Source organism: Rhopilema esculentum, chromosome 7 (genome assembly GCF_057945365.1).
Source record: "Rhopilema esculentum isolate cy_ngs chromosome 7, ASM5794536v1, whole genome shotgun sequence".
Taxonomy (NCBI): Eukaryota; Metazoa; Cnidaria; class Scyphozoa; order Rhizostomeae; family Rhizostomatidae; genus Rhopilema; species Rhopilema esculentum.
In genome coordinates this window covers 4799667-4943845 of record NC_142821.1, presented here as the reverse complement: position 1 = coordinate 4943845, position 144179 = coordinate 4799667, and the positions used below count along the sequence as shown (strand labels likewise).

The following is a 144179-nucleotide window of genomic DNA, read 5'->3' as shown; positions in this document are numbered from 1 at the left end:
TCTCAATTCGGGAGTCACATGTTGATAAATGTAAGCACTGTTTTGAAATACTTATCAACTAGCAACGAAAAGAAATTCTTTTGCAAATCTGAACAATTTCCTTCCTAAGAAGGATGAGACGGATTTTGTCTCTCAGAAATAACTCAGAAGGCCATATTTGGATGATCCCCCGTCTAAAAGACAATGTTTGCCATCCTTTTTATGCCAGCTGTAAAATTAGCCTTGATTTGCCATTTAGTGTTGTTGTTGCTGTTGTTTCAAATCGTTTGTTGTCTTTGCTGTCGTTCCTGTCGTTGCTTTTGGCAAAACTTCATACGCTTTTTTTAACGAAGACAGCGTTTGTAGTTACGCCAACAATTAAGAAAGCACCCTTAGCCCAGTAAAGAAAGACACTTTAACAGTTAGACCAGATCCTCACTACTTGACCAACCCCATCAATTGCCCTCACCGACAGCCCTAACAGTGAAAGCAGAAAGCTTCTTTCCGCCGTTATATTTCTATTTTGTTTTGTGGCTGTTTTACCAGAAATTCACTTAAATCTAAGATCAAATGCAAACCGGTTTATACAAAATTAACCTTTGTCCGATCAAATATTGCTAATTATTTCCAAGGACTGCAAAGATTTCTTTATAGATTAATACAAGATTTTGTCTATTCCAATGCAGAAACGAATTGCAGTGATATGATTTGTATGACGCCAGGATGAAAATCTTACTGGTCACTTAGTGGTAAAACAGGTATTTCAAATGCCTACACATCCTTGAAAAAAATATATCACATTTTAAATGTTTCCTTTGGTAATCTAACTCACTTCTGCATCTGAATTGTGGTATCGGCATTCATGATAGGCATGATTTAAAGACCAGCGTTTGCAGTATTGTGGCTGGCATCCTTTATTACAGTGACTTTTTGAAGTTGCCAGTTACCAAAGTCGGCAGCATTAGCACACCGTGCAATCCTATTACAATACTAGGTAGCCTAAGAATGACAACGTTATTGATATTTACCTGGGAACCAAACGTTTATCAACCTGGTTAAAGCTGATGAATTCTTAACATAATCGTAGCAAACCTAACTGCATCTATTCTGCGATTTTCGTGCGTTATAAGCAGTTTCAAGTTATTAATCTATCAAGATTGAAAGGCGAATATAAAATACAATGCAAAGTCATGGCAGAAACTTAATATTTAACTCCGGTTCCACATCCATGCCTCCAATTCGTCGAACTAGATTATCCTCACCTTTCTAGCTCGATCCTTTGAATTAGATTTGGCACATTTTTAAATGTACATTCGTTTCGATATTCGGTGTTGAATTTGAAGTTTCACTTCCTAATGTTTATTAGAAGCATTTGTCGCACAGTCAATTCAATTCCGCTTCACCGTTAGAATTTGCAGTTCATAAGACATTGTGGGGATCTAAACGATCTTATTCTTAAAAATTTGTAACTGAAGTGCTTTGGATTGTGAAGTATAGGGTCCGTGGAGAACGAGCATTAAATCTCTCAAAATGCTTCCCTGGTTATTGTTTCAAGTTTGTGTTATGAAGCATCAAAACTCGTGAGAGAATGCTGCACATTCAAATATTTGTTTTGACTTTCTATATCGCACATACGGCGAGATGCTTTGAAAATCTCAATCTGCGAGCATTGACACAGCTGTCTCATCATTAAGTATTGGAATACTACCTAATACTTGCTAAAACAGGTTTAGCAGACTGATTATTGTGTTGCGTGGTGTTGCATTGTGTTGTGTTTTGTTGCGTTGTATTTTGTCGTGTTGTAATTTGTTTTGCTATGTTTTGTTGTGTTTTCTGGTGTTGTATTGTGTTTTGTTGCGTTGTAATTTGCTTTGTTGAATATTGCTGTGCTGTGCTTCGCTTCGCTGTATTGTATTTTTGTGTGTTGTGCTGAGTTGTGTCATTTTGTGTTGCGTTGTGTTGAATTGTGTTTTTTTTAACTATGTTTTATTGTGTTGCATAGCGTTTGGTTTGTTTTTTGTGGTGTATTTTGTTATTTTGTGCTATTGAATATGCATATTACACCACAAATGTTTACGTACTTCAGTTGAGAAATAAACTGAACATTGAAACCTTTCAAATAACATTGAAGTCAAGGCGTTGTTTGGCTACAAAAGTCTTCCTGGTGGTTTTTAGCCATAGGAGCTCCACCTTTCGATTCCTTTAGTAATGAGCTGCTAAACCACCCTTTTTTTAGAGGCAGAGTGAGGCAATATCTTATCTGAAGTTATAGTCTCACGCCAAATATTAGGTAGCAAACTATAACAAATCACTTTCCCCAGTAAATTACTCCATCCGGGATGAGCCCCTAAATGCAACTACAACATACTGCTGTACTTAAACTCAATATTCCAGTATTCCAGCGGAATTCAGCCCTTCTCACTGGCAATGCTCAGCGCAGTAAAGCACGGGACATCTTTGTATATGATTGTTCGATTGCAGACGAGTTGTTGAAAAGCATTTGTCAAATATCTACTAAGTGTATTGCAAAATGAGCTTCTACAATTATGATACTGGATATGACTTGTCACCTGTGATGGAACCAAGTATCAAATAATTTGTATAGCGAATAATCTTTATGACTTTATCAAAGATATTGATTTTTACAAAAATATCACTTCATTTTCATATTGATTAACCCTTACAACTCTCGTTGCTAAACGGCGTATCTCAGGTTCAATATTTATTATCTACTTGCATAAATTAAATCTACATTCTGCATATTATGCGTTAATCTTTTACTCGGAGTAAAAATAAGATGAAAAAGTTCTTTCAGAAGACGTTGCTACATCCCTCATCAAATCAAGTTTTGAGGCTATACTCCCTCATCACAGGAAGCAACGTTGAACCGTTGGTGCATCGGCTTAGTTGCTTCACCTAACCCATACAAAATCCTAACCTCTGATATAGCTTAATAGACGCAAGTACAAGCAGCTTAAAGTTCTGGGCAGGGAATGGACAAGAAAATTTCACTTTTCCCCACCATAGAGCCGATGCACCAGTCTTACCTTAGATACCTAAGATATGAGAGAGGAAGAGAAAACAAGACTGAATTAAGAGCCTAGTCTTTCCTAAACGAAAAATAACAAGAACTTTGAGATAAATCCCGTAATGTAAACATGCCCTAGTCTAATACAATAGAATGAACAAGGATTTGAAGAAACACACTACGCTTGATATCAAAAAGGAAGGGAAGGACGGGAGAAGAGAACAGCGTGGAAAAAGCATACGAAGTAAGCAAGATAATCCCGACCCAAAGCAATGAAATACACCCATCTGAGTCAAGAGATCCACACTTTCGTGCAGAAGCCCAAACTACAGAACTCCTTCTTCTCTATTATTCCCAATGGCATCAAAGAAGCACAAAAGGACTTAAATACCAAATTGAAGCATGACAATTGACACCAGTGGCGGAGCCACGGGGGGGAATGGGGGGAGACTAGTCCCCCCCCCACTTTTTCAGAAAGTTGGTCCTTGAGATTCTTGCAAACCTGATGAGAAAACTTCAGGGGGTGGGGGGGGGGGGTATGTACGTTATCTAGATCGTCACATGTAAATGACATTTCTTTGGAGACAACAGGTGTTTCCTCCGGAAGAAAAAGTTCCAAACAGGGGAAAGGGCGTGGTCCAAATGGGCGTTGTCCCTGACATACCTTTTGTCCCCCCACTTATCCCAGGCTGGAGCCGCCACTGATTGACACCCAAATGAGAACAATACAAATAAGCTGAAATAAGAACCCATAGCGAAGTCAAATTCTACAACATCCCTCATGAAATCAACTCTGATAAAATTTCATTTGATCAGTATTAAATTAAATCTGATTTAGATCACAGATTACAGATTACAGTGTCATTCAATTAACATAGGGCTGCAATCCTTGTTAATGCAGTGCAGATCTGATACCATTTTTGATAACTACGGCTAACACAAAGTCAACATTCCCTTGTCTAAAAAATTCATAAAAGCTCTTTTTAACATAAATCATAGTACGAGGCTATAATAAATTATAACAATACGATTAGCGTGTAATACAACAGTTAAATAATTGAAATTTATTAAGATGATTATTTGACAATTTTCCTTGGTAAAAGTACTTTTTATAGCCTTCTTTTCTACCTAAAACCACTGACATTCCCTCTACAAAATTTTCACTTCAACAGCATGCGCTCATTTCCTATTACCAATTGGATTTACAGACAGATAATTGTCTTCCATAATGGCAGTTTTATCTGACGTGACATTTACATGCCCAGCAAATCAAGAGTGAACGGAGACAAGATTATGATCATGAAAGTTCATCTTTGTTGGTTACTTAACGTAAGTCCCCATGCAGTCATCTACCTTTCGTGAAGTAATTCAAGTCTTGTGTAATGAATTGAAAATACTCTTGTTACAAGAATGTTTTGTCCATTATCCTCTGTATCTTTACAATTATTCTACAGAACAATCAACGGGACCTAAATCAAAGTATAAAAGTAATACTTGGAACAAAAAATACCGGAGAAGAGTGATGAAATACATCGTAAAACTACTTTTTGGCATACATTGTAGAGTAGAAAGAAAGGGCACCATTGTTTGGGAACAATCGAAACACTATGGATTGTTTATTGGAAACAAAGGTTTTTTGTTTATTTTGTAGACACAAGCCCTCTCCTCTTAAGAGCCATAGTTGCAACGGCTCGGCATGCATGCTCCTCGTTGATGCAATCCGATACTGTTAGAAAGAGAATTAAGCAATCTTCATCGTTTGTTAACTGCCTAATCCTTGAAAATCAAGAACAATTATTTCTAAAACTTAATCGAATGAAACTCATCACATGATTAAGACATGCTGCATCAGCTTTTCAATGAAAAGAATCGGATTTGGAAGAGCGCTTAGTCAAACAGATTAATGATATATAGTTTCTTTAAAAAGCTGTAAATATTCCCGTTTTAGAAAGTTTTCGATAACCACATGACACGAATGGAAGATTAACAAGCATGAAAAATGCCGATGAATTGCAATAAGCTTTATAGGTTCTAGTTTAAAGAATTGTATTTATCGTTATTCCTTTCTGTGTATAATTCATTCATTGATTGCAAAAACCTTGCATATCATATGTAATAGTATCGGTTTTAAGTTTTCTTAAGCAATCGATTTGAAAAGAAGTGATTTTGAGCCGGAGGCAATTTTGGAAGTGAAGACTATATGTAAGGGCCGAATAAGATAGTATCAATATATGAAACATAAACAAAATTATATAATGAAATTGCAAGCATCTGTAGGGGTATTTTAGGGGGGACAGGAGGAACACCTTAATGAATATTGTTATTCCAAGATTTCTGGTCGTTCAAAGTTTCTACCTTACTGATTTCCCAAGTAAGAAAGGCAAAGTTGCAAGGTATGTACGAGATGGCATCTGTCTCTCGATCCCCGTGTTTCTCCTCCCTATGTCTAAACTCTCCATAAAGCATTCATAGAAAAGCTATGATAAAGTTACTCAAAATTTTGCAAAGCAAAAATTAAATAATCTGAGAGCATAGCTCAGTATCATCACTCAACTTGAGATTTGATCAACCAGTTTATCTTTTCAATTTTATCGACCGGCTAGCAAGTGACAATTAAACATTGAGAAAAAGTTTCAATTCAAATTGCTAACTACCAAAAAGAGGCACTCAAGAGGTATGAATAGGTATGAAAAGGGCTCAAATTGCTAACTACCAAAAGGAGCCACCAAATTGCTAACTACCAAAAAGAGGCACTCAAGAGGTATGAATAGGTATGAATAGGGCTCAAATTGCTAACTACCAAAAGGAGCCACTCAAGAGGTATGAATAGGGCCTTTTTGAATTTAATGCGGGTATTCATACCATTTCTTATGTTATTGATGCTATTTTCTTCCAAGGTCTAAAGTAACGAAACGCAATTCAAATGGCATTTAAATGCGTATATTCTTGACTGTACAGTATTGAAAATATAAAGTGAATGTGAATATTTTTAGATCTGTCATTCTTTAGGCCGCAAACTGTATTTTCTTAGAGCAGCCCTTGCAAGGGAAACACAGTTTATATTGTCAACTTAAATAAGGGCACCGTACGAAAAGGCATAGGCTGGGATTCAATAAGCCATCAATGAATTTTGATAAAGAAACAAATACGTAGATATATATATATATATTTACAAGTATGTATTAATACATGGTACGTTTACAATGGTTTTCATTGAGTTTGAAGTATGTATATGCTTGGTGTCATTGGCTTTGCTTGCAAAAAATACCCTTGCAAAAAATTATATAGAATTTTAGGGAAGATAAGAAGGGTACAAGCAATAAAATAGGGTTTAATACGAAATATGTGTTCTTAAAAGAATAGGAAGAAAGCAGAGAAGAAGATTTCTTGAACGTGCATTTTGTTGTAGGGAGCATGCTTGAAAGTTGAGTGTTGTGATTCGGATTTTGATGAAACAAAAGTAAAGTTTTGATGAAACCTTTGAGGTTATGCTTTTACTTTATGAGTGGAAAGTTTAAATGGACAAAATATTTGTTTATAAAGTCATGCAAACAGAACCAATCTGATATTTTATTAAAATCCAATTGTTCTAATTAATTATGTTTCTCCTCAGGTTTGTATGACAAATTTTTATGTAATCTGCCCTTGAATTTGCAGGTGCCACAGAAATGTACGTAAAATGCCCTAATAAAGATATAAGAATCTGCAACAAAATAATAAACAAAAACTCAATTAAAATGGAATGCCTAGAAATAGATTCAGCAGCTTTAGAACCGATGTTGTCAGTTTTTGGAAACAATGCATTTAAAGCTCCATCTCTGTAGTTATTTCTATCTTATAACAAAGCTGAGAAGGGTTGATGTTGAATACTTAAAACACACTGACTATGATTATAAGTACGAGCTAAAACATAGCAGAAGGCTTCCTTTAACAATTACACGAGTCAAGGCAGTAGTTTATCTACATATGTAGAAGACATGCTAGTGATGTCACAGTTTATACAAACAGTATATGATGTCTTATTCTGCAACATCTCAGCGAAAATTTCTGCACTTAACAAATAGGTTTCCTAAAGATGACGGTATTATCAAATGAAGTACAAGACATGGAACTGCATCTCTATGTCATTCCTTTGCTGTCATTATTATGTTTGCTTTTGCATTGGGTAACTAGACTGTAAATTCATTTTTTCGTGGTTATGAGACAGACGATTAGACAACAGTAATCTGAATATTCAGATATCATATTTACAGTAAATATTATCCAAAATGTAAACATGCTTGCAAATTTTAACCAGTTTCTTTCTTCTAAATGTAAACAGTTAGAATAATATTCGTTAATGGAAATATATGGGAGCAAACCTAGTGACTTCAAGCTTTCATAGCCACTAATTGTTTGCTGTAGCAATCAATGGTTCCGGGACACTAAACAAGAAAACTTAATCACAGATATTTTGTTACATCTAAAGGCCATTATGTACAAATATGCAAATAGAATACGCCAAATGGTTAGCCAAAAGACGTTCAATGTATTTCAGAAGACAAAATAATAATTAATCGGTCTTAATAGATTCTGTTATTTAATAAAGATTCGTAAATAATTTTTAATTGTCGTTGGATAAATATATTTTAAAACTTGAATATCCAAAGAATATAAAGAGAATGAATTTACTTGTTATTTCACTTTGTTTTTATGCATTTTGTAATGGCGCTAGACAGCCAACATTGCATGCTAACAAAGCATTCGACCATCGATTTGGAAACTTCGAAGTTTTGGTAAGCGCAGATGGAAAATTTTGCAAAAAAATCATTAAACTTAAAAGAATTTGAAGCATTTTTCGGCTAATGAATTATGTTAAGTTTAATTGTTTCACTGATAGATCGTGGCTATGGAGACAATTAATATAGTGTTTAGTTAAATAAAGTGTCTATTCAAATGCAGGCTTTAAGAGAAGCTGTTGCGGAAAATACAATAACTTGAAACGAATACAAAGGATAAGAAGAATACTGTCAAATCAAAATATATAAGACATTTTTATCTTACTGTTTGCCAATGTTAATAAAAAGTGGCCTTAACATAAATTCAGTGTGCTTGTTGTTACGAACTGATATAGGCACTGGTATATTTACCCTAACATAATTTGAAATAATGTTAACATTAGATCTTTTGAAATAAAATCTGTACTGCTATACTTGAGGAAATCGATTACATTTATTTGCAGCTAAGTATTGTCTTAAAATTAAGTGAAATATTGGTGAAATGTTTTGTATTTTATGATAAAAGTGACATTTGAGTTATATTATGGATGCAAGTACAAACGATAGCGCAAATAAATTTAAGTATATCTTTAATGAAAATTTGATGCAATTTTACCTGTTTGAAATGAAACTACACGGAATATGTCCGAGTTTATCTTATCTTCTTAGAAGTCATACTAAGAAATCTTAAATAGTCAAACTAGGCATGGTTCTGGAAGAAGTATGCTGAAGAATTATGGCTGACGACGTAAGCCAAAGACCCAAAAACAGTCACAATTTTCAAGAATATCTAGAAATTACTGAAAAAAGCGAATAAATGCATACACTAAAATGCACTTGTTGTGCAAATAAATATAAGGAGATTCAGAAACATTCTAAAAGGGGTCATCAAATAGGAATAGATGTTGACAGACTTCTGATATTCTAAAAACAGCTACTGCCTGTAACTAGACAGGAAAATTTTAAAATCCAGCAACAGCTTTATGTTATTTTAACTATCAATAATTCTTAGTTTAGTGAAAAAATAAAAATATGATCATACAATGCCAGCAAAAATTTCCCGAGGAGCAAAGAATGGAAACATTTTAGACCATAGAAGATGACAAAATGTTTGATCTTTATGAAAAGTTCTTCTTATCAAGCATAATGAGTTTTGAAGAAAAATGCAATGGATAAGTCACTATTTGCAGAAAAAGACTAGCAGTGACAGAATAAACTGGCTTTAAAATGAGCTTAGACTAGCCGGTGCATGTGAAAATGGCACATCGTTTAATTAGAATAACCGGTGCATATGAAAATGGCACATTGTATTTTGAAAGTGAATTCATTTAGACTGCCTTTGAAGTATCAGGAATGTCAAGGTCCTTGCACGTGAGCGTTTAAACATCCCACAAAGCGAATCCATAAAATAAAGTAACTCAGCTCGCTTAATGTACAGCAAAGGTCTTCAATTTAGAAATTGCTTTTTACATTTTGTAACCAAAGTTTTTTTCGCTAAAGGCGTGAGCCCATACTTGATTGAAAATTAAAGTTGCTTGAAGTCAAACAAGGTTAGAAAAATTTAAAAGTTTTCAAAACATCGATTGTGTTGATATACCTACCAAGTGTTCGTTAGATAGCATGTTTCAGAAACTGCGCCAAAATTTTACAAAAAATTTGCGTTAAAAAGCAAAAATCATTCCAGTTGTTTTTCAAGACGAAAGGATGCCATACTTATTTTTCTTCGGTATCAGGCACTTTACTGTTGTAAGATTCGTCATAATTTTTCGAAATTATGTCGAAGGCAGTGCAGTTATTTTCTAGATACAAATGGTGACGTTTCTGCAAACTTGTTTTTTTCTATTCTACCTCTATTATACTTCAAAGGAGAATCAGTAAAAAAAGAAACAAAGCTGAAGTATAATGATGCTCGAAGTCTACAGTTCTTAGTAAACTGCATAAGAAACCAGTTGAAGGTAGATCAAGATAAGCAAATTAAGTTTATGAACCAATATGATGTACATACTCTACGCTATCTTCGTGCATTTTACTGCCCTGATATGCAGTATTTGTGTGCAGAATATGCAGTATGTCCTTTACCAGTATTTGTGAAGATAGAGAGCAGACATTTTCATGCAGCCATTTTGCAGAAAATGCTATTTTCAGTGAATTATTACGAGCAAAGAAAGGTTATTTTCGAAAAGCAGGAATTTTTTATAGATTTCGAAAGACGGGCTCAGAATTATCCAAACTAAGCATGAAAATTATGCTCAAAAAGAACGATTCACCGTCAAAATTCGACGTGGTATCGCATGACAAAACATTAGGACATTTTTCAAAATTAATTTAGAAAAGGCACTTGATGACTTTTGAAGAATTTACAGCTAGACTTTCAAGATCGCCTAAGTTTCATTTAGATTGCTTTCAGCTATGTTCGGTAATAAATTTTCTTGTAAATCCCACATAAGAACATTGCTAGATTAAGCGACGATTTGAGGTCAATATGGCTCTCAATGGCCATGATGACAAAAAGGAATCTCTTCAAAGACGTGAAAAGTTTCTGTTTCACAGAGTAAGCAAGATAGCAAGAAAATCAATGATAACGAAACATCAGGTACTAGAAATAAAATTTTCAATAATTTTTTGAACTTTTGAAGCACAAAATCAATGCTTTTGGCTTGAATGGCATAATACAAGGCATGTTGGCTCGCAAAATTGGAAGGCCGATTAGAAGATCTCTAAGCAAACAAAGGATAATGTAAAGATTTATTTACCTTTTTCTGACTTCTTCTGCGCCAATGACTGCTTTTTCGCTGCCTTGGCGTCTGCTGAGCTTGGCTTTTTTTTCTCTTTCGGAGCTGGCCTAAGCAGAGCACAACTGCTCCTCGTTTCAGATCTCTGCGGCAAACGTGACGACAAAGTGGACTCCGTTGCTTGCAGCCAGGAACACAGCTCTCCTAGTGCTTCATCCGAATGCCGTCTCCATTGCCAATCTCTCCGTTGAGTTGCTTCTTGATATGGTGCATTGTTATACATATACCGGCTACAGCTTGCAAAATTTCGCTGGTTCTGTCGCGCTGTAACAAGACCTATTGAAGAATTCTGGCTTACCATTGACTCAAGTTGATATATGGGGTTAGAAGTACCCAAGCTATTGAATGCTTGATTTATTGGAGAATAGTAAGCATTAGATTGGCTTTCGTGTCGCGTTCTTCCCCAGAATGAGCAGTGAGACAAATTATCGTTATAGCCCATAGAGTACATGTTTAGCTCAGCTTTTCTGCTAGCGCGCACGACCCGCGCCTTTTTATGATAATGCTTCAAAAAGGTACTCGTATTCACATAAGTCTTGCCGCCTGGGCCACTTTACATGAACTCGCAGATTACCATTTGCAGTAATTATTCATTTCTTCGAATAATTATGTGAGCTTCTAGAGTATCTCATTGGCTATTCCCAGATTTATGACAATGTCTTGACGGAAACCTGAAAGTGAAGCCAAGGCCTACCGAAAACCACGACCACAGGTGGGTAAGGCGTCGATTGAAATATAACTGAACCGTCCTTATATAAGTAGGTGCCACTGTGGAGGAGGAATACACAGCTCCATTTAAGGCATGGTACCTGATCAGAAAATAGCCTTTGTTTTGAAAAGTCAACGGGCACAAGCAAAAGTGCTTGTTGGGTAATATTACGATCACTGTTGCTAACTATAACCCTTGAACGGCGATACCTTTGTATAAAATAGCGGCAATCCGTTCACTCATATTCACGTAGCAACATGATCTGAGTAGCGGATTAGAATTTGGCTAAAGAGTCCTAGAAATCCATGCGATTAATAATCATCAACTTTAAGATTCTCTAAGCAAATAGTAACATTTTCTCTTGAGAAACTATTTAGCAACGGATTGCTTGAAATCTTGAAATCCATCTCAATTTTTTTTTCAATTTCAATTTCTTTTTTTCTATTTCCGATACCTATTTTAATTTGTACTACAATGTGTAGCACAAAATGGCAGAGCAAACCATTGAGCTGTAGAGAAGTGAATCTACAAGCTATTAAGTTTATTATGAACGTTTAGGAAACCAAAAAATGATTATCCGTTATCAACTAACAAATTAATTCGTAGCTCACCTACACGATATCGTGGCTTTCTCCATCTTCCATACACAACCCCTCATCCTAGCTAGTCATCACAACTGGCTTGCAAACCTATGAATATAAGGAAAGACACCAAAACGAACATCAGAAATACCCGAGGCACTTCGTTCAAGCTAGTAAGTGATTAACAATGTCATTTTGAATGTCAGTAAGTGGCGATAAGTTTGAGAATGGTTGTTTTTGGCTCATTAGGTAATTTTCGGAAAGTTTCCTAAAGATAAGTTGATTGATTTATAGCCCTTTAAAGATCTAGTGAGCTAAACGAATCTCTCTTTCGTGGTAAATTTGGACGCGTTAAATTTATAGCAGATCAGGCATCTTTTAAGAGCGCTATAACATCTACAGGAAGTGCGGATACGACAGTAAAATCTAAACACTATGGAATGAGTCTCGCAAAAGCACTTAGGGCTTTAAATGCTTGTTTTTTCTAAAGACCATCTAAAGAAATCTCAGACCCTGCAGTAAAGCCTGAGATAAACTGGAGATGGATACTAGAGATAGGCATTGTGCTGGACAATCATTCAAATATTTTCATCCCCCCTTCCCCTTTGCTACTCTCTATCAATCCCCTCTATCTTCCAGGTATCGAGCGATCATTTTGCAGGGTAGCGTCGTATGGATTGGATATAATAAAATCAAAAAACAAAATATAATCTGTCTTGTCATTTTGCACATAAATTATGTAATCAATTATAATTCTACCACATTGAGGAGCAATTCCAACCTTAGCAGCTAAGCTCATTGTAAAAAAATGTTCGTAGTGAAGTAATCAGTACATATGAAAAATCCCTTATTAAAATTTGAATTTCAAAGCTTTTTATCTTTTGTAGGGTAAATGTAAAAAGATAAAACTTTTGTTTTCTTGAATGAATTAAGGGATGCTATGTACGCTACGTCTAGCAAATTCCCTTTGACTCAGGACTGCTGCAAGCTCTTCTCAAGTACTGAGAAAAAGGTACTTGATTTTATCAATTCATTCAAAAAGGGTTTAATTCAAATTTTTAGTTCTATACGAAGAAACAAAATTCAAATTGAAACGAGAACGGAGCCTAATTATTGTAAATAATCATAAAAAGCCTTAGGCCCTGTGAGATGTTTTCTTAAAGCCTTTTATTTTATAAGAATTCCTTTGTTTTTCGTCTTAGATGTTGAACTTTATTATTGACAGTTCCATCTAGCTAGTTACATATCTTTTATTGATTAATTGACCACTTTTGTGGCCATTGTTATATTTTGATCCTTATTAATGAAGGGAAACCTAACATGGTCGTCCTACGAATGTTATTTTCAGGACTAATTTTCTAGATTGAAGGGTCTTGAGCACCAAGCATGCATTGCAGTAGATGTTATTTTTCACGTGACGAAATGGGCTGTATTTCTTTTCATGCAGAACGATATTAAAAATAATCTGGATTCTGATAATATACTCGCAAAACATGTTGGTTTTGCAATAACCTTTAAGGTTCTACTAGTAGTTACTGCCCGAAGCGTACAGGAGAGGAATGCAAAGGCTGCTCTGAAATCCCTTAACGCCAATGGGAAAAAAAGTAACTTGCATTTGAAGTTAATTAACAAATCATGCAGGAGGAAGTTCAGGTCCATTATGCATCGCACGAATTGTCACACTTGCTTTTGTCCAAAGTAGCAGCAACAAGATTACACTCCTGCTTTACATTTTACATTTAAATTATATTACTTACATTAAAGATTTTTCTATATTGGCCCATCATAAATGTCCTTGAGCCGCACAATCTACAAAATAAGATTCTTAACACAGGAGGAGAGACATTCAATTCAAAACCACACTTTAGTAAAGGTTATTAACATATTTTGTCGAACGGTCTCTTCATCATATTTAAGATACATTTTAAAATATTAAGACCCGTAAGCTTAAGAAGTTTTGCTTCTTGAGAAGTTCAAGTTTTGCCTTTTCAAAAAAATCTAATGATTTGTATTACCGGAAAATCAAGTTTCACAAACACTATTCTATCAACACTTCAAGAAAAATTAATTTAAAAAGTGTTATTAGATGGTTTGATTTAAATAGATTATGATTTGCTTTTCTGTTTGTTTGGTTGATTTTCCAGTCGTACATCTGTAGCTAAATATCTACTTTATATGTTAACTGACTTATTTCAACAAGGAAAACTAAAGAAATTAAAAGAAAAAGGGATTGTTCCAAATATTTGCAGGACTTGAAGTTTTAGCTTCGTTTGACTAAGACATTACAGTAACATAGAAGGCAACGAGGGAATCATCCTGCATGTAAGAAGGCAACTGATACTTAGTCGTGAGAAAAAGTAAAGTAAAGCATATCAAAGACAAGTAAAAAGGTCTTTCAGAAGTTATCGCCTGTCACTGATCGGCAGTGAAACAAAACTAAACAATGCAAACATTACTTTCTTAAGTATTTAGGATACTTCTTAGTTAGTAATGGTTTAATGTGCGGTTAAATCATAATCATTTATTTAATCTAAAGTGTTTGCTTTGCGATTTATATGTTGTTGAATAGAAGATCGGTTTTAAAACGTGCCAATTATAAGCGTATGAATCAGGCAAATATGACATGGTCATCAGAACTCGATAGCCCCGATAATGCCACGACAGGAAGCATGCCCAGACAACTATAGGGAAATGCTTGGGTTTCCTAACCTAGCTATACCACAGAACTCTTGAATAATAAAGTTTCCCGAAGGGTTTTTGTAAATGGAAATTTCAACAACCTAAACTGTCGACGAAAATTGAAAACAGGGGGCAGAAAGGGAAGATAAAATCAGAAACGACGATAGACAGGCAGAGACAAGAAGAGAGAAAGGAGAAAAAGTTGAATGTGGAGGTTAACGGGTGGTATTGACAGTGAAATATCAGTTGAAATTGTTGGAAATTGGTGAGACTAGTCTTTTGTAGTTGTTTTGGCTCTGTTCATAAAGCTTTGAATAGAGATCAGTAACATATGAAAATAATTTCACACATTTGGAAGTATTTCATAATGTTCTTACAGGCTATGTGATCCAGTTCAAATAAATTCGAAGAATAGATTATTGTGATATCAGCACTAAAAAGCCTTACAATACAGATTATTTCAGCTCTAAATACGAGTCTAAGGATGATAACTTGGCGATGGAGCGGAAAAGCACTTGCCAATTCCAAAACATGGCTGTGGATGGAAATAATCCAAAAACAAAGACCGTGACATATAAATGGCTTTGCCTTGATTAATCTGTATAGAGTGGCGTTATTTTTAGAGTGACAGTTCTTGGAGAGCTACAATTTCTCCCCGCTACCACTTACTCTTCTGCTTCTATATTGTGGGGTGCAATTGTGGCATATCACATCCCAAAAAATTATTGTCTTGATCCAAGGAATAAGGTCAACAGAGAAGACTCTTGATAAAAATTGTGAAGTTTTGAAGTTATTCTCGGTGATCTATCCCTTGTTATTTGCTATAACAAACAACATCCTTTGAAAGAAATTTTTTTTAAATCTGTGATCATTAGATGGGTCTAATGCTTATTGTTTTAGTGACAAGTTCTTTTTATGCTAAATGGTTTATTTGACATTAAAAAGACCCCAGCCAGGGTCCATAGTTTGTCATCAAGATACCGTCCTGTTGTTGAAACATTATCTAATACAGACAATTACCATCCTTTGCAGGACAACCTTCCGGCAGACGGGGACATCCTGGTATCAAATTAACTTCCACTATTAGCACATGAGTTGATTCGGCTGAATAATTAGTGTGTCTTTTTTTAACCTAAGTGAATTACTCATGATAAAACAATGTCCTTTGAATTAAACGGCAAATCAAAGACCTCAAGTTGTTTTCTAGTTGTTTTGACGAATTTGGGTCTTAAGGTAAACTTGTTAGGTTATTTTTTTTGAAAAAACAGTGTCGTCTAACATCACATGAGTAGCAGGGTCCTCTAACAGCAAATAAGAAGCATTGTCTTGACCAATTACGGCTTTCTTACTGCACTTGAGAGTGGAGAAGCTCTATCTTGATGAATTAGCGTCGTCTAACATCAACGGTGTGGGTCTGTCTTGACGAATCAGTGTCATCTAGTATTACATGGGTTGCCTTGTTTTGAATAATCAGGGTCCTCTAACAGCAAATAAGAAGCATTGTCTTGACCAATTACGGCTTTCTTACTGCACTTGAGAGTGGAGAAGCTCTATCTTGATGAATTAGCGTCGTCTAACATCAACGGTGTGGGTCTGTCTTGACGAATCAGTGTCATCTAGTATTACATGAGTTGCTTTGTTTTGAATAATCAGGGTCCTCTAACAGCAAATGAGAAGCATTGTCATGACCAATAACGGCTTTCTCACTGCACCTGAGAGTGGAGAAGCTCTCTCTTGACGAATTAGCGTCGTCTAACATCAACGGTGTGGGTCTGTCTTGACGAATCAGTGTCATCTAGTATTACATGAGTTGCTTTGTCTTGACGAATCAGGGTCCTCTAACAGCAAATGAGAAGCATTGTCTTGACCAATTACGGCTTTCTTACTGCACCTGAGAGTGGAGAAGCTCTATCTTGACGAATTAGCGTCGTCTAACATCAACGGTGTGGGTCTGTCTTGACGAATCAATGTCATCTAGTATTACATGAGTTGCTTTGTCTTGACGAATCAGGGTCCTCTAACAGCAAATGAGAAGCATTGTCTTGACCAATTACGGCTTTCTTACTGCACTTGAGAGTGGAGAAGCTCTATCTTGATGAATTAGCGTCGTCTAACATCAACGGTGTGGGTCTGTCTTGACGAATCAGTGTCATCTAGTATTACATGAGTTGCTTTGTTTTGAATAATCAGGGTCCTCTAACAGCAAATGAGAAGCATTGTCTTGGCCAATTACGGCTTTCTTACTGCACTTGAGAGTGGAGAAGCTCTATCTTGATGAATTAGCGTCGTCTAACATCAACGGTGTGGGTCTGTCCTGACGAGTCGGTGTCATCTAGTATTACATGAGTTGCTTTGTTTTGAATAATCAGGGTCCTCTAACAGCAAATAAGAAGCATTGTCTTGACCAATTACGGCTTTCTTACTGCACTTGAGAGTGGAGAAACTCTATCTTGATGAATTAGTGTCGTCTAACATCAACGGTGTGGGTCTGTCTTGACGAATCAGTGTCATCTAGTATTACCTGAGTTGCTTTGTCTTGACGAATCAGGGTCCTCTAACAGCAAATAAGAAGCATTGTCTTGACCAATTACGGCTTTCTTACTGCACTTGAGAGTGGAGAAGCTCTATCTTGATGAATTAGTGTCGTCTAACATCAACGGTGTGGGTCTGTCTTGACGAATCAGTGTTATCTAGTATTACATGAGTTGCTTTGTCTTGACGAATCAGGGTCCTCTAACAGCAAATAAGAAGCATTGTCTTGACCAATTACGGCTTTCTTACTGCACTTGAGAGTGGAGAAGCTCTATCTTGATGAATTAGCGTCGTCTAACATCAACGGTGTGGGACTGTCTTGACGAATCAATGTCATCTAGTATTACATGAGTTGCTTTGTCTTGACGAATCAGGGTCCTCTAACAGCAAATGAGAAGCATTGTCTTGACCAATTACGGCTTTCTTACTGCACTTGAGAGTGGAGAAGCTCTATCTTGATGAATTAGCGTCGTCTAACATCAACGGTGTGGGACTGTCTTGACGAATCAATGTCATCTAGTATTACATGAGTTGCTTTGTCTTGACGAATCAGGGTCCTCTAACAGCAAATAAGAAGCATTGTCTTGACCAATTACGGCTTTCTTACTGCACTTGAGAGTGGAGAAGCTCTATCTTGATGAATTAGCGTCGTCTAACATCAACGGTGTGGGTCTGTCTTGACGAATCAATGTCATCTAGTATTACATGAGTTGCTTTGTCTTGACGAATCAGGGTCCTCTAACAGCAAATGAGAAGCATTGTCTTGACCAATTACGGCTTTCTTACTGCACTTGAGAGTGGAGAAGCTCTATCTTGATGAATTAGCGTCGTCTAACATCAACGGTGTGGGACTGTCTTGACGAATCAATGTCATCTAGTATTACATGAGTTGCTTTGTCTTGACGAATCAGGGTCCTCTAACAGCAAATAAGAAGCATTGTCTTGACCAATTACGGCTTTCTTACTGCACTTGAGAGTGGAGAAGCTCTATCTTGATGAATTAGCGTCGTCTAACATCAACGGTGTGGGTCTGTCTTGACGAATCAATGTCATCTAGTATTACATGAGTTGCTTTGTCTTGACGAATCAGGGTCCTCTAACAGCAAATAAGAAGCATTGTCTTGACCAATTACGGCTTTCTTACTGCACTTGAGAGTGGAGAAGCTCTATCTTGATGAATTAGCGTCGTCTAACATCAACGGTGTGGGTCTGTCTTGACGAATCAATGTCATCTAGTATTACATGAGTTGCTTTGTCTTGACGAATCAGGGTCCTCTAACAGCAAATGAGAAGCATTGTCTTGACCAATTACGGCTTTCTTACTGCACTTGAGAGTGGAGAAGCTCTATCTTGATGAATTAGCGTCGTCTAACATCAACGGTGTGGGACTGTCTTGACGAATCAATGTCATCTAGTATTACATGAGTTGCTTTGTCTTGACGAATCAGGGTCCTCTAACAGCAAATAAGAAGCATTGTCTTGACCAATTACGGCTTTCTTACTGCACTTGAGAGTGGAGAAGCTCTATCTTGATGAATTAGCGTCGTCTAACATCAACGGTGTGGGACTGTCTTGACGAATCAATGTCATCTAGTATTACATGAGTTGCTTTGTCTTGACGAATCAGGGTCCTCTAACAGCAAATGAGAAGCATTGTCTTGACCAATTACGGCTTTCTTACTGCAGTTGAGAGTGGAGAAGCTCTATCTTGATGAATTAGCGTCGTCTAACATCAACGGTGTGGGTCTGTCTTGACGAATCAGTGTCATCTAGTATTACATGAGTTGCCTTGTTTTGAATAATCAGGGTCCTCTAACAGCAAATGAGAAGCATTGTCTTGGCCAATTACGGCTTTCTTACTGCACTTGAGAGTGGAGAAGCTCTATCTTGATGAATTAGCGTCGTCTAACATCAACGGTGTGGGTCTGTCCTGACGAGTCGGTGTCATCTAGTATTACATGAGTTGCTTTGTTTTGAATAATCAGGGTCCTCTAACAGCAAATGAGAAGCATTGTCATGACCAATAACGGCTTTCTCACTGCACCTGAGAGTGGAGAAGCTCTCTCTTGACGAATTAGCGTCATCTAACTCACCTGTTTGTGTCTGTTTTGACGAATCAGTGTCATCTAGTATTACCTGAGTTGCTTTGTTTTGAATAATTAGGGTTCTCTAACAGCAAATGAGAAGCATTGTCTTTCTTACTGCACTGTGGAGTTGAGAAGCTCTATCTTGACGAATTAGCGTCGTCTACCATCAACGGTGTGGGTCTGTATTGACGAATCAGTGTCATCTAGCATTACCTGAGTTGCTTTGTTTTGAATAATCAGGGTCCTCTAACAGCAAATGAGAGGCATGGTTTTTACCAATTAGAATTTTCGAAGTGCACCTGAATGACTCTGTTCTGAAGTGTCTGTGTCATTCAACAAGTTATTGAACGTGGCTCTGTCTTGACAAGTTATTGTTGTCTAGCAGTTCCTGAATGGCTTTGATTTAGAAAGATAGTTTGAGCGTACAGTGCCTAAAAGACTTCGTCTCTATGTCTTTAAATTGAGTTCGAATGGTTTTTTATTACCGAAGCTGTGTCCTCTAATTATTTTTGAGTGGATGGACCTTAAAAGATCATTGCTCTCTAACCAATTCTGAATGGGTATGTCTTACTTACAAAAATTGTTCTTTCGCCCAGTTTAAGTAAATGTTTCTTGACGGATTAATGCTCGCTAACAATATCTGCACATTTAAGTCTTGACCGATCAGTGCTTTTTAGATATGTTGGAGTGGCTGTGACTTGCTGACTAATAAGTGTTCTCTAATAGATTTGAGAAGGTGTATTTTGACGATTTATGGTCTTCCAATTGCACCTAAATCTTTCTGAATTTGCACATCTGTGCCCTCAACCTAAACAGTTTTGCGTTGATCTATCATTTTCATTTAGCTGCGAGGGCATTAGGATTGACATAACCAGTCGGTGTTGCTAGCTGCATCTGCAGATAGGTTTAACATTCTTTGATCATCATTTAATCACTGCTACGAATCAATGAGGAAAAATGACAGTTTTTTTTAAGAAGCGCACTTGTTTGACAAACTGACGGGCCATCTCCTTTGAACAAGTACACATGCTCATGTAGACGATTTATGAAATGCATTTCACAATTTTTTCCTCTAATCCCTTTTATTGTGTGTAATTTCACATTTAAAAATATCACAGCAAATTTCAGCAGAGAAAGACGAATGTCTTTCAGCTTTCCCGTTGCCTGCTGGCCAATTGGCAATTGGCATACGAAAATTACTGGTTTATAAAAGGCTGTACCATCTTTATTACCTAGATAGACTATGTTGCATGCATGTATACGAATTAACATAATTATTATTGATATTCATCTTTGAATTCTTTAGTGTGGTTTGAGCCCAGTATCGTATTTAGACCAAGTTTATAACTTTTGAATTTGAAGCTACGTGGTATCTTTTTCTGCGTGGTTTACGTCGATTGATGCTTTATGTATTAGTTAAATTTTGTTTCTTTTCCTTGACTTTCGTTTGACCATCCTTTAATCGTTAAACAATATTTCGATTTGAAGAGAGCTTAAAATTTTGCAATGATCTTAAGCCCTTTTAAAAAAGTTTCTTAACAGTGCCATAGTAATCTTAATCAATACTTGATACAATGTATTTTTTCGATTTAGATTAGCATAAATGATAGAATTAATGTTCCTAAAGTTCTTGGATATTAGGTATCATAATTCCCTGAAAATCCAAGAAAACATTCATTACTAATTTGGCTGTTTTAAAAAAAAGCTTAGAAATCGTCTAATCTCTCCACAATAGTACGATTTTAAACAATGCCTGCAACTCAAGAACAAATAGATGCTTATGATTTAAATTAAATAGTTAACCCATCTCCTGAATTCAGCTACCAGTCCACAAAAGTGTCGAGTTTCACCCTAAGGAGAGTAGCGAATAAAAGGAAACTGGAAAGGATACCAAAAGATTTGCAGTTACTTGTCACATCCAAACACACATTGGACAGCAAACCCTACACGCTTTACAATTTAGCTTCAATAACAAGTGCTACGTCAAGGATACCTAGAATTGATATTTTCATCTAAAGAGCCAAAAAGCATCACTCCCAAAGTCCAGTACTATCTTGATTAAAAAATCGTATCATTAACTCTTAATTCTTCAATATAGCAGTGTTCAGATACAGGAGCGGATCCAGACTATAGCAACTTTAGCTCGTGCTATAGTCAACATCTCCGTGTTTGATTTTCGGAATTCAAAGTTTCGTTGCAGTCCCTAAAATGTGTTTATCCCCACAAGTATTTATTCTTTCTCTGCTATCAACGTTTGAAAACAGCGTACCCGGTTATCAAATACGATTTACAATTATACAATGCTGGTAATGTGTCATTACAATGCGTCCGAAATATTTCAAACAATGCTACAGATAAGATATAAAACTTAGACGAATCAGAAGTTTCGTCCTTTGTTGACAGTAACCAACCAGAATTGAGCTATAGTAGATATTCCGGTCTGGGGATTTGCTCTGGTAAAGGCACCAAAGACAATGAAACCCGTGCTACAATTTTTGGCGCGAGCTATAGTGAAGCTATAGTCAGGTTTGAAAATGGCCTTTTAACCAATAGAATATGAGTATTCACGGTACCTCTCTGGTCTCTGTCCCCTGTAAAGCAACATTGAACTATAGTTCGTTTTCACAACCTGTGTCCCCTGTAATCTTCAAAGGGGACACCAATTGTGTATCTTCAAAGGAAAAGACCTACAAGGAAATAAACAAGGACGGCGAAACAAACAAGTGGCAAAAGGGGGGAGACAGGCTTGAGTAAAAGGGCATTTGAAAGATAATTCTCAGGTTCTACAAATTCCAACGTAACTGCAATTTTATTTCGATCTTCTGTAGGTTTTTTAAACATTGGCTAACTTTCGGCATAAGGAGTTATTTTACAAGTTTTGAGAAGTCTAAAAAATCATATGAATCTCTCTGATTATTACAATTGGCCGCTTTCAAAGGCAATTTATTGAAAAGTACACTCTAAGCCCCTTGCCCCCCTATCAAAGGACAACAGGGGGCGGATGAACCCCTTACCCTCTTCTTCGGTGTCCCTGGAAAAAAAGTAAGGAAGTTTGAAGGAATACTTATGAATATGAAACGGCTATAAACACTCTTGATTACAGCATTTGCCCATACATTGGGCGTGTCACGCAAACAGAAAGGCGTGTTCCCAATCCCAAAAGATTTGACACCAAAAATCCTGGATCTACCCCTGCAGATATGAGGTATTTTCCTCAATCAACTTAAATATAAGCACAAAGCAGGACAGGAGCAAGAATTTATAGTGGTGCAGCTGCATCGCGAGAAGCAACAGTGTTTGCCTTATCTAATTCAAAATGTGGGCTCCTGTGATTTTTCCTGTTTCTCGTGAAGTTAATGATCAATTGAAAGGAAAGTTAAAAGTTAACTTTTAAAATATTTCTGTTAACTTTCTTGTGAAATTGTCAAAAATGAACAAAATTAAGGTCAAGAAGCAGTCGCAAATTTGTGAAAATTTTGTTTGGCAAAGGTGACTGAATCCTGAAAGAAGACCAGATTGTGGAAACTGTTAAGGCTGTGGGTGAAACAGCTCAACGTTAGAGCCTTTCAGAACGGTCATTTCATTACGTGTCAAAATGGCGTCCTGCTGATGATGGATGGCCTACTATTTCAACTTCAAAAAGATCCTGCAAGGATGATATTAGTTGAAAAGAAGAATGACCTGGCGGCCAGTACATGGCGAAATTTTGTCAACATTTGCGGGATTAGATTTGAGATGGAACAGCAGTTTTGTCGTGGGAACAAGTTCAACGGTAAAGAAGGACAAAATTAAGATCATTCCAGGCAAAAATAAAAGTCTAGATCTAAAAAACAGAGATTTGAAGTTAGTTTAAAGCTTGTGTTTAGTTAGAAGAAAGAAGAAAGCAAATGTAAGCAACAGAAAATCCTCAAAGAGCTACTTTAATGTTGACTTTTTCAAAACAATTGGATCACCAGCGCGTATGATTTGTCTAAAAGTCAATAAAATTTTTTTCTGGTAGCACCCTTCGAATTTGGTAAAAATGGACAAGGAAGACGATTGGTGTAGGTAAAGACAAAGGTTCCAGCTACGATCAAAAGAGACTTTTAAGCCCCATTTATACTGTGCTTGATAAAATTTATCCTAATTCATTTCTATAGGTGTCGCTCTTACGCTAGATTTGAAAACAGCCATCGGAACAATGTTCTTTCAGTGCTGTCTGAACAATATTCATATTGGGGGGGGGGAGTTGTCCGTTGTTTTGCTCCCATTCAGTTATAAAGGAATTATACAACAGTTTGACAACTCTTAGTGGTCTGCAGCCCCCCAGCCCTCGCAGCCCCCCAGCCCTCGCAGCCCCCCAGCCCTCGCAGCCCCCCAGCCCTCGCAGCCCCCAATTGTCAATATCATACAAACATATTATCCAGCCTTGCCTGTTTGTATCACGGGCATCGCTTAACAAATTCATCAAATTTTCTTAAGAACCAGAATTGATACTCACAAATGCAAATATTGTAAATCCTCGAAATGGTCCCCCCTCGAAAAAGCATCCCTCTCAAATAAGCCCCATACCCTAGAACTACAAATTGACAATAAGCTCCCCCCTCGAATCAGTCCCCACTGCTACCGTAAAAATTCTCGAATTGAACCCCTCCATTTGATGATTTTTGGCATCTGAGGTTGCCTATGACGTTTTATTGAATTACCACAACATATTCATACTTTTGGTAGTAATTAATTAAATGCTCATAAAGAAATTCCTGCTAAAATAAACGAGGTCTTTTAATAATGTCTTCTTAAGGTCTATAATGATTTTATAAGCCCATCCTTTGTATAAGCACCCCCCCCCCCCCTCGAATATGCCTCCATCCAAAAATATAAAAAGTAAACCAGCCCCCAAGGGGCTAATTCGAGGATTTACGGTATCACGTTTTCTCCAGCCTCGTACCTTTTTATCTGTCTTCTTAAGCCTCGATTTCACATTGAGTCTTCTTGGACAACTTATTGCTTGATTCCATTAATTTCCTTTGCTGCTGTCATCAATATTGCCTAATAAAATGAAATATAACAATTTCAAGACTTGAGAACCTTTATGGCTTCAAACAGATAAGCTTTTCATTTGAAAATGTGATGTTAGGCAGTTCTCTAATGATAACTTTTTCAAATCGTTTCCACCATGTCTTAACCTTATCATTAAAATGTCAAAAGTCTATCATCATGACAAAAGATGAGATATGATATCTTAGTCAAATTATCTTCAATATTCAATAATATCAAATATTTGGCCTACACTCTTCACTAATTGCCACAGAAAAGTCAACTTCCCATTTCGTTTTAAAGGACATGAGACTTCTTAAACTCTCAAAATTTCAAAAAAAATCTATCAAAATTCTACAGGAGGCTCCACTTGTATTGTGTTTCTAAATCATATTCTCGATCCTTTCTCATTTGACTGTTTTTTAATCCATCAGCTTTAAGGAATTGTAGAGTCGAGTCACAGCATAAGAATATTTCATCGATAAAATCAGAATGTTATTAAATCAATATAAAATGAAAGTCAAAAGGAATTTATTCAGTAAAGAATGTTTATATTGCTTATACCAACAAAATTTTCACGATTCTATGGCTAAAACTTGACGTTTTATTGTAAACATACTGTGATTTACTTATAAAGGAGCAAGCGAGGGTACTTCTCATTCATTCTCGTGGTTGGAAAGATTGTTATTTCAAAAAAGGTTCCTTTCTACTAGCCAAGGAAACAAATAGCTGTATGTGTTTATTTAAAAGCTGTTTTTTCGCATTTTGTGCGCTATAACTAAAAACAGTGAAGAAAAGCTGAACTAAGCTCTATGAAATTTTATTGACCATTTTTTTTCGGAAAAATATGAAATTAGCTCCACAACCCCTTTTTTAATTGTGCAGTGTCTTCGGAAAAGCTCGGATGCTTAAAAATTTGCCTTGATAAACATAAATAAAATAAATCACAAACATTTCACATACAAAACAATTTTTAGATAAAAAACTTTTAAGATAAGTACAGGGTACATTGATTTTGCTGTAAATATATTTTGCGTAATTTACTGGTCTGTCTACTAAATTACCAAATATCGATTAGGATTAAAATGAAGTTTACACTTTGAATTTTAACCTGGTATACTTCAAAAGGTACATCTATATTTTCACTTTCAAACTTTATATTTTTTATTATGGATGGCAAAGGGAATTTCGTGAAAGGCAACTGGTTATTGCTGAAATTGAACTCCTTTAGCTGAAATTGGAAGCAATAACAAATAACACAAAGATCTATGCTTTTGAACGTGAAATAAGCACCATCTTCGCCACAGTTGATTTGTGATTCTGATCTGTGTTTTGTGAGTTGGACGCTTTTTAATAGCTATTACAAAATAAATTTCAATCGATTAAAGCAAATAAAAGGGATCATTGCTCGAAATGAATAATAATATGTGTTAGTTTATGTTACCAAACTGTTAAGGAAACAAAGAGTAATGCAGGTAATAGAACTGAAAATTAGGCTGCCCATGCGATCGAGTTTCCGTTACAGATGTTAGCTTTGTGAAAATATGCTGGCAAGAATGAGCAAATTGATGCTTGCGAAACCGAGAGTTAAGTAAATATCACCAGGTGCTATCCTAAAATCACAAAATTTTATTAGCAATGCAAAGAGAAAGTAGAAATTGTTTGCTATTGTCAATCGTATTTTCAGAAGAAGGTTTAATCGTATGGCTGTGTTTGCAATATATTTGAATTCGTATAGTGATGCACGGCATTTGCAGACATTAATTGTAGCTACAAAGACTTAGAGATCAACAGCAATCTTCAGTAAATTTCATGTAAAAAAGGCTAGACACGTCTGAAGAAGAGGCTAGGTTATGGATCTTCCATGTCAGCCAAAACGTTTCATAGATCTACGATAGCATCAATTTTTTTATTAAAAAGTTTCAAGAAAAGGCTAGATCAAAGTGGCTTGTCTTGAAACTAGGACAAAAAAACTGCAAATAGTGAATTACCAATTAGCAATATATCCTAAAGAGATCAGAATGCAAAGATTTTTTCATGAAACGATGACAATCTCATTGAAATAGACTATGGTATATTATAAGAACATTTATGCGACTGGATTAATGTGAACGCAGTCAACATTGCTTAAACGAAGTTGAACAGTAAATACAAATTTACAGATGATTACATATGTGCAAGCATGGTACAAGACCAGCGAATACTTTTTCATCAAAATCAAACAATACAACGACTAAGATTGACGCACAGACAGTCTCTAGGACCTTGAAAATATTTACAATAAAAACTAAACTAATTTCAAGAAGACCAGCTCCGTTGAACTGCTTTCCTAATGAGGGACGTTTTGATAGTGTAGGGCAAATACACTGAAAATTTTGTTGAGTTGTCAACTTTTACTTGGTTGTTGTTTAGCTCAACTTGCTAATGTTGATTTTTTTTAATTTTTTACTCATTCGGAGGAAATTACGTCTAAAGTCAGAATACTAGAACGTTTCCTCATTGACTTCCAATTCACTTGAAAACTTTATTTTCGCCACTGTCGTTTGTAAACAACAAAAGACCAATGACGTCATATTTATCGTTCTTTTCCTGCACATAAAACCAGCTGATATTGTGGTATATTTACTTCCTGGTTCTTTTGCGTCAAACACAGCAATCTATAATGCATGATTGATCGTCATACACGTCACTGAAATGACTTTTTAACAACTAAAAGACATATTTGTCCTTTGAATATCCTTGTGGGGTCTAAGAATTGAAAGAAAATTCATTTTGAGCAAATATCAATTATCATTGGTTATTTTGTCATGCTATAGGAATAATAAATTGGTAATGAAACTGTTCTTTTGAAATAGTCGAAACACTAATCCACGTGTATTAGAATGCTTGAACTTCTTTCACGTTTATTTTATTTCGGTTTGTTAAACAAAGCAAGAACATTTAATATCCTAATCGAAATTGCAATAAATGAATGGTAAATTATAAGATAACAGGAATTGACATTCCATTGTCGAAAATTATCAAACACGTCTAAGCAAAACATAAGCAAAGTTTCTTGTTATACGAAATATGTACAGTTTTATGGCATATTACACATTCCCTTTCATTTTTTACATACAAATTACACAAATGATACACAATATACAGTTTTAAAAATAATCTGGTATTTTTTCTATGAAATGAAACTATCCTTCAAATATCATTTCAGGTAATATCTGTCTTTGAGAAAATCGAAGATGAAATTGCATCGGTTTCATACTTTAATTGACTTTTCATTGTGTTATTTGAATTTAACGTCGACCAGCAGAAAAAAAAAGTTAGCAACGGAATTGTTAAAATTAAAACTACGTGACCGACCTTAATGAAGAAACATCTGAAATTTTGAAGAATCACTCTTGATTCTTGAAATTTTGTGAAAACTTTTATATATTTGCCTTTATCAAGATTGTGTTCAAAGAAATTATTTCATCCACTCCCGTAAAATTCTTAAGATCCTCGTTGAAACGAGATCAATGGAACGAAAACAACTTTGGAGCAACAGCGTCCTTTGCAGATAAAAAGATCTTTGAACTTGATTAACCAATCAGCTGTGACTAAGTGACCGTTTAAACAGTCGCTTAACCAGAGCTTTGCGGAACTCACGTCTTGTTCCAAAGACTATCACTGGAGTAAATGCAGAATCGATTACAGTCATCATTGATATAAAAATGTCGGCTTTTTCTGGGAGTACAGTCCCTGTAATCAAGACACTGATCGTCGTAATTGCAAATGGTAGCCATGTTAAGAGAAACAATGTCACCACACTAAGTGTAGAGAAGAATATAACGTAGTCCTTAGTTCTACCATGAAATTTGGAGTTTCGTTTATAAGGACTAGCCTGCCTAGGTTGTAAAAGCGGGAACCGACGAATCTTTGACGACTTCGGTTTGAAGTCATTCATCTCAGAAACTTTGATTTGCACACTTTTCTTTTCATTAACTTGAGAATTAACTTCTGAGTAGCAAGAGAATTTTCTTAAATCTTTGAAACCAGAATCGTCAAGCTTAGAGTAAACAGATGTTTTCGTCGTTCGTTGGAAGGTTGTTGGGTTTGAAATCACAGAATTTGAAATCTCGTTATCCTCTGCACTTTCATTGACCCTTTGAAAAGAAATCTTTCTGAAAGCTGTATTCGGGGCTGCATCTTTCTGAAGCTGCTCGGCGTCAAGGAAGGGCATCTTGGGTGAGACTTGATTCTCAAAACGAAGTTCTTCTTGCTCACTATACGCAGAGTCAATATCACTGTGCAGTGAGCTAGACCCCTTTCTATTCTGACTCCCGATTGTAGAACTTCTAAGGATTGCTTGCGACTTGCCTTTTACTAAAAACAGGTTGTCATTGGTGTTAGTGACAGGCAATGGGGATAAAAACTCTTGCCGTCCATACTTTCGTTTACTTGGCTCACGAGTTGTAGGCCTGAATTCTGTAGGGGAAGTTATCCTGCATGATGTAGCAATGCGTTTACCCTGGCGCCGAGCTGTAGCGTAGACCTTACAATTGGTGTATACAATAACGCATAGTGGAATAAAGAAGTTCAAAGTAAACACAGGCAAAACGAAACCAAGATTTGCACTTTCCCAGGCATACGCACAAAGCCTTGCTGGCTTGCCTTCGTATTTGATCCAGTTGTCTATGAATGCTGCTGGAAATGTACAGAGGTATGAGTGAAACCAAGCATAGAAGCAAATGCAGGCTAGTTGAATGCCACCAGGAGAAGAAAAGCTATACTTTTGATACCAAAACGGATGAATGATAGCAATGAATCTTTCTACTGAAATTGTCGCCAGCAGCAAAATTCTTGTAAAGCCCAATGCATATGCTGAGACAACAAAGCCTTTGCAAATGGAATCCAATGAAGATGCTCCTGGTTGAGGAGGGTTGTCAGCTAGTAGGCTTGAAATATAGTACGGCGCCGTTATCATGCACAGGAAGAAGTCAGCAAGAGCCAAATCGGAGATAAGAATGTTTGACAGTGATTTTCTAAAGCGCGATGATGTAAGAATTGTAACTAATATGCTAAAGTTTCCAATGACACCCGTCATAAAAACGACGCTGTAGCATACCATAATGGCTACTGTCGTTCCGATACTGAAAAACATCGTTTATTATCGTGTTGTCAAACCAATGTTCTTATTTATGTCTTGATCGCGAATAAAAGTTCTTCGTTAAAGTCAGCTGTCAATCAGATTCTTCTCTGCGTTTTCTTGATACAGTCTTTACAAAAAGCCAGAGAACATCTATGTGATAATATTCAGCAGAGGATTTTTTGATTATGCCAGCATTAAAGTAAGTCAAATAATTAAGACATCCTTTGCATTGACATGTATAATGCGTCCGACTGCTTGCAATTGCAGTTGCAAGAACCAGTACAAATAAACACAATCAAGCAGGCAAACTGATGCAGGTCAACGTTTGCAGGTTAACCCGTTAACGATTTCCATATGACGCACCATTTAGTTAATTGCCGAAAAGACATCGTCTAGCATTGCTGCTGCATTTACCAGAGATCCCTCAATGCATCACGTTAGAAGTAGACATCTACACGTGATCTGGATCCAGCTCACCAAGTAGCAAATATTGTCTCTTTAGCTAGAGCTTCTTGCACTTACAGTCTAAGTCATATTTGAAGAGATAAACGCTAGAGTTGATAACTATGTAAAATGATAGGCGATTGCTGGCTTCTTTCTATTCGTTTAAGCATCGCTATACAAATACAGTCTGGCGCTAAGAAGCAGCTAAACTTTCACACTGATGTTAATAAAAGGATTGTCCTGGGAATGAGATCCAATATCCATGTTTTCGCGTAGATTAGCTTTTTCCTTCTGATTTGAATGAATCTGAATCATTTATAGAATCTGCCAAAGCCCATCGTTCAACTTGAGGTGTGAGTCATGAGCATTCCTTCCATGATTAGTTCCTTTGTTCCTTTGTATCACTGAATAGATTAACTAATTCACTACACTGATATTGGCGTTTTGAAAGCATCGGAGCGTAAATTTTATTTACAGAACAAAGCATTAACACCATCAAGAGGTGTCTTTGTCAAAATGATTAACTTAGAAAGCAAAAGCAATATAGTAGTTAAAGGCACTAAGTCAAGACGCATTTCGCTGGCCATTTAAATTTCTATTGGTTAAACTATACAACAGACCTATTGCCACAGAGCCAATCGTCTAATCTTAAAGACACAGGTAAAAGTGGCTTACAGCCACTCGACCACGAGCGGTTGACCAATCAAGTTTCGCACAGAGAAAAAACGTGAGCAGTTTCCGTCTTTTTTCAAATCGGTGAAATCCTAGAGCAGTGCGCAGTGGTTTAACGTGAGCAGTTTCCAATTCCATTCTTGTGCGCGTGCTCTGATCAATTTGTCCTAAGTTATTTTTGGATTCGCTGTACTTATGCATGTCAAATGCCTTTAAACGTTCTCTCGATTTTAAACACGCTGCAGAGCCTATTCTCAATTCTGAAATGCTGACTGACAGGCCATAATGCATTTAATATTTTTCCTCAGGTACACCGTTAGTCATCAAAATGACGTCATAGGTACCGCGTCGTTAACACAAGCAGCATGTTTAAACTAGCTTGTGGTACTATGCTGAAGATCAGTTCTTTTTTTCTAAGTAGCTTTGTGGCATTTATGATTCTTCATGAGTTTAAGGGCAAAGCTTCCCGCAAATCGTGAGTTAATACCAAGTCTTTCTGTCTGTCATAAATTTGCTATGATTCTAATTGTCTTTTTTGCTACTAAGCGTCAATCATATTGATTATGTAGTTACCTTTATTGGTCATATGATCACAGTGGCTTATTGTTGAAAAAGCAGTCTACTGCTGAAAGACAACAGTAAAACATGCTGTTTGCTACTATGAAATCATTTTTGTTCTTAGTGTTATTTGAAAAATATTGGAATTTAAGAAAGTTCAATGTTGTATTATAAAAGATTGCAAACTGATTTACAGTGGCAATGCACTTGCAAGACGAGTAGCATGCTTCGAGTGGAGTGTCGTTTGGTCTAAAGCAATCAGCGTACAACTGGCTTGTTCTAAACCAATCAAATTTTCTTGTCAGCGTTTTATCAGCCCGTTTATAGATCGCGCTTGCGATTGCAATCTGAATGGGCACACTACCGTTAATCACAATCCAGCTTTCTTACCTGATACTCTTGCTGATGATGGAGGATATTGTCAGATAATGGAAAAAATGAAGATTATTTCCCAAATTTCAGAATTAGTGTAAAGAACATTTGATCGACATGATTAAACTTCATGGTGTTCATTTCTTATATGTATTTTCTAACTTAAGTTTCTTTAAAGGCCTTCATGTGTAAGGACCTCCCAGCTGCTAGGTTACAGAGAATGTGGCTTATTTGAGATAAAGAAACAGAAAGTATGCTTTTATTTAACAAGTAATAGAGAACAAGAGATTTTACAACAGACTGGTAATTTGGTCTTATTTGACTAAGCATTCGGCTTTTATTTGCCTGTTCTCTTTGTATTTGCCGATATAGTCCATAGATTTGATATATCTAGTCGAAAAGAAGGATGTTCTTGGCAACAGAAGCCACTGAAGAGTCTTGTTAAGAGCGACAGATTAATCTAGGTTTAGATGTTCATTCAAGTAACATTTGTATGACTCGAAGTCTTGGGAAATAACTATTAGCACAAGCATTCAAATCAATCCAGATGTTGTCTTGTGTATCAACTTGCAATTGAAATCATTAACCGCCAAATCCAAGAGATTTTGCATCGTTAATTCATTTTGGTGAGCAAGGGAAAGTTTATTCTGTCTGTCCTGGGAAGCAATGGTTTAGTCCTCTCATGGAATCATCATCTGAGTGGCAAGGAAGGTTCGGGAGATACATTAAAAGAGATAACTCCGTCATGTTAGCTGAGCGCGGCGACAGAGAGATAAAGCCGTTTCTTCAATTGAAACATCCCCCCTTTCAACATATAGTGTAACATTGGTGCGGACCAGGGGCATCCGCAAAGGGGGGTACGGGGGTGCAGTACCCCAACTTTTTGTCCATCGGCAAATTAAGGATTTTTTGGCCGGGCAAAAGAATCTATTTTTGTACTAGCCCTGGAACCTTTTTGCAACAATTATAAGATATTAGCTTTTCTGTCAGCATATGAGAGTCTTTATCTTTTGACCACACCCTTAAAAAGTGAGACACGCCCTTTATATCGGCAAAAAGCATTTCTTTACCCCTCCAAAATATTTTTTTGGCTCCCCCTCTGCTGCGGACCTTGGATAGCGCTTTGGGTTGTGCAGTGCAGCTACGGAGGTTTCATAAATTTTCAAGGCTGGCTTGCACTATATTCCTCTTTCTTATGTCATCATTGTTCCATATTGCAAATTTGCAATGCAAAAACTCTATTGATCGGTTGTAAAGATTTCTTGTGTTTTTGAGGTAGAAGAACTACCATGGTAGTAAAAATGCAAAGAAAGTTTCATTTTCAATAATTATTTAATCTAAACTCACATTTCCCACCATTATGGTAAATCAGAAGACAAAATGGTGCCAAATACAGGAATGCGGTTAGATATGACGGATTCTTTGATCTTCGATGCAGGTGCAGCTCTTTCGACCTGCAATCAGAAAAACTTGATTAAAATTTGATATAAATATAGCAAACCAAATTTTATAACCAACCAAAGACATTTGAGACATTTGGTTTTCTTATAAATTTGTTTGATGAAAATATGAGAATTTGAGTCTTGAAAACATGTTAATGTAAACCAGGCTTTAGGCACTTAAGAAAACTCAAGAAAACAAGATCTTCGATTTTTTACAAGACATATCCAAGGTACTTGCATCAATAAAATTTGCTTGATAAATGCATTAATTGCAAGATCAAGTCATCAATAATCAGACAAATACAGCATTCGAATGGCAAGGCAGGGTTGTTGCATGGCAAAGACATCCAAGAGGTATACCACAGTAGAAAGCTTTTTTCAAAATACAAAAACTTAATTAGCTTAACTATAGCTGAAAAGTTGAGACATTTGTAGTGAAAAAAAGCATTCATTTCTGGGTTTCAAATACAAAGTTGCCAGCTAGAGGCACTAGAGAGAGCATCGTTCATGCATTGAAGCCTGTTCGTTGCAATTTGCCTGAATTGGAATCGGAAACTTTTCTCCAAATTTCTAACTTTCAAGCATAGATAAATGTTTACCATTCTTTTCTTAATTAAACTTGCTTCTATGGATCCTCACAGACTGTCATGAAGTATCTTGTAAACAAACCTATTCAAAGCTAGGAACTCTGTTTGAGTTTCAATTCGATTATGGGCGTATTAACTTGTTGAATTGGAGCTAGCTGAATTAGATCGCAATTCTCTTAAGATTGCAATATATCTATAACTTCAATTCAAAGAATTATTAATTGCATTTTAGCTTTTTGGCCAGCTGCTTCAGAAGAAGGTTAACTCGCACAGACAATATTTGCACCTTTTGAATTATTCATTAATCTTCTAGTTTTATGGAGCTAGTCTCCGCTATCAAATAATCCAGCCTTAGGAGACACTTGTTATATGAGCGTCAATTGTTATCTTGACTGGAATTAGTCATGTGTCTTTAGTATCCTTCGAAGAGCTATAAAGCATTCCAAATATTCAGTATCAGTTTTGGAACAGAAAGGGAGGAAGCTATTATACCCAATTGGGCATTTAGCTGTTGCAACCAGGCATGTGCAAAAAATAAATGAATCAGAACACTGAGTATTAGGCAAAAAGGTTAATATACAGCAAAACACAGCTTTTTAGAAAAGCAGTCAATGAAAACCTCAATAATTTATTTTTCGCAAGATTCTGCTTCTTTGTTTGCAAGAAGACAGACCTCGGGACCCTAAATCTTGTCTGCCTTTATTGTGAAACATGTCTGCTAGCTAATAATCAATTTCATGAAACAATCAGGTGTTTGAAGCAAGCAGATACTTCTCAGTCATCGCCAACAATAAAGGTTTAGGATTGTTTTGTTCCTTTCTGTTATGAGAAAAATTGCGCTAAGCCATTCGGATGAAATTAACCATTCAATTCAAGTGTCCATTCAAGAAAGAGAATTGGCGATAACACAGCTCTTTGTGGAACCCCGCATAGTGCATACTGCCATTGGATTCATATTAACCCAAAAAGCTATTTGAAATGTTGTAAAGTTTGCTTATTAATGCATTTTGTATGTCATGACATTCTCACTGTGTTTTAAGAAATTTACTTTCGTATTAAGAATTCGACGAAGTACTACTGCGTACAGAACAGAATCAATCCGATACTACTAATCATATTAATTTCTATAAAGCCTCAGATAAAAGAGGTTAATAAGTAAAAATTCATTTTGTATTCTTTGTTTCAACTTTCTTGATGGAGTCAATTGATGCCATGTTCCTTCATTCTATCCTCTTTTGTATTACTATCAGAGAAATATACGTGGTTCTTGTCAATCAAACCCTAAAGCCAAAAATGGGGAGAAAAATGACTGTTTAAATATCGCGGCTAGAATGCAGCTCATGTATCGTGCCATCAAGCACACTGCAGCAGATTGATTAGTGGTACTCCTGCAATCAGTTCATAAAATCCCAGAAAAAACTGCCAAGTTTTCCTATTTTGCAATTTATACAGTCCAGCTATTCTGCTTAACATTGTCCTTAATGACATGTAATCCTCAACTTTACAGATGTTCAAGATAAACCCATCAGATCTTTTATCATTCAATTGTACTTTTGACATTTGCAAGGAAAGCATTCGCAAAATTGATTATGCATGTTTAATATTATGCGCATTTTTAAATTAGTTGCTTTACATACCTTACATAGTGTAGCTAGACATTCTACCATCTTTAAATAAAGGAAGAAAGAAAAACATAAAAAATAGTTTCTTATCTTTAAAATGCATAAACATAGCCGAATAAGAGAAAAACCTTAATTATTACTGGATATCTGTACTGTCAAATGGATTGTACACGTTTAGGGGCTTTAGCATAGATCGTGCCCAAATTTTATTGCTTCATTGAAGCAAAAATGCCCAAATGCAAGTTTTTCCTGATTAAGGTTTTTCAGCCCCCAGCCCCCAGCCCTTCTATCTCCTATTCATATGATCACGATTTCGAGAAATAATCGAACACGATATGGATACTTTGTGGCATATAGCATCAAAGTATCGATATGAAGTCAGCCACCACAAGATGACCTTATCTTGGTATACCTCGATATCACTTCAACATGGCATTTTGAGCAATAAAATAGACCAGGAATGACACCCTTATAAAGATCCTTTCCTTGAAGGTAAGTTATACTGCATAGTTAAAACGTCGTGTGCTTCTAGACTTCAACAACAAGGCATTTGCGATGCTTCTTCAGAATTCCGCCAAACAGTTTCGCTAAAGAGATAGAGGTCATAATTGACCATATGAAGGAAACACAAAAACACCTTTGCTGAATGTCTTGAGCGACAATTCCAAATTAGGGTCATGGCAAGCCACGCTAAACGGAAAGGTGCATGTCAAGAGACTGTTTATCTCGGGAGAGATAAGAAAACTTGTGTCACTTGTAACAGTTGTTATCAGCAGACAAAACTTGCCTCAGGAAAGACTAACAGCGACAAGAGAAAATTAATTGGGGAGATAAACGAGGGAAAATCCAACGTGCGAGGCAACCCTCCGTCAAAGAGTCGAAGAGCATACATGATAATGACCTCATTCTATGCGTATGCTCTCTACCTCCAAGACGGAGGGTTGCTTAAAGGCTTTCTCCTGTTCCTTTTCCTAGCAGAGATAGATGCAAGTATGACCGCACTCTTAAACGAAGGATCTACTAGTGTCATACAACTAGTAAAAAGCCACCACAGATTATATCACCTCGATCAATCTATAAGTGCCAATACTGAAAAAAAGTTTCAATCATAATTTTCAAACTTGCTTTCTTATTCCTTATTATCTTAAAATTTTTGTTTTGTAAATAAAAATAAAAGACGTGAATAAGATGAAATTTTGCTGGAAAGAGAGTATGCTTAAAAGTTCTGTCGACTTAGTTAAGAATGGAGTTGGACTGTCTTCATCCCATGATGACTTCATCGGAATACAAACTTTTCTTTTAAAATAATATATTTTATAAGAATTTAAGGGCTCGATATTTGTAAAATTTTGGAATTGATTAAGAATAATTGAAAGGCTCGAATGGGTAGTTATATAATCTGAGCATTTGAGATTAAAGTTACATCATTGAGTTATCATCAAGCTTAGTCGTCATTGTATTGTGCCAATATGTTTCATTTCCTAAAATGCTTTTATGGTTAAGAAAAATAGCAGTTAAGACATGAAGATAAATTTAAGAAAAATCTCAGGGCCAGAAGGTAAAGTTATTAAAAAGCATTAATATGACTAAGCAAAATAGACACTATTCATTGTCTTTAAGAAAGTTTCAAACAATTTCGCATGAAAAGCATTCAGAATAAAGATGTTAACTCGTGTTTTTAGAAAATCTATGTAAAGTTGTATTATGTAACTGATCTACTGCTCTTTATGAAGACTTGTTATTGTTATGTTATACTTTATCTTCATCTGTACTGTAGTTGCGTTAGGTAACTAGAATTGCAAAATAGGACTATGATCTATTTTGGTCTAGATATATACTATACAAGCTTGCGTGTCGTACAATATAATGTTACAATATAACTTTTACATAACTTTAAATTGCACGAAGAAAATAAGTTTAAATAATTTTAATTCGCTAATTTTACTCTTACAATTTCAAGTTATTTTAAAGTTATATAGATAAATCACATTGAAAAACCAAAAAGATGGTAAAGATGAAAGCATTAACAAACTGAAATTTTGGAAGGGGGATTCACATGTTAACGAGAGACGACGGTGTATTTGCTAGGGCTGCTCTCAACAAATTCAAAGTGCTTTATTTTCCATATTTTTCTTCATACCGCAACAGCCATTCAACCTACTGTACCTTTGTCAATAACGATGCGATAGATTCGTAGAGGACATAAGTGATAACCAAAGTGGGTTATACTCGGAGCTTTACACGACTTGTTTAAATGCTCTAAGAAGTTGCGGTTTTTAGACCATTTCCTTGACAAATTTCAATTTGATTTATTACCGTATATTGTATTATTTTTTGTCTATAAGACACTTATCTCAATGTAAAGTGCGTTATACAGATTCTTATCTATCAATGTCTTGCAACATTGATAATTATGTCTTGTTTCAGAAAAACAGAGCGAATAGGGGTAATTAATAGCTGATATTTAGTGATGTATAGAATAAGACAACAAGAAGCAGCTACAATGAGGCAGCGAAGCTGTTTGAATCAAAATGCACTAAAACTATTCGCAGGCTTCATTTCTAGATCATCAAAAAAGGATACCTATCCAGGGTGCCAGAGCCTCATGAATCTGGGGATGAAGTATTGTAAAATATTTATGTGACTTGTTTCGAACTATATAATGAGACTAAATTCTGAGACTAAATAATGGAGACTCTAGAATCTAGGGTAAAGGCTACGATAATAAGGTTATGACGACATGTATGCTTTTTGATATGTAAAAGCAAGTGTGGTAATACTTTAGCAAAAATCATTTGCACAAATGGGATAACTGTTTCGTTGTTTTCAAATCTTACTAGATTTACCTTTACGTTTAAGATATTGTATTTTGGCCTAAGGGTTTGAGTTCACTTGGGCGAGATGATGTTTTCAAATTGACGCCAAAACTGTCTGGTCTCTATGACCGTTTAGAGTACACGTAGAGGAGGTAAAAAAGTTCTTCTACATAGCTGAGAGAACCCTTTTTGAAGTACTTGTGCAGACGTGGTATTGCAAAAATCATAGCAGACCAATCATACACGACCTTGTATAAACGTGTACATATTTAATTCATTTGTTTTTTGTAATTATTGCAAAAAACAATATACATAAGAAAGAAAACTGTTGGTATGATTAGATTCAATTAGCATTTATGCTAAGCAATTCAAGTCGTCCAATGTTGTGCAAAGTAACACAATTGCATTGGGCAGAGTAATGAGAGGTAAGCCTTTGTTAGTAAATTGAGGCCTCTTTTTGATGTTGGGTCTTTGATAGCGAGTCCTTGCATCAATGGATGGTGCCGGCTAGAAATTCATCGAGATATTATTTTACATGTCGAAACGTAACAGCATTTCTTTAAAAAAACAGAAATAATTAGCAAGGCCTTGTATGTGCAACTGAATCACTTGCTTTCAGATCTCTTCCTTGCGGTCGGCAGTCGAAGGTCCGCCATTTTTTGCAGGTTTAAGTGCATGAAAACACATAATTAACTTTACCTACATCTCGGCTATTAATGAACGTGCGTTTCCCAATGCTCACAGCTGACGTCATGCAAGATAAAGTCGTCGAGTAAACATGTAATTACCCAATGATGCTTCAAATATACTCAAGTTGGGTTTTAGAAACATGGGGTGAATCTATAGCTTTGGACTAGTTCAAGACTTTTCGTCACGATCTCAGCAAACATAATTTTAGGTATATCATTCACCGAGAAAACTATTCTTGATTTACCACGAACTTCAAAATGGTTTACACAGGGGTCTGGTTGGCTAGATTGTACATAGCTGCATAGCGATTTTGCGAATCCTGCATCAGCTCTTCCGTTTCTTCAATAAACACTAACTCACTTTCTTCTGCCAAGGTTCCTTTAAGGACAGAGGGTAAGACAGAGCTTTTGGAAATCTTGAAGACCTCTTAAAATATTGAATTAAAAAAGGATAGTTTCTACTAAACTATATAAAGTTTAGGACAATTTTACAGTATGGAATTCAACCCTTCTCCTGAATGCAATCATTTCTCAGCCTATCCTTGATTTTGCAGATCAACAGACATTCTAAGGTGCTCTTTCAGAAACCAAGTTAAAACATTTATAGAAATCAGACCAAAAGAGCATAAAATCGACAATAAAGTATAGTTTACAGAGCGTTTTCAACGTGGGAAGGTTTTGAATCTTTAAATAGAACATGATAATCTGCTACTGGTTACTTGTCATTGAAGAACCGATCTGAGCTGGTCAATAATGGACCTTTAATCAATGAGGTACGTTCATTGACAGTTTTAAAACTGACTAAAGTTGTCGATAAAAAGCTTCTTTCAAAAATATCTGCGCCGACAACAATAGATACCCGAGAATAGAAACATAAAAATTATTCAATGATTTTTCAGTTATTACACCAGTCATTCATTGATGTATGGTAAAAAGTAAAAGAATAACAATTCATTGAGAGGTAATTCGGAATCCGTTTGAATACTGCGTCAATATGAGTTACAAATTTACTTGGTTTAACATGTACTACAGCGAAATTGCCTGTCTTCGTGACCCATGTTTGCCGACTAAATTTGACGCCGAAAAGTTCAGGAATGTAAAGCGATAAGGAAAACGCAATTGTTTTTGGAATGCTCACGCAATAAAACAATACTAGAATGACAGCCTTCTAACAAGAAGACATGTGAGCATGCTTTCGATTTCATGGTTTTATCTTTCATCTTAAGATATTCTAGCCGACAAAGCCTTTATCCCTGTATTTCATGTCGTTACCATACTCTTTTTTAGCATGGGTGTTTCCAGTTTTCATGGAGGGATTCCTCGCATTCGGATCAGCTATTAATGGCGGGCACAGGCAAAGAACAGGCACAGGGTTAAATAGAATTTATGGCAAATTGCTACCACATATGCCAGTTTAATGGAAAATTGTTAGCTTATAAAATCTAGAAACTTACCAGCTTTGCGCCTAAAAGCTATGCCAAGGTAGAGGAAGGAACGAAAGAGTGTGTTCACTACCAATCCATGGCACAACGATGTTGAATTTCCTAAATAATGGGTTATCAACTTTATGTCACAATGGCGGAGGTTCGCGCAAAATTTACGCCTCTCGAGATATATACACTAGTACTTCGGGGGCCACATCAAAGTGGCAATTGCATCCACTCACGTTTCAAATAAATCCCCACGGACTTCTTTTTATAGTATAGGTTTTATTGCAGGTCAGAGTCCACGCTAACCTGAAGCTCTAAAATGCCAACTTTCACGAAAAAATGATATTCTACAAACTCCCAGTTAATTGTTTTTAGAATACAAATGGCTATGGTCAACATTTTGGAAGTTCTTTCAAGATTGTGCTGTTAAGATGGAACCGATAAACAAGAGTGGATTGGTTTGGCTCTTGTGGCTTAGGCAAATGGGACTGGGAAAATCTTTAAAAGACTGGGATAACTCAGACACCGCGGAGCAAGGGGGGCTGGGGGGGGGCTTTAGCCCCCACACTTTTTACAAAAAATGCCAAGTATTAAGTAATAAACTTAGACTCTCCCTTCAGGACCCCACTTTAAGTATACTCAAAATTTTTATAAGGGTAAAAATATGTGGCCCCTTATCGACCAACCACAGCACTAGCAAAAATACTAAGGTTTAGAAATATGAACTATGGGAAAAGTTTCAACATTGTTCATGAGACGTCAGCAGGCGAGCTTCTCCATTAGAGAAGAAATCATCTTTTGAGATGAGTTGTCAACTGAGCCTTTGAACATCAAACGATGTGGCCAAAAGAGTTGGACCAAATCGGGGTTTCTGGTGTAGATATGCCAGTAGGATTCTTACGTCGCCGGCTACGTTGTACTGCGTTCGATTATAATTGTGCATCTGGCTGGCTATCTTTGAGTTGCATTCTTCTTTCTTTTTTCGATTTCGTTCGTCGGTTCTGGAACCAAATTTTAATTTGTCTTTCAGTAAGTCGTAAAGTGTCAGAGAGGTCCTTCCTCCTCTCCTTTGTCAAATATCTACTGTACAGAAATTCTTTTTCCAATTCAAGTATTTGATTTCGAGAATATGTCATTCGTTTGCGATGTCTTGATTTCTGACGTGTTTCCCAAGGTGCTTGCTGAGCTGCAAAATTGAAACAGAATATCAGAATCGATGTACGAAGAACACCAAATCCGATTTCATGATGAAACTATAGAGACCCCGTTATCGGAATGAATGTGCTTGGCCTACACGATTGCTGTCTGGTGAAGGTACTGAAAGGTGTCCGAACTTTCTATCCTGTTCTGTTCTGGTTTAGTAAATGTATCGCTAGTTTATGAATGAAAATTTGTGAAAATCATACTTCTAAAATAAAACATTATGGAAACAACCTTTATCATTTCACGATAGAGCTAAACCATAATTAACAAATATCTTCTAAAATTTTAAATCCACATAATCAATTTTTCCTAAAATATTCTGGTGTCAATGTGAAAGTAACGCAATGTGCCAAGCAATGTGAAAATAACGGACAGAAGCTTGGGTCCTAATAAGCGACTTCTTGTTTTCTTTGAATGTCAATAGACAATGTTCAGTAATGAGAACTTTGTAGCAAGAAAGCCCAGCCCAAAACGAGGCTATTATTTTATACTGTATAAGGCAACGGACTGCCTAAAAAAGGAACAGGCTTCAAGTTTTGATGGCCTGAAAGAGGCAAGAAGCTATATGTCACGTTTCAAAGGTTAGAATTTCAAGAGTCCAAAAAAGTTGTCAACCTTTCTCCGGCTAAGCAATTTCTACTATAAAGTTTTCCTAATTTTTAATGGTTTTAAAGATTGGCGTGGTCAGGAAACTGGGGGTCCTAGACTAGTCTTGTTCCATTCTCCCTGCAACTCTGTTTTTCCCAAACATAATATGTAAATTAATTTTTCAAAATATGTAAATAATAAAAAATTAATGCCTAAATTTTACAGTGTAAAGCAGTTCTGCAAACACATTCAGTATTAAAAACAGGAGACTTATAATTATTATTTGTTCTTTAATTTTTTGTCTGAATGTGTTTTTGAAACCAAAAGGCAATAGACTTCCCAACGTCCTTAAGTTTCCAAATTTCTGGTCACCTTCCTCAATTTCTTGTTGTTTCAACAACCATCCGCCGGCCAGTGGCCGTGGGGCTGTGATGTTTTCCCGACTCTGAGAATTTCATAACCAAATTTTGCTATTAACTTATCATCATCCCCAAAGTCAACGAAAATGGCAGCTAATAAAAAAATGATACTACAATTTCGTAATCACAATATGCACCAGTATCACAGAAAAACGATTATTGTTTCTGTAAAGCATCCCATTAAAGGATTATTTGTAAAAAATACATCAAGATTTGACACCCTTCAAAAACTACCATATTGATGCAGTTGACCTCATTACGACATCACTGAATAGTTAATTGAAATTTAGTGTGCTGCTTGTGGAGAACTTCGCGGATATCACCCACTCAAACTCTGGTATTGCACAGACGGTGCCTTCCTTAAAAATAGACTATCGAGCCAAGAATTCACACAAGGCTAATGGGTCGATGGAAAAAACGGGAAATGGACCAAAGTAGTTCAAAGAAGTGAATGAATGATTTCTTACTGTAACCTCCCATTGTTTGAAACAAGACACTGACGCTTATAACAGTGAAATTTGGATATGAAAAAGACACATCTATACGCACGGAGATGGTTTCAGATAAAAAAGGTAATAAAAAAATTATTTTGACACACATGAAGGAGTTATGCCTTCTTTCAGTACGTCATTGTTAAGACAAATATTCCTAGAAGACGTCGTAAGGCTTGCATTTCTTAAGGACCTATGAAAACCGGTGGGAAGAAGGGCAGGTGCCCCAAAATTGTTCTACTTTATCCCCCTCTTTTGCCACAGACTTCAAGTTTGGTTTTGTTGATATGGGATGATACATATAGTTAACATCCTCCATCTCACATACCCGCTTCTCGAACAATTTTTATTACCCTTCGTTTGAGTGTAAGTCTAAGTATAGAAAAATCTTTAATTATTGTGGCCATCCGCTATCCCGAATATATTCCTATTTGACGTCATAGTTCGAGATATGGGATATTAACTGTACGTCTTAGGCTATCCACATCTAATGGGTAGATGAAGGGTTGGTTTCACTAACTGAATTAGCAAGATAAAAGGGATAGTTTCATGACAGCATGGATTGATGAAAAATTGATGATAAAACTTTATTTCTGCCCCTTTGATGCAAGTCATGCTGACTTTTTATTAAGTTGTTTGTTAAGTTTTGATCCTTATCACTGTAGACGTAATTTTATCAATTCATGTTAAAGTTTTTGCGGCTTAGGGTTATCACAAACTTTGCTTTAGGATGTAATCAAAATTTGATAAATGTGAGTGGCTGGTCATCCGTTATTGCTACCATTTCATCTTTTCTTTCGAATGCTTCTTCAGGTGCCAAATTGCTTCAACAATGCCTATTTGCATGATACAAATACCTCTATAATATTAATGCCTACAAAATATTTATATTTAAAAAACTCAAGTAATTCAATGGAAAAAAATTGCACAATTAAAAATTGAAAATTTTTTTTGGAGGTTAAATTGGTTTTATTGAAGCAACGTAGATATCTAGTTGTTGCGATTGTACATTGATCGGTACCACAAGCCAACAAAGAGTCTTAGAAGACTGAAAACCACACCCTTATAGACAGGCTACACCACTTTTCCAGACAGGCTCTATCTGCTGTTATAAAACACCATATGCCAATACATAAAGACAGGGAAGTTATTCATCGACATGATTTACTTTTGGAAATGGTCGCCTTTTCCAAGTAAAAAAGAAAATACACACTTTTCTTTTTATAAGAACAAACTTCACATGAATATTGAAAAAACTGGTGAATTTAAGAATGAATTAAGAACAAAAGTTAGGCACAAAATCTACCAACAGTTTGACTTTTCATCTACCTGTGTTTTTTGAGCAAAAATACTTTCCCAAAAATAGACGAGGAATATGGATTTACCGTTAATGGTGTCATCAAGCTTCTATTGAGCTAGCACAGGGGGGGGGGTCACTTGAAATTTTATAACTATATACGGGGGCTCCATCCAATAATTATGGGCTAGAATGTTCTTTGTGATGTGAAACTTGGCGTACCAGATTTTAACAATATACCTTTTTGATACTTATACAACTATATGCAACAATAGGAATAAAAGAACATATGTATCTAAACTTATTATTATAAGAAATAGTCTAAGTTACAATGATAAGTGGTCTCTTATGTGCTCAACAACAAGATACTTTATTTTGGAATTTTTTGGGTATTAGATGATAATTTTTAGCTGATTATTTTTCAGGTATTAGCGACTCTTTTTAGCTGACAATTATAGGCCTGCAAAATTTGTTTTCGATAGTTTTAGGTGAATTTTGCTAGTTGCGGATAGACCTTCTCAGGTTTCATTCTCTAAAATACTTGACGAAAGCAAAATGATAAAAACTAAAAAGAGCATCGAAAACAGATAACAATAAGATAAATCATCATCCGATGCCAATGATCATGAGATTATTTGGTTTCAAACATCATCCTTGCTGCAGAAAAATCAACTATGCTATTGAACTGAAGAGAAAGCTGAAAAGTTGTCTTTCAGAATACATTCCTAAATTCTAAACCTGAACCAAAGTGTGAAATTAAACGAATTTGACAGTCCTAAAGATTAGGAAAATATTTGATAAAGTTCTTTGGTCCTCAAAAACTCAATTTTCATAACCAAATTGCTCCAAAAAACAGCTTCGTAGCATGAAGTAATACTTATCAAATAGAACAATTGGCAAAACAAAAAGTTAAATTAGTCTGCCATAAAGAAAAGCTTCTCCTCTAAACACAGTCTGTATGAGGAAACGAAGACGTCCTTGTATTTAAAACCACAGCTTGAGAATAGACCTGGCCCTGTTGAAAGCCCTCTGTGAAAATATTCAATTTCCATAGGCTATCGTGGCAATAAATACAATGGAAGGTTGCTGTTGTCGATACGCGTTTTTTTAATTATATGGGAGAATCTCTCTCTCTTCGCAGATCGCCTTTTCATGCAGCACTTGAAAAAGAAAGCAGTAATTCTGCACGCAGTACCTCTACACGCAGTAATTCTGCACGCAGTACCTCTACACGCAGTACTTCTGCACGCAGTACCTCTACACTCAGTACTTCTATACGACGTACTTCTGCACGCAGTACTTCTGCACGCAGTACTTCTACACGCAGTACTTCTACACACAGTACTTCTACACGCAGTACTTCTACACGCAGTACCTCTACACGCAGTACTTCTGCACGCAGTACCTCTACACGCAGTACTTCTGCACGCAGTACCTCTACACTCAGTACTTCTATACGACGTACTTCTGCACGCACTACTTCTGCACGCAGTACTTCTACACGCAGTACTTCTACACACAGTACTTCTACACGCAGTACTTCTACACGCAGTACCTCTACACGCAGTACTTCTAAACGCAGTACCTCTACGCCCAATACCTCTATATGCAGCACCTTTAAATGCAATACCTCTAAACAGATCACCTATATGCACAAGAAGCTCTGTAAGCAATTTTTCTGAAAAAAACAAACAACTCCTCTAGACAGAATCGAGTACCATTGGAAGTTAAGAAATTGTTTCCGCTTTGTTTCACTATTAATCTAATTTTCATGTTATTTTCAAGCATTTATAAACCAATATAACTAAAAGCCATAATACTAAAAGGAAAAAATTTTGAAAATTTGCTTATTGTCTCTGCTTGGAGAATTTAGAGAAAGCATATTGAAAACCTATATGAAAACTGCACATCAGCCAGGGGACTTTTGCCAATTAAGGACCTTCAAATAAAAGAAACACTCTGTAAAAGTGTAGGAGCCATTTCAACTTGCTACAGAAAATCGCAGGATCTTTTATAATGTGGGTTGTACTGTGTGCAAGAAACGTTCCTATAATAATTGCATCTAAACTAAAGTGATCCAGTAACATGCTCCACAACGCTTAAAAATGATAGGGAAAAAAGAGAAGGGGTAGGAAAATTCAAACAGTGATATAAACCTAAACAAATGCGTATTAGTTATGGGATATAAAAGGGTTGGGGATATAAATTCAATTCGAGTATGAGATCCAAAGCCCAATACCATATCAGTGGTTGTTCAACAAATGCATTTCTCACGGCAGTGTTCTTAGCCACGCTCAAAGGCAAATTGGTAGGCCTTGTAAGGCCCTGTAAGAAAATGATTTATGTAGATTTTCCAGAGGTGTTTTAATCTGGCATTATTTGAATTTACTTTCCTATCTAAAACAGACTTAGTCCTGTAAATCATCTTAAAACTACAGCTTGGGTCTTATTAAATTTAAAAGGGTGCGAATAATATTATGATGACAAATAAAACTCAAAAGATTTTGCTCTATGAAAAAGTTTGCGGTAAGCTATGGAATTACCAGTTGCACTACCAATATAAGAGATAGATAGAAGCTTGAATTTGTATGAAATGTTCAAATGCGAAGAAAATTGAACAAAATCTCATAAATTTTAACTGATAAGCGTGATAAGCGGAGATGAAGAGCGAAAGTATCATATTTTGATAAGGGAACATAGACGATTAATAAATGAACCACACAGTAATTGGTCGGAGGTATGTGAGTAAAAATACTGTCGCGACGAAGAGCCCGCAATGCCGTCTAATACCTCTAGATAGAATTCTTTAACAACCTGCATCAGCATCCCGCAACACAATCTAATACCTGAAAGCCAGTTTGATCTAAAAATAACAATCTGCATCAAACGAGGAAGCACGAAAGGTATCGAAGAAAGTGACTTTTTAGGCCATCTTTAAATTGGTGGCTAAATGATAATACCCCGTTCAGTTTTCGCAAGCTAAATGTCACACTTTATATGGAAAGCTTTTTAATTGGAAGTTTGTGTGGAAAATCTGTTTTTATTTAGGTAAAATGGAAATGTAAAAAATTAATGTAAGGTTCCCAGTATCTATAGTTCATGGAAAAAAGAAAAAAGATTAAATTTCTTATACCAAGCAGGGAGAGAATCATTTTTAAGTATGAGATAGTGGGATTTAACGAAAAAAGTAAAATAGAAGATTATTAACGTAGGAAATTAGACGACAAATATAGAAAATTAACGACTTTAAATGAAGATTCGACAAACTGTTTCCCCACTTAAGTAATTTGCTAGGAGCAGCTCAAGTTATTTTTTCGAAAGATTCAAAACAGATCTGCTAGCAATGATTAAATGAGCACGTTTAGTCTCTGGTTCCGTAGAACCTTAAATTTTGTAATGCGTTTCACAAGAAGTAAATAAATAGCACGTCAGCTACTTTTTAACTGCCATTGCTATGCTTGCTACCATTTACCTGTTATCGATCCTTTTAAGATATTGAATAACCCCTTTCGAGAATTCCGTGTCTATGAAAAGTTAGCTGTAAGAACGACAATACTAAAAACGTAGCACAGAATGAACAATAAAAAATGCTTGACCATCGTAATCTTCAAAATATCTGAATAATGGAAGAATTACGAGTTTATTACAATGGTATAAAAGATGTCGGAAACGAAAGGCACAACGAAAACCAAACAGGCTTTCTCTGAACGCAAAATATTTCACTTTTGTGACTGACAAAAGAATTCTTACGTGGAAATAACCTGAAACAGGGAACGTTCGCACAGTAAACAAAGCAATGTCATCAAAATATGACGTTATTAAAAACAAACATTACATATCGACGTTTGAGGCCAAATAGGAGAATCCAGCTTTAGGCTTGAAAAATTTTAAGTCGAATAACATATGGATCTAGAGCAAAAGTATTTTGAAAATAAGAAATAACTTAAAAACATTTTCTCGATGTCTTTTGAAAATCCATACCTTAAAATTTTGTGATCAAGTGTGGATTGGCAGCCAAAAAGAATTGAATATAATCGAGAATTGCCTCATTAAGTTTAAAAGCAACTTGATAAAATTCATTATTGCCCAGTCTGTTTCCCTTTTCTTCATATAGAAATAAGTTAAAAACAAACGAAAGGTTCGTGGAAGAAATAGTTAACCCAACAAAGTTACTAATGACTTTCGATTCAGTTATTTTGCCATGAATTGAAAAATATTACGATAAAATACACAAACCCAGCTCAGTGTCCCAAAGAAATCGAGATTTTTCTTTCATATCGACCAGACTACTAACAATATATTAAAAAAGTGTTTACAAAGTTTGGAATAGAAAAATAAAACAAAAAAGAGTGTTTTTAAAAGATCAAAAGTGATCAAGAAATATTCTGCAAAGAAAAAACTTTCCTAATCTTTGGCTATGGTGCTTGGTGGCACGGTCTTTTGGTTCACTTTCAAACTAACAAACTTGTCAAACTTCACGATGTCCAAGTTTGAAAACTCTTTGCGTTGATAGTGTACAATAGTTTTTCTTTCCAATACAATCATAGCGTTGTATCAAAATTGTAACGAAATTAAGCACTTTATCACATTCGTGTATATATTCCTTATTTTCGTTTTCTTTCCGTGTAGATATTCCTTATTTCTATAGTATTCTACATGTTAAAATGAAATTTTGAACACGTTTCAGTTCCCGGTAGGCTCAGTGACAAAATGGTCGTAAGGGCAATCGAGAAACTATAAGAAAATAGCAAAGAGCCAAAAACGTATTACGAAATAGTAACAATCGTAATTAAAAAATCAGTTACTGAAAGAAGCAAACGTCTTCTGTTTACGAGAAATAGAAATATTGGTTTTAACAACTTCTCGAATCGATTATATTGATGATACAAAGCTTTAATTTTTATCAACTGGATTGATAAAAATTTTTGAAATTATTATGTTTTACTATAATTTTGATTGAAGCGTTCCTTTCCTTGCATCTGGTTGATGCTACGTCTCACAGCCGGGAGCAATTTATGAACCCAAACAACAAGAAAGTGCAAAAAAATTAAATAAAGCAGATATCAAATGAACCACACGCAAAGGTTCATTCTATGGATTCTGGAAAATCTTGACTGCTGATAACTTGCAAAGCATGTGATAATGCTAGAAAGTAGAGGCGAGTAAGATGCAGAAATCTTTACTGTATCATTACTTTCTCTGATGATACAGAGCTGCGTTTAATCACACTAAGAAGAAATGTCACTAACAGTTTCGAAATTTTGAAATATACTAAGGTATGGATGTATAAAGAGCATAGCCAGGCTTTCAAATGGGTGAGACAGCAAGGAAAATAGAGGGTATCCCTTCAAAATCATACATAAGGACGCAAATCTGATTAGTAGTGAGATGGACCTTGATACACGAAAGAAAACTGATGGTGGACCTTGTTTTTTACTTTCCCAGTGCTAACGACTCTACCTAACAACCAGAACTGACGCCTTCAACGATATCAATGTGTTTCGTACACATCAAAAGTAGGTATTTTACAAACGCCCTTGCATTTTCACTCGTCCACCAGTTAGATATGAGACATAGTGTTTGTGCTTGGCACTCTCTAATCAAAGATTTCTCTTCTCAACCTATTCCAGCTCTGACAACGAGGTTCTTCTGTAAGCTAACTAAAAGCTAACCTAAGTTTCATCATGATTTCATATATATACATATATATATAAAAAACTTTGATGGCAAAAACAGACATTCTATCTTCCTATAATCTATCAGACTTTGCCCAGAGCAAAACTTTCAAAGTATATGGGTTACTTCCAGATATTATTATATTTCCACATAAACTCAGCCTCAATTACCTAAACTCCCTTCACACCAGTTTTCTCCATATCGCTCTTAAGAAGAAAACAATAGTCCCTCTCGTTAACATAAAGTAGCATCATTTGAAGATTATAATTTTATTGAAAGAAACTAATATTGTACTTGAAAAGCTTTTAGTTTGCTTTAAGGGGTTATCTAATCCACAAAACGTAGAGTTTTTCTTATCAGGGTTCTAATGAAAGGGTTCACAAAGGCATTTTACCTTTTACGCTAGGGCAGCTAAAGTTTATACTAAGGGCCAGCTTTACAAACAAGTTCATTTGAAGTAACGTCAAACAAACTGTTACATCTTATGGAGTATGAGCCCATGGCATTAGGATACAAGTAACTAATAATTACAGCAAGGCTTTTACAGGCCTTTTGTTTACTTGTGATCAACAAACAATCATCAAAATAGGCAAATGTTCACAGTATAGAGTTAAGGATGATTGTGCAGGTAAAAGATTTATGATTTATGTGCAGTCCTAGAATCCCCCTTTCTATTTATTAACTGGAGCAGGCTATAAAGCATCATCTTATGCTTATAGACTTCAGATTATTTTATGCACTTTTGATGTACAAAAAGGTTATTCAATTAACGCTGTGGCTAGATATTGTGTTCTTTATACTAACTCTGCAGTCAAGAGATACGAAACATGTATCAATGGCAGATGCTGCAAACCTGATTGCAACGAGAATGCAGCACTGTTAAACTATAAATTTCATAGGATAATCACTGTCAAACAATAATTTTATAAATTGTTTTTAAGAATATGTTTTTAGGGGATGTTTTAACGTGCTCCAATTGAAAGATAGAGTGATTTCTGGAATGGGAGATTAGTTTGTTGTTGGCCATAAATTGCATACTGCATACTGGTCACAAGCACATAATTACTAAAAACCTTTTTAAAATGCCCAAAGATGGAACATTTGAATCGAGTGTTGCATAAACGGGCGCAAAATTGGTACCCTACGCGATAGGGATGGCCGGACACCTTAGGCTGAAGCCAGAATATCAGATGCATGCACAGAATTACTCTAATGCATATTGTAAAATTTGAAAATCCAGCAAAAGAGTTCTGTATAGGAATTTTTTCCAATGCGACAATGGTAGTGATTGTCTTAATAGAAAATAGAAAGCTGCAACTAATCGGATTAGAGAATGCTTTTAAGCTAGGTAATGGTAGTGGCAGAGTGGGATTCTCTTGTTGTATGCAACAGGCAAAAACATGAAGCCATTGCAAAGGAAACTTCAGACCTGAAAGTGACTGGCGAATGGAGAAACAACCAAAAAGATAGTGCTTAATACCTCTTTCTGCATCTAATCGGTAACTGCCATCCATGTAGGTCTTGGCATATGCACACGGGTTTCTAGGCTCGACAATCTCTTCGTCTTCGTTGCTGTCTGCATCTGTTTCATAGTGTTGAAGGGCACAAGGAGGATAATACTTGTAGTCGCCGTTATCAGGAGAGAAGCTAGTTTTAGTTATCACGGTGTTTGCACTTGATTTATAGTCGTAGCCATTGCTATAAATCTGAGTAGAATTCTGCGAATGGAGGTTGTTAGATCCTTCGTATTGCTTGCCGTAATAGGGCAAATAGCCGTTCCTTTCTTGTTGTTGATTACCAGGCTGATAACAGCCCTCTGTCTGCAGAGAACGGTGTTCGTACGTTCCCCTCTGCTGTTGGCCTTTGTAAGACGAATACGGTTCTGGTTGAAAGCCGATTACTTGATGATAGTTATTATTATTACTGTCCATATTGTTATTATACTCCGATTGCCTGCTTTGGCTGTACAAGTCCGCATATGGGTACCCACCATTGCTTGAATAACTTCTTTGGCTATATACACCAGGGTGGTACATCATGATTACTGGATGAACACCGCTGCTTTAACAAAACATCAACTGCCGCGAACAAGTGCTACTGTCTGTTTTGTACTAGGTGCGCGCGACCAACCACTACCCGCTGACAGGGTAGCCAATCGGCCCATTCAAGTGGGGGTATGATATTGCAGCCAATTATGCCAGCGTGTCTGTCAGTCTTTGGGCGGCCTGTCTGCCAGACAGAGAATGCCAGAACAGGAAACGAAAAGACTCTAAAACATTATTGAGAAGTGTTAAGAGACGCAGAAACGTTACTTCTCCAAAACCTGCACGATGATGAATGTTGTGGAGGAGGATTTTCGCCTCAAAACTTTAGAAACGTCACGGAATTTGCATCCTCGTAATTCGTATTCTTTAATCATCTTGCAACATCTTCTTTCCTTGAATTAAGCTCGAGGGTAAGTAGCCCTGTTGAATAATAATGACATCACACCAACGAGTTATCATTGCTTATGGTTAAGGCTAGTTTCCGCTCCTGCACAGGCCACTGTTCTGTGTGACCACCGTCAACCAAGTGCTTTTACGATGGCTGTAAATGGAGAAAGAAGTATTGTTTTTCTTATTTCCTCTAATAGGAAATTACATTTTGATGCGTAAGGTGAAAAATATTATCAATAGGGAAGACAACGTCTCAAATAGGTAAATATTTGCTATCAAAGTTTAATAATTTTCAGAAATCCTCTTTCCAGGGTCAAAACTAGTAGAAAGGACATTTGGGGTACAGAAGATTGCCAAGGATAGACCTTATAACCAAGGACCAAAATACGACTCATTGTTTGGGGAGCCAGTCCTGATAAATTAGTTTAACAATAGCAATTTTTAACGATATAAAAGCATTTTACTCACACTACAAAAATTCTGGGGGCCAACACCCAAAAATTTCTTCCCCGCATCCCTGTCCTTGCTTATTGTACAATCCTAGGTGACCAAAACAGAGGAAGAGCTCCTAGATGGGACTGACTTTCGGAACAAAGTTTCCGCAAATGCACGTACAGGTAGACAAAAAGCGAGAATCTGGAAATATTTGGAGCCATTATTTTGCAAAGCAATATTTCTAAACGGATTACCATTTTTTTATCTATGAGAAGAAACTTAAAACCTTATTTTTCTTTGAAAATGTTTATTGAATTTCTTTACGGGACTATTGAATTTCATTGAAAAACGTTTTACAGGAATATTTTAAAGTCGTAAAATTCGCTTTATGCCTGTAACCAAATTTTTTGCCAGGGCACATCCCCATAAATCCGTTCAAGTGCGCGTTTGAAGGGTAGCTTATGCACTATGATAGATGGCAACTGCCCACTGCCCCTTAATGACCGTTGTAGATATGGTGAGAGGATCTGCACGTTTTTCTCAAAGGCCAAGACACAAACAGACAATTGACAAAACTGGCATACACGATAATTTAAAAAATCAACTCAAAGTAAACAGGAACTGTTAATCAAACGAGCGTTATGGATGAGGCGAATAAACATTGAGGAATACAGGATTTTAAAGCTAACAGCAAGGAAAAAGGGAGAGGAGGGCAAAGTGCTTCATCATTTTATTCCACTCTTATGTATAAGAAAAAACTTAAAGCAACACAAGCCTAAAAACTGTAAAAAAGATCAAGAACAACTGAAGAATAAGATGAAGCTGAGATGCTGTAAACGGAATTTTGAATAACATATTGTTACAGATGCTTTTAAATCAATGTCATGACCTGCCAAAACATCTTTGAAAAAATCATTGTTATTTTGTAAGAAAAATAGGTAATTTATCCATAAAAGCATTTTGTTGGGGATCAGGCACCAGGGATGGCATATGTTTTACATCTGTTACCGAAATAGCAGTACCCGCAGCAAAAGCAATATAACAAGATACACCCTTGAAAGTTTTGGCAAAACTTAGAACAACTAACATCAACATGGAATAATAGAACTAACATATAACTGGTTTTTATATAAAATAGTGAGCACACGATCAAAAATGATTACCTTTGAAATGTTTCTAGACGAAAAGAATTGATATGGTTTTATGTAGATTCAGATTATTTTTTCTATTAAAGACTTTAATAAAATTTTGATACAAACAAATGTGAAAAACAAGAGCCCATTGCCATCAACGGATCGTATTCGAATTCTGTAGTGAACAATTATTGTCTGTGGGTAAAAGGCAATTTTGAAAACAAACCACGTCCTCCTTCGATGGTTTTAACAAGAGTGTAAAACGCTGACCACTACACTATAATACTGTACAAGCCTGATCGGGTACAATTGACCGAGATTGATTGAATTGGATTACTTTTATTACTTAATTGCTCCATAATTTTTGGTTTCGCGACTCGTCTCCTAATACCAAAATCCGGCGCCACCATGAACCAAGAAGATGTGATGGGTGAAACGTAACGAGTGATAGGGCTAATCTGAAAAATCAACAAATCCGCTATTCGAAGAAAGCCTCTTTGCTCTCTCTATCCACCGCCTCTCTTCCAAGGCATCGATATGATTATCACCTGATACTGGCGACGTCTGCAGAATGTATGGATCTTTCGAAGGAGGTGGCATTTGCCGTTACGCAAACAATACAGAGTACAAAGTTTGCCCACAGTCAGAGAGTTGTCTGAAAGGGTAGGAGACTAGCGAGCAAGCCCCCGTTTTGCAAGAGATGGACACCATCGAACTGTGCCAATATTCATAAGGGAAATGAGAGGGGCATATGACAGGCCACTTGATGTTATGTTTATAATATAGGTAAAGGAGAGCAGTGGAGCAACTATTTTGGGTGGGTGGCATAACTGCACAGCATAGATCTGATCAAAATAATACAAGGCTTCTCAATATTTGTAAAAAACGGGATGAGAGGGTGCCCTCCACTCCTTACAGGGTTCAAATTAAAATGGAAGAGACTTTGAAACAAGACCCTCATTATTCACGAGATGGACACCATCGAACAGTGCCAATATTCACTGAGGAAAAGAAGAGGTTGTGAGTAAGGGGCTCTATAAAACATTCTGTCATGAATATAAGGGGTTGCTGTTTCTAATGACCTTTGGTCCATGTTCGTAATGATTTATTAAAGTAGGCAGATGAAATATCTTGCTAATTATAATCGTATAAGAAGTTGCGAGGTGTAGATTCTAATGTTACGAAGCTGATGGATAATGTAAAAGCCAACGTTGAAAATACAGGGTGAAGCTGCTCATCCTATTCAAATTGCTCTACCATAGGAGGGGCGGGGGTAGGGGTGATGAGGGTTGCCTTGGCCCCCGCCAACTTGTTGCAAAACATTTTCTTTTAACAAGAGCTTTTAACAAGTAATATTTCTATACATTTTTCATAAGTTTCTTTATTATTTATACTGATAAAAAATAAAAGATCAAAGTTAAAAAATGGGGATATTCGCAAAAGGTTTTTCTCGTCCGATGAGGAAAAAGAGCTTAAGAGTGATTAAAAAGAAAGGGAGTTTCTCACTTAACCCGAGGTTATTTCCAGTTCTGTCGCACAAATGACAAATAAAAGTGCAAGGTATGGCTAACTATAACAGTCTCACACAGATTGCCAACGAAAAAAAGTTTCAAAATAATCTATAAATTGTTCTCTCTCAAATCCCTTGTTGAATAACTCCTTTTTCATTGTATTTCAAACGGGATAGGATTTTAGGAAGCACTTTCTTTTGCGCTTCTTTTATGATATTTCTCTAAATCATCAACATTGTTTGAGGGGGAAGGGGGCAGAAGTAGCAATTTTTTTCATGAAAGGAATGAAAGATATCAAATGCAGCGTAAATTGGTGGGTGTTCCAAGTACTTTTGGCAGGCATTGTACATGAATTGATGATGTCAACATTAATTCAAAGAATGAAAGGCAAAACAAAAATTGTAAAGCAAATTATAAGGCAAATTCTAAAATGAAATCCAAAAATACCATATTCTTTAAAATTGGGAAATTATATGTTGAAAGGAATTTTGAAAAAAAAGGAATGGGGAGAGGGATCTTTTAAATTCTACTTTAGAACAAAAACTATCTAAAACTTGAATAGAAATAATTCAAATTTTGAGAATGAAACTGGATCACGATTGTGCCAAATTTCCATTGGTTTATGCGGTAAATTTCAAACTTTGGCTAAATTGCTAGAGGAAGGAGAAACTATTAAGCAATCAATATCAAAATTACATGAAAAGCAATCCTTTCGTGAACTCAGTGGCGGATTTAAGGGGGGCAGTTGGGGCAGTTGCCCCTCCCTCGACGAGTTGAAGCAAATCTGGCGCCCCTTTTTTAGAAATTATGCGCCTCTTTTGAAGAATGAGAATCAGGTGATAAAGTTTCTGAGACCGATAGGTTAATTTGCTTCAAGGATAACTTCAAAGTTATATTGTTTATTCTGAAAATGGGTCTGAAATTGTTGTATACAGCGTACTCTCGTCACCAATTTTTGAAAAATTTTCAGCGCCCCCACTACCAACTGCCCCCCCTTCAAATTTGCTCTGGATCCGCCCCTGCGTGAACTTTTAGAGTATAAATGTTATATCAGAAAATTGTTCTCTTTGATAATCTCATTACTAAGTTTTTTTTGATTCATTGATAAATCATATAGCATGTACTTAGTTATAATTATTTTAAATCACCGAAAAAGGCAACGAAAGTTGCAGCTGGTCAAAGCTTGCCCCAAGGTAAAATACGAAAAATTGTCTTAAGAAGAAGATCGTTGTGGCAATGTCAATTCTTCATGTTTGCCTCTTTGAAATTCTTACAAATTCAATACTTTACAACTTGAATGCAAACCATAATTTCATGCCACTTTTGAAAAAATATAAAATCTAGAGAGTAGGATAATTGTTGAGCAAAAATATTCAAGAGCAGTATCATAAATCGCATTATCAAAGACACGCGAAAACAGATAAAAAAATGAAAAAAGTGGAATGTTTTGTTAAACCAAGACAACCATGGTAGGGCTCCACTGCACTTCAGTAGAGTAACTGGTCGAGATGGAGATGTGGTAATGTTTTACAAAATATGAGCGAGTGGACAGGGGCAGAATAGTAGACGAACCTGCAACAAGCAACACTTCCGTCGTTACCTTACCGACTGAACTACCTGTTCACGTTTCCAAAACCCAGAAAAAGAAATAATTGAATTTAGAAACAAATATTACAACTTTATCTGCCTTCAACAATGTGCTTTATACGTCTTTCCCAATATCAAATAGGATAAATGCAAAAAGATAAATTTCAGAGCTGAAAGACGAAATGGTGATGCTACAGAGTTGCCGTGTACATTTATGCCGTGAGGGGTACACTGATAGATGTCGAAGAAGTTCGAAAGAAAAAATTGGTTTTTCCCACATGAGGATCAGAAAACTATCTTAACTAAGGAATGCGCAGGTTTCCTGGAGCATCCTTTTAAGTGACAAGCATGACTTTGTATTTCCTCTCAAATTGTACACACGATAATTCAAAAATATAAGAAATACACTTCTATACAATTATAAATACATTAAAGGCATTGAGTCATGGTAAATAGACTGGGTATACCCTAAGTGCCAAAATCCGCTGAGTCATGATTTCCATGACTGCGATGCTATTGGTTGACCTTGAACTGGTCACATGAACTCACCTTGTACTGATTAACATAACAGTTTCCATCAATAGCAAGTTGTCAACAACGGATGCCAATATCACATGAAACAGCAGCGATCACACCGAAACCAAATGACCCCCTATAGAGAAAGCCTATTTACCATGACTCAATGCCTTTAATATATAATTAAAAAAATTTTGTCCCGACTCTCTGAAGCTCCTGAAATGTGAAATGGATCTAAATCTCCAAAAGAAAGTCTCTTCCACTTAGCAACGAAGCCAAGATGTCCGTTCATTTATCAATAGCTAATCTATCAGCATGTACAGAAATCTTACAATAGTTTTGATTTGAAACCATCAAGTTCATATTTCCGGAAATATTTTGTACCAACGAGCAACCGAGATCAAAAAACCTTTTTATAAGGTTGACAAAAATAATACACGACCTTCAAACTCTTCGATAGGAATTTCATCGATATTAGATACGATGGTTGTTGAAACGGAGACTTGTCGTTGATGTAGTTGTGGTTAATAGAATTTCGATTCATCCAATAGCGTTAAAAACATTTAAGAAATAAAGGGCTGGTCCTTTTAGTATGGCATCATTAGTAATATTGCAAAGAGGCAACGAAGTACCCTACTGGGTCTTTACATTTTGTGACGCTGAAGTCACATCATATAAAGTCTCATAGTTCCTTATTAAATCATCTACATAAAATCTCTTTACCATAAGAGCTTGCTGGTATCCAATCAAACTGCTAAATGTATTGCCAAAGAAGAAACCACTTAGGTAACTTCAAATGATAATAGAAATAACAAAGTGCAAAAAGAATTTGAAAAGAGTGATAAAATTATGCCAAGCTTTAATAAGATACCTGGCTGGAGAGGCTAGAATTTGCCAAAAAGCTCTACCACCCTTACTTACAAGCTATCGACCCAAATTTTCTCTAGGCAAGGATGTTGTGCTGGACTCAGATACTGATAGACAAGAATGCGCAAACAGGAGAAGATGAAAAATCCTTTATCAAAATGACGAAGGATAGTGAGGGAACAGTCAATAACTCTTTCAACGACGAAGATTTAACGATAAGACAATATGCAGATCCTCCATTTATCAAACGGCATGTGATACATTGTACTACAGCTCTAGTAATTTGCCTCAACAAAGAGCAGTAAGGCATCGCATCACTTTCTAGACATATTTTGAGAAAACATGACTTTTTTAAACACGACGCCTGAAACATGTCTGCTCTCAAATGACTATGACTTGATAAAGTGGCCTAAAGAGTAACTGAAAACTTTCTTTCCTCGGCCAACTAGTCAAAAACATTGGCTCAATAATGATCTGGGAGTTGTGGTTTACATATGTTTTCCAGTTCGATAATCCTGACAGCCTTCTGTTTGTTTCGACCGACAAAAGCAACTGCTTGTGAAATTATAAGCCAGACTTCTACTCATTTTATCATTAGGGCTTGACGTGTTTTTCAAAGAGTGAGATTAAACCTTGAAAGCACTTAATCTTCGTGCGCAGCATAGACATAGTATGTTAGTACTTGGAAACCGAACTGATTGAATCGCTAAAGCATAGGGATACAGTGAGAAACATGCTTGGAATAAGAAATTTCTTGGCAGTGAGACAGCACTGTCATCCATTTTTAAGCAACCTAATTACATACTATTTATTTTGGTTCTAGAGATATTTTGTTACTCTGGTAATATGTTCTATTTACACTGATGGCAACGTCCATATTCATAATGATGATCTTAATAGACAAAGCCTTTCCCATAATGCAAAATCAACTGAAACGCATCAAACTGCCTTAATAAACTATGGCTAATTCAAGCTCTAAGTTCATATTACAGAGATATCTATAGCCTGGGAGTTTGTTGAGTTCTAGTTTGTTAACACAGACAGAAGAAAATGCTGTGCGGGGCTAACTAAATCCCAAGTAAGGCAAAAAATTCGCCTTAAAAAAGGTCTGGAAACAATTCGACTTCGATAACTTCAATACTGGATATCGGTTTTTGGAAACTCAGAGACAAAGTAAAAAGGAATGAAAATTGGCAACAAGAAAAGTTGGACAAACACGAAAAAATTTTTCGCTGTATGAAAAAGTTCTGATAACAAAAATTCATTGAACAACGTATCAAAAGACTTCTTAATGAGCAAGGAATTAATCAGAGAGCTTTTTGTAGAGTTTGCTGGGTAGCATTCAAGATATTGTAGTTTCACGTCACTTTTTTCATTTTGCTTTCAAAGAATATAGGACGCTTAATTGTTTCTTATTTGTACCCATTGCAAATCTAACTCTTACGGTACTTAGCTAAAACTTAATTGTTTTTAAATAGCTTGAGAAGTAGATTGGGATTATGTTTTGACGACAGAAGTTCAATTGTGAGAGGACAGTCAAATTGTGGAACTACAAAATTTGAGGATCATCGAACGTGAGTTTCGAAGAACGACAGCTACGCAAATATTTACACACTATTATCCAATGTCACAGTAATAAGAAGCCAATTCAAGAAATAGCTTCTTTTCCATTTTGGCAAGGCCAGCAAACGGTGCAGCATATAAGATCCAGTTCATATACATTTCAAACTACGCTTTGGTGTAAATAACAGGGCAGATCTAAGCTGCAACTGTGAGCTTCACGTTTAATGCAGTCATCAGGCAATTGTTTGTAAGCGTTTCCTAATGATAGCACTAGAACTGTTCAAAACAGTGAGTCTCGGATTTTTATCTTAGAGATTTCCCGTTCTTTACACCAATGCGCGCACAGTTCTGGCAATATAGCCTCGAGCACTCTACGACAAGCAGGGAAATAGTAATTTTCATTACATTTAAAACTATAATTGATTTACGTACGTTAAAGGCAGAAGTCAGATTATTTGCAGTGGATGAATCTTCTTTCTTAGCCCGTCTTTTCTTCAGCATTAGAACTAGCAGGTAGGCTGTTACCTTAAACTGGCTTCCTAATAAAGTAGCAAATACTATTGGTTTCACCACTTTGGTAATATTTTGTAATATATGTTTTAATTTGGCTTAATACTGAATTATTTTTTCATCTTTATAGTTTTTCGTCATATAAAATTTTGCAATGTTTCCAGTTATTGATCAAAGACTGCCCTTCACTATGTTGTGTTGTGTTTTTCAAAGTATTAAGATTTCAAAATTTTACAAGTACGTTATTTGTTACTATTATACCTTATGCTGTATGGTGCAAGTCACGTGGAAAAAAATATGTAATGTCAGATTATACTTCATTTCCAACTAGAACAAATGTTCTACAAATTAAACCTAGCGCTTGAACATATACACTTAAAGTTTACGCTTTTGTTAAAAGCTTATGTAATAAAGGGTAAAGGGTGAAGAGTTTCATAAAATGTCATTTGCTAAAAGGAGAATGCTTTAAAGATGAAAGGGCAATTATCATGCATACTGTGACAAACAACCTGTGCCTGGTTTTCTAGAAAGGACATTCATCTAACAGTTTTCACCACCCTGCTGTTGAAGTTGAATATCTGTTACTCAATATTGATGCAAATTCTAACGATTTTTAGAGGCATATAAAAGAATGACCAAATGCTGCTTTTACTAATCAAATATCACTGTGTTGGGTGAACAATAGTCATTAAATCAGTTGGGATGTTTTACGTCAATACTACATATCTGTAAAGACATAGCTGAATAGAGCAGCAAATATCATTGGGAAGAAGCACGTTTTTCTGTACGAAACAATCTGGCTGCCCTGTAAGGCGTGGTTAGGTCAATTGACAGATTGGAAATCAGCAAAAAAGATTTCGAAGCAAAGTATTTGCGTAAAGCCGATAGACCATAGACAATCCCCACGCGACCAAGGAACAAGAGCAGGACAACAAGCTAAACCGAAAGGATGAAGACTTATATTACTTCATCAGCGAATGATGTCGTATGATCAACTTATAATTGAAACCGGCCTTTTGGAATTAAGCAATGCCACCGAGTTGAGGCAGTATCTAGTGTCTTGAAAAAGGTAGATTTGGAAAATAGATAGAGTTTTAGGTAGATAGAGAAAATAAATGTAGCTCGCTTCGTATATCACTTTGTATATGATAGTTTGTTCCTCGCAATAACATGACTTATGATTTATCAAATATTGCTGCGTGTTTTATATCTGCTACTGTAATTTATCGAAAAGTTCTTGATTGATGCATGTGCTGCAACATTTCAACTATCAAAACTTATTATTTAGGAAAAAAATAAACGAAAAAGGCAATTGGCAAATGCAGTGATAAAGGCTGCGTCGTGTGAAGATAATAGGAGCAGAAATAATGATAGTGTATTTATTTACAGTTGTCACCTAGAGAAATATAATTGCAAATTAAGTGACGTCATCATCCCAGTAGCTGCAACAGCCACAAAATAGATACAATCCCTGATACAAGCATTGGCACATTATAGGTAGCAGTCCTCTTTCCCTTATCGAACAATATGTGTTAAATGATGTTGAGAGCTTCGGAATCTTCCAATTCAATTCATTCCTATCAGAGGGTTTTGATTCCTACAAGAGAGTCAGTTGACTCCACAATCATTATTGTTTGGTAAAGGCGCGCTGTCAGTAATCAGACGACTGTTTATTCCTTGAGAGCAAACTTAAGCAACAGGTAGTTCCGATGAATTTTAGCTTAAACAAATCAATGCTGTTTAATACTGAAGAAATTCACCAAGTTATTTTGAATAGGACCTTTGACGGGCATTTCATAGAACCTTGATTGATGTCACTAATATTTCTTAGGAAACGTTTGACTTCAAGTAGAATTTCTTAGCCTGGGTACAACTATTGCACTAAATATTTATTGCAGATTTACTGAATAATTGGTAAATTAAATAAAACAAACTGAGAAGCACTGATTGTTTAATATTTCGGTTACTAGAAGCATAATTTATACAAATTTTTATCAGGCATAGCGACTACAAACCAGCCCATAATTGACCTCTAAATATAATAGTGCGTGAACATAAGCAAAGCGTTTTTTTGAAAATTATATTTGATTTAAAATTCCCTCTAAAAGAGTTACCTTATTCTCAAGAAGAGCCTAAGAGAGTTTCTAATTTCTTACAAAAACGAGTTTAAAGCAGCTTCTAGAGAGGCATTCTAGCAAGTTATACCACGACGTGATTCAGTTTAAAATGTAGCTGCTATTCGAAATGCAGTTTAAAGACTGGGGAGGCAAATGATTCCTTGGAAGGGTACAAAGAGACATGACCAACCGAATCAAGCAATGAGAAAAAATGAACAAGTCTCGAACAAGGGTCAGCAACAAGAGACACTGGTCTGGGGGATTTTAAGCGACACTGATCTAGGGGAAAACTAGTTTCAGAGGTACTCGCCTTCCATCCCCTGAAGACAGCAATGGAGGCATCTCTAGATCATGTATGCTCATTATCTGCAGACGAATGTTTGTCAACATTTCTAATGACAAAAACCCACTGCTAATCAGAGGCAAATATAAATAACTATGATGATCCTTTAGTCTATTCTGTTGTGGTTGATCTTATAACAGCTCCACCCTTAACATCTAGGCCTCAGGGGTTAACCATGTCAAATTGTCATTTTATTGTTGAGCTTTATCAGAATGTGTCTTATTAACATTTGCTAAAATGCCGTTCAGTGACAGCCTCGTAAGATTATATTCCTCAACGCGTAGCTGGGAATAGCAATCATCTGAGAACCTCAAACATATCATCAATGCCTTGAAGCCTTATTTAAAGGTCACAAGCAATGAACTGCTCAATTAGATTTCAAGTTGTGATAGTACTGCGAGTTTTAGCCAGGGCTGGTTTTCACACGTTATTATTTCCAATGAAACTCAAGTTGAATGGAGGGATACATTTCTTTGTGGAAACCTTGGCCAATGAATCAAGCCATTTCTTTCAACGGTGTCAGTTTGACTAAACTTGCGTTCAATGAGGTTAATATGCAAATTAAATTCATCACATTTGTGAAAATGCTCCAAAGGTAAGAAAAACTGTGGTATGAAATGGTTTAATTCTATATGGGTGGCTTAGAAACCTGTTTAAAAAACCTCTGTGTCGTAATACAAACGGCAGCAAATACAACATTAAAATTAGAGATTTTCACAGAGGCCGTTCTTGGGTCTAATCTTGCACCGTAACATATTTTGAGTAGTTTTTTAAGACCTGGTCTTTGGACGTAACAATTAAATGCACAGTAGAGTAGACAGAAGGCTCTTTCCTTTGTACATCGACATATTCCAGAGAGGAATATTTGGAGCTGAAACGAAACTTTCATACTGTCTAAATCAAAAATGCAAATTTCCTATTTTATCTACTACTACCGATAAGTTTTAAGCAATACAAAAAGGTATGATTATGAGATGCTCAAATCCAGGTGAACTTCTTTCCATTTTCATTTTCACCGCCTTTTCATAAATAAACAACAAGAATTGTCACAACAAGTTTTAACCAAATTACATATTTCATGGCACATCTGCATTATAACTGTGATGTCACGTTAAGGCGATGGTTTATCAATTATGGCCTGGAGATGTTTGAAGAACAAATGGGGAACGACTGACAGACCTTAAAATTTCAACAATTGCAAAATACACCATGTGTAAGCGCCAAAAACAAAAATGCCTGCGACTTGATATCACAGCCATCCTTAATCTGTTCGCAGACATCAAATGGAATAATTTCAAAAGCACAAAGGGTTGTTGTGGCAACAGGATTGCCTAACGAACAGTCAATTCGCATGAGTCGCCGTGTCCGTCCGGATTGGTTTCACAGCTAGGCAGAGGTGAAGGTCATATAACATGTGTTTAGCGTATTAATGTTCAAACAAGACTGTTGTTAAACTGACGAAGAATGAAGAATTGACGAGAATCTATCCGTCCATTGGAATTTATCACGTGGTTTTCGTCACGTGATTATCTCTTAAACAATTCTTAGTAGGTATCAAAAAGTGCTCATGATGGTAGGTAAGAAGGGTGGAGTGCAAACGACTTCAATTTGCATACGGGTGTGACTGGTGACAAAATACAAGATCAGAATTGTTTATATTGAAAAAGAGGTTGAATGTATCTTAAACTGAAAAGGAGACTGATAAAAATACCATCTTTATCACCCTACAAGGCAAGCTAAAACATTTGACCATCTTCCTGGCGAAATCCCGTTATTCAAACGTCTTCGGCAATCGCAATCTATAATTCTTGACAAAAATAGTTGGAACAATACAAAATCTAAATTCTAAGTTCAAAAAATGGCAATCAAGGATTTGACTACCTTCAAAAGATATCAACGGTGCCGCTAATATCCAACTCTTCTCTTCTCAAGTCCGTCTGATTCTACCTATTCACGTTCAAAGTAATATTGGCATTAAACGACATTGTAAGGAAACAGCAAACGCTGTAGAATTCTAATAATTTTGCAGCTTAGTATAGACAAAAAACCATGCCAGAAGGTTAACAGTAATCGAAGTAAATTTTCAGCGCGTTTCTTTTTTCAAAGACATGACTTGCTCTGCCCATTTATAGGACTACTAAATGGTGAAGAAATGGCTTAAAAAGAAAAAAAGGAGAGAGCAGAATACTGCTTTAATACAACCTTACAACGGGGCTTATTTTAAGCCTCGAATTCGTAGGATTATATCAGTTAGTCTTTAGCCATACAATATCCAATAATGGAAACGAATATCATTGCCATGGAAATGCTTAGCACACTGATTTCAGTCCAAACGAGGCAATAAGAAGGAGGCTATGATTGAACTTAGACTATAAAATGGCTGTACGTGTAGCGCAAATGCTTGCAGCCAAAGATAGGTGCTATAAAACTATCTACAACGAATAGTCAATCTCAATACACTAGTAAGTTTCACTAAAATTGATAAAACATGGGAAGAAGCTTCCTCTAGTATTTGGTAATTTTTTTCTTCCTTTATCCACCAAATACAAAACTACATAAATAAAAATACTACTCCCAATGCTCATCTTCTGATTAGAACTGAACCTCAAACGCTGAGACAAAAGGTAGTTGTGACTACAACTCAAAGTAGTATAAAGAATAGAGATCTGACGAGCAAGCAGAAGCAACGCATTCTTATTTCTGACGGTTTCAAAATTCAGGTTTTCTGTCGGCAAGATAATGAACAATATTTGGAAAATTCTGAATGGATTCATCTTGTCTGTGAGGTTAATCCACTGCAAGTCATGCTAGTCAAAACTTATCAAGATATGAAATTTTTAGTAAGGGATATTTTTTCACCTAATAAAGGACAATCAAAGCCTCCCCTTTAAAGATTATATGGGATATTAATCATATAACGGAAACGAATATGATCCAGCCGGTCCTCCATGCAATGAGGTATTAGAAATGCTTGATAAGAAAGGTAATAAAACAGTTGAATCTTGGCAGGCCTACACGTGCTGAAGAATGAATATGACAGTAATGTCCATAGGCTTTAAATCTAGTTTGTCTGTTTTCGTGCAAAGTAGGTATTAATCGAATTACGGTACTCTTGAGTCTGATTGCCTCAACAAGGTACGTGAAAGATTTGTAGCCAAAATGCATCGTTCACGACAGAAGTTGGTTTTACAGTCTGCGCTGGTTAAAGTTGATCAAAAAACATGCCTGATCCGAAAACTTACATGAGGCTATAAAAAATACCACAGTTGTTATTCCAGCTTTGGTTTCCCGGTTGGTCGTAGGACACACAGCACTGATAGATGTAATTAAATATTTGCACGAAACAAACGTGAACCATCACCCAAACTCAGGCACGCAAGGCATATAAAAAACAAAAATAGAGCAGTATACAATAGGGACCATAAAAGCTTACTCTTCTGAAAGCTAAGTCTTAAAGGAGATCGTACTACAACCAGAAGGAATAAAATACTAGAAATTGTTTACGTTCACATCCAAGAAACGTTCGTCTTTTTCTAGTCTTTATGAATACACCTTTTCGATATCCGCGCGCTTAATTTGCATAAAGAAACTGGGGCAAGAAATTAGGTGAACAATTTGCCACAGGTCTTTGTTTACATATAGATACGGCGTTTACTGGCGACTAAATATTGTCCGAATTGGCATCAAAAGTATTCGAAATTTTGTGGATTTGATAGCTTATTCATATCTCAGGAACAAAGCAAAAAAATTGGGACGCATACAAGTATTGAAGAGAAGAAATAGTGGTCGGTGGGGCATTAGCTACAACAATAAAACAAAAAATAGGAAAAGAAAATATAATGGGGTAAGCTGTCTATTAATGTCTCAGTTTCATGACTGGGGTGTCTTTATGGATATAGCCAGGGATACTTGAAGAAATCTACAGGAACACTAAACAACTTTGAATACTAGAAGTTTAAAACCTGTCAGGCCAGCTTGTGGCAAAGCCTTATAGCCCAAAATTGAGATGCTCCGTATCGTATTCTTTAGCAAAGGTTACCTTGGTTCAAAGGGGCTGCTAAAGAATATTTTCGCGCAAACTAAGCGATTTTGGCGACCATTTAAAGGCTCTTGGGCAACTGGTATGCTTGGCGATTATATTTTCAAAACGGGCCTAATATCATACTGCATGAAAATACCAAATACTGTCAACTTATCCTCATATAACAAACCGCTACAGCAAAGCAAGCCGGTTGCACAAGAGCCTTTAAGACCTACAACCAAACTAAACCTACGAGCCTCAGTTAAAAAATCAATATCAAATTAGGCCATTAACAGTACAAGCATTACTTGATTAATTATGAAGAATGAAGAATGGAAAACATTATTTAAACAAGGACTCTGAAGTCTTAACACAAATATCACAACGAATGTGAGCCATTCATCACGATGAGAATTTTTTACTATTTGGCAGGTAACACGCTGTTGGGTATCCCTTCTAGCTGATGTTAAATCCAGGCAGACTGATGCAACGGGCAATATATCACAGAAATGACACGGTGCCTCATTCAACATCGATTTGCTAAAGATTATTAGAAAAATCAAATTCCTTATAGGTAGCGAGGATAAAGAAATATCAGTTGTAACAATTACCACCTACCTTTCATGTCTGTTGAGGCGACAAACGGATACCAAGTCTTCAGAACTCTATAAAACGAAAAAATTTTACATAAAAATGTAGCAACGGGAGTTAACAACTCGAAAACCTTGTTTTTCAGACATAAAGACACGTTGTCTCAAGTTAAAATTCGAATTAAAATGGACGCTTCATGAAAGAAGGCTGCAGGGAGGAAAGTGGTTGGGAAAAACTACTGAATTAGCTGCACTTTAAATTTTTATCCCTAAATCACACATTTTTATTTCATTTTGTGGACATTTGACCGCTTTCTAGCTGCTAAAGGTCGAACCAGCTATTTTCAAAATTATTGGTTGCAAAACAGGGCCAATTTCAATGCTTCATCGAGTCTCGGGCCTCTTTTTTCTTCAAGGGATCTTTAATCAATACTACGGGTCAGTTTATCATAGTGACATTCCTGAAAAAGTGATGCCTGCACACATTGAAAGGGGAATACAACTTATTACGTTACTAATACAGATTTTTGGGTGACTGTTTCCTTCATACTTTCTGTGAGATTTGAATGCTCAACTGCTTACGAGTTGCGTGTAGAGAACTGTAATACCATGACGTGTCCCTCAAGCAAAATAATCAGATAAACGGATAACACAACATTTAATTAAGAATCAGTCTAAATTAGAGCTCACAGAGGTCACCAGTGCTTGCAAACGAAATGAGGACTCTAGATCAAAATTGCAGTGCACATTTGTTTCTTGAAAAAGTTTCAATTTTGCAAAAACGTAGATTCGCAGCTCAATGAAGTTACTTTATTCTCAATGAAGATTTTAGAAAGTCCTGCTTAAACATAATTGTTTTACAAAAACAGTTAAAAACTCATCTCTGAAACTTTGACAAAGACTTCTTCCATTTGGACACAGTTATGCAGTAAACGCTTCCCAAAGAGAATCCCATCTTAACAGTTAAATCTGTAGATAGCTCTTGTCAGTATTTAAACCTTTCCGGTATTGACCCAATAACGTTTTTGGTTATAACTTGTTTGAAAAATACTTTAAAACCGCATCAAAAATAGATTTGTAAAACAACAGGCGAAATAATTTCCTTTAACCACCATTTAACCATAGCTACTTCCATATTTCTTTATGAATGTTCTTTGCTATTGTTGTGACTTCGAAAAGGAAATTCTTTTCTGTGTCAAAGAAAATTCTTGATATGTTAAAAACGGCGATAATCATCCACTAATGGAGAAACGTAAGAAAATGACTTTAAAAATGTGCGTATTTGATCAGAAACTCTTTAAGCCTAGCTAGGTAGAGATTGGCTGGTTTGAGTTTTACAGACACATATGCTTCATCAAGTTGCATCTGGTAGAGCTGAGATGGAAGCTGCAAAAGAGGAAAATTATAAAGTTCTCAAACCATTTAAAAAACTTACGTCATAGAAATTTCGAAGCTGCTTGACGTAGGATTAGCGGAAACGCAACATCGATACAAACATAAATTGTTTGTTGATTTATGGAGTTAGAAAACTCGTGCATTGACGGATTTATTTGGATTTCAGCAGTGGGAAGATCAGCACACACGAATGTAGTTTAATTTACAAAATGTCTTGAATGTGTGCCTGTGTTTGCTGCGAAATCAACTTTAGCTCCCTTTTTTATTCGTAATCAGGAAGATTCTTTAGAAAATTCTAGAATAGAAGAGTTCGTCGAGAGTCTTAATACATTTTTCAGGCTTAAAGTTCTGAAATAAAAGCATTTCTCCCTGATATAAGAAACATTTCAATAATATTTTCTCATGGTCCATCATACCCATTTTATCTTTTGCAAAGATTTGTACAATGCATTCATGAAAACAATAATTTAAAGAGAAAATAACAATACCTACCGGTAAAATACATTTCGTGCCACAGCATGCTCCGTCAATCAAGGTTTTCAGATAAAATTAGTGCTTCGGACGTAAGACAGTCTATGTCCTTTCAACGATGACAAGAAAGGTAAATTTTTTCAAGCGGAGGCAGTTAACAAACCATGTGAAAATTTATAATGTCAGTGGCCAATTTTAGTAAATAAATGATAAGTGGCAATTTTTATTATTTAAAATTTTGCTGGCCAGTTTTAAATAATATCTATGTATTTTATGATTAATTCCCGAAAATGGATACAGTAGGCCACAGACTATTAATTGGTCGTAGAGCGCATTCTCGTGTACAGAAAATTAGCAATCAGGGCATAATAATAATTTCTGAGAGTTCAAAACACACATTTGCATCGCTATTGATTTTACATTCAGAATTGGCAATACTTATAAATATCTATATCTAATAATAAAATACCTAAAGAGAGCGTCATTGGAAAGAGTATCTTCAAAAAGTTACAAATTACGCCCTGCATTTCTTCATTTTCTACTATCTTGAATTCAATTCATCCACTAGCCAGAGATCATCAGCATAAGTGTACGCCAGGTCCTTTGCCATGGGCACCTAAAGAGGCAAAAAGCTTATAAGCACCATAGTCAATAAGCATTATAAATGGCTCAGTGGTTAGGGTTGTGGACTTAAGATCTAAAGGGTTTGGGTCACAGTCACTACCAAGCTTCAATTTGCGTGAAGAGGGTCGCCAGCTCTCTCTAATTCCAGGCGTAGGAATAACGGGGTGTGGCCTGAAAAACTACCTTTCGAAGCTAGGTAATAGCAAATACAAATACTTAAATACAAATACAAACAGATAGACTTCAGTCAAAATGTATACAACACAAACAAATTACTTTACTCAAACGATGTAAAAATAGGATTACGTAACATCGAAAATAAGACAAATTTTTCCATAATCTTCACGAAAGAAATTTCTAATTGGCACATAAACAGGTTTAACCTTTCATAGTCTCCAAAATGTTTAGGGCTATCAAATGGTTATGGAGAATGGTTTCGAAATTCTATGGAGCAGTATTACGTACATAGAACGCTACTCCAGAACGAGGCGTATGTTGCAGATCCAGTGACAAAGCCAGTTGCAGCTGGATTCCTTCTGATGGTCTTGACAGAAAATTTATTAGGAGGCTGGCCAGGCCCTTGGACATCCACTTCAACTATATGGCAATCTAAACTGAACAATATTCGTAGCATATAAACACAGTCATGATAGTTAACAGTAGCAATTCTGATAGCAAATTTCTCTTAACATTTTTAGACATCATCTGTTTAACTAGCTGTTCCTTATAAAAAACCAATGCACGTCTTTAATAACAATACGCATCTTCACGTGAATTTAGGTATTACAAGGTATTAAAACAATTAAACTAACAGGGAAATGAGAAAGCAGGAAAAAATCATAAGAAAAGAGTTGTATTGCAATTGATTCTTTACCAAATCTTCATAAACTAACACAATCTTAGAGAAGAAACTTCAAAGAAACTGAGAAATAATTTCCTCCTGAAATTTCTTTTCTTTTTTCGGCGAAATTTGGCACAATTACCATTTGACCTCCAGTCTTTCGAACAAGAGGGATTATCTCTGGTCCCTGGGTGTCTGGTAAATGGTGGCTGTACAGTGCTGCCTAACTAAAAGCCGTTCAAATTGGGATATGTCTCCTCCAGGAAAGATGCTCAGCATGGTAAATTCAACGTTAAAATAACGATTTCCTGGGTTTTCTGCTGATTAAGACTACATTCAACAATAGAATTTAAACTTAAACTTATTTTAAACTTATTAGGTATATTTGTACTATTTGGTATGGCAAATCATGTTTGAGTGTTGTTTTAGTGATTTAAGATTAGGTCAATATATTCTATAATCTTCAAGTTTTAATGGTATAATAAAGATAGAGCTATTCATGGCTCGAAAAATATTTTCTGGTGGGAAACATAAGCAGGCATTTCTAAAGCATTGGGAAGATTTCTCTACAAATTTTCATACCTGAAGAACTACAAAATCTTATTTATTGTTTACTTGAATTTATCACTATCAAATTTACCGAATCCTGCGTTCAGTAACAAAGTTTGACAATAGAGCTACTCAAATTCCTCATTTTATCTAAGAAAACTAAAGCAGTTGAAATGTGGTTGACTGATTAAGAGAATCAAATATTAACGTTCCTATTCCAGAGACCACTTATGTTTTCCCATGGCAAGCTACAAGTGCCATGCCATTTGAGATTCCTTGCATTCATATAAATATTGAAAAAAATTGTTTATATTTGCTCAAAGAAACATCAGTTCAGTCAGGGCTTTTGGGATAAGGTTCAGTCAAAAAGACTTTGCCTGAAGGTGTATAATGCAGACAAATTTGGTCTAAAAAAATTATGTTTAGTACCAACTAAGTGAAAACACAATAGAGCTGTCAATCTTTAGACTAAGCTGAAACGAATATGGTTGCATCTTATAATTCACAGATATTCCAAATTTTATGACTGTTCAAGGAAAATTTTACCATATCTAAGACCATAGAAAATGTTTGAGTTAATGCGTGAATGGTGCTTTAGTCTTCAAGCTTAAATTTACAAGAAAATAAAATAAAATCTTTGGCCATTCGATGAGCAGAAATGGAGCTTGAAAAATGTGAAATCGCTTTAGGAAAAATGATTTTAGGAAGACATTAGAGCATCCTGAAGCCAATTATCGGCAAAAGTGACCTTAAATGATATCATTAAATGATCTAATCAACCACAAATAAAATGTCCCATAAAAATCTGGTGAATTAACTAATCAATAATTTGGATTTAGTAAGAAATAAAACAATAAACTTCTAACTAACGAAGAAATTGTGGATAGAAAAGCAGTTCAATTGACCATTAAATTCTGCCTTGGTGACAAAATCTAAACTTTCACAGGGTGAATTTTCTTGCGGGTTAGATTTGGTTTCGCAGTGGGAGGAAATCCCTCTAACTTTGTTTTGATTGAACATTCAGTGAAAGAAAACATTGTTCTTTTATTCATTGATGTTAAGTGAACGATCAGAAAGCAATTCCAAGGTAGGAGGAGCTAGCGTGAAGCTTACTGGATTTCGAAAGCTCAGACCTTCTTTACTGTAAAAGGCACACGCCTAATTAGCCTCGGAGTAACCTCAATAGCTTTTCAATCGGATCAGTGTTTTTGGACTATAAATGTGGTGAAACGTCAGTTGAAGGACACGTCCAAAGGATCTGAAAAGGATTGTTGTACCAAAAGCAACTATCGTCAGAAGACGTGAGTTATAAAGAAATAAATTGTCTCCTTTTGGATAAAATTTGGCTCAGAACAAACTCAAAAAGAGTTATTACGAAAATTTACCTCCAAATATAAAGAGACATTTGGAGTTGTCCGGAAAAGGGAAAAAACAATTATGATCGTACGGTGTGGGCTCCTACCGGAAGGATAATAGCGTGCGTGTAATGGATTTTTAGCTTCTTCCATTCTAAGAACCTGGCTAAAAATGACTTTATTGACATTTATCAAAACAGCGTTCTGATATACCAAGACATATAGATGTTACGTCACAGTAAGCAGGAGTACAGGAATTTATTTGAGGAAATTAATTTGCATATAATCAGTTAACGTAAAACATGTAATTGAAAATAGTTTCATTTATACCTTGGATCGGCAACTAGGCATCCTTGAACGGCATCGAATCCGAGATTCCAAGCTGCCAATGAAGCAGCTGCCATTGTGTTCACATTATTCGGCGCCAAAGGACACAACTCCCGAACAGACCCTGCAAGCGAAGGCATAGTAGGCAATGTAAAATTGGCTATGTCATGAATGGTAACAGAATTCTAACGACACAAAACATAAAGCCATCGAAAGCATGGATAGCGGATTTGTGAAGTCATTTCACGACTGCAGTTAATTTCTGCCATATCTAATCAATTCTTTACTTGTAAATTGAATTTTTAAAAAACATGTAAATTTCTATCAAAGTTTATATTTACATAACACCAATCTAGCACATTATAGCACATTATACAAAGATCTTGAACACATCAGAATAATGCTACATTTGAAACGCAGCATTGACGTTTCATTATTTGAAAATAGCACGAAAAAGCGAAAACATGTCATACTTAACATGGTATGTTTCGGCTTTTCCGTGCTATTTTCAAATTTCATTATTTGTACTTTAATGAGTTCATTTACAGTCTACTCTCGATAAGTGGAACCTTCACAGGACCTAAAAAGATGGTTCCACTTATCGAATGTTCCATTTGTCCGAATTGCTCGATAAGTGGAACCTCCATGAAACCGAACAAAAAGCTCAACTTATCGAACTTCTTCCTTGTCTGATTTCATTGGAGAACGGGGCATTTACGAATAATGAAAAACAGGGGGAAAGGAACAGAAGAATAAGCTTTATAAAAGTTTATGCTCCATATGATGATTATTCTTAAAGCAATGTAGTTATGCAATATAATCTTTTATACGCTTGTTTTAGAGCTTGTGAAAGTTTCACACAAACTTGTTTAAGAGATTTCCTTCAACTACTTCAAATATTTCAGCTTTCTTTTTCACCCAATGTGAAACGGTGTTTTTAGCAACACCATATTTCTTTGCTGTAGCTATACAGCTCTGGCCTTGCATCAATTTCTTTTAAAGCCTTGTATTTGTTGACTGTAGTTAAACAGGCAAGCATTCGTTGATAACGGGCTATGCTCGAAACGTCGTTAATTATTTTAAAAAAATTTTCCTGGTACAATTTACTTACATTGATCGTTATTTAAAATAAGAGAGGTTTGCTAATGTAAATTCAAGGAACCGGAGAAATTGGTTCCACTAAACGAAAGTTCCACTTATCTAGTCTAGTCTTAGTAGACTGGAAAGTCTAGTCTACGAAGAAATTAATAATTAACTTGTGATCAATTCTCTTTTAAAAATTCACAGGCTATGCAGCTATCAAAGCAAAAATGCGTTAATACGTCAAATTAAAAGCTTAAAAAACATTATAGTCTACGTATGTAATAAAAAAATAAGTAGCCTTACCGTCATAAAGTGTTACAGGGTCATCTTTGACATTGTCATTCTTTTCCACCAGATCTCCCACTAGCTTAAACGAGTGTGGGTGTTTCTTCATAGTAATTTTCAGACCCTATAACAGAACATTTAACGATGGATAAAATGCTCACTACAAACTTTAGTAGGTCAAATAATCAAACAGGTTATTAACAGAAATAAAACTTGTTGAAACAGACAATTTTACTACTAAAGTGTTTCAAAACATCACCTTCAAGGTCCCTCTGTCTGCCATTTTCTTTATATCTTCACCACCCCAAAATGCACCTGTTGGTACATACAGTCCATTCGGACCACTTCCTGCCTTGTCTCGTAGCTTTTTCTCTAAGTCCCTTTTTGCTAATGCTGTTGGGGAACCGATCTGAGGAACAAAAAGTTAATACATTAAAGATCTAAAAAGGTTATATATTCCACTCTAAAAATGTTGAGGAGCTGCTTTTCTGCAAATTGGGAATCCCAACTGCAAATTATCTTGCTAATGTATTGTTCACTTCATAGTTATTATGTATACCAAAAAAGTTATACATAGCTTCATGATTGTCAAATTATTCCAAAAACTAAACCAAAAATTGTCATAAGTTGATTTTCAAAACATTTGGAGGCATTGCACATTTTCAAGAAAATAAGATATGTTCAATTGTTTCATTATGACTCATTAAATAAATATGATAAACTTGAGGAGAGCCAATTTTTGAATGATATACTTCAATAAAAGCAAGTAAGTTTATTTATACTAATCCCTAGATTTTAGAGACATGAAAAAGTACCAGGACAAAGTGACATAACAAAGTACCATGACCAAGTATCATGACAAGGGACTATGAAAAATAACCATGACCAAGTTAAATGACAAAGTATCATGACAAAGAACCATGACAGAGTACCATGACAGGGTGTCATGACAAAGTACGATGACCAACTACCATGACAAAGAACCATGACAGAGTACCATGACAGGGTGTCATGACAAAGTACGATGACCAAATACCATGACAAAGAACCATGAAAGAGAACCATGACAGGGTGTCATGACAAAGTACGATGACCAAATACCATGACAAAGAGCCATGACAGAGTACCATGACAGGGTGTCGTGACAAAGTACGATGACCAAATACCATGACAAAGAACCATGAAAGAGAACCATGACAGGGTGTCATGACAAAGTACGATGACCAAATACCATGACAAAGAACCATGACAGAGTACCATGACAGGGTGTCATGACAAAGTACGATGACCAAATACCATGACAAAGAACCATGACAGAGTACCATGACAGGGTGTCGTGACAAAGTACGATGACCAAATACCATGACAAAGAGCCATGACAGAGTACCATGACAGGGTGTCATGACAAAGTACGATGACCAAATACCATGACAAAGAACCATGACAGGGTGTCATGACAAAGTACGATGACCAAATACCATGACAAAGAACCATGAAAGAGAACCATGACAGGGTGTCATGACAAAGTACGATGACCAAATACCATGACAAAGAACCATGACAGAGTACCATGACAGGGTGTCATGACAAAGTACGATGACCAAATACCATGACAAAGAACCATGACAGAGTACCATGACAGGGTGTCATGACAAAGTACGATGACCAAATACCATGACAAAGAACCATAACCAAGAACCATGGCAAAGTATCACAACAAAGAACCATGACAGACTATCATGACAATTTGTCAAAGAACCATTGACAGAGTACCATGACCAAGTACCATGATGAAGTATCATAACAGAGTGACATGATAAAGTACCATGACAAACTACCATGAAAAAGTGACTTGACAAAGCATCATGAAAAAGTGATATGACAAAGTACCAAGACAAACTACCATGACAAAGTGGCATGAAATAAACCAAGACAAAATACAATGAAGTATCACAACAAAGTACCATGTAATCTGCTACTTCCAGGAATTTCTCCCCGTGGCTTTCAGTTATTGAAGGGTGTGCAACCTCTATGATAAGATCAGGTGATCTGAAAAAAAAATACTTAAGTCAAGAAAACACATTAATACAGCAGATCTTATTGAAACTAAAACAATAATATTGAGTCACAACTAATAAGCTTTAATAAATAAATTCTGGAGTCATAAAATTAACCTTAAATTATTACATACCTGAAATTCCTAGCAGTAAAGCTTATGACGTTATAATTCTATATACTGAAAATCCTCTTTTCAGGATCCCTACTCTTTCTAATTCCCCTCTAACTTACACCCTCCATTAAGCTATATATGGAAAATAAACTAGGACTTACGGGGACTTCATTTAGAAAATATAATATTGATTGCATCAAAAGAAGGCAAAAGAACAACAAAGTGAAAATAGGTTCAAACGTTCTACAAAGCCAGTTTTAAAACACAATGGGGGATATGTTTGCTACTATTTTATCATGTTTCAAGTGTACCCAAGCCCCATTTCACCAAAACACTTTGTTGATATATCTGCCAGCACATTTGCATTATGTTCGTTCTTTTAAAAGGGTCCCCGCAATGGCCTAGGCATTTGGGGTAAAAGGAGTATTTTGGCTGTCAGTGTTGGGGAAAGTTGGAAGGCCTGCTGGGGCAATCCCCCAACCAGTGAATATATGTTAAAAAATTCCCTGAATTTCCATTAATTGCAGAAAAAAGAACATTTTTGAAAGTAAATTTTTGAACATTAATAAATACTAAACAGTGAATGTCTTTTAAATGAATGTCCCCTCTGGCTTCTGTTGTCTAAGGTTCTTTCTTTTTTATCAACACCTAAGTGGCTAAATAGAGCATTCAACATCCTCAATAATGGTAAGGAATGGTATTACAGTTAACATTGAAAAAAATCTGGATATTCATTCATTATTAAATGCTATAATTCAATATATTGATAGATTGACAGAAGGCTTCAACTCATTTTAGGATGATACTGTCAGCTAAAGTTGTATCATTTAATGTTATTGCTATTGCATTTAATCCACAAGGGTAAGATATGTAAAACAAAAGAGTTGGGTATTTCCCACATCCACCAAAAAAATATTCATATGACTTAGCTGAATACTACATTTGTCTAAGTCATCTATTATTGCCTCAGAAGAGATGCCATTTTCATCTAGACAGCTATTTTTATTCAAACAAACATAAATACTTGAGAATATTCACACATTGACAAACAAATTCTTAAACCCCATTCATTGAAAACTAATTCACAAAACCTGCTTGCTATTTTGTCCAAGTCATCTATTATAGCCTCAGATGGGATGCCTTTCTCCATCTTGTCAACTGTTCTGTTCCAAACAAATGCTAGATCCATTTCTGGATGGCTGAGAACTTCCTTTGCCAAATATTGACCTATAAGAGAAAAGCTTATTGAATTGCCTATAAGCAACTTTCAGCAAAACAACAGCATAAGGTTATAATTGAAAACTTTCACTGATTGAGATTACTGAATGCACATATTAAAACCAGTGAAAAAAATCTGAATTACTTGATTTGTTTCATTCCAGAAAAATACATTCTTGAATGATACATTAACTTTGTTCCATTCATAAGCACTAACCAGTAAAAATGTTATGGTAAGGGACTTGGATGATATGGAAAAATGCAGGTTGCATGACCTGGAAACTAAATAACTAGATAAAGTTTGAGTGGGTATTACAACAAGATTCAAAATGACTACTTCCCTAGGAACACTTTGACATCTGATTATGGTTGATGATAAGAACAACCACATTAGTGAATCTGAACATATGACCCAAAGCAAAAGTTTTCAATGCAATGAAAATTGTTATATGCTAGTTTTGAAAGTTGGCAGAGGATTGTCTACATTTTCTATTGAAACAAAAGCTGTTTTTTTAAAGTTCTAGGAGAAAGGAAATTCAGTTGGCAAAGGGCTGCCAAGTAGGGCTGCAAATGATATACTGTGCAGGTGAAGAGCAAAGTTGTATGGTTGGTATATAGTCAGTCTCATGTGTGCATCTGACTGGTTCTGCTTCTGCACATACTTGTTGTTAGAGAACAAAAAATCTATCTCGTAAATTAGCTTATTGACAACATCTTTAAGCATATTCCGTTCGAAAAGCTTAGGAATGTGCACACTTGCTCACTGTTACACACTCAGCTAGAGATATAAGCATTTGTCTCCTGATCAGGAGAAATAAATAATAAACACTAAGTGAGCAAAAGTATTGCACAGGTTTGACAAATGAGTAATGGTGACCGCATTGTAAACAACAAGGTGATTGATATTGAAACCACTTTTGTGAAGCCATTAGGCATCTTTTTGTAGTTAAAAACAAATCAAATCAATTTTCAAACTGTTGGCAACACTTTTAATTTAAAAATTGAAAAAGTTACTTTTACAAATATAAATTTTTTAACTTTTTATTGGACAGTCTCCCAGCTTTGAAACCTTTGTGAGATGCGAAGTGATAAGTTCAGAAAAACATTTGCAAGATCACATTTAGGTGTTGAAGTACCAAGTTGATCATAAATGGCCTTGTATTTGGTGGAAAGTGGCATGTTTTAAGCCATTTTATTAAGCCTACTCTTTTACAGCTATTGGGGCACCTGAGTGAACCTGTTTATCGCGGGAATTTTGGTATTTTCATTTAATGAGAGGACGAAATGTTGTTTTACGCAATTTGCAGCATTATTTGTTCCCATTACAAAATGGAAATCGGTTGAAAAAGATGGACTTCACGATTTGTGACACATTTTATTGATTGAATTTTGCTACAATATATCACAAAGCGGCCGCTGCGATTAGGCTTATTGTGGCTTCAACAAAAGTGAGGAAAATGAGCAGTTCTAGACACCCAAGCTGAAAGTAAGTACCCCCGAGTTCATTGTAATAAGATATCGTGGATTAGTGCAAAGATGAACTTTGGAAGTGCTTCACAGGTCCTTCAATCATCATGGCTCAATTTTTGTGCTTTTGTGACATGTTGATATTGTTTAGAAATAGGCAAAAATTGAAACTATTCTAGCATTTACTATTTTCACTATCAAACCTTGATAAATTTTCCAACATATTCCAGTTAAAAAGTCATCTTGTAACTTTTATGAAACTTGCTATGGCCATTGAATTTTGGTTCGATACAATTTTTTACTGCAGTGCTGCCATTTCTGTTTCAGCCTGTGCAATACTTTTCCTCACTTAGTGTACATTGATTGGGATAAATGTCTCCCAATTAAGAGAAGTTTCAATAAAACGTCACCTGATCAGGAGAAGAAATCATGCTTACTTTTTCTTCCGATTCGGAAAAAGTATAACTTTTTGCACAAAAATACATGAAGGAACTTCTGGCGAGATTTTGAAACATCATTTTTAAAAAATACACCATCAAATACATATATCCATGAAAAAAATGGCAGGCCACCATTGGAAATTGTTCAGAATTTACATTGAAGTTTTCGTAACGCCATATATTATTGTTATAGGTATTGTTCAAGGTCATATGTCAAATTTTTTCAAGAATGAATTTCCCCTTGACAAAAGTAAGGTGAAAGATAATATAAGCTAAAATTAAAAAATTTCTGTTTTGTTTCTTTATTTATGCTAGAGCTTATCTAATTGTTCTACTTTTTAGTTAGCATAATGACCTTGATTTTGTGAATAAAACTGAAAGCAAGTTTTAATAACTTTGTTTGTAATTCAGATTCAAGAATATTCTACATTACAAATACACTCATTTTTTATAAGAAACTGGCTATAAAAAACGGGTACTGGACAGTTGGAAAAAATAAACTTCAGTACTCGAAGAAAAAAATTTAAGAAACTATCAAATCATGTTTAAACTAAGAACAACAAAATTTTGTAAAATCGAAGAACATCATTGCCCTGTTAGCCTAGAACTTAAGACACAAAGGAATAAAAGTATACCTCTAACGTCTAAATACAGCATCAGAAAGGAAGCAAATCTCCTGACCTGATAAAAAGGTCACAAACATTTCATAACATCATTACATTTACATCATAATTAAGAAACTCTTAAGAAAAAATGAGTATTGAAATTTCCAGAACATTTAGAAACTGGAGTACTCAACATCGACCTTTGTTTCATATAAAAAAATGAGTGTATACACATACATTACATGGTAAGGTTGGTGTAGTTTTCTCTGACGTAGTGGTACTACTACCACCAAAGAGAGGGCATGAACAATAACTACATCTTACGACTGACGTCATCAAAAATTAAACACTTCAAATGCTCACGATTTCAAACGGTGACATGCATATTTTTTTCGATATACCCCCGTTCTTTTGACATGCAGAATTCAGATGTTTGAACAGAAAAAACCGCCTAAGCCTTTTTGATCATAAATTAGCCATTTACAGGAAAAATTCTCCCAAATCGGGAGAGAAAACTTAAGCTGCCAAAGATTTGAATTCTCCTTCTCCCGTTCGGGAGTCAAAATGCTTATATCCCTAGCTGACACTGCATACCGCACACGTCGAGAAGTGTTAAGTGCCGTACTTGAATTGAATCTAAATAGAGCAGAGGCTATAACTTTTTAAATATAAGTGTTACTGAGAGAAATCATAAAGTTTACCTAAACTTCCATACCCAACAATTCCGATTCTGCGTCGTTTTCCTGCCATTCTCAGAAGACCCGTTTCCCCTCAACTACCTACAAACACGGGTAGGCTTTGACGGCCGGCCTGATGACAAATGCCTAGGCCATTTTGCCTCTCTTTTGCTTCGCGCCAAAAGCAAAATTACATAAGAGAGGCTGAAAATAACTAAAGAAATTGGTCCCGCAGAGAAGCTCTAAAAAATATTTATACTTTCAGAAAAAAAAACAAACTCAGCACAGCTACTTTTAAATCATCAATTATGCTGATTTTAACCATTTAAGTAGATTACCGTATCTATTCGATTAAAAGCCGCTCTTGATTCATAAACCGCAGCAAAATGTGCCAAAAGATAATTATAAGCCGCAGCTTATATTCGAAGAAATACGGTTATTATCTTTATATTGTAATGAAAATTCGTAGCATAGCTTCATAATATTCAAGGCTGACGGAATATCTTCGCCTTTATGGGTATTTCTAAATGAAATTAAATTGAATCAATACTGAAATGAAATACGAACTAAGCAAGCTGCTCCCATATACAAGTTATCAGATACCATATGAATGTTTACGTCTTTCAATAATACATTTGTTTTCAATATAGTTTTAAAAGATGAAAGCAAGGGGGGCTAATAAGAATTGAAGTCGGTTAAAGAACTAATTTTAAAAATCATTCATTAAAACAAACGCAGAGCTTCATACGTTTATGGCAAAAGTGGACAAAAGGCAAGTGGTGCTAGATCGTGTTGGGACAGGGCTAATCGAGCAATATGATAGTTAAAAGGCCCCGGCGCAGTATCAGTTTTATAAACGCTTTTCAATCACTGTCTTTGGGGACCTTATCATAAAGCCTTGATTGTGTTCCGGCAACCCTTCGGCCTTTCTGAACTTAACTTCTATATAATTGTGACATAATTTGTTATAATCATTTCGTCAATTGGGAAATTTTGGCGGAAGATTGATTTCGAGAGATGGCTTATACGATTCCGGCATCAAAGACAAGATATAAACCGATCCAAAAACACGAACAACACGAAATTTTATTTGCCCCGCAAGGAGTTGAATGCTTTGTAAAAGTCACAATGGGGTGTGTTAGCCACAGTTAAAAGCATAGCATTGTGAGAAAAGTCCCTTTATCTAATTTAATGAATTTGAATAACTTAGATAAATATTTTACCGTCTGTCGCTCATATCAGATCAAATCAAATTTTATATGGATTGAGTACAACTTCAGTACAAGTTTTTCTAGCATGCTCGAGATGTGTGGAAAACTGTTATGAAGAAGATCGCTTTTACCAATATAGTTTCCTGCTGCCTTTATTATTCTGCGCTGCAATTTTTTCAAAAGGAACTTTCAGATCTATCGGACAGTAAAATGTCGTTCGTTACGGTGAAGTTTGGAAGTAAGTGAATTTGTTCTAATGAACATGTATTTTAAATGACTGAATAAACTTGGATCAATGAATCCTTAAAATTGCAAAAGTGTGAAGTCCAATATCATTGATGGATCTTAAAATCTAGCGATTCGCTGCAACTTTTTGCTATTATGTAAATGGTTCCCTGCACTTTACTGGAAATACCTCTGACCATGTGATGCCTAATACACTAATTCAGAATTTACTTGCATTGGAAATAGCTATTATCAGAAATTCGGAAACTTCTTTTTCTTAAAGCAAATCAGCAATAAATCCTATTGAAAAAATGTGAGCAATTGTTTCAAAGCTCACTCTTCAAATAGTACGGCAGGTACAATAGTATGCGTGAAAGCATATTTTGATTTTGTATTTTGTGTAGAACTATCACCGACTAATAAAGTCTACACAGAGATTGAGATTGAGAAAATAATTCAAGCAGAGATTGAATTATTTTCAGAAATATTTTTGAAATACAGGCACTGCGGAGCAGGGGGGCTTGGGGAGCTTTAGCCTGTAAAGCCTCTTTCTAAGAACCACCAGTAGAGCTTCTTTCTATTCAGTTTAAGCCCCCCAACTTTTCGCAACCCCCTCCCCCCCGTGCCTGAAATATATTACAAATTCGAAAGTATTACCTTTGTTGCAAATTGTTTTTGCTTACCAGATAACCAGAAGGCCCTGTTCAACCCAAACTGCAAGACGGCTGTGCTGCTTGATGACATCAAAAAGCGATGCCAGTGTCACGATGCTTGTACGTACGTTTGAAGACATTTCAAGCCAATTTTAACGCATTACATATTCTTTAAACAAAATCAACATTTACTTTTTGAAATTTCAAATTGAGAGATAACTTCCTCAATACTTCTTTAGCCTTTCTTAATCTTCCAAGTCAGCTTCTTCGATTCCTCTGTTTTCCTGCAACACAAGCAGATCTCCAAATTGTACATTTAAGTATATTACATATATACATATTACCATAAACACTCTTTTCTCATTTTTTAAGAACAATTTCATAAAGATGAATTACTGTAAAATTCGATTTTGAGCAATGTTGTGAAATCTCCTTAAAATTTTCATATCAAAACGAGCAGTTTTTCGTCAGCTGCAGGTGCTTTTTCGGTGAAATTTAAAACGTGTCGGCAAATAAGAGATGTCTCACTCATTTTTTCCGCAAATCCAGCCTCCAATTTTTGAGAAAAGAAGAACAGCCAGTTTGAACTTCAATTTACTGTTTCTCTTAAAAAGAGTGTAGCTGTCGAATGAGAAAGAGCGAGTAATCCAGTAACAGATGGTGTCATTAATAATGATGTTTTGACTTGCAATGAAACTACCTCAGATAACAGTATCGAGCGTTAAATGATGGTTTGCTTCATTATCCTATCAAAACAGGATCTGATTAATAGACTTTTTTCGCAAAATTTCAGCAATTCTGGATGTGAGCGATGAAAAGGGCGAAATCAAATACCTACAAGACCACATTCAAGACTACGCGACAGAAATACTAAAGGGAAGAGAGATTTTGATTCTTCTGGAAATGAGCAGTAAGTATTAAGTATTCTGCTCGATAAAACACCTGGGATTTAATGACTAGAAAGAATGCACCAAATGACGGTATATTTAAAAATTTCTTGCAGCAAACAAGGAAACAAAGGAGGTCACATACTTACCACTATTAAAGAATATGAAGAAACTGTATCCAAACGTAATTGGTAAGGTTTATAATCTTATATGACTGTTTTTGTATTACACTGTGTTAGTGTTGAAGATTATTGTTGAAAATAAGACGTGCATTTCTCTCCTCTGTCATCATACCAAAGAAGAAGAATTAGATTTAAGATGCTAATCAATGGTCACTGAAAATTGCGTGCTTAATAAAGATTTTGAAGAGTTTTTTTACCGATCCATCTGCTCAAATGTTTCTAAAAACATAACGGTAAAAACCATTCGTCATCAAATCTGTTTCTTGAGACGTATCGTAATCAAATATGTACTTACATAAATCGATTCAATGTCTTCTACTTCATTGAATATTTGAAACTTTCAATTCATACTAGAGCTATGACTTATTGAACGTGTCCTCGTTAAGACCGCTTACAGAAATAGCACCTCTTGCAGAGACAAATTGCATTTCAAAGGACTTTTATGTAAAAAGCAGTATACATGGCAATGTTAAGCGCGTTTTAAGTTAGTCGTTTTAAAGTTCTGTTGCAAAAAGCAAATACATTTCCTACAGAGAATTGTGTTGCAAATGCAGATACATTTTTCGGCAAAATAACTTGTGTATTTCAATAGAACGATGGTCAAATACAACCAACAACAATGAAGATCAAGCAAATGATGCCAACCAAAAGACAGGGACAACTTCTCAAAGGCAGAGACATGCTTCTCAAAGCAACAGTTTACAGCCTCAACAGAGAAGTAAAAAGCTTAGTATGGAGCACCCGAGGCGTAGAGCGAACTCTGATAGATCGCCAGTCAAGTCATTGAAAACTTGATAGCATGGTTATCCTATATTTTTAACAAAAGGCATATAGATACATAAAAAATGCCTCAAATCTTGTTAAGAAAAAACTAAACTTACCTAAGCAAAATGTTCATGTTAAAGACTCCTTTTTCCAAGCAACTGTTTCCAGCTAACAGGAAAATTAAATCATCCTTTCGATTCACATAACGTGGAATTTTGTTTCGACCTTGTCAGTCTTCAAAGTTTATGGGACGGTCTCAACTTGACCGATTTGAATAAAAAACAGAACTCAAGCCAAAAAAGAGCAAAAAGGGGTTGGAAGGTGGATGTATTGCTAGGAGGAAGCACTGTTTACAGAGAAGGACCGTAGGTATTGCCTTTCAATTTCTTACCCAGAGAACAAACATCAACAAATGCATTCCATCAATTAAAATAAAAAAGATCCCTCAGAGGACGAAGCAACGTTGGGCCGTTGGTGCATCAGCACAAGTTGCTTCACCTAACCCATGCAAAAAACCTAATCTTTGACATAGCTTAATAGACTCAAGTACAAGCAGTTTAAAGTTCTGGGCAGGGAATGGACAAGAAAATTTCACTTTTCCCCACCATAGAGCCGATGCACCAGTCTTACCTTAGATACCTAAGATATGAGAGAGGAAGAGAAAACATGACTGAATTAAGAGCCTAGTCTTTCCTAAACGAAAAATAACAAGAACTTTGAAATGAATCCCGTAATGTAAACATGCCCTAGCCTAATACAATAGAATGAACAAGTATTTGAAGAAACACACTACGCTTGATTTCAAAAAGGGAGGGGTGGACGGGAGACGAGAACAGCGTGGAAACAGCAAACGAAATAATCCCGACTCAAAGCAATGAAATACACCCATCTGAGTCAAGTGACCCGCACTTTCGTGCAGAAACCCAAGCTACAGAGCTCTTTCTTTTCTATTATTCCCAATGGCATCAAAGAAGCACATAAAGACTTAAGTACCAAATTGAAGCACGAGAATTGACACCCAAATGCGATACCCCTAGCGAAATCAAATTCTACAACATCCCTCGTGAAATTAACTCTGATAATATTTAATTTGATCAGCATTTAAAGCACTTTTATGGAAAGGAAAAAAAGAGTACTTTTTTTTCTTTTTCTTTCTTTATTCAAAGTTGGTATAATTTCTAGCTATGCATACTCAAGCTAATTGAAGCCAACTAATATAAATTACCAACGCTAAATATAATATAAATCAAATATAACCGATGTTGCTAACGTATTCCTTGCAAAGATTACAAGTACAATTAAACGATGAAAATTCTGAGATTTTTTTCTTGAATATTTGTAAAGTAGGGGAGTACTTTATCTCATTTGGAACTGAGTTCCATATTTGGCTACATCTGTATGATACGGTATTAAATCCATATATTTTGTGATGTGGCTCCGCTGTTTTGAATTGGGAGTTTCTTAACATTCATTTATGGAAAATTCATGGTGATGTTGAGCACATGCAAGGTTGAATTTTTTCATGAAATCTCAATCCAGATTAACCTAGCAGTTGACAGTGTCCGGAAACTATGGCAATTCGTAAAGTGACCTAGAATAACTCTTTTTAATTTTATTTGACATTGTTAGTTGTTAGAAACATTTATTATTTCATTTTTGATGCCAATATTATAGTAAATATTGGTATAATGAGATATCATTAAATAGTATCATTAATTATCATTCAATTGACAATGTCTAGTTCGTGATGAATGTTTTCTTTTTAATCCACAATTCGAATAGCTTCGCTCTTGAGAAATGGTCATACAGCTAAGTACTTTTGCTTCTTAATATGATGAGAAGCATTGGACTGGGGTTGTAACTGGAAGCTCTTGAATGGGGATGCAATGGAAGAGACACTGAAAATAAAAACATTACGGTTAATTTAATTCAGCCAAATTATCTTTACCGATCTAGCTCTTTGCTTGGTTGAAGAAAGTATTGTTGCGTTGTGTCTTCAAGACCACGTCATGATAAAACGATATCAATTCTGTCAGCAAAATGAAATTTTCTGAATTTCTCTGAATTTGAATTCGGTATCCATTAAAACAGTGCACTATCTGGCTACATTTCAAAAGAACTACGTTCACCTCCCTGCTTTTTTTGAAATTTTGTAATATTACTAGCAGGCACGAAGCCAGCACTGAAAAGTTGGGTGGGCAACAGGGGCGAAGCCAAAATGTTTTTTTGGAGGGATAGTACTGCCTTTTGCCGACAAAAAGGCGTGTCTCATTCTTCTTGGGTGTGGTCATAAAATAAGTAACTCTTTATACTGTTTTTGTGTTTCTAACTTATTACTTAAAATTCTAAAGTTTCAGTTTGTATTTTTAGTGCAAACTTTGAAAGTTTTGCTGCTATAGAAATATTAGCACATTACAACTGTTGCAAAAAGATTATAATTATACTATACAGGGTGAGAATGCAACCCCCCCCCCAGTAAGTATGTTGAAAAAGGCCTCGTTTTGCAGCTTGGCGTCTTCGTTGGGATCTCCCTCGCTTAGTGCCGAAAACAAGCATTCAACGCAGGCTCCTCGATATAGCCAAAGATAGTACTTCTGGCACTAAAGTTTTTTTCATAACTTGGGATCGCTTCTTAAAATATCAAGTGACCCATGATTAGAAAACTACTTATTTGGTGAAACTTCCACAACAATAATGAACCTTGTTTCATTAATCGAAATAAAACCATTTTCAACACAGGACCGGATCCAGAGCGAATTTAAAGGAGGGGCAGTTGATAGTGGGGGCGCTGAAAGATTTTCAGAAATTGGCGACTAGTGTACGCTGTATACAACAATTTAAGACCCTAACTACTGACAGAAGGCTCTCTATTCACTTTGTAAGGAAATTTTCAAAATAATTGTTGAATACTTGAAGGTAATCCTTGATTGAAGTAAAATAATCCAGAAGTCTCAAAAACTTTTTCACCTGATTCTAATTCCCAAATAAGGCGCACAGTTTCTTAAATTGGGGCGCCAGACTTGCTTCAACTCGGTGAGGGAGGGGCAAGTCACTGTTTCAACATTCTTATTTTCCCCACAATTCTTGATTCTGACCCATTTCATCACGTGGGCAATAGCTTTTCTTCCACCAATACGACCACAGGGAACTGAAGTGATAACAGCAGTGAAAATGGCGGATGGCGAAGCGGCTTCTCAGGCCAGCGAGAATGTCTCTTATCCACTGAATGTTTTATACTGTGGGGGTAAGTTTTCAGTCAAATCCTAGCAGTTGCCTATATTGATGTTGAAGAACTAAAAATTCTTGCAAAGTTTTTCGTGGATGAAAAGTCAATACCTATTTTACATCAGTTTTTGTTTTACAGAAAAACGTGTTGCGAAAAATTTAGTATTTACCTGGTTTAGAGTTCAAGTCTTTTGACGACTAATAATTTTGTCAAAAATTTGGCTTTTTACAAAAAGTAGATAGGCCTATATCATTTTTTGTGGAAATGCTTGTTCGTCACACATCTTACCACATTTTTTCTCTTTTTCAGTCTGTGGTCTTCCTCCCGAGGTATGCAGTTGTGTTAAACTTGTAGAACTTAAGAGTATCGTTTTTCACTTTCAAGTTAAATTTATTTCTAGACTTGGCGCAGCAACTGTTTCGCAGATAGTTTTGTTAGAAATGTAAAATTCCTTGTTATGTTTATGTCATGTTTCTATATATTCACTTTACAACAGCAAAAGCTTTAGCAGTTTCTGAACATATACAGGCAAATTTATTATTTCAAAATAAATTTTAAAAGTTTTGCCGTCCAAAAATAATGACATCAGAAAAATATAGGATGTCATAAAAAGACCAGGATAAGATGAAACGCTTACCTGTAGGTTAACAACCAGCATGACATCCTTGGGACATATCCATGCCACAGAGATCTCTGGGATAACAGCGTTGATCCAACCTTGGAAAAAAGAGAGGAGTTAATAGAATTTTTAGACAAGGAAGGCCTTCAGTTTTTGTATGCTTTTCCTCAAAATTGCACTAAACATATCTGGGATATATAAAATCTCATTATTAAGTTAAGATTTTATATTTTTTTTAAAATTGATTTTTTTATATAATTCAACCAAGATATGATCTTTTTTAGTTTTGTGAATATGGACCAGACTTTGACAAATGCAAAGCTTGGCTGGAGCAACACGATCCTAGTCTTTTAACTTCAATAGCAAATAGTAAGTAGAGAAGTTATATTGAAATACTATTTTGTCAATAAGTGGAGAGAAATGTAGATTTAAAAGAGAATATTGTTTCTTATTGGTTACCAATTTCTTTCTTTCATACAGTGAATCTTGATTCTGCTGAGGGTGATGATAAAGACAATAAAAAGAGACAGACTAGAGGTTTGTTGATGTTTATTTAACCCATTATCACAGACTCAATGAACTTACAGTAGTTGTAAAAGCAATATAGCTTTATTTTGTTTTTTGTTGAACCTACCAGACCTTACTGCTTGCCAAGGGCAATTGTCCTCTCAACCAGACCTTACACACAGTTTGATCTTTGCTGGTGAAGAGCCATTAATTGTTGCAAGGTTATTTGTAAACAGATAATACAAAAAAATCTATTTTCCAATCTAGGTGGAAAAGCAAACAGACAGGCAAAGAAAAAGGTATCAGTTAGATAAATACTTTGCAATTTAAGTATATATTAATCAAAGTACTGTCACATTTTTTTGTTATCAAGGGTGTAAGCCTGAGTGCTTATCATTATCAAAGGTTTCATAATATTTCTTAATGAAGAATTAGGTTTACCCAGGACCAGCTGTATTTTGGGAGAAGAACAGTGTTCTTAAGTAACTAATATTTAATGATCAAATAAAGTAACAAGCAAATTTTCCTAATTATCTCTTGACTGCCCATCAATTTATTCAATAGAAAATGCTGCAAATAGCTAATGATCTTGTTCTTTTTATTTCTTCATTTTAATAGCATAAAGGCTCTTTCATTCCTCCTCATTATAACAGACATCAATAAAGTTTTCAGGCTTGTCCTCTGTTTGACAGTGTTGGTTAGCATTTACACATCCAGCTGAGATATCTGTTGCTATGAGCAAATGGCTCTTGAAATTATCAAATCATACACAAAAACAGTTAAATGTTATTGACTGACCTTTCAAATTGCCCTCCTTGCCAATTATTACCTAAATCAGGGCTTAGGTAATGATTAGTGATTTCAGGAGTACAGAACTTCAGAATGGAACTGTGAAATTAATGTTTTAGTTACACAATGTGGTTACATCAACATATATTTCATTTCATCAGCTTTTATTTTGATATTTATATGTTATGTTGCAGATAGAAGGTGTTTACATGGAAGAGCTAGTTTTCTAAATTCTTATTTCCTCGCAGACTGCTGTGCAGAAAATTACTATAACAAAAGAACAACGTAGTAAGAAAAAGACAGTGACTGTAGTGAATGGTCTATCAACTTTTGGTATGCTGCTGAATATTTTTTTTGAAATATAAAGAGATACGGTGCACTTCTGTTGTCTTTCCAAACAGCTTATTATAATCTATAATATGGCTTAAACCTTTGAACATCCTTACTGACAGAAAGAACCCTAAAACGTGCTAGATGATTTTTAAAGTTTCCTGAATTTCATTCCTGAGTTGTGTTATATATTTTTTCTTTTTTTAATGGAGTGACAGTTATATTTTTTATTTTTGTTAGTATTTCTTCTAAAAACGTTTTTCTTTTTCAGAAATTGATTTAAAGAAAGCATCAAAACTTTTTGCAAACAAATTCTCATGTGGATCTTCTGTTACTGGTGATGATGAGATTGTTATACAAGGAGATGTGTCTTATGATCTAATTGAGCTGATACAAAGTCACTGGCCCGAGGTAAATAAAATGTCTTCCATAAAATCTATTTGTAACAATTAAAACATCTCTTTGGAAATCTTTTTTACTTATGATGTAAATATGTATTGAGAAAAATACATCTCATTGACCTGATACAAAGTCACTGGCCAGAGGTGATTAAAGTGTTTTCATTCCTCAAATCTATTTTAAACAATTAAAACATCTCTGTGGCAATCTTATGATGTAAATATGTATTGAGAAAAATACAAATACTGAACATGTCAACATATTTGTTGCTTAAATTCAATACCTATGACTTTTTCATTTGTTGTAAGTTCCAACATTGGGTTCTGGGAAGTTAACATCTTTTCAAGTTTTAATGCCAAAATGTCTCGAAAGAATATTTTGAGCAGATTTGTTTCAATTGTAGGTTTTAGGGTATATTTAAACTTGTTTTGTTAAAACATTGTAGAATGTTACTGGTCTTTACAAAATATGTAAAATTGCGAAAACCATTTTGCAGTCTGGACCTATATCAAGTGGTTTCAAAAACTTTTTTGTTTTTTAGGTTGATGATGATAGTATTGAAGACAGGACTTAATAAAGTTCTTTGCTAGATATTCTGAAATAATTTCAAAAGGTATGTCATTAAATCAAAAGCTTTTCCAAACCAATTGACTTCTTATTTACTTTAACTTGCACTGCTATTAAATAACGAATGAAAAAAAAATTTGAGATTTTTTTCTGATGGAGCTCTGACCACAGAAGCCTATTTACACATCACTTTTAACCTGCCCTCGTTCTCCTTTACACTGGTTGAGCCCAACCAAGCATTCACTTAGAGTGAGTGGACCTGCCAGCTGTCTTTAATTCTAGACAGGAACCAAAAGGTGTGGACAGGGGGGTACCTATTGTGGTGGTGTGGGGGGTGGTACACACCCCCCCCCCCACTTTTGGAAAGTTGGTTGGTAAATTTTCCGGATTGTCAATAAATGTTATGGATTGTCGGTAGATGCGTATCTTGATAGCACATGGATCGCATTTGCTTGTAATTGACAAGATCATATTGATAAAACAGTTAAAGTTCACAATATGTAACATTGATTAGCAAGAGTTGAATTTTGGTTGGTAAAATCACCTGTTTATACCCCCACTCCAAATCGTCAAGGTACACCCCCCCCCCCCCCCAGGTGTGGACACGTCAACAGGAAGGACTAGGATACTTTTTGCTAAGCATCTCAGTGTCCCATCCAAAAAACCACCTTAGAGTTACAAATACAAAAAAATAAAAAATGCAAAGGTTTTTCTTTCCAAAAACCAAGTACTTTTCGCCTTGGCATTTGTATTAAACATTACATTGTCAAAGTTAAGGAAATGAACTTCTGATGGCTATAGATTATCGTCAGTTTGAAATGCAATCAGGGAAAACATGTAACTTTTAAAAAATTGCAAAGTCTCTAACTGTATAAAAACGCGAATCCAGATAATTGAACCTCAACAGATGCTTAAAAAGATGTATATTTAGAAGAGTACTCATAATGCAAAAGGCTTGCCAAGTGCTTTTAAATACACAGCCATTTCTCTGAACCTTTTCTACGATATCCCTTATTTTGCCCCTGCAAAGTTGAAGCTCTGGCCATTCCACTGCTATAGGCATGTTTCAAATAAGGCATTATTTATGCGAAAACAGAATAAGGGAATTTTTAGCAATTACTAAAATATTTACTTGCAGGTATACCTTCAACACAAAAGCAAAATATGGCCCTATAAAATAGAAGGAGAACCAGTACATTGCATAAATTGTTAGTGCCTACATTTGCCTCCCTATCCTTTTCTTGTGCAGATGCTGCTGTTTACGGGAATACTTTGCGAAAGGAATGACATAAAAAGCTCTCAAATTGAAAGCTATGATTCTATCAGTTACATGACATAAAAAACTGGAGTAGAATTAGACTGGCATTTTATCATATCAACATATATATCTTCGCCATTGAAATTTGCTGAGCCAATTTTTCTTACCCCTAGCCATGCAAATAACCCCCAAAATCGTTATTAAAAATCTAAATAAGAATTGAGGATGATAGGTCATGAATGATTACTCCTTCATTAATTGGAGTTTAACATCCTTTTTCTTTTTCTTTTTCTTTGATTTAATATTCTTCTACTTCGGTGGAAACGTTAAAAATATGCTAAAAGATTTCGAATCAATTTTTTTTCTGAAAAGTATGCCAACTCTGGGAACATGACAATTTTCAATAGGACGGAGAAATACCCAACCCCTGAACAACTATCACAATGCTTGTCATTAATAGATATAAATGGTAATCCAATTGGCTTTGAGATTGAAAAAAGATATAAATGAATGGCAATTAAGACTGTGTAAGGGAAAGTGAAGCAATTTTTATTTGCAATTGACTCATGCCTATGATTCTGCTTGCAGATTACACTATCAGGCAGGGATATATACAATGCTTGCCAAAAGTCTTAGTACACTAAAGTTTCGCAAGTTCAGTAGCATCCCCTCTCCCCCTTGAAATAATGTTGAATAACAACAGTTTCAAAGCTTTAAATTAATCCAATGTAACTCTATCAGCTAGGGTAAGTAATAGGCTTTTAAACCAACATTGTTTGGGGTGGGAGGGGGATATTTCTGATTCTTACGGCCAGAAACCTTTATTTCATCAAAATCTTACATTGAGTGTTACAAGGACAAGGACCAAAGTGGTAATAATGTGGTTTTTGAGAAACTAATTAATCAAGCAATAGTAATTTTTTGCTACCCGGAAGTATATAAATTTGAAACATCCCCAGGTTTTTAGCAGACAATTCTTTTAACAAAGAAAGACCATATAACAATCTATACTTCATAACTGCCACGTAATTCCTTTACAAACGATCTATAATGTGCGCTAAACCCTTATTGCAATACCCCAAATTCGAAAGCTTCTGCTGTACTTACTCCATAAACGCTAACTTTAATTATATGACTTTTTATGTTTCAAACCTGCCTGGAGATGCATATTTCTTATCAAAATGACATGTCTGAGACAAGCATAGATGCAAAAACAACACATTAACTTATCAAACAATACTGGGTGTCAATATAAACCTTAAGTTCTAAGTGAAATAGTGACACCATATTTTCCAAAGCTCCTGTCAAAGCTTTACGTAAATGCCCAAAACTATACAAAAACGATATTTAAATGCATTAAGTACCAGCAAGATCAACTGATGAAATAAAACATTCACTATTTTATCACAGCATTCAGAGTTAGGCCAATAGTTCCATACACAAACGACAAACCAGGGCTGCAATTTTATCAAATTGCATGATGACTATGAACTATTAAGAGGCTCGACTTGATGGTTATTATCTCTATATGATTTCATAATTTTTAACAGCAGGTTTAAGTCAGAAGATAGAAATATATTTACGTACAGTAATGCTCTTGCGGAAATTCAAAGAGCATCCTCATTGTGTGAGTTATCTAGCGCATCAAAAATGTCTTGCTTCTTTGTTTTCTTCTTCAGGGGCTCTATAAAAATATTGTTAATTTCAATAAGTGCTTCTTGTACTTTATAATAACTATAGTCTCAAAATAAAAGAACAATTATCTTCAACAGAAATACATAAAAATTCAACCAAATAGAAAATAATACCCTTGCCCCCTAAGACAAAAAAATAACCATTACGGGTGAAAGTTCTTCTTACGAACAATAGGTCGATATGAACGATATGTGGTGTACTACAAAAGTGCCCCTGTTATACCCAAAAGTATGTAGTGTTTAACAACAGTACAAACTTGGGGCTACTAAAGGCTAAAATATAACCAGGCTTGTCTATTGTAGAATTAAAAGCCAGAAAACCTTGCTACTCATTAAAAACATTTTTGTCGGTACTGTTTTAAGTTGATAAGAAAGTAGCTTATAGTTAATTGGCTTTTCTACGGCATATTTCTTAGACTTAGCTTCAGTGCAAGCTACTAGTTGCCAGGTCACGAACCTACGCAGCATTTGGGAAGTAAGAAGTGCGAAAAAATAGGAATCAAAGATTGCGGAAAGATTCCCGGGCATTTAAAATATTAAGATATACAGAAAAACAGAACTATTTACTCTGGTGCCACTCTACTCTTCTGGCTAACATCATATTGGGATAAAAGCCATGAATCTGAACGCATAAATAGCTATAGTTTGCTTACCTTCTCTGAAATGAAGAGCAGTTTTGTTTCTAATGCTATCCACAGTTTCGTCATCTTCAGCCCACTCCAACACAAGACGCCTTCCATACAAATGTGTACTTTGGCACAAACTCTTAAATGCTCGCTGGAAAATACCATTGTCGCTATATTAGTTATTTATCAATGCAGTATAAAGTTAGTGTCGGGACTTAAAAAAGTTTGCTTCTCGGAAAAATACCCACGGCTTTGATTTAATGAGCAACTACCTAATAAAGATAGCCTGACATAAGTTGAAGTCACTCGGATAAAAAACCGCTAATGCTGAAGAAAAATATAGACCAAAATCTTTCTCTATGCCTATCTGCGAATTTCGCCTCGGTAGAAGTAGCATTGCTGCTTTCTAGTGACTAGACTTATGTGAGTTATCTGTTTGTTCATTCGCAAGGTTTTTGATCGATTTATCTTTCGAGAACATTTATACGGGGCATGCCAACTATGCCGGACGTGAAAAGTCGAAACAGCTGAAAGAGGGGCCCGGACCCGTGATAACCAAATATCTTCCATACTTTGTAGTCTGCATAGACCCATGGATGGAAGCTGTTACAGGGGGGTTTGTATTTAAATGAAAGGTGAACTCTGTAATAAGGTGCGGCTTTAACATTTCTATGTTTATAATATTAATGACTGCACTGTTTTAAGGCCATGTGCAGAACCAATATAAGTTGCTTTCGTGCAATATTTTTCAGACAAATACTGTAGGCAGAATTAAGGATAACTAAAACCAAATACACTTACCTTTGCATCTTGCTTTGAAACAAAATCAATGAATGCAAATCCTCTGTGACTCCCTGTGCCAGCAACTTTCTTTGGTATTCTCACTGTTTTCAATTCTCCGAACGTTCTACGAACAAAACAGACAGCAGCCTTAGAGTCAGATGATCTGATAGGCAGACAGCAAATTCGTTTGTGCTTATGGATTGAAAAAAAAGACAATTAAATTTATGTAAACTTTTAAGACAATACTGCATTACTATACAAAATAATTAGGTATATCCGCATTAAGCGTGAAACTCTAAACTGCAACTTAAAACAGTCCTGTACAATACATCCAAGCGTGTACAGCTCTGCATATAAAGCAATAACTTCAAACTAGCTGGGTATGTAGAATCAATTGATATGCCTCTTCTTTCAGACAATTTCAATTTTGCTGCCCTAAAAGAGTTTCATATTTGAACTTTATAGGTAAAGCAAAGACCAGAGGTTACATTTAATTTTTGTAAATTGTCAAGACACTTCTCTTCTTAAAAGCTTCCGCATTTTACGTTTTGGCAATAAGAACTATTTTCTGACTGTTTAGAAAAGAGTTAAAAAAAATTTTCAGTTCAAACTTTGACTTACATAAAAAATTATAACAGGAATGGAAAAATTTCGCAAAAAAATATTTTGACATTGTTTTTTGGTGGTCTAAAAATAGACCTTTCAAGGGCTAGACTAGACTCTGTACATTTTAAATGGATTGTTCCGAACATCCAATGAGAAACGGGTTCTATTAGTTATCAGTAATTGATAGTATTTGTAGGTGTCCGTAATTGTTTCATTTAACTGTTACCTGTTACATGTTTTAATATGTGAATGGCCACAGGGTAGTCATTGTCTTTTGCTCCCTGTGGTCCCGTCCCTGTACAAATTGTAAAGTAATTAGGATGTATAGTAGGATGTAGACGTAAACATGTATTGTAAAAAATGGATTGTTTACAAACAAGTCATACCCAAAAAGTTGTTTGAGCTCCTTTTTCGATGCCTCAAATGGGACGTTTCTCACTAGTATCTTGCTTGTTGTTTGCTTCTTAGCCAACGCACGCTTTCTGGTCGTCTCAGCCCCTCTACAAAAATCAAAACATTAGAAAAGTCAATGTTTTCAGCAACTTGAATTGATGTCAAACTAATATATGGCAAGAAAATAAACTTTAATAATGTCAATTTGATACACATATTGCTTAGTATTTTTGAAATAATGTAGGAACAATATGAATCATCAAAAGAAATAAGAATATACAAAACAGGAAACTGAATTGTTATAAAATGCACGCATCAGATGCCACATAAACTGTTTATCCCTAATAATATTAGCCAATTTATAGCTAAAACGATTAAAATTAGACCTTTTATCCAATATCATGGTCAAAGGAGAGGTTTCAAATACTATTATGATTGTATTAGGATTTTGAAGTAGCTGTATGGCAACTTATAATCGCAACGATAAAATGCAAAGCGTACTCCTCTTTCCTGTGGGATTTCTTGAGCTCAAGCTGATGACCATCCAACATCGAATGCTAAAAATAGAATTGTACCTATAAAAGCAATTCTGACCAAATAGGTAAAACAACATTTGAGTACCGGCCTCTCGAAGTTTTCATTGAACATCAGAAAATAAGGTAGAAACTCAAACAAATATTCCTATGTCTATAAAGGTATATATTTTTGGACATAAAGTTCCTTTCCACATTTCAGATAATTCTGTCCTTTTTATAAATATTTCATTTATAAATGTCTTATAGCTCATACTTGCAACATAAGACCTTACGTACTGAAAAAGAAATCGAGATGACAAGCTTTCAACTCAATGTAAAATGACTTGAAATTTGCTTGCATAACCATCTATCCTACGGAAAATAAATAGAATGCTTCCAGCCCTCTTTCGTTTTTATCTGCTTAAAAAAACGTCATCACTACAGTTTGGCTGACAATTGCTCAAAAAGCCATAACAACCTCGGTGGAGTTATCTTTAAAATTATGAATCATTCTGCTTCATTTATGTTCCACCTAAAAATACTTTGTCAATATTATTTTCTTGGATCAAAGCTAATAAATACAAGTCCTACCTGCAATGTTTTGACTGCCTCGTCTGCATGAGCTTTATGTTTGAATTCGACAAACCCATATCCCATGGACAGCAACCCTTGTGGCTTCTTTGGATCTTTCTTGCGAGCGATTGTGACAGACCTCACTTTGCCACATTTTTGAAAATGCTGTAAAAGCAGTTTGATATTACCATCGAATTGCAAGTTTCTTAAAAGACGATTACCCAAAGAAAAAGATTAGAAGCACAAAATCATTCAATGATGACACAACATATGGTATGTTACTAAATGCGAGAGGAAACAGAGCATTTTGAAAATAACCGAATTTATAATAAAATCCTATTTTAAATATTGGCATAATCTTAAAAAAAAGAATGATAAAATAAGATGAGTCATAATTTGGCCATTTATTTTCTTCCAAATACATAGAGGAATAAGGGCGCTTTGACTCCCGATCTACGCAACTCCAGACAAGTCGCTTTTCTCAGTAAAGGTAACTTTAGGCCTGTTTTTCAATTCCGCAGTTGATGTTCAGTAGTTTCAGATGCACTCTGAACGACGTTTCTAAAGTAATCAGTGGCATGGGCGTTTAGAGACAGCAAGTCGAACTAGTGTCAATTTTGCTCTTCGAAATCGGCGCTGATAAAAACATTCGAATAATAAAACAAAATGATAATCAGACAGACTTGACGAGCGTCACACAAGCCAAATATGACTCCTTGACAGTAATTCAAATATGTATAGTACCTGTTCAATGTCTTCTTCTTTTGTGTCAAAGTTGAGATTTTTTACAAATATAATTCGGCCAGAATTTTCTGTTGTCCCATCATCAGCATCTGAAATATTTTGTATCACAGCATTTTTATATATTTCTATAAACAATTAATTTGTGAACTGGGACTTTATTCTGAAGAGTTTCAGATTAACTGAGTTATTGTATGCGAGAAGTGGCAGAAATGTCTTTCTGGATTGTCCAGATGTTAGAGACTTTCTGTACCAAGCAAATACAATAGTGACACGCAAAGGAGCTTTGAAAAACCTGTCTCTCCATAGCAAATGTAATCTTTTTGAAGAACAGAGCAAAATCAAAAGAACAACACTTTAAAGTTAATGTTACTGGAATAGAAAGTGTAGCCTTTGTGTTTAAATTTATATTTGAAGTGTAGCTTTTTAATAAGATTGCTGAATTAAGTTGTCTTTGTTTCACGAAAAAAATTGTTTTCACGTCACGGAAGAAGGCTTGAATTAAGAGCGAAGAACAAGTTTAAAAGACACATAAATTAAAACGGTAGAAATTTACTTAAATTCGCATATTCTTTCACAACAATCGATTGCAACTTTGTGGCATTCAATTAATTTCTAACTTCGAAACTGGCGGCATTTATAACAAGGATACAACTATGCAAAGGAAACTGGCTTTGCACATTAAGAATCGGTTTACCAGATAGCTGAAAATCTAGATTAACAAAATGAAATATTTACAAATGCACGATACGTACCATTTTCTTCGTTCTTATTTTCCTCATCCTAAAACAAATAGTAATAATCAAATTATTTCATTTAATAAGTAACATCTTTACAAGGATTTTCCCAAACACCAATTAATGGACTCAAACTGCACTGTACAACAAACATAAAAATGGCTTTGAAACTTGGAATGATTCTGAGGGCACATTAGAGAATGTCTTCCCTCCAGCACCCACCAAAGTTACAAATGTAGAATGATGACAAAAAGGCTAGTTTACCTGGCCTTTCGAAAACCACAGGAAAACATAAAAAAGGATAGGTTAACTGAAAAAAACAAAGTAGGATCATAAATACAGGCGAGAATTTTCCTTAATATGAACATTTTTTGCTTATATACCTCCTGAGATTTTGTAATCATAAAGAAAAATTGTTGAGGCAAAGTTAAATTTTAGCAAAATACGTAAAATACAAAGTTTTGGGACAAGAAAACATGTTGACAAGATACTAACAGCTTATTTAAGCCTTACTGAAGTGAGAACTAAGTACTCCCGCAACGTCCTCGAACATAATAATGCATGTAAATCAACCTTTGAATAAAAACCCATCCATACCTCAGCAGCCTCTTTCTCTTTTACAGGTAACTGAGGCTCACAAAACACATCAGCTGGCGCCCATTCCAAATATAAAGGCACATGCTTGAACTGTAAAAAGAAATTATTGTTAAATTACTTATTCTTCGTATTTTAACTACCTATAAATTAACCTAACATATTGACTTTAACATATAATGTTATGTCTAAACACCAAGGGTATTATGTGATCTCGAAAATTTGTTTGAAACCCTCGACCTGATCTTTGCGAAGAGATCATAATAAAAGCAAATATGATACATGATCACCTTGCTGGCATTTTTACTCTTGTGTAAAGAATATAACCTTCCTTGCATATATTGCAAACTTCGTTTACATAAATCATTTCCATACGTGAAAACACTTGATATAAAAATTCTGAAATTACTGGTTTCCTCTTTGCGTTCAATTCACAGCAGTCTAAGTATTTTCCCAAAGGCCAACTTATTTATACTTTCGTTCGAACGAGATTTAGTCCGGGAAAATTTATAATATATTTTTTCAAACAAAAGCAAAAGTTAAATTTTATTCTCACTTCAGCTCAATGCATAAAATGAGATTTATTTCTCTGATAAAGATCTGACCAATATTTCAAGTGAGTTAATTAAAAACTAAGAAAGTACCCTTCAGAAAATTATTTTTGTCATTAGCTTACGAAAAGCGTATTTTGCCTTGATCGACTTGATTGATGATGACTGTCACATGGAGATTTGCCATGGATAGTTTGTTGGATTTAAACAAGGGCATGTTAATCATATCATTGATATCAAATAAGGTTAACGAAAGCCAAAGATGTTCATCGTTTTCTTCTTGATTCTATTAAGAAAACTCTCCCAGTTTGAGCAAAACCAATATCAAAGATAATTCAACAATAAAGTAAAACCATCATAATCAAATGAACAGGAAAAACAGCCGGAAAGAAGGCTTGTGACTAATATTCGAGAATTTGAAGATTTATGATTTTTGAGAGCCATTTTGTGAAAGCTTGTCATTTTGAAACAATTATATTGCAGAAAAGTCAGATTTTTCTTGAACCATAACAAGACATAAAGGAACTTTAGATTTCAACAAAAGCTAATGAATAAAAAGTTCAAAATCCCTACTGGCAAGGGACCAAGAGATTTCCAAAATACAACAGCACGGGCAATGGCTTGCAAAAAAATATCTTGACATATCGGAAAACATTTGGACTTTGATACAATGACAGGACCATCAGTGAGGATTAGCGCCGTTTCAAATAATTTACTGAAAAACAAAGAAAGTATTGGAAATCCTCCTAACCTTAAATTTAATCGGAATACGGCGCTGACTATCAGAGATTCTTTAATATAAAAAAGAGAAAACTTCCTTCTGGAATTCCCTAGTTTTGAGAACTATATGATTATGAATATTATAAAATATATGCCTTGTGAAGTAAATATCAACTTGTTAACTGCTTTAATTATAATTCTTACCTTGGAATAGGCTAAACTTCTGAAGGCAGCTCTAGCCTCGGTTGGCTGTACAAACTGTACGATTGCTGTTATCCCAGAAGGAGGCAGCAGAACTTTATCTAGATCCCCAAATTTGCCGAAAAGATTTCTCAACTCTACGTCTTTTGTGCCGTGTGGCAAGTTTTTTACGAGGACAACTTCATTGCTTCTTTTGGTATTCACCTAAAAAAAACGACAAAACATTTCAGAAAGATATGATTATCCATATGAAGAATGAATATACCTGAAATATGGATATAATGATGATGTCACAACCCACAGCTGTTGTTATCGATAGATCGATTTTCGAGGGCTGGACTGCAGTTTAGCGAACTACTTTTTGTTTCCTGGTCGGAAGTTGAATTGAATCGCTACTACCTAGCAACAATGACTGCAATTCTACAAAAGTGAATTATAAAATGGCTGAACTGCTGAGATTCGAAGATGCTTGGGATGGTTGGCGGTTGCCAGATGCTTGGGATGGTTGGCGGCCAAATTCGGCCAGCCAAACAAAAATATACAAAAAGCTATATTTTTGCTAGTTTTCTGCTATCTTTTACCTTGTTTCTTGATTCGCTATTTGGAACTTTGAGATTATTTTATCAACATGTTGAGTATTTTCTATGCTAAAGTTGTTGTTTTCTATGACGGCCAACAACATTGAAAAACGGCCAGAATAGAGCAATTTGGCCAAATGGCAACCCTGATTCGAACTTTTGATTGTTTCAGAAACCAGGCTTTGTAATTCATAAAATTTGTAATTTGTAAAAGGTTTGTAATTCAATTCAACTTCCGACCAGGGAACAAAAAAGTGGGTCGCTAAAGTGCTGTCGTCCCAAAACTGAATTTAATAATGATGTTTTAACTCCTCTATGGAATTTTTCGCATCGTATTCTACATATCATAACAAGATTTTCAGCTTTCGTAAGTCAAAACAACTGTTTACTGACATGACTCTAAAATGTGCAATTATGTTAAAATTGGCTTATCTGTGGATATTTCCTGAACATCCTTCAATGTTTTTGAAACAAGTACGTCGTTGAAAAAGTCATATTTTTATCTATGTTGAAAACCCTATTGTAAAAAAGTTAAAGTTTAACAAATTACAATTGATAATCATGCCATTCATTAACTTGGCAACGGTAAATGAAACATATCTTGGAGATAACAGCAAGTGAATCAGACAGCTTTGAAGACAAAGGTCACAGAAGTGAAATCTGAAGAATGTGGAACCCCAACAACGATAATTCACATTTGCCTAACAGAAAACGTAGAGATGCAACGTCGAGAAATGAAATTAAGCTTTATCCATTCAATTTTTTACAAAAACAAAATAATTTAGGCAGTAATTATTTTTCAAAACAAAAAAACTATATTTCGACAAAAATAGGACTTGAACTTCAATACAATAAGATAAAATTTGGACTTCAATGTAAGAGAAAGTTAAGACAAACTCTTGTACACAAGATGGTCAAAAAAGGATGGTATAGAATAGAAAAACAACACATAAAGATGATGGTCTGAAAGATAGGACGAAAGTGGATGTAGACGTTAACTGGTTAGTTTCTGCTCTCCGGAGGTTTGTGTCAGCAAAGTTCTCTCTTCTATTGTAAGACTATGTACTTAAAGCCCTGGCAAAACGACCAAACATTTCACTAAACTTCACTCAACTTTTTTGAACTGTCTATGACGCTGTTGGGTTGTTGGGGATCTTGCATAGGAGTTTGCTTTAATTTATTTTGCTGCATGCACAAGCAGTGGATAAAAATTAGAATTGGATGAAGCGACGGGGAAAGAAAAGACTTTCTAGCACATTTACATACAACAAAGTTGACTGTTGAAGAAGACAGAGTAGCGTACAACGAGATATGCAGATGTCTCATAAAGGCTTTTTGGGTTACGTAGAGACAGGAATACCTGAGAAAACAGACGAAAACCTTTAGATTTCCACAGCTAGTGCGCTTGCGCGATCACAACAAATGTTTAATTGATGGCAAAACGACTAAACATTTGCTAATCAATACTTAACAACGCTAAACATTTTTGACCAGGATCAAACTTTGCTCAACAACACTCAACACGAATAAACAACACTAAACAGGGTGGCAAAACGATTAAACTTTTCAATAAACTTTTGACTAAACAAAAGTTGAGTGAAATGTTTAGTCGTTTTGCCAGGGCTTAACGAGTTGAGTCGCATTTGACTTAAGTCTTGTTGAGTTTTATAGAATACAAGAGTGCTCTGTTGTTGATAGTTTGGGTGAAATAAAAGCAAGTGCACCCGAAACACCAGCATCGAGTATGGACAGCAGATAAACCAAAGGTATAGAAGGAAAAGTATTTTAAAATGAATGGATGAAACTTGTTAAAAGCAATTCGTCAGAACGTGATAAAAATAGCACAGAAAATCCACAGTCCATCAAAAAAGGGAGCTGGAAAAAATCCTTACAAAAATGAAGAAATTGTAGTCTAATCTATTCAGATTTGATCATCATGATCATAACCCAATCAAGATCAAACAAAAAAGGCAAGAATACTTTGTTTTCTTTGAACTCTTTTTTTATCAATTCAGGCAACTTAGCTGAATTTGAAACTCTGCGGTTCCATTCCTCTGATAAAGGTTAAGCTGGACTTGCTTGATAAAGGTTCGATTCGACACCCTGGTGCAATGCAAGCAAAACAACAACCAAGATGAAGGAAGAATATCCTGTCTATCTATCCAAAACAGAGAACATTACATAACCCAGTCATTTATTCCTTTTTGGATTGTCATATTATAGGATGGTACCTCCTCTGGTGTCACTGATCACTCAGACTGTCAAGGAAATTATCCATTAAGCAACTGCCACTTTAAATTGTGCGAAATATAAATTCTAAGGTTTATTCAATTTTTTCATTATTATTCAAAACATACAAAAAAGGACTTACAGTCAACGTTCAATCTTTAAATTGGATAATTTTGCCACAATCTTATTCTAGCTGTTTGGTGAGGTAATCCTTGCGGGCTCTACTTGTGCCAACTTGTTGCATATATGTTTTGAAATTGGTTATTATTTTTTATAGAAACTTTTCCTGATAGACTAGGTTTCCTATTCATAATGTCATGCTACACATTGAATCTGGTAGTATTTTAGCACAAAGTTAAAGGTTACAAAAGCAGAAGGCTATTTTTGAAAAAATATAAGCAATTGGAATTAATCATAAAAGAAGGGTTAGAGGATTAGGACATAAAGGATTTTTTGAGTTTTTCTTTGCAAATGCCAGATAACTGCATCTTTTGTTTGCTCTGCACTGATTAATTCACAGTCAGCAATTTTTTTGAAGTACTAAACAAAAAACAATTGTTTTAGCATCATTCATTTTGATTTATGAAAAGCATTATAAAATAATGTCCAAAAAGTATAAAATAAAATAGCAAGGTTAAAAAAATTTCTTTAAATTAAAATCTAAACATAGCTAATATAAAGGCTTTAAAAAGTTTACTGGGACAGGCCATATTCAAAATATATCTTTACCCTTGAAGTTCTGGCAATTTCAGTTTCTGGGATAAAATTTCTTTAATTGGCCACATTTGACAAAAGGAATGTGTCAAATGTCATTTGCATTTTGTGCATCTATGTCCATTTGTCTAAGGATGGTTGCTGAATGGCAAGGAAGGTTGAGATGTCATCTTGACACTTTTTTAGCTGTCCTCACTACCATAATGTAAGAAACATCTTTGGCACAACAGCTTGAGAAATGACACTTCAGAACTTAATCTTGAGTTATAATTCCTCTAGTTTGGCCTTTATCTATATTTGAGATCCCTATAAATGGGAAAACATGACCAGCATTGCCCCAAAATAGCAACTCTTTGGATCTAAATTTTTTCTCAGCATCTAAATTTTTTCTCAGCAATCCACATTTTGGTGCTCCTTTTTGACTACCACTTTGTCGAAGAGGGTGCTGTTGTTCATGTTTCCTGCATATCTTTTGACCTTTGTGATAAAATCCACCGAAGACCACAGTCAATATTTTTTTCAACCAATTGAGCCAGGAGGAAGTCCCTGTCCTCTTGAGTTACAGGCCGAGATATTGCACGGTAACCTGGCTTTGGATGTTTGAATATTTCACTTAAAGTTTTAATTTCTGATTCCTGCTGTTTTTGATGTGGAAATCCTGTCCAAGTGTTAGGCAAATTGGATGTTGAAAAACCATTTTTATAAACATGAATACCAGCTGCTGCCATGTGACTACACAGCAAACTGCTTCTTGGGCACTCGCAACTTGCGGAGGTAATATTACCGTCCCCATCAACAGTTAGGCCAACCTTGTATGAACGGTCTTTCAATGAAGCCTGCACGCTTGCCGATACCTCTAATCCATTAAAATCAACTTCCACAACAAATCCATTATTGAATTTGAATTCTCCTTTACTGAACGCATTGATGTCTTCCTTGAAAAATTTCGATAAACCTGATAAACTAATCGCTTCTTGGACAGCCGCCATGTTTTGTTTTGGTTAGAAGACGGCTGGGTGTAGTTAGAATGCGGCTACCACGTAGCGGGCCTTTGCTATTAGCCAATCAACGCTAATATTGAACGGCTTTGGTGGAGAACAAAATTGTTGCTTTTGAAAAAAAGAGTTAAAAATCCAAAAAACATTGCTTCGAATATAATTCGTGTTAACAGGTTCAACATTCTGTGGAAGATAAGTAGGCTGTAACCCCGAAATCTCGTTTGTATTAACCGATCTGAAATGAACGCAGATTACTGGCTAGTGACCTAAGATGGCCACTTTTCGAAAATTTCAAATTGGTTTAAAGGACACACACACAGTTCGTCAGCATTACATAACAGAATTTTACAAAACAGAGATGGACCGTGCCAAAATATAGATATTCACAGGATTGTCCCACCTTATGCATTTCTTGTACAAGCGTACCTAGTATTCGTCACTAGGCACTATCCTTGGTTCACCGTGGCTTTTGGCTACAGGGCCCCTACAGTACTACCCCGCCACCAAGTTTCTTGTAAATGGACAGAACTCACTCCGTTTCTTATAAATGGACAAAAAAAATAAAAAAATCCGAACAGTTTCTGATAATTACAGCAAGAAACTCGGAAAATGTGCATGTATGTTTCACTAAAAAACCATGAAATCTGCTTTTACGTGGGTTATATTAAATCCAAATTTTCGACCGATTACTCATATTAAGCTTTGTCAAAGTCAGATAATCAAAATAAAAAAATCAGATAATATAAACTACCGTAAGTACTAGCCTTGCAAGCTAAATTTAAGGCTGATTGGTTTCTTATTTCAGGGTAGATGTGGTGCTATCTGGCAGGCTGCTGCAGTTTCTTATAAGTTGGTTTCTTAGTGGCGGGGTAATACTTTATTGGGACATCAGAGACGAGAAAAACATTTATGCATCCTCTAGCTAATGGGTCACTGCTCTGGGTACCAGAGCCCCAAGAAACCGGGAATAAAGTATAGTAGACGGCCGCGGTTGCAAAGAATGAGTGTCCCTCAAATCAATATGTCTGCGGAGACTCTGGCAACTAGGGAAATGGGCCACAAACTTCAAAACTTTTACAAATCGGTAACAAAAACGCATGGTCTAGGCGTGACACAGTTACTTCCATGGTCTATCCTCTGGAACTGTGTGTTATCTGCACCCGTATTTGTAATTCATAGGTGTTCGACGGTGACAGTCAGAGAAGTATTTAGTTTACAATGTCAGTTTGTTGGAATAGAGTTCTTAAGTGATGACGTCACAAAAATCTATTTTTAGAATTTTTGAATTTAGATCCCATAGCCTGAAAGAGCATCATGAAATACCTCTAAATATGCAAAATCATTCAAATGTGTTGCGAATTGGCTGAGATATGGTCACATGTGTATTGGATTTTTCCCCATCAAACTTATTTTGGTCTCTGTTCATGACCTAATGAACAGAGCGAAAATAACAGTGATTCGTTAGCAAACTTCAAATCTTTCATTGGCAATATCTAAACTGATTTTGGACATATTTTGGACCTAGAATTATTTCATAGTGATCTTTTATGTTATGTGGTTAAATTCAAAAATTCTAAAAATAGGTTTTTGGTGACGTCAAACCTTAGAACTCTATAGAAAAAGCAAATTTTGTTATGTTCAATACAATGAGCCTTTCACGGAGACAAATTCAATTATAGGGCTCTAAACACACAGACATCCGAAATAAGCTTCCTGAAACTAGGCCTCGTTGTGCAACAAATCGTTCGACAAAGAAATCAATATTCTGTCACAATCAACTAACTAGCATTTGCAACTATTCTTGGTTTCATAACAAATCTGATAGTTTCAACAAACAACTATAATTTCCGCAAGCCAGCCAGGCAGAACCACCCTACTGTTCGGAGAAGCTCGTGGTTAAAGAAATAAGCATGAAAGAGAAAGAAGAGGAAGGACTAGTTTCAGCAAAGGATACATTTTCTTTCATAAACTGCAGTCTAGAAGCTTTTACAAGAACGTCGCTACAAACCATTTATCGAATAGTATTTCGATATGACATGTAGATCAAAAGACTGTTTGGGTTGATTTGATTAAAATTGTTACTTCGGCAATTACAAATTAAGCCACAATTTCCAGCTCTAACTTGCAGGTACGATAGGTTGTGTTTGAGGTTGGTTGCACTTGCAGATGGAAGAGTTTCAGACCCCAGCAAGTGAATTGTTCCCAATCGCCAATGCAAGCAGCTGAATACAATTAGTTTATTTGTAGTTTATTTGTTTATTTTTATAGTTTATTTGAGCATGGGTTTTTTTTGATTCACTAGAAGAAAGATATGATAGTTGACGAACAGGTTTGAAAGGGAAACAGACTTTTCAGGTGGTTTAACCCTTCAATCTCCAGTAGTTATCAACTCGAGGCAACTTTGACAACGCACATTTTCAAACGAGGACTAGCCTGACTTGACTCATCCTCTTTTCTCTATTCAGAACCTCTGCAACTTGTATTTGATAAACGATATAAGGGTTGGCATGGAGAAGGAGGGGGCTCAAAAGGCAGTACCTGATATGAATGAAATTTTCCACTCAAATAGGCACTTTTTTGACTCAAAGGAATGGCATTTACCCCGGTGCTCCCTGCCCCAACGCCCATGTATCATTATCGCTAAGAAATAATAGGACTCGAGAAAACATCGTTGAAAAATTAAAAGAACATTATAGAAGTGGATGGCAGAAATGATATAAGATAGTGACAGAGAACTGATGATCAAATTTCGTTTTTTCTGTTTTCAAATGAAATGAATACAGTTCCATTGTTATCTGTCGCTTTGACACGAAGTTCCGAGCAAACCTATTAGTATCTATGGTTTAGATTTGGAAAAAATATAGATTTTGCGGGGCCCAATTCCCCCTAGCAGTGATGGCACTGATGTGTCAAAAATTCTGGCAAAGGCTCACTTTTTTAAACCATTGAAAAGCTTTACGATTTCTTGCTGCCTGCGACTGCTTTAATAGCGTGTTTAATGCAAAGAAAATTATATTAGTTTACGAGTCTCTATAACCCCTAAATAGATAAGTGGAATGGGTTCTCACGCCTTAACGCTATCCTTTCTTCCTGCAGTAATCGTGGCGTCTTCATAGTAGCTGCAAACATTCAAGCAATTCCATTAATCATTAAGTGCTGCTGGGAGGTGATTCACGAATGATCTGGATCATGATAATCACAGGTGCAGCAACAGGAAGCAAACATCAAAGTTGCAATTCAAAGCTTAAAGGTGTCGGATACGGGTTGTGAGGCACGAGACTTTGAAACAGTTGCAAGAGGGAGAGGATATCCATGTGGTGACGCCTAATTAACCGAGACTGTATTCAATGAAGAGCTTCCTAATCAACTAGGGGAAGATGAACAATAAAACAGGGTTTAGCTCTTGTTTAATAAGGATCTTCCGTCCATTACTAATGAAAGGCTATGATTCTGCAGACAATACAGTAAAGTCTCCATATAAAATGAGCTTCCCTTTTCCTGTTATCAATTTAGCACCGCCTGAAAACTTTTTATGTACCTGTCAGCTTATGAAGACGATGTGGTTACAAAGTTTATTTAAGCACTCATTCGGCTGTTTCGTTGATGAATAAAAATTATATCATTATTTGGGCTTATCACCTTTCAAGTCACAGAACTTCACTTCCTTCTCCTTAGCCAACTGTCAGGTTTGAGCTTCAATGAAAGAAGGTAGCGTATTGCTCAGCAAATATGATTAGATAAACAAAGAATAATAAACTATTATATCGGCCTGCTTTCTGATCCAATACAAGCATTGGTCAGCTACTTCCTATAAGAAACTCAACAAAACAGCATCTACTTTCGAGCTTACAAAAAATAAATTAGAATGGGAATGTCTCACATAATTTGAAAGTAGAGACTTTTTATTGTTGCTCTTATTTCAACATTGATCTTTCCACAATAAATTGTTCTTAAGACCATTATTATACTAAATAACAGTTTTGTTTGATATTTATAAGTAGCGCGATGGATTAGACGATCAAATTTCTTTTTAATCTCTGTCTTGATAAAATGGGTTTAAATTTTAATAAACAATTTGTTTTCTTCTAATTTTTACCTGAGACTGGACTTGCTCTTACGTTGTTATTATTTCTAGGTTAATCGTGCTTCGGTATCTTTTGTTTAAGATTAACATGACATATAAAAAAACATACATCTACACTGCAAGAAAGATGCCTAGATTCTAGGCTTTCATCTGGGATAAACATACTTTTCATCGCTTATCCTTATTTTGTAATTAGATTCAGAATTACAAAGGACTTATGACCATGAGACGTCAGTAAGGGAGGCAAAACAGTAAAGAACTTTTGTTATACAAATAGAAGCAGGCTGACCCAGACGTAGACTGGCTATAAAAATGGGATGGAATTGTGGAAAGACAGTGCAACCACGCACTTTTACCAAAGGTTTAGAGATAATGACGGTATCCCGATGGCTACACGCCAACATCCTTTCGGTCAAAGCAGAGTTATGCAGTACACACAGTTTTTTAAGAAACTAGGTAACAAGGCTGGCAAGATTTTGCAACTTCTGTGGAAATGGTCGTTAACCGTTTCAAGGCATAGACAGACGACGCACAGCTAAAAAGACGTTTATACAGACAGACAGACTATTCTGTGGGTGCATTTCCCAATAGCTGAAAAAGGAAAAAACGGGCTCTCCATGGGAATCATTTTTTAGCTTATAGGGTAAATAATTTCACCCAGCCATGCGACATCGGGTAATGCAGGCTTATAAAGAAAATATATGAAATTCTGGAATTTTGTTGGAAATTCTGAAGGAAAAATTTTAAAGATAGTTAGGGTGAAATAAATCTCACGTCAAATATAGAGGAATCAAGGAGAAAGATTCGAGGTCCTGTCAAAAATATAAGAAAATGACGCTTCAACGTCTCAGTTCCTACAATTGTTTTCTACATTTGAGATATTGCTTGACAGCTCGAATGTGAACATCCTCCTTGCTCATAAGGTGAATTCTGGATAGTTATATAATACATCACAGTATGTGTTAATCAAACTTGCATAACTATATCACTGATTCACTCTAATTATTTTATTTGTGTCTTTGTTGTTTAAGTGCATAAAACCAAAAAATATATATGAGCACAGAGCTACCCTGTGCCTCTGTTCTACCCAGTTCTCACAAACTTTGTGGTTTGCATCAATCAGCATATTCATTAGGCCGGAGCATAATAACTTGCAGGGCTTAAGAAATCTAGAAGACAAAGTGACGTAATTACCTGAGCTGAGCTGACATGATACAGACTATCTAGAAGAGTATTGGCTACTCACCTGTCCGAATGAATCTATTTTAACACCATGTGATGTGAGAAACTCGCGTGTTTCTGCGACCAGCTGTGTTTCTCCTAAAGCCATTCTCACTGCTAAACTATCAGAATTTTCTGCTTCCAAAATTTTGCTCTTTTGTACATTCATCCGCTGTGCTAGTGTATCAACAATGGCATTTTGACCGAGAAAAAGCGTGTTCCAGTTGTGGCCACTCGAACTCAAATTTTTCATTTTTGCAGCTCTCTCCTTCTTGTATGATGTTCCCTCTGCATAAGAAGAAAATTTTTTCGCATTAAAAAATTAGTGAAATTGATGTTTATGGGTCTGTCATAAAGTGTTCGATGCCGCATAGTCAGAGCTGTACACGCTTCGGTTGCCCGATGACCGCATTAAGCTTGAAACTCGGAGTATCAACTTAGAACCGTCCTCTTGAACACCCAAAAAGCGCATTAAAAATTGGATGGAATAGGAGAGTTTTAGCTTGATCTGTCCCCATTCTGTGTTGTCATCAATCATGTGAAATAGCATGAAAGCACCTGTTAGACCATGCGAACCATTTGTATTTTACTGAACAAAATGAAGAATTTACCAAAGTTATACTTAGGTATCGAACTATAAGATACATTGTACAAGAGTTTTTACAGCTCTTTTGAATCTAAAAGTAAAGAAAAGCAGGGACAAGAGACAGGTGTAGTTGTTGTTGCTCGCTTGGCTAGAGGTTCAACTGTTCAGCTTTAACACCTATGCTAGCCTGACAATAAATGTGAAACTGGTTCAAGTATTTGTCAGTAGCTTACTGCAGCTGAAAATTTGTTGCAATTTAGCTGCAAATTTTTCATGAAATGACCATGGGGTACTCGTGACCTTCTATTACCCTTGGTATCGTTCTTATAATATTATTAAGTCATTTGGTACGTACAACCCTAGATAAGTCGTTTTGTTAGATAAGGCATTTTTCATATTTGAAGCTATATATCTCTCAAAGCTGTAAATTTGATTCAAACGTTTCGTGAGCTTAAGAGATTACAAATTTATCTCTCTTTCAGTTAACGTTTCCATAATACAACTAAAAGTGCCGTACGAATTCCACAATGTTCCTAAATAAATGCATTTCCATGAATAGTTTTTGACGGAAATGTTTCCGTTCCTCATCATCATATTACAACACTGTCACAATTTCGGTCAGAAAAATAGACAAATTCCTTTAAAGGTGCAAAAAATAGCTGAAAATGATGTGAAACCATCTGTTTCTACCGGGTTTGCGACAAATGGCACCCACAATTAGACAAAAGTCAGGAGTCAGACTTTTGCCTAATTATGGGTTACCTGAGATAAATGGCCTGACATCTGATACATTTGATGACTAAGTTTCGAATTACAAAATTCAGCTTTTTCGCAGACGCGATGTGACATCAAAGAGACGTCAACAAATTGAAAATAACTTGTGATATGCGAAATATAAGTTGTGATATGCAACACATAATATTTCTATGAAATAGGCTGTGTCTTAGCAACATGAAGCCATAGAGGATCTATATGCAATCAACCTATCGTTGAAACTTCTATCTGTCTATCTGTCTAACTTCTGTCTACATTCTGCCAACAGAGAGGCAGATACGCCTGTCCGACGATAGAAATGAATTAAAAATTAAAAAAAGTATTGCTATTAGCTATTGCTTTGCATTTATTGTTTCTCTGCAGAAGTTTTTCTAATTATTACCTTATTGGTCAGAGGAAGAACAAAAATCGACATGTTGATTCAATGTTCACTTAAAGCTATAATTTCAACTGAAACTTTCATTGGCAGCTAGACTTGTCATCAATACCACACACCGTTAGAGGGAAAACATTCTTGCTTCAATTAAAAAACATCTAACCTTGACCAGTAGCTTGGTTTTCAGTGGCTCTCTTGCCTCGTGCAGGTATAACATGGAGTAATCGACCTTGAAAGACCTTTCCATCTAATTCATTGAAAGCAACAACAGCGTGCTCTGGCATTACAAAAGTAACAAAACCAATACCAGTGATTCGTTTTGTTGCCTTGTCGATTGGAAGATGAACCTCAGCAATAGGACCGTACTTCTCAAACAATGCCCTCACGTCATCTTCGGTGCATGAATACGACAGGTTTCTCAAAAACAAGCGCCCTGATTCGGCAATTGGTTCTTCTTCCTCATTTGGGGCTATAGCCTACAAATAAAATGAGTTTCAACTGTCTTAAGGGGCATCCACAATCACTGCCAAAATTACCTGGAACACCTAACACTTTGCGCTGTGCTTCTCTATTTTTCATTTGTTTTCTTGAATACTACCACTTCCGCCCCCCCTTTCCCCCCAAAACAATGTTGAAAGTATAGAAAAATATCAAACAATCCACAAGTAAAAGCGTACTCCATAACCCCTTTCTTTTTTCTATAGTAAATCAACATTTTTCCTAGGGGGAGAAGGGGGTAGGCTGAATTTGCCTTTGAAAATTTACGTTAGTGTTCCAAGACTTTTGGCAGTGATTGTAGATAAAAGGTAAAAAACAGGAATAGTTTAAATAGACCTCGTGATTACGACGGCATTTAAGGCCCAGCTTATAACTTAAATTGAATTTGCTTGTCTAAACTTGGTTTTTAAATTCTTCTGTATTCCAATGAGCCGTTCAATCAGTGAATTATCAAAGACAGCAGTGAATCAATTGATGGCTTTTTTCTATCTTTTCAGTCAAATAGGCCTTGCATTCCCGTTTCCAAATAATCCAAAACTTAATTCACGCCATGTTTACGCTTAAGCTGATGTTTCAACTTCACCAGCGACTTCTTTGAAGAACGCTTGAATCCAATAAATGGGTCATTATCACCGAAAACATAATGCTTTTAAATCAACTGGTATGATTAAACAATTAACAGAACAAAAATTGAATCTGTTAACACACAAAGAAATACGGTTTGTATCTACGGTTGTCTTGTCTTCCCCAAGGAAACCATTTAAAAACATTCTCAGTCTCTCAAGTTAACATGACTATGAAAAGGATTAAATGTAGCTAATAGCCACACTCTTTATCACGATAGCAACTTAAGAAAAATTATACTTAGTTAATCCTTCTCTAAAATCAGCTTATTAAAATATTCTATCAAGCTGAATACAGACACAGTCCTTTGATAGGATAACTTGAAAAACTTTATGTATCACATTTCCATAAAAACATTAGCTTTCTTACCTTTTGCATCCAAAGCGCATTAGGACGTTTGGATTGTTCATCTTCCATTTTCATCCTAAACAACTCCACATATCGATTCTTTATTTTTTTGCTATTCTTTTTCATAGCCATATTTATATCTTCTTCGTTTTCAAAGTCAACATAGGCATATCCTTTTTTCCTTCCCTTTTCATCCAAAGGCATTCGAATATCAAGGATTTTTAGAGGAAAAAAAAACTCAATAATTTGCTTTTCAGTAGAAGAAAATGGGATTCCACGCATTTTGATTGTCAAGTTCATTTTTTCAATGTCACCTTCCTCTTCAGATTCAGAAACTGAATCATCAGATTCAGAACTAGATGCAGTATCTTTATCATCGTCGTCATCATCATCATCATCGTCATCATCGTCATCATCGTCATCTTCTTCATCCTCTTCATCTTCCACTGTGCGGCTTTCATCTTCACTTGAACTCTTCAAAGATTAAATTTCATTAAAACTAAATCACAAAATGGTACATATGCTAAGCAGAATAAGTCAATGACTTCTTCTGACAATAGATGTGAAATACTTTCATGTAAGTTGTTCTTTAAGGTTTGTGGCAGAAAAGCAACCTTCACCAAGCATTGTCTTTCTAGTCAAATGCTTATATAACTGATCAAATCGGTCAAATGCTAATCTATTAATGTGATTCAAATTAACATTCCAATTGAAAAAAAACTGGCATCACGTCGTAGACTTATAATTTGAAATAAGTTTCACCTTCTTTGTGATCTTTGACTGTAGCCAGTCCAGATCAGATTTATCATCTTTCTTGAAATTTACATTTTCTTCATCAATATTGTTTTGTTCCTCCTTATCATTGGCATCCTCTTCAACTTGATCTATATCAGTGAGTTCATTTGAAGCCTACAATATTATAACAAACATAAACCTATTCTTAAATTTAGAATATTCATGTTTGGTAAACAATTTTAAGAAATCAATGACAACAATAAGATGCTGTTTAGCAGTGCAAGGGTATGAACTAAAACTAAAATTAGTCACACTAACTCAATGTTCAAACAATTATCAACTGTTTGAGAGCGGGATTTCCCCCTTTTAAGGGCCATTAGGTGTTACATGCAGTTCTCCAAAATATGGAGTGTTTTTGTTCACAAAGGGTTGCAAAGTATTTTGCATGACATCATTAGCAGAATACTTTATGCTTGAGGGGTCAAATGCAGAAGGACATCATTTGGCATCCCACTGCAAGGCATTTAGGGTTTTGTGGTCAAGCCCAGTTTGCAGTTTCCAAACAGAGAAAGGCAGGTGTGGAGCAGAACAAGAGGGAGGAGCTACACCCCCAAAAAAAGTCTCAATACTACCTTTTTCTTAATTCTTGATATTTTGCAGACATGTTCAGATAGCTATTACTTACAAGTTTCAAGAGAAAAGAAATTGGCACCAAATTAGGTGGCATAAGTTTTTTAATACCACCCTGTTTTTAGATTGGTATAGATTCTTATTTTTACAGAGTACATGACAACACCGACACCCTGAAGATATATTATAGACTTTATCAATGATTTAAAAAACTTTATCCAAAAAGAGCTTTTACAAAGATGTGGCCAGGGCGCGAGATCTTGATGTGACATGGGTGTGCCCTATAGCTTAAAGCAAATGAAAGTTCAAAGAGTTTCCTCAAGTTCAACATAATCTTGCATTGGTTTGATAATAAAATAACTATCAATCATGTATATTTCTTATCTTAGTCAACTTGTGCTTCTTAATTGATATCCTTGGGCTTTAGCATAATTTTCACAGTAATGGGCACAACTGAAGTCCACACTAATACGAAGATGTACACTTGAAATTATTAGAATTCCACGGAGAGTATCTTGAAAGATAAACTATGGTTAACGAACATAACAAAACAACTTATATGATCAAAAGATAATACTAGGCGACATTAGGTATTCAGCATAAGAGTAGTAAAAATGTGTTCATGTTCATGTGCAGCATGACTAAGCAAGGCTCAACTTAAAGTGTCAATCAATGATACTATGAGTCAAAACATGATAATAGTAAATGTCTTGTCAGAAATTTTGCTCTTGCACATTTGAGAACTCACTGGGAACTGCCATATATTTTGTTATCTAAACTAGAACACTATGGTGTTTGTGGATGTGCACTAGTGATTAAGCTCATATCTCTCTAATAGAATGCAATTTATTTTTGGTTAATGGCTGTAACTCTAACTTGCTTAAAATTTCTTGTGGTGTTTCACAAGGATCTGTATTAGGACCATTACTGTTTCTTATATACATCAATGATCTACCTAATGCTTTCAAGAAAACTTAAGATTCATCTTTTTTGCTGATGATACAAACATTTATTGTGAATCCAATGATTTGTCTAATCTAACTAAAAAAGTAAGCTGTGAGCTGAGATCAGTCAAAAATGGTTAGATGCTAATAAATTATCATTAAATATTGAAAAAACTAACTACATAATCTTTCACTCTACTTCTGTAAGTACTACTACTAATGCTGCTATCAAAATAGGGAAAAAACTAATAAAATGGTAAAGTTTTTTAAATTCTTAGGACTTGTTTTAGATGAGCACCTAAGCTGGAAATACCATCCTAATGATCTTTCAAAAAAATTATCTAGAAAATGTGGAATTTTCTTCAAAATTAGAAACCTACTTCTATTAGTTGTTTTACTCTGCCTGTATAATTCTCTGTTCTTTCCTTCTTACAATATGGCCTTGTTGTTTGGGGCCAAACATTTGCATAATATATTGAGCCAATTCTCAAATTGCAAAAAAACAGTCAGAGCAATTTCATTTCAGCCAGACTTGCCCCCCTCACTTCAAATTTTCAAAGATCTCAAACTTCTAGAACTTTCTGATATTTTTGAACTCCGTCTCTTGGCTTTTGTCTTTGATTCTGTCAATAAAACATCACCTACTTGCTTTCATGACTTTTTACTATTGAGTTCCTCTGTTCACAAATATTCCACAAGACAGGCCAGTCAAGGTAATTTATATTTGTGTCGTAAAAACAGTCTTCAATATGGGCTAAAGTCAATTCGATATCTTGGTCCTAAACTGTGGAATAATTTACCTTCTGAACTGCGAAATTCTCCATCAAAAAAATCTTTCAAATCGAAACTTAAAATTCACTTGTTAAACAAACAGTAAGCTAGTATAACTGCTAAATTCCTGTTCTGAGTTTTTCCAGCTGATTTTAATTAGTTGGAAAGTTCCCATTTTTATGTGAAAAGAGTATGTGCATTTTAGCCAATTACTTTGTATTGAAACTCATCAAAAACTGCTCAATTATTGTCCTAGAATAAAAGGAGGGGTCTCTTCTCGATTAGTTTACTTATTGAGAGATCTCCTCCTTTAAGAATTCCCTTCATCCAATTTATTTTGTCCTATATTTGTATTTATACTATTATGTAGTTTAGTTTAATAATTTCTTTGTATTAATGATATATAAATTGTATGTTGAGAATTTTAAAATATGAAACTGAACTGAAACTGAACTGAAACTGAACTGAAACTGAACTGAACTGCCATGTTCTGCATTCTAACTAAAAGAATGTAGACTGGAGTTAACCTTCTTTTTTATTTTTTTTAATCGAACTTGTACTAAAAGCTGATTTTTTTGTTTGCTTGAGCAGCTGTTAAAAATACTTTAATAGTTGCCTTAAACAAAATAAACAACATGATATGCCCTACCACTGCCTTTCTTGAACTTTTCTTTTTTTCATTTTTATCTACACTGCTTTTTGATTCTTTAGCAGTCTTGTCAATTTCTGATTCTACAGTTTCGTTGCTCCAAATTTTCTTTTGTGATGGCTTCTCATGAGCTTTGATAAATTCGTTTAATTCTAGTTCATCGCTTGTATCTTTCTTTTCAACACTGTCGATTATATTCTTATTTCTATCCTCTTTATTGACACTGCTCTTTCCTTTAACAGATGCAGAAAGTTTATCTTGCAGTAACTGAATTCGCTCTCTGCGTTCTTTCCTCTCTTTCGAATTTCTTTGAAATGCAGAACTTTGACTTGAGTACTTGCTCCACGGCCTAGGAACAGTTTGATCCCCGATATCTTTTGCGAGCTCTACAGTGATTTTGCTTGTCCCGATATAACTCTTATTGAAATAAGCAAGTGCCTCAGATGCAGAGGTTTCATCTTTAAAGCCAACAAATCCGAATCTTCTAGAATCTCCTGAGCTTTTTCGGCAAATCCTTGCATCCGTTATCTCGCCTTTTGAGGAAAATAATTCTGCTAACTTTGCTGTATCTAGTGTTTTTGGAAGATTTCTAACTATGAGTCGTGACATTGTCTAAGATCACAATTTCTATCAAATTCATTTGACTCTTCATTAAAAATTACTTGCTTTTTGAATGCATATTAAACTTATTTCGTTGTTGAAAAAGATAATAATTTTGCGACATTCACCACCATTCCACATGTACCATCGATGTTCGTCTTACGGTCATTATGGAATTGCCTACAGTTCAAATATTTCGCGAATGCCCCAAAGCGAGGTTTGACGGCTGTTCGCTTCTCGATCTTTGAGAAAACGACTGTTTCAGGCGAAATGGCAAGCTCGTTTCTAGCAAGAAGAGTTTTCGCTCCATCACTACGTCGCATGACGACTACTGCATCTACAAGTGAATTTAAGAGGCATCTGGTAGAAGAGGAGGTCCATGCTGGAAGTAATTATTAAGCTTGTTTTTCTAGAAGCTACTCAGGTGTTACTGCAGGATTTAGGCCCATTTTTGATAATCAGCACCGAGAAGCCAGGGTTGAATCCACGTAAAACTACGCCAGTTTTATGCCAATAAACAATATAAATACATTGGGAAATCGTTAGTCCACGATACCGTCCTTATGTTTGATGGAAACCCTTTATTTTTACTCAAACCGGATACTCTTCTTTAAACCGGAGAAAGGCGGCTGCTATATTCTATAATGTGGTAAATAATCCCTTTCTTCAGTCAAGGGCCAGAGTTTGCTTCTAAATTTAATAGTGAGGCGTTTAGATAGATGGCTCATTCCTATCATTTGCAAGTTGAAATATACTTTCTATGTAAGGAAGTTAAAATGTCCTACCTGGGGCGATGCCTTCCTAATTTAAAAAGAAATCAAAGTACTTAAAATTGATTAAAACATACAATTTAAATTGCCATTATTTGAACCAATGATTTAGATTCAGTTATATAAAATGTCAATATTAGTATTACCTGACCATATTCTATTTGAATATAAATAAAAGTTTTTTTTGTATTATATCTTGTCATTTAATCAGGATTCTGTGTTTTCTTCATGGTTTGATATATTTTGTCTCAGGCACCTGGGTCAATTGGAGACGTATTTCAATCTTTGTGGCAGTTCCTGCCGTTTTAGTTTGTGCCTGGAATGCTTGGGAAAAAGAAAAAGAGCATGCAGCCCATGGTAGAGGAGAGTTTGTTCCATATAATCATTTGAGAGTTCGCTCAAAGGTATAGAATCTTTTTAGAATTTATGAATTCTGTTATGTTTACTGATTGTTTGTGTATAATTTGAAGTCAAGAAATTTTGGATTCCTTGCCTGCTAAGAAAGACATCCTTTGATTGGATGATACAAGTGAAAGACTAAGATTGGAAATGGATTATCTATGCATTGTTTCTGTAGTTTTTTATAGATATTTATTAAAAATGCACTTTCTTTGAATTTATACAATTGGATGTCGTTAATGATCAATAATCAGATGGTAAATTTGGATTTTTATTCATAACTTCAGCAGTGGCGCAATTTACACTTGTTAATTAACAAAGTCCTTTTGATGTTCTTTACAAAAAAATTATTCAAGTATTTTTTTGTGAGATTTTTTTGTATTCAATTCAAATTGACTATATTATTTGCTTTTTGTTTGCTAGCCATTCCCATGGGGAGATGGAAACCATTCTTTGTTCCACAATTCGCATGCAAATGCTTTGCCAGAAGGTTATGAAGATGAAATTGAAGAATAGAGTGCCTTGTTTATTGACTGATATGGTCTATGTCCTAGTTCACATACATTGTTATTTTAACAAAAATTAAACATATTCTTCGTACAAGACACTAGACACTTCCTGTAGAATTTCTTTGATTTCCACTGTTGTGATATGAAATAGTTGTGACAAACCAGATTTTGCTGTTTTTTTGTGTCTTTGCTTAAAAGGTCCTGATACCTGTGAGTATTAGTATGTTATTCCAGTGTCATACAGACTTAAGCAGAAAAATAATTGTGCATATGTTTTTGCACTTTGAAACGTACTTGTGCAATGCAAAAAGTATTTATTCAATAAAAATTTATTTAAGCTAAAAGAAAAGTATGCATGCAATGCTTTAAGTGTTCTTTAATGCACAAAGTATTTATTCAATGTTCACAAACTATTTGTGCAATAAGAAAAGTATTTATGCAATGCAAATTGGATGCCAATGTATTTACTTTCTAAAAAGGCAATGATACCTAGAAGTGCATGAAACGGTCTTTCACTGAGAATGCTATAAGCTGTGACCAACAGTGGTCAGCGAAAGTTTCTATACAAATGAAACAAATTTCCCACAAACATTAGAAACGAGCAAAATTACCACAAATATAAAATTGCTGTTCACAGCCACATTAGAATATCTTTCAACACTCTATCCTAAATAGACAAATTCATATCTTACCTCAGCCTATATCATATCTTTTTATCAAAACTTATTGCTTTTTAATTTTGTCAATAAAACTTTGTACTTTTATTCATTTTCTTATTGCACAATAAAAAACCATGCAACTGGAGTTGTATTAAAAATCATGTCATATCGTGTAATGTTAATGTACTAAATATCATCACGTGTACTTTTTCTTAACTTGCCATCTCATAATAGTCCAGTCCAGTCCAATTTTCTGCATAAATCAGTTAAAGAGACAGGATAAAGTATTGCTAGCGCAATGATTAACATTTTGCTACTGACATATGGTTCGTCTTCAACAAATTCTGTAGACTGTTTTTAAATTTGTCTGTGGTTTCAATATCTTTCAAGATTTGGTCAAAACAATCTTAACCAATAATTAATTTGAAAGAAACGTCTGGACAGTAGTGATTGTGGCCCCAGTTTCAAGTTCTCGATTGTAGAATGCCTGAAATATTAGGTTTGGTTGTGAAAATCATTTTTATTAGTCCTCGATTTGTTTGTATAAGTAGCTATGCAACCACCATTTAATAACTAATCCGCTCAACATAGCATGAATTTCGAAACCTATCCAAGTTTAAAGATCCTTATCTTTGGGAAACAACTGGGAGTGATAGAGATTTGTGGCAAAGTTATAAGTAGCTAAAAATCTTAACATTTTAACCTGGTACTTATGCAATTTAACATCTTGTTTGTTCACTTATTACTTGTTAGGCATTTATTATTTCTATTACTCATCATTAGAATCTAAAAATGACAGACAGATCTGTCTCAAGCGTCAGTTGCAAGAATATACCGAGTCCTGGCCTGGTCGGGATCTGCAATGCTATTATATTGGTAAACGTAAATGTAAGACTTGTCACACAGTGGCGGCGCCAAGGGGTGGTATGGGGGGGGGGGGGTTAATTACCTCCCCACTTTTGTCGAGACATGGTCTACTTATTTCGTCTAAAAACGGATTGAAAAGCACTAGGTAGGGGTAGATTATATTTCCTAAGGAAATTTGACCTGATACAAAGCACTGAAACGAGGCCAATAGGTCGCGGTCTCAAGGGTAACACCCATTACCCTCCCACTCTGCAGCAGCTGGCACCGTCAATGTGTCACATTAATTTTTCTCGTACGTATTTTGAAATCAGGTTCCCTCAACGACAAAGTATACCGAGTGCAGTAGAGGCCTTTTTACCGTGGCTCTATACCTTTAAAGAAATTTGCTTTGATTCCATTCTTCGATAGCTACTATGAGATTACAACTAAACAACAAGGAAAACCTTGAAAAATTGCTCAGAGGCAGAGTTTATGGCTATCCAATCAGAAATGCAAGAGCTTGAAAAACTCTGCAAAAGCAATTTGCACGCCCCTCTAATATAACATTCCTCCAGTGTCAACATGCGTACATGAAATTCTTTAAAGATCCGATCTTTTCGAAATCTTTTTTGGATTCTGGGTAATCTTAGGAAACTCGAATAGTATACATTGTGAGAAAAATTGCCTAGGAGCCACCGCAAGAAGTCTAAGACTTTCAAGCGATTTTCATTTCCAGAACAGTGTTTAAGACCAAAAAAATTTCTAAATGCATGAAAGGAACGTCCAGTAATTGGAATGGAACTTACTAAGGAGAGCAAGATTTGTTCGAATAATCCAGTTGCCAACTTTTAGTTGTACCAGAGGTCAAGGTGGCTCAAGATTTTCATGAAATTCTCGTATCTTTTGCAAGGTACTTGTGATAAATTCCGTTCCCAATTCCGTGCTGCCAGGGATGGCTGAGTCCCTCCTAATAAAACCCTACACAATAATTGAAAGTATTTTGTTGTATAAAAATCAATATAGAAATAAGAACAACAAAGGAACATTCAAGTCCCAAAATACCAAAAAAAAGAACGCCAACTCTCAACAAAACGTATCTTATTCTCATAAAAAGAATGTAGCTTTAAATTACTTGACGCTTCTTTTACCTAGCGTTTTTTAGTTCCTTGGCTGGCACTTTGTAGAAAATGGTGCATTCAAATAGAGCCTAAAAATTGATTTCCATATTAAAATAAAACTTGCTGCAAGAAGACATCCACTTGCTTTTTCTTTTGAAAAAGTTCATTCGCATCTTGACATGTATCGACAACATCAATTTAGCTTGATTTGTTATCTATATCAAGTGATAATTCCATGTATATGTATGCTATATCAAATTATACTGTTTCATGATTGTGAGCTTTTGAAAATAAACGTTAATAAAAATTATAGTTATAGCCCAAATGAAGCTCGTTATTCTACCTACAGCTAAAAACTATTCGAAATAAATTCCTATATGTTTAATTGAATTAGGCACTGCAGTTGAACTTGATTCGTGTTCCCTGTACCGGTTCTTTTACCCTGGGTACACAATATATAAAAGTGAGTCTGGTACCCAGGGTACGGATCTTTCAGATTCTCTACTTCTCTAGCTTTTCCTCAGATCTGTGGCATCGTCAGTAGCATCTGCCATAGATGTAGGTGATAAAAGGGTTTGGAGATCTGCAGCCCCCTAATCAGGCTCCGTTCCGGCAGTTTTGCCTCGATGTAGCAATAATATTTTTAGGTAAGATCCATAATACGATCTCCCTAAAGGCCTAAACATTTGACATCTGCTACGCCCAGCGTATTCGATAAGATTGTTTGTTTGGTTGCTGTTTGGAAAGAGGTTTTCTGAACATACGTATACCAAGTTAGAGCTGATCTGATCGACTAAATCAGTCATGATTACTGCAACAACAAGGCGTGAAATATCATTTTATATGCTGCTCGCGACCCGTTGACCATATCCAGCAGTTGAATTGATGTCTGCTGATGCTATTTAAAAATCTTCTTTGCAGACATGTATAAAGCCAGATAAAGAGCCCGAGGATTATGCAGATAAGGTTCCAATTTATCTTTGTTTTTCTGAGCTTTACGGCTGTGTATGACGTTCTGATATCACCGTGACATCAAAGAAAAGGCAATCCTATTGATCTCTTTTTTTGACAATCGGGTTTAAAAAGATTCATTCGCATAAACAGTTCACCTATTATTGCGAGTTCTAATTCGCTCGAGCAGTCTCTTTATCACCTGTGCAAACCTTTAAAAGATTTCACAACCTCGAAAAAACTAAATAATTAGCTCACTGCAGGCAACCAATCGCACATAAACAAGATGTAAAAGCATGGCTTATTGCCCTGTTTGTTCTATATTGTTATTTTCTAAAGACCCCTACCATATCTAAAGAAGCATATCTTACTCTAATAGCACTGAAGTCACAAACATCGGTGGTAGGGCTCTATAGCATTAATATTCTTTTAAGACCATTCTATATTACTTGCATTTTCATCCATGCTTACGTCACGGGAAGGTTTACACTCATTTTCTCATGAGAGAAAAGGCTCAGATTTCCCGACAGTTATTTCTTGGCACATTAAACCTTTTGCTACACCTGAAATTAGATTATTAATACTATGCAATGAATTGAATGAACTTAAGAATTAACTGATTACAGCAGCGGCATCGTTCCAAAAAGAAAAAGCAGAAGTGGCATCTTTCCAAAAAGCAAAGCAATTGTGTGTCAAATTTTGTGTCGGTAGACCCATTACACTTTGACGTCATTAAAAGATTATTGATTGTGATTTACACAAAAGGGATATCGATTTCGATATATTAAAATTGACGTTGCTCCTTTTCCCAAATCTATATGACATGGCCGCAAATAACTTTTCTGGGGACTACACCCCACCCCAACTTCGCTTGCTGGAACTGCGTTATTTCCTGGATTAAAGTTCTAGTCACTTCTTATTAAAGACTTTTCTTTAGAGCAGGTTGAAATGGGTAGATGCATATAGACCGCAATCAGGTCTTTAAACACTGGACTTTTCTCTAGCTTTTCATCTCATTCTTCTGACCTTGTTGCCACAATCCGAATGTCACCTGGGGCGGATCTTCAAGGTATAAAAACTTTTGTAAAGAACTTTGAAATTTCTTTCCCTTTAAAAATAGAAAGATTAGAGGCTTGGACTTAAGCTGGGATTTCTTGGTAAAATTCTTTGGCAAAACCAACCATGAAGTCACCAGGCGTGCAATTGTTGATTTTAGAGAATGTTCAGTTCTCTTTCAAAAAGAAGGGTTCTTTGACCATGCGAAATTCAGATGGAGGATTTCGATTTGTTTCATGCTAGTATTGCACACTGAAAATCTTATCATAGACTTCTAGCCTAAAATAAACAAACTGATACTCCTCTGAAATAATTAGTGTAGAACTAGCAAGAGTGTAGAACTAGTTAGAACTACCATCCCGGACAAAAATAGTTGTGACTTTGCAAGGAAAGTTGACATTTTCTCTTTTCTTTAAAAAATAACTTTTCTCCTCCCCTGATTCAATGTTGAGTGCATGATTTTGAAGGAGAAATGATAAAACTACAAATCCAACATTGATTTGGGGGAAAGGGGGTTCAAAGTTACGGGGCAACGTAAAGTAGAAAATTGCAACAATTGCATTTTGTCACAACAATTTTGTCCGGGATTGTAGTAACTTGTATTATTTATTGTGTTATTAAACAGCAGCGTCCAGGTAATAATTGTTAAGATCTATGATCTACCTTTGATCTTTCTTCTGCCTTTACTATGCTCTTCTTTAGATAAAAACCTGATAAATTTAGCCGAGGTTTGAAGTTCTTATTTTACGATCATTTGAGGTTCTGGCTGGTGCTCATAATGTTGTTTTTATCTAGAAATTGATTTTTCTACAACTACATATTACAAATTGTTTCTAAGACCACCTGGTAAATCAGCTTGCATGAATTTTTTAGTAGAACAGTTAACTTGCTGATAAAATCTTCTCTCTTTTGTTCACATGAGGTAAAATTGCCACATTGTATTTCTCTTCTAACTTCTCACCGAGGGCTGGGAATATTCTTACATCGTTCTTTAGTTTTTTGGCAAATCGGGTCATGGCATAAATGTAATACAAGCAATGACACAGTGGATCTCGGAAACACCGTTTTTTTAACAAAGATCCGTCCTTGTTTACACAGTTGAACAAACAAAGATGGCTTATTTGTTAACTCAATATCAATACTATTTTACACAATTTTTCTAGCTAATTTGACTGACTTTTATTACATCTATATTGTACATGAAGTGTTTTTTATTTTAATTTCATTTGAGGTAGGACTCTACCGCTTTCTGGGTAGACTATCGGATAGCCTCTCGAAGAGATGACCCTTTATACCGAATGATCCCGTGCCATTGCAATTAGGTTGCAGAAAGACACCAACGGTTGAACTAAGATAACACTAGGCGTCTCAGGTGGTTACTATGGCAAGCCACGAAAACACACCAAAAAAAGTAATCCAATTTTGTCTCTAATGATAATTTTATCTTAATTTGCATTTTAACGAGTACTTTACAAAAAGTCACAATATATTACAAAGATGATCGCCAAGCTGTACAGATTATCGGTTGAAATAGAACGTTTTATTGTGTTAACTGCAAATAAACAGCACGTCATTCTCTATCAAAGCATTATCTAAAAGTATAAAATTCTGGTCATAGAGATGGAAAGCCATCTTTTGACAGTTTGTGGTTCCGACTTAACTTCTTTTTCGCCTGGTCGAGTTTTTCCTTGCACGCTGATGTGGTGCGTCTCAGCAGTTCTTTCGCAGAACTTTGTCGTCGAAATCGTTTCAAGTCCTCGGGTTCTTCTTGTTTCTCTAGAGCAACCTCAGGAGAAGACGGCCTGCTATCTGATTCTGAGCCACTCGAATCTAAAACCAGCGTGTCCGCATCGAGAGAGTACGCCCTCGGTCTTGGATGGTAGCTTTTGTCAATGTCCAACAGATTCTCGTCACTTCGTCTAGTGATCATTCGTTTATTAGCGTTTTTATCGTGAGATTTTGATTTTCGATTTTTGCGTGATTTTCGTAAGCTTAATGTCCGTGAAAAACTACCACTCCTCTTTTCTGTTGGTGATCCATTCAACAATGCTTCGTCCATCGACTGGTCCACAAGAAACATATCAAACAGTGAGTGGAAAGCTTTAGATACATCCCTGTTCTCCTTTGCCGAGCTTTCCACAAACTCACAAGTAACGTGTCCATGGCTTACGCTTTTAGCAAAATCAAACCCATCTTCCTTTGACACTTTGCGTGTGCTCTCAAGTTCCATTTTGTTTCCAATTAGAACAATTTTGATTTCGCTGCCGTCACATTTAACATTCTTGATATCATCAACCAAGAGTTTGGCCATGGCAAAAGATTTTTTGTCATCAATCGAATAAACAACAACAAAGGCATTTGCTTTAGAAATGGACCAATTCTTCATTGCTGGAAACTCAAAAGTACCAGACGTATCGATTAGTAAACAGACACATGTAGAACCACCATGGTCAAAAACGTGCTGGAAATGGTCTTCGATGGTGGGCTCGTGCTTCTCTGAGAACTCGTTTTCTGTGAATCGTTTTATCAGAGATGTTTTACCAACACGGGAACTTCCGAGAACCGTAATTCGATATTCAAATATATAATTGCTGCGCCGTGCAGAACCACGATCCATGATCATTGAACTTCAAATTCAAGATTCATCCAAATGTACAACAAGATCGTCTGTGGCTAGTCGAAGCAGTGCAGTGCGTCTGAACTGGGTGACAACAATCAACGCAATGGTAGGGGAACAACGAAAGTCGACACGACACGAGATATCAAATCGTAATATTTAAAAGGAAATTCAACCAAGCGGATACAATTTGCATTGAATAGTCTGACTGATCCGAGCGTTAAGCCTCTGTTCTGTGCTCCAATATAGCATCACCAGCCCGGATGAAAACAGATGAATTGGCTTAGCTCTATTTTGTTAATGGTCTTTGCTGCAGCGTGATTCAGTAGCGACACCTTATGACTCACGAAGCAAACAAACGTTGGTCCTGCCTCTGCGCCACTGCCCAATTTTGGTTAACACAAGTCAAACTCAAACAATGTGCCAGGGTGATTGACAGATCTGCTAAACTGGCAAACATTTTACACCAATAATTTCAATCATCTATGTTATTGTTCCAAGGAATTTCATTAATGCTAAAAATTTTAAGAGACGACTCCGGCTGGAAAGAAACATCTAATGAATTTTACTTCGTTTGTATTAAACCTGAACAGGATTTGCTTATATGGCTAAGTAATAAATCCTTTTTCTTTTTCAACCAACCAATTTCCTTTTTCTTTTTTGAACTTTCCGCTTTAACGAAAAGATTGATGAAAACCCCATGAAAATAGCGTGAATCAGCCTACTCTTGGCCTATATTTTTTCAATGTTTGACACGGAAAAATATCATCTCGATATTCATAGTATTACATCTACTTAAATTTGTCATCGAAACAGAAAACCCAAGAGTTGAGAAGACAGACTGGGTTAGGGACTTTATCCGTGATGCAATTTGTAGTGTATCGTGGCAACAAAATTGGACTTAACTTGATGAACAAAATTTCTGCCATTCGACAGGAAAAAAGTTAATGAAGTCAGGAATTATGAATATCCGAATCCAATTTATCAAAATATTAGAAATACAGTATACGTCACCTAGTTTACGTCTGCGTTTACGTCTGCGTTACATGGATTTGTTTGATAAGGTATGAGGAGAAGTGAACTGGTAAAAAAAGCTTTGGTCTGAACCGCTGTTTGGCCAAACAAATTTTATCAATAAATTTGTGTTTTCATATCCATTTCACAGGGGCGGAGAGACATAATTTTTACTGAGAAACTGCTGCGGAGATTAAGAGGAACTGCAGAAAATGACTGATGAAATTTCGAACAAAAAGGAAAGCAGGGAAAGAAAGGTGAGCCTAGTGTGCGATCGTACCCCAGCATATCTTGCAACTATGTCGCTGTAATCATGGGCTTTTAAGCGACGTTTTTCTTAACTTTTCATAATTAGATTTTAGTAGAAAGGAAGAACATTCTAGAATAGGCACTGGTTCATATTTCAAGGTCTTACAGAATTTCATTATGCATTCGACTTAAAGGATCCATTAATTTATCGACCAGGTGCAGCCACACCCTCGCATTCCCTCTGGTTACGCATTGCCTGGACTGTATTCTTAAATTTAATGCAATTCAATAACAAAGAATGTAAGGGTTGTGATCGTGGCAACCCCTCAAACTGAGTTCAAATAGCTTGCTTGGTATGTGATCTGCTGTGATGTTATTCAAAGCCAAATATCACTGTGTGATAATTATTAACTAATTATTAAAGGGAGAGGCCAAAGAAAATCCATTGGGCAACGGTGTATTAAAAATTATCGTCCCTTCCCTGAATGTTGTTGTCCCCTCTCTGTCCGCGGGTTACAACTATCGAACAACTCGAGTTCAAACGGGGTGAGGGAAATGAACCCGGGCTGCCCCCATAACGAGGAAAATTATTTTCATTCTATTCCTTTCTTCATCAATTCATTCCAAGGATATAAACACTGATCTATAAAAAAGAATGGATCGAGCTTCCTATTTTCTTGAAACACCAAAGTTTGAAGCCCCAAACAATAGCGGGAAGCCCCGGGTTACAACGATATGAATACGCGAGAGCTGAAATGCTGTGTATGATTGCTGAACAAGAACAGTGAGAGTGAAGGCCGCCTCCTCGGATGGGCTGTTCTTGGGCCCTCGTCTCGGATGGCGACACTCTGATCACAATAGAAGCTCGATCCAGTGTTTTTTATAGATCAGCGGATATAAATTACAATTTAAAATTTGTCTCGCTGCGCCCTACGGTTAAGTAAGGCATTGCCACTAATGCTAACACTGTTTACTTTCCCAAAAGTGGTACGAGGAAAACGTTTGTTCAAAAGACCATTTACATCATCATATCATCAAGGTTTACATTGGAAGTAACTTGAGAACCTAGGACTCCGTTGGTTTCAAAAATTCTAAACTGTATCATATATGGCACTTTTATCTGCAGAAATGACGTAACGCGGGTCAGCACAAATCCAGAAAGCCTTTCGACGTGTAAACAGTCAAACAAGTTACACTTTTTGGGTTTAATTTGTACTAAAGTCTGCACAATACATCAATTATACACAGATTTTCAGTCAATAGGATAACCTTTGGGCTTTTGTGGTTCGGATGACGACCACATCGATAAGGAGCAAGACCCAGATCTACATCAACAGCTCTTATGTCCAAAGACTGTATTCACACTGACATTAAAAAGTACTTTTTGCGTCTAATTGATACGGTCTATTGCATACTGTATTCAACAAAGAACTAGCCCGTGTTCCAGACCCCTAATTCTACTTTGAAGTTAGGGGTCTGGAGCACAGGCTACAAAGCGCTTGAAACCGACCGGTTTCTTAGGTCGTCTTTTTCGTATCTGTTAATTTCTAGTTTTTACTAGCTTACAATTTACCCTTGTTTGCTACCTTTGTTTCTTACATTTATTGTTCTTACTTTTGATGTTTCCGAACGTGACAGTTTTTATTTTACTTTATTTTCTTTCTAAAATCTCGAAACAAACGTATCAGAAACATTGCTCCCAAAAAACTTCCGATGAAGACATATTCATTCATGATTAATAGAAGAGTCAAGTTTCCCCGCGGTTTATTATAACAATTTCAAGTTTACAATAACTTTCTTTTGTCCATGTGCACAATTTTCTTAAGCGGTTCTTTACCTTGAACCCCTTATTATTTTGAGACAATCAATGAAACAATTTTTAATAACACTACCGAAATAATTGTGGTTTGGTGATCTAGATAAGTGTGCCAACAAGAGGGTTCATTGTAGCTAGGAATCTTGCACCAAATAAATCTGGTTTTGCTAAAATGATTTACCGTTTCAAACAAAGCAGAACCTTCACAGGCGGTGTTCTGGTTTGTCTCACGAAAATGTTGCGCATACCCCTTCCAAGCAACTGGCAAATACCGCTATACTGATCTGACTAGTGTGGGTCTCTCAGGGGTTTTCAGAAACAAGGGAACAAGCAGGAACACGGGAACAAGCAGGAACACGGGAACAACTTCAATTTTCCACCAGGAACATGGGAACATTATAACTAGTTTGAGGGCAAAAGGGAAACTCTTTTTATGTTTCAACGGAAACACAGGCACATTGTTTGTTTTTTCAAAGGGAATACAGGGAGACTCTCACTTATGTGATATCCCACCTTTTCCTCATCAAATGTTGACGAAAAGCACTGATAACTCAAAATAGCACTCTGAATAGCAATTGTTGAGAACTGGAAATAATAGAAGGAGTTGATATTCAGGAAAAAGCATGCAAATTGACCAGGGACAAAGATAACTAAACCTAACGATATGAAACTTTAAGACAATAAGCTGATACCCGAAGTAATTCCTTGAATCCATCTTGACCGCAAAATTCTAAGTTAAAAGGATAAAAAATTCTTAAAAAAGAGCACTAGAAATCTCCTTGCAAAGCTTAATCTACCACAAGACAAAACTACACGAAAAAGGAAACCCGTTTTTACTTTTGCAAGAGCTTGTTTTTAACCTGCTGGTCCCCAAACATGATAGCATCGAGGCTGCTGGTATAAGAGGCAGCTTCTTTCAAAGTTTCTTAGCGTGAAATGTAAAAGTCCAATAGAGTTGAAAATATAACAGGAGTAAAGCCTTAAACATTCGATAGCAAGTCACATTTTGAGTTTCAAGTACCAAAGTCTAAATTGTGGGCTCTACAACAGTATCTCTCTTTACATAAATTTGTTATCTATAAGTGGTTATTGACATTTACAGTTGTAAGCATTCAGATTTGTTCGAAAGAAATATCACATGTCGTATTGTATTTCAGTACACTAAAAGAGGCAGGAAGCTGTGGTTTAAGCTGTGGTTTTATACCCTGACTCCCTATTTTGTATGGACGACAGTCGAGAAAAACTCTCTGGTTATAGAGTTCTTTATTAATTGGGGTGTGGTGAACTAAATGAATGAATCAACAAGGGCTTATTGAAAACACAAATCAAAGGCCGAGAAAATTTGGCCCTGTCGAAAATTAGATCAAAGTTTGAAAGAAATCATGGAAAATGTGTTTAAGTTTATTGAAGGAAATGTGTCGCAGTATCAGGCATTTGATGCAGGCAATAGAGAAATCAAGGCCTGGTGCCAACATTGGAATTCAATCGCCTCACGTGTGTTTATCAGACACAGCGGAGCGTTGAGAAAAGTCGGGGGTCTAGAAAGTTGGGGGGGGGGGGCTAAAACCGAACAAATAGTGGTTTGACTGGTGATTCGTCAGTAAATTTTTTGCACTTCTGGCAAAAAGTGGGAGGGGGCCTGCCCATCTCCGCGGTTTTTGTTAATGTCTTATGGCAAAATATTACAGAACAAATTAAGAGCTGACCCTAGACTATAGCATACATCACAAAATGGTACACAAAGATGTCAAAATCCATTCTCATTGCTCGGTTTCCAGCAAAATGTAATGACTGCATCAAAATGTTTGGTTTATTCACTGGTAAAGGTACGACTAAACAAAATGTACCTAACAGTATATGTAGATCAGTCCAGATAAAACCCAACACTACTTGACAGATAACACAATGCGGAGGACAATAACGTTTAAGGGTATGATTTAGGTATAGTTTCTAAATTTTGAATGTACTAGGGGTTTTCGGCTGTGGGAATTTTCTGGTTAAGGTTAAGGACTCTGATATTTTAAGCGAAGTTCTACTAGCCCTTGAAGCGTATTATAAGTATTTAATGCTTCCCTCGCCAACTTGATAGCTGAATATACTTCAGCGGAGATTCTTGTCTAAATCTTACTCACCTCCTTCACCTTATCAGCAAATGACTATCAACTATAAAAACTCACAGCACAAATGGTGCGTTAACAAAATGTCAGGGTTCTTGGAAAACGACAGTGCATAGACTAGGCGGAAACGTCTTAATGGCAGCTCGAAGACTACCGATAAACGATATTGATGATTTTGAAAAGATCGATCGTTTTGTAGCCATTGGTGGAGGCGAAGCTATAACTTCGTCCGCCACCTTGAACCACTGGGCGCTGCTCTAGAATTTTGCCAATTTGCAGAAAGACGGAAGCTGTTCACGTGTTTTTCTCTGTGCGCAATTTGATTGGTCAACCGCTGGTGGTCGAGTGGCTGTAAGCCATTTCTACCTGAGTCAAATGCCTTTAAAGTTGATGCAAAAGTGTTATCACTTGTTCATTTAGTTCTGGCAAAATCACCATTTGGAATTGGCAGTAATAGAGAAAATTCTGAACAAACAGCAAGTATATGGTGAATCTCATCCCAAGAAAAATAATTATTACAAAATACATACCAACGACTTGCTAAGCATAAGCTAATTCATCAGAGTAATAGATCAGCTAATGAATAAAAGCATGGGCTTGAATCTTTAGACATAACATGGTCCCAATTTATTGTCCCTTGACTGCCCAATACTGCAATGAATATTACCATAAGCTTCAGCTCCTACAAACAAATGGTAACTCTTAACACACTCCCATTAGGTTGGGCTGTTTATCTGAGAAGGAGTCATCAAAACCAATCATGGGAAATTTTCGCTGTGAGTCCGCGAAAAATATGCGCAGCGCAGAAGACGAGATTAGAAAATTCTCTGCGAATAATTCGCTTCGAAAAAAAGTAGAAATCATTCCTACTTTTTCGCTACAAAATTTTTTGAGCTGTAAAAAAAACAATCAGAACAGCGTCTGAAGACACCTGACATTTTCTGTTTGGTTCCTGATGGCCTGCGTCTTTCCGCATTCTTCTTCTCACCTATAGAACGTCAATAAAATAGATTGGTAAATATCAATTTCCTCTTCCTCGTCCACAATCCATGTAAGTGGATCCATTTCAGATTATTTAGCTGAAATTTTGGCCGCTTATTTGCCTGCTAAACAGCAACAGTTTCAGTAATGAAAGACTCAAGATTTGTTCGATGAAGGTGCACTAACAGGATCTCGCATGTTTGCGCAAGCTTAGTTGGCGACATTCGAAAGCATTTGAAGAAGTATTCCTGGTCATGTAAACGCAAATATTTTACCGAAAGATGAACTTCCCCTTTCTGAAGACGTTCTGAATAACTAACCCAGTATCGCTTTTTTGCTATTTTGCTCGCTTTTCCAATAAAATTTACTTTAAAATTTAACCTTTCTGATAACAGCACTCTTCGGGCAGTCGCTATATACTTTTGCAATATTTACAGCAAACTCGCATAAACATTTCTGCCAGTGTAAAAATTCGTCTCGTGTAAATCAGGTTTTAAGGGTAACATCTGGCGAAAAGATCAACACTTCTGGAATCTGCAATAAGCACGTTCTAAAACGCGGTAGTTTGCAAGCGCAGTTTACATCATTTTGGCATTATGAATGTCCGTGGACTGAAAGAACCAATTACGTGACAATAATGCAAAGAAAAAACTGTTTTTTACAAAAAAATGCCAATCAAAATCTTCGTGTTCGCTGTGATAGCGGGAATTTTCGAATTGATAATGTGTGTATGCTTGCTGTGTATGTGATGTATGTGAATAAGGCATACATGCTATGAATATGACGTGTATGTATTTTGAGATACTCACAATAATAGTTGTACTTTTCCACTTACAATTTCGCTGAATCTTGAGTAAGGACTTCATAAGCGGACAGTGTGAGGAATTCATCCATTGACGGAGAAAGAATGAGTTTATTCAAAAGCGTAGCCGCATGGCCAAATTTCTGTTTGTCCTTGCCTCCAAGCTTCTCGAGCTCTTCGCTGCAGAACTGGTTGTACAAATCTACAGAAAAGGTCCGTCCGTCATTCAGTTTGGTCTTATGTCGGAGCCATTGCCAAAGCTGGCCGCGAGAGATTTCAGCAGTTGCCGCATCTTCCATCAAGTTATTGATGGCAACAGCACCAACACCCTGTCAACAAGACAACCAATTGTACACCATTATTGCATGATATTATACATGAAGTACCCTAGCATTTTTCAGCAAGTCTACATCAGGACACATCAATTCATATTAGAAAATGAATTTATAAGATTTGCGTAGCTTTCATTTCTTTTTTCCTTTCCTTGATAATTTTTCAATATCAAAACATCCTTCCGAACAAAAAAAATGAACATAAAGAATACTGATTTCAAATACTCTATATTGTAGGACAACGTTAAAAGTTATGCTACTTACAGGCATTTTCATAACACGTTAACACTCAAAGATACAAAATCAATTGAATTTATCAAATAAATAATCATTTATTACATATAATAACAATTTGTTATAATATTGGAATTTGAAAAGCTCTGTACCAAGAAAATTGTTAAATACTTGTATTATTTATTTGAAACACAAAATGATTTACGGATAATACAAAATAATACAAAATGAAAAAAAAAATTGAAATACAAATGTCGCGTTCAATATTCAAAACAATCGGCCTAAAAAGAAATCATAACAAAGGACCGTTGATTATGACCCCTGCCTATCGATGAATTTGGTCCCACATGGTTACAGCCCTAGAAACATTTCTGATCTTCACCTATGGCAATTACTGCCTTACCTGTAACCAGCTGTTCAGGTATTGCAACGCGACTGATATGTTCAGCCTCGCCCCAGCTTCAGACACGAACCCATTCTCAACTTTGATGGTGATCAAGTCATCTACGCATACAATGACGTCATCTCTTTTCCTAGTAAGTGAAAAAAACAACACAAATCGTCAAAACTCATACAAAAGTACGGAAAAATAAGATTAAAAACCACAACTTCCACGTCATTTGAAGATTTTAATGATTTTTTCACATGTAACTAAGCTCCTTCATTGCTTCTTAGCTCAGCTTCAGACGAGACTTTCAGTATTCCTAATTTGATTAAAATTTGCGGGGTAGGCAATGAATGAAGGGTTTTTAAAGTTTAAAGTCATATTCAGAGGTAAATTAATCATAAGTTGGTGTAAAAATATTTCTTGAAGCATTGGTAATACACGTAAAACTTGTCAAGTAGATTGTCTGGTCAAATATATTTGAAAGTCTTCTGTCTAAAATGGATGGTAATTAGGAACCTATTCATAATAAAACGAGCAAAAACATGAAGTTGAATCAACGAATAAGATGAGCATGGTGCTTATAATAACAGTCAAATAAAACACGACCTGCTTGATAAAAGAGCGTAACCCCCCCCCCCCCCCCCCCCCCCCCTCTGAGATTTTTTAATTGATCAAGTGGCAGTGAATAATTAATAAATTTGGTGGTCATTCTCCTCTTGCTTGATAAGCAAAGAATCAAAATATGTTTTTAGTATGGCTGTTTTTGGGTTGCTAAGTAACAAAAAATTTCATAAGAAGAGAGATGCGCTTTCAAACATTTCTCTGACGAGCAAAATCGTGTAACAAAGTATCTTTGAAACACTGAATGTGAAACAAGATACCATTTATTACTGGGTGGCTATCAACGAGTACTTAAAATGCATTTAACCACCTAATGTGAAACATCATACGCCATCTTTGTGGTTTGTTATACTGACGGTGACTACTCGATCATATGAAAGAAAATAGCAGACGGTATCCAACAGGATTAGCTTCAGCTTGCAGGTCAACATTTAAGACTCCAAAGATAAAAATGCTTGAAATCCTTAACGACCAAGTTTTAATAATGCAGAGATTATAAAGATATATCAGGGTATTAGCGAGTTATGAGGTTGAGATGTAGCAAAAGAATAGTGCCAAAACAACAGAAATATACAAAATTATGAAAGATCCAATAACGAGAAGATCAATTGGCAATGTTTCTTCTTTATAATTGCATTTAATGTTCTTTCAGACAAAATAACTTGAGGTTAAAGGTTAGAATTTCAGCTCTGGGTTTTCTTACAACTGGGCTTGGCTTACGCATTAACATGTTATTTATAATTTGACATCAAAATAAAATTTAATAAGCACGGGAGTGGATCATTTGAGAAGGGATATTAACTTTTTGTGACTAGCAGCTGCTTCAAAAGAAACTAATCAAATAGAATAGAAAAAAAATTAAAACACGTCAAGTGTATTGGAGAACTGGATTAGCCTACCAAACAATTATGGACAAGAACGTTGAAAAATTCAATTTACAAAGTAGCAAATTGTGTTCCGCAAAATCTTTTCCATATTTTAATAGATTTTTCTATTAAAGAAAATCATTTCACCGGAGAATACAGGATCGAAAAACATTTTTCTGAAGCTATGACAACTATATGAGTTTCAATCTTAATTAATTTGGGAACAGCTCGGTAATGAAATGTGACATTGCAAAATTAAGATATTCCAAAAATGAGTGGCAGTATAAAACTATCGGAGCATATAATAATAACTTACTTTTCAATTTGGTTGTCTTTTCCGTTGAGTCCTTTGACGAATATATCTCTAGCTAATTTAACCAAGTCTGGATGTGCGACCCAAGTTCCATCAAAGCCATCAACGACTTCTCTCTCTTTGTCCGTAGTCACTTGTTCGATGGCGATTCTATTCACTTCTGGGTCGCGTCTGCTAGGAATAAACGCCGACATTCCACCCATTGCGCTAGCACCATGCGAGTGGCAAACTTTCACGAGGCGATCGGTGTATGCCTTCATAAATGGTACGGTCATAGTCACCTAAAAAGTAATATTTTCGATTGCAAACACTACAAAGCGAAAAATTCCCCTTATAATACTGCTCAACTTGCCCCATGATTGAATGATTTCAATAGTTTGACAATAATAGTTTGACAATAAGACTTTTACAGCTTGCGCTGTTGATTTGATAGGCGCTGAAAGTATATGCTTGTTGCTTACAGTCACAAATTTTGAGGCAACATTTTGCGTTAGCATTAACAAAGTGAGTTATACTTTATTCTTTTGCACAAGCTTCAATGGCGGTAGTGGGTCGAAGAAGAATCACATTTACGAAATGTCAAAATTTCCTTCGAACAGAACTTCTGCCAAGATCATAAATAAGTGGGTGTATGAAATATAGAAAATAGTTGTGAATGAAAGCGATTGACGAATTTTCCACTTCAAAGAAAATGCAAACAATGGAGAGCAATGGTCAAACAGAATCCACAATCCTTGCCAAAAATAGTTGGAACGCCTTCCACTGACGGCATGCAAACAGACAAAGCAAGTCTGAAACTCTCTTACCAATATAACACGGTTGCTTCCAAAATTTTGACCCCCTCCCCCGCACAATGTTGATCATTTTCTCAAAACCTTCGTACAGCTTTCCTTGAAAACATTTTTACCTTCAGCATCACAACAAGTGTGGAAACAATTCAGACAAGGATTGTTTTGGGTTGTCGTGAAACACAGCAGAGCATAAGAGATTGGAATAACGGATAGAACAGAACAAAATAGAAAGATAGCGTGAAACGGACTTCTAGAACGCGGCTTCATACAACTGGGAAATAACTGATCCGGGGAGAAACTATCGAAATAGACTAAGAGAGAATTTTTCCTAAAAAATAGCACACTTCTGCAGAATACTTCTGAAGAAGAACAAATTAAAGAAAGCAGGTGATGTTATTAATTCTTGTGATTGATTACCATGAGAACGCTGTTGAGGGAGGTAAAAGGAAACGACAGATTTTTTAGGAGACAAGCCACCAACGGATCTCAGATTCTTCAAATGCCATGATTACTGAATATAGCATTATAGTAACAAATCAACAAATTCATTAAATGCCTATGGTTGAAAAAGGAAAACGGGACTTAACAGTTCTTCTTTCATGATTAGTGGCTTAAGAAGGTTGACAATGGCTAAACGATCAGCAAAAATCCTATTCTAATTGCCTCTAATAACAGTTTTACAAGTGTTCAATGCACCATTTTGCTTTATTTGCTGCCGTTTTGTCATCCATTAAGCAATATACACTCTTGTACGACCATATGGATATGCAAATCTTGCAAATGATGTTGTGCTGAATGGCGATAAGAATTTTTCAAACCATCTCAATAGAAGCATCCTTGAGTTAACGATACGTTTTATACATTGTACTCGTCGCTTTGAATAAAGCATCTCGTCCCCTTCTCTCCCCCCTAGTGAGCCCACAATTATTTAGTTAACTATCACATGTAAAATCTGTCTCAAATTGAGTATGAGGTGAGATCTGTAATAACACAAACATTACTTTAACTGCAGCAAACATCTTGTCTGCTGTTATTCGCCAACATTTTTCGCCTGGTATCTAATTTGAGAGAGTGTAGTGTTCTTTGTTTTTTCCTTTGGTAATTCATGTGCAAGTTATCCGTGATGCCACGGAGTTGCACCCAGTGGCATCGTCCTTGTAGTGTTGTTAAGTATTTTGTAGTTAGTGTAACTAGTTAAGTTTTATTGTAAATTTTTACTTGAATGTAAAAAATCCATTAAGCAGCACCAAAAACGAGGCATATCTGTTATCATAACCAAAGAAGCTTATTCTCTTTCGGCTTGAAATGTAGGAAATACTTAAAAGTTTCCTTTATCGTTGTAATTGTTATGGAAACAAGTATCTATGATTTCGAAGAGTACGCAATATTTCGTCGAACATTCATCATTACCTTGGAAACACGATAGAGCGAGAAATATCTGCACGAGTCAAACACAACATCTAAATTGTGTATTTTCTAATTTTTTATTCTGCTAACTCGCATTACGATCTGGTCTTTTAAAAAATGTAGTGAACGCATTTTTCTGCCTTCCTTTATTGTACTCTCCATTACCTCCATTTCAATCATCTTTCAATGACTATCTTTCAATTTCTATCAACTTCAGTTTCCAACACTTTGAAGAATCCCCTTTCCTTAAGAAGTGCACTGTTTTAAACATTAAAAAAGTGTTCCTTTCTTGAAAAAATAGCGCTACAATCTACTGTGCCCTGATTAAAAGGGACCAGAGAAGCGTTAAAGGTCTGTAGTAAGTGCAATTCGTTTACAATCCGCAATCTTTCAAGGTTGTAGAATGCTTGACCAACATTGGTCATTGACTTATGCCAATGTCAGGGCATTTTATTTATAGTAAACAAATTAGGCAGTACACAAACACTCACTAGTTTGCGATCTGGGAAGACTGCTTCAGGTTTGCTTTGTAGCCTTTTGATGGCGCTGAAGATGTAATCCCATCGACCAGCATTCATTCCACAAGCGTAATCTCTTAATTCGTAAAGCATTTCCTCCATTTCGACAGCCGCGAGTAATGTCTCTACCATAATTGTCGCTCGTATCGTCCCTGAAATATAATACTCAATAAACGTCTGACCTGGTTTGATTTATCAGGTCAAAAATGCTTAAACATAACTACAATGCCTGCCAAAAGTACTTGGGACACCCAGCAATTTACGCTGCATTTGATATCTTTCATTCCTTTCATGAAGAAAAAATTACTACTTCTGCTCTTTTCCCCCTAAAACAATGTTGATAATTTAGTGAAATATCATAAAAGAAGCGCAAAAGAAGTGCTTCCTAAAATCCTAACCTGTTTGATAGCAAACCAACATTGTTCTGTAGGGGAGAGGGGGGTGATTGATTTTGACCTTGGAAATTGGCGTTAGTGTTCCAAGACTTTTGGCAGGCACTGTACCTGGATTTTAAACAAAACAATGCCAGGTTATGAACTCATCAGCTGATAAAAGACATCCATGCTTTTAAAAAAGGTACGTAAAGCCTTATAGGTTTTTGTTAAAAACGGAAACCATATTTCCCTTAATAAACCCAGCAGCTTTTTAAAACTTTGAAGAATTCGATTCATCTTAGATTTTTGTTCTTTGCTAATGTTGTTGTATCTTAAAGCCTTGGCAGAGTTTTTAATCGTTTTTATCAAATCTTCCTTCTACATCTCACAAGAAGAAGAAATAAAAGCAATTGCTTTCCAAAAGGCACCAACCGTGGTTGCAAGACTCTAATGGGAGTATGGAAGTAATCAAATGGAAGTAAGCTAACAATAAAAGCTGTAAGTGTTGTGCAAAAGAATCAATTCCATGAAAATTTGAAAGCTTTGAACTCCTTTACCTACCTCATTTCTCATGTTTTTGTTACTTTTCTTGCTAATTCATTTTTTGTATTAATCCTTAAGCTAATGGTTTGTCTCTGCCATTGAAACAGGGAGCTGAAAAACACTTGTTCTGATATTCTGTGCAGCTTTAACTTACCTGCCAATGTTCTATAATTTCCATAACAAAGACATTGATAGCAAATGACAGATCCATCACTAATTTAGAAGCTGTAATTTACGACACTTACAGCTTCTTCCAGTGACTTGAGATTAAAAGGATTTTCTATCCTGCAATGCAGTCTAGCAGTAATTTGAATGTAAAAAGCTTTATAAAATACAGCAGGTCTTTCATAAATTGAATGTTCAAAAGAATCATATTAACGATTTTGCTGCTGTACAAGTTTACTGAGAAAGATTGGATACAAACCTCTGTTAACTTTCATATAATCCTCTGCAAATTGGAAAATTTCGTTCCACAATCTGCACTCAAATCTGCTTTCCATTTTGGGAAGATAAAAATAAGGTGCTGTCCCATTGGCCAATCGAACTGCCACGTTGTGAAAAAAGTACAGGCCAAAATCAACAAGTGCACCAGCCATTGGTTTATCATCACAGATTATATGTTTCTCGTCTAGATGCCAGCCACGGACTCTTACCAGCAAACAGGCAGTTTGATCTTTCAGCTTACGTATTGAGCCTGATTGGTAAACAAGAAGGTTAGGCTTTAAAGAAGCTCTACAACACAATAGCGTTATTCTATGTACTTGTAAAATAGCTTAAATCTAAATTTACACTCACTTTGTATAGATTATGAACCAATTATGGCATTGAGTGTACTAGGCTTGCTTTTTTATGCACTTTTTATGAAAGCGTATGAAAGAAAATTTAGCAACCAAGCATGAAACTTACTATGAAAGCATCAATTTGGTTCATATTCAAGTGCTGATACTCGTTAGCACATTTTGACACAAAATCTTCAACACCCCACAAAATTCCTGATGAAGCATTATTAGCAAAAATTTTAATAAAACAATGGTATACAGAAATGCATTGCATACTTACCATCTGGGTTTTTGAATTCTATGGTTCTCTTGTTTGCAGCCAACATGTTAATCTGACCTTCAATAGAATTTTTCCATGTAGGAGACAAAGAGTCTTCAAAATCTGCCATGAACATGTCAGAACCACTGTTTAGTGCATTGATAACCATTTTTCTATCAGTTGGGCCTGTTATTTCTACATGTCTTCTTTGAAGATCTTGAGGTATAGGTGCAACAGACCATGATAGACAATGGTCAGCAACTGGGAACTGAAATTGAAACAAGGGATATACCTTCAAACAATTTTTTGATGGTATAACATTTGAAAATGGCTTTGAAAAAAGCAAACATTTTTCTACATCACAAAAGCTTTTTTGACTGGCACCATTAATCAGAGTATAAAACATCAGAATAAGGGAATGAAAAGCCGCTATTGTGTAGACAGAAGGAGCAACTGGGCATTTATTTTCCACCTTCTTCATTAGGACCCTCATTCTGACACTCAATACTCTAAGAAGTATCAGACGAAATAGCTTGTTAGTATGTGGATATACATTCATTTAAATTTATTCCTTTAAGGATATCTTCTTGCCTGCATTTGTAAGTATAAGTTATTGAATGGCATCATGAAGTTCTTAAGCCTTTTCCATTAAAACCTTGTATTTGTAAATCCTTAGAAAAAATACTGCAGTGTCTATAAACACCAGCTGTAAACTAACCTTTATTGGCTGACCAGCATCAATCTGCTTCTGCAGGGTTTCCCGAGCAGCCATTAAAGACCTTCTTGTGCCATCAAACTTTCTGTGAAGCTGAGCAAGAAATTCTAAAGCATCATATGTCAATATGGTGTCAAATCCACCATGCATAGGTCCAATGACACTCAATCCTGTGTAGGAAATAAGAAGCATAAATATTCAAAGGGCAAAAATATTCATTAGGATTTGAGACTCAACCATCATCTGAAACAATTTAGACGCTATCAGTGTTTATGAAATTTTTCAGACCTAATGATCTTCTAATCCAATGACGACAACATCAACAATCTAGTGCCTTGGTCATCTTGATCATCTAAGGTCAGCAAAATTTAACTCGCCTTAAAAAATCTTTAGCTTAACAATGCAGTTGTGATTGATTTCTCAGCAAAGTAAATTTTTATAGCTTATGGAAATAGCTTCTTATCGACAAAATTGGCTGCCATTTGAACCATGAAAAGATCCATTTTGCACAAAGTATGGGATGCTTATAAAACACACATAACTTTCATTTCATTGAAGGCAAGGCATTGGGATTCTTTTCTTTAACATAGAAGAGATACAAAAGCTGCAAGATGTCTACTTCCAAAATAATTGTTGCTTATTAATTTTTGTACAAAAATTCACTGCTTGTTACCAAAATGTTATAGAATTTGCATCAAAATTCAAGGAGAAATCTCAACAAAACCAGAGATCATGAGGACAAATAATTAGTGAGAAAATTTATCAAGAATGTAGGTTTGTGACTGTTAGAAACAGAAAACCCACTATCTCAATTCTTCCAACCTATTCCTCCACTTGTTCCAAACCCTCACGTTATTACCATATGGAACCATTTCCAGCTCTAGAAATCGTTCCAGTCCCTAATTATTATCATATTATACCATCTTCAACATCCTGATTATTCTCATCCATTACCTCTTTTCTAGGTACTCAAGAGTAAGAAAATCAAATCAAAACAGAAAAGCTAGCCCTAATTGCATCCAGAATTAAAAGAGTTATTAATATATGGAAAATTCAAGCAAGTGATCTTTAAAAGTGAATTCACAGCTTTCTTTCATTTCAAGTCAATGGTATTTTATCTTCTTATCAAAAGTCTGTTTAGAATGCCTTTCTTCAATTTCCAGTGTTAAGGCAAGTTTACACAAGGTTGCATTTAGTTGGTAGTTGTTTCAGGGCTAGTAGCTTCAGTGCTATTGACTTGCTACATAAACCACAGTATAGATAAACGCAAACAAAACAAATATTGAATAATCACCAAAGGATTGCCAAAAAATTGTATGGCAGAGGATTGCCAAAAGTAACCTATGAGGAGCTTAAAGCTGCAAAAAGTATCGGGACCCAGAAAATTTTTTGACTTGGCAGAAAAATTTCAGCAAAACTTGAAAAATAAACAGCTGTTTTGTCAGATCTTTTTAACAGACAAATCTGCAAGTAAGTAGTTTATGTGCTTTGAAAAATGCTGTTTTAGTTGCCTTATACCAGGCTAAGCTTTTCGATCTTTAAAGATTAAAAGCTATGATGAAAAAGCTAGTCTTGATTGAGGTCTTGATAGACTTGGCAAAGTGTTGAGTCTGGCTGATAAGTAAAAACAGGTAACCAGATCCATCTTCCCTAAAGCTGACATCTGTTACCTTCCCAATCATCAGGTAATTGTGGAGA

General features: G+C 35.7%; 10 protein-coding genes across 16 annotated transcripts in view; 3 read left to right on the top strand and 7 right to left on the bottom strand.

The window, feature by feature from the left end:
* The window catches only part of LOC135683774 (uncharacterized), a 15343-nt gene extending 3299 nt beyond the window's left edge, over window positions 1-12044 (bottom strand). Inside the window, exons 1-2 of one of the 3 annotated variants that reach the window (XM_065199126.2) lie at window positions 11881-12044; window positions 10518-10832 (exon numbers count right to left, since the gene is read on the bottom strand). In XM_065199126.2, the coding sequence (XP_065055198.1) occupies window positions 10518-10832; window positions 11881-11923 (358 nt within the window). In that variant the 5' untranslated portion in view covers window positions 11924-12044. Of the gene's footprint in view, window positions 1-10517; window positions 11777-11876 lie in introns of those variants that run through there. The other 2 variants (XM_089109249.1, XM_089109248.1) reach the window with 2 other exon arrangements.
* A 12483-nt stretch (window positions 12045-24527) lies between these two features.
* LOC135683637 (uncharacterized) lies at window positions 24528-30112 on the bottom strand. Its single transcript, XM_065198948.2, has one exon. It carries the CDS (start codon window positions 29295-29297, stop codon window positions 27744-27746), a length of 1554 nt encoding a protein of 517 aa, XP_065055020.2. The 5' UTR covers window positions 29298-30112; the 3' UTR covers window positions 24528-27743.
* A 9221-nt stretch (window positions 30113-39333) lies between these two features.
* LOC135683768 (uncharacterized) lies at window positions 39334-52177 on the bottom strand. The gene is made up of 2 exons (XM_065199120.2): window positions 51072-52177; window positions 39334-41103 (listed from the first exon to the last, which is right to left on the bottom strand). Exons 1-2 carry the CDS (start codon window positions 51628-51630, stop codon window positions 40847-40849), a joined length of 816 nt encoding a protein of 271 aa, XP_065055192.1. The 5' UTR covers window positions 51631-52177; the 3' UTR covers window positions 39334-40846.
* Window positions 52178-69020: 16843 nt separating this feature from the next.
* LOC135683767 (aspartate dehydrogenase domain-containing protein) lies at window positions 69021-80936 on the bottom strand. 3 transcript variants are annotated; one of them, XM_065199117.2, is made up of 8 exons: window positions 80751-80936; window positions 77411-77546; window positions 76114-76198; window positions 74409-74558; window positions 74168-74273; window positions 72785-72905; window positions 70175-70323; window positions 69021-69701 (listed from the first exon to the last, which is right to left on the bottom strand). In XM_065199117.2, the coding sequence occupies exons 1-8, from the start codon at window positions 80797-80799 to the stop codon at window positions 69664-69666; spliced, it is 834 nt and encodes a 277-aa protein (XP_065055189.2). In that variant the 5' UTR covers window positions 80800-80936; the 3' UTR covers window positions 69021-69663. The 3 variants fall into 3 exon arrangements, with proteins under 3 accessions (XP_065055189.2, XP_065055191.2, XP_065055190.2); XM_065199119.2 differs by having other exon boundaries at window positions 80765-80892; XM_065199118.2 differs by lacking the exon at window positions 80751-80936 and adding an exon at window positions 77683-77785.
* LOC135683769 (uncharacterized) lies at window positions 77944-86517 on the top strand. Of its 2 annotated transcripts, none has more exons than XM_065199122.2 (5): window positions 77944-78123; window positions 82849-82935; window positions 83609-83725; window positions 83819-83893; window positions 84477-86517. In XM_065199122.2, the coding sequence occupies exons 1-5, from the start codon at window positions 78108-78110 to the stop codon at window positions 84677-84679; spliced, it is 498 nt and encodes a 165-aa protein (XP_065055194.1). In that variant the 5' UTR covers window positions 77944-78107; the 3' UTR covers window positions 84680-86517. The 2 variants fall into 2 exon arrangements, with proteins under 2 accessions (XP_065055194.1, XP_065055193.2); XM_065199121.2 differs by lacking the exon at window positions 77944-78123 and adding an exon at window positions 81069-82175.
* Window positions 86518-87760: 1243 nt separating this feature from the next.
* On the top strand, window positions 87761-91162 carry LOC135683770 (density-regulated protein). The gene is made up of 8 exons (XM_065199123.2): window positions 87761-87893; window positions 88185-88204; window positions 88779-88863; window positions 88975-89031; window positions 89269-89300; window positions 90039-90123; window positions 90392-90531; window positions 91061-91162. The coding sequence occupies exons 1-8, from the start codon at window positions 87821-87823 to the stop codon at window positions 91091-91093; spliced, it is 525 nt and encodes a 174-aa protein (XP_065055195.1). The 5' UTR covers window positions 87761-87820; the 3' UTR covers window positions 91094-91162.
* A 2180-nt stretch (window positions 91163-93342) lies between these two features.
* LOC135683761 (putative RNA-binding protein 19) lies at window positions 93343-118602 on the bottom strand. The gene is made up of 16 exons (XM_089109247.1): window positions 117838-118602; window positions 114871-115017; window positions 114130-114582; window positions 112802-113114; window positions 110928-111190; window positions 101082-101282; window positions 99610-99699; window positions 99031-99058; window positions 98279-98367; window positions 97553-97699; window positions 96948-97003; window positions 96440-96553; window positions 95466-95571; window positions 94692-94815; window positions 93932-94028; window positions 93343-93675 (listed from the first exon to the last, which is right to left on the bottom strand). The coding sequence occupies exons 1-15, from the start codon at window positions 118444-118446 to the stop codon at window positions 93952-93954; spliced, it is 2817 nt and encodes a 938-aa protein (XP_088965373.1). The 5' UTR covers window positions 118447-118602; the 3' UTR covers window positions 93343-93675; window positions 93932-93951.
* Window positions 118603-118658: 56 nt separating this feature from the next.
* On the top strand, window positions 118659-120281 carry LOC135683771 (cytochrome c oxidase subunit 6A2, mitochondrial). Its single transcript, XM_065199124.2, has 3 exons — window positions 118659-118825; window positions 119460-119611; window positions 120030-120281. The coding sequence occupies exons 1-3, from the start codon at window positions 118708-118710 to the stop codon at window positions 120120-120122; spliced, it is 363 nt and encodes a 120-aa protein (XP_065055196.1). The 5' UTR covers window positions 118659-118707; the 3' UTR covers window positions 120123-120281.
* Window positions 120282-126165: 5884 nt separating this feature from the next.
* Window positions 126166-132896, bottom strand: LOC135683765 (ras-related protein Rap-1b). The gene has a single exon (XM_065199116.2). The coding sequence runs from the start codon at window positions 127366-127368 to the stop codon at window positions 126358-126360; it is 1011 nt and encodes a 336-aa protein (XP_065055188.2). The 5' UTR covers window positions 127369-132896; the 3' UTR covers window positions 126166-126357.
* A 145-nt stretch (window positions 132897-133041) lies between these two features.
* LOC135683762 (malate synthase) overlaps window positions 133042-144179 on the bottom strand; it is a 13373-nt gene continuing 2235 nt past the window's right edge. The window contains exons 3-10 of one of the 2 annotated variants that reach the window (XM_065199113.2): window positions 142485-142651; window positions 141788-142034; window positions 141153-141422; window positions 139785-139963; window positions 137099-137376; window positions 135311-135440; window positions 134349-134670; window positions 133042-133240 (exon numbers count right to left, since the gene is read on the bottom strand). In XM_065199113.2, coding sequence (XP_065055185.2) covers window positions 134371-134670; window positions 135311-135440; window positions 137099-137376; window positions 139785-139963; window positions 141153-141422; window positions 141788-142034; window positions 142485-142651 — 1571 coding nt within the window. In that variant the 3' untranslated portion in view covers window positions 133042-133240; window positions 134349-134370. The remainder of the gene's footprint in view (window positions 133241-134348; window positions 134671-135310; window positions 135441-137098; window positions 137377-139784; window positions 139964-141152; window positions 141423-141787; window positions 142035-142484; window positions 142652-144179) is intronic. The other variant, XM_065199112.2, reaches the window with a different exon arrangement.

Coding starts and splice junctions, on each gene's coding strand:
- LOC135683769 (XM_065199121.2), top strand. CDS start 82,049: ATGAAGAAGATCGCTTTTACCAATATAGTTTCCTGCTGCCTTTATTAT. Junction 82,176..82,848: donor CGTTACGGTGAAGTTTGGAA/GTAAGTGAATTT, acceptor TTTGCTTACCAG/ATAACCAGAAGGCCCTGTTC. Junction 82,936..83,608: donor ATGCCAGTGTCACGATGCTT/GTACGTACGTTT, acceptor GCAAAATTTCAG/CAATTCTGGATGTGAGCGAT.
- LOC135683761 (XM_089109247.1), bottom strand. CDS start 118,446: ATGTCACGACTCATAGTTAGAAATCTTCCAAAAACACTAGATACAGCA. Junction 111,191..112,801: donor AAACCAAGCTACTGGTCAAG/GTTAGATGTTTT, acceptor CTTCTTATGCAG/AGGGAACATCATACAAGAAG. Junction 94,029..94,691: donor TGCTCTTCATTTCAGAGAAG/GTAAGCAAACTA, acceptor ATATTTTTATAG/AGCCCCTGAAGAAGAAAACA.
- LOC135683768 (XM_065199120.2), bottom strand. CDS start 51,630: ATGATGTACCACCCTGGTGTATATAGCCAAAGAAGTTATTCAAGCAAT. Junction 41,104..51,071: donor CCGATTAGATGCAGAAAGAG/GTATTAAGCACT, acceptor TCAATTTTGCAG/CTCAGCAAGCACCTTGGGAA.
- LOC135683770 (XM_065199123.2), top strand. CDS start 87,821: ATGGCGGATGGCGAAGCGGCTTCTCAGGCCAGCGAGAATGTCTCTTAT. Junction 88,864..88,974: donor TTTAACTTCAATAGCAAATA/GTAAGTAGAGAA, acceptor TCTTTCATACAG/TGAATCTTGATTCTGCTGAG. Junction 89,301..90,038: donor ACAGACAGGCAAAGAAAAAG/GTATCAGTTAGA, acceptor ATTTCCTCGCAG/ACTGCTGTGCAGAAAATTAC.
- LOC135683767 (XM_065199117.2), bottom strand. CDS start 80,799: ATGGCAGGAAAACGACGCAGAATCGGAATTGTTGGGTATGGAAGTTTA. Junction 74,559..76,113: donor TGGAAGTAGCAGATTACATG/GTACTTTGTTGT, acceptor TTTGTTCCTCAG/ATCGGTTCCCCAACAGCATT. Junction 70,324..72,784: donor TGCCTAGTTGCCGATCCAAG/GTATAAATGAAA, acceptor AATATTGTTCAG/TTTAGATTGCCATATAGTTG.
- LOC135683771 (XM_065199124.2), top strand. CDS start 118,708: ATGGCAAGCTCGTTTCTAGCAAGAAGAGTTTTCGCTCCATCACTACGT. Junction 118,826..119,459: donor AGAGGAGGTCCATGCTGGAA/GTAATTATTAAG, acceptor ATTTTGTCTCAG/GCACCTGGGTCAATTGGAGA. Junction 119,612..120,029: donor ATTTGAGAGTTCGCTCAAAG/GTATAGAATCTT, acceptor TTTGTTTGCTAG/CCATTCCCATGGGGAGATGG.
- LOC135683637 (XM_065198948.2), bottom strand. CDS start 29,297: ATGTTTTTCAGTATCGGAACGACAGTAGCCATTATGGTATGCTACAGC.
- LOC135683765 (XM_065199116.2), bottom strand. CDS start 127,368: ATGATCATGGATCGTGGTTCTGCACGGCGCAGCAATTATATATTTGAA.